Here is a 125,974-nt window from a genome sequence, read left to right as displayed (position 1 = left end):
TTAGTGAAAAATTGTGTCTTTTCGGCGAACTGAGTGTATGGATCTGTGTACTGGAAGTGCATGGACCACTTTTGTATGCAATGGATTCTATGCTCTCCTTCCTAAGGGAAAAGAACTAAGGGCAGATGCACATGACAGTGATAATCCAATGCACTAAATGCAATACAGGCGGTCCCCTACTTAAGAACACTCGACTTGCATACGACCCCTAGTTACAAACCTCTGGATATTGGTAATTTATTGTACTTTAGCCTTAGGCCCCTTCTCCACTGGCGTTTTTCACGCGCGAGTTCTGCGCGTGCATTTGACGCTCAGAACTCGCATTGCACTCTGTCCAATTGTATTCAATGGGTCTTTCTCCATTTGCGTGGTTTTCAACGCGCGTGCTTGCGTTCGTTTGCACGCGCGTCAAAATCGCAGCATGCTCTATTTTTGCGATTCACGCGCATTTTTCACGCACCATTCAAGTCTATGGGGACGTATCAAAAACGCATTGCACTCGCAAACATTGCAAGTGCAATGCGAGTGCAATGCGTTTTAAACGTAAGGGTTGCTAGGTGACCAGTATAACAGTATTTCCCCTGCTCGCGAACGATCATTTAATTAAAAAAACACAATGAAGAACAGTGAAGAATAGAATAAAAACAGTGAACACAGTGAACACAGTGACCACAGGATCATTTAAGATAAAAACACAGTGCAGAACACAGTGCAGAATAGATTACAGATGTTCGGCACATCTGCTTACTTGTCGGGAGATACGCGCGGAGCGGTGCGAACAAAATAGCATGTGAAGAACAATATATATGTGTGAAGAAGACATTGCAGATGTATGGAAACATCTGCAATGTGTTCTTTACACACATATATATTGTTCTTCACATGCTATTTTGTTCCTGCACAGTGTAACAGCCTGTGAATTTGCACCATGGAGGGGCTTTGGTAACACCTCTAGAAGACCTTCAGGTTCATTACCATATTTTCAAAAGTTGATATAAGAAGGAAGCCATGGATAACAAATATAAGGAGATTATCACAGTCATAGTGCCTGGATCTATGAGTAAGTGTCCCTGGTTTATCCATGCTTGATGGTAGATTTCTTAGGCCACGTACACACTGCATTTTTGTTATAGGTATACGCATGGGGTTGACTACAGAAGCTACTATAGTTTTTACACTTTTTAAAGAATTTTTTTGTGCTACCATCTATCATGATTGTCATATATATTTCCCATGATCCTTACAAATGGGGGCATTGTGCATTGTTAATACATTGAACAACAGCTATGTACTGCACTAGGAAACTCATACTTTACGACTTGCAAGCCTCTTATGTTAGCTCAATGAACTCATTCACTAACACACCTGTCCGCAGAGCTCCACAAAAGATGAAGCTCACTCTTCTGAGGAACAATACACATTAAGTAATAGGGGTCAACGGCATGAAAGAGTGTCTAAGGTGGCATTTAGTTAGATCATTGTAGCTCACTTCATAGAGGAGTGTTTACTGGCAAGGTTATGTCTGTCTAGTAACAGACTGAACACTAATCTATGCTTTGATGCCATTTTATCGATTTCATTATCGATTTATTAAGTCTTTCCTGCAATGTAATAAAACAGCTGCTTTGTCCTTTGTTTTTTAAAGAAAACTTTTACGCAGTTCACCGTACTGTATAATAAATATGTACAGGTTTTCTTATGTTTTACTACTTTAGCAAATATAAACTCTTTTATGAGGAAACCACATTTGCCTATGTACCACCATATTCTGAGAGCTACGACGTTTTTATTTCTCAATCAAATGAGGATTATTAAGGCTTGTTTATTGCGGGATTGGTACTATTATAAGGTACATCTGAACTTTTGATCACTTTCTATTTAATCTTTTGGGAGGTAGAAGGCACTAAATTGCAATTTAGATTTTTTTAAAAAAATCCTTCTCAATATGGGTATAATAAGTTTATATCTGCATGGCCAAGATCCCTACTGATGCAACAGTACCATGTTTGGGGGGAGGTATTTTTTTAAGCGCAAAATAGAATTATATATAGGGAATTGGCACTTTTCGTGTTGTTTTTTTTATTTTTATTTATATGTTTATATTTTAAAAACTGTCATTTAACTTTTTTTTACTGTTCCACTAGCGCACTTAGGCTGGTTCCACATGCACTTTGCATTTGAAAATGCAGACAAAGCCGCACCCACCGGGGCAGGCCGCCGCCCGATCGCATCGGTGTTTCTATGGAAACGCCTGCGATCGGGGAAGAGCCTCCGATGTTTTGCATTAAATTAACGCAAAAGCGATGGGTGCGGCTTTGTCTGCATTTGTTTTTTCAAATGCAGACAAAGGGGTGCGTGTGGCACCAGCCTCAAGCTGGGGATACCTTGATCCCCTTATACAAAACATTGCAGTACTTCTGTACTGCAAGGTTCACAGAACGAGGCAGTTCACAGAACTAGGGCCCCTCCAGAGTCCAATCCAACGTGTGCCTGGACGTTAGCACTTAAAGGGGTTACCCGGCTGTTAAAAATTACTGAGGGCCGGGCTGGGGGCAGGCTAGTTAAACATAATACACAGGGAGCTTCCGATCCGGGATGTGGCCGGCTCCTCCCATCGGTCCCTATCTCTCAGCTAGGTAAGTACATGTTTATTATGTTTAACTAGCCCTCCCCAGCCCGGCCCTCAGTATTTTTTAACACCAGATAACCCCTTTAAGTACTACTCTATATTCTCTATCTTTTACTTTTCATAAAATTAATTTAATGATGAACTTCAATCGTGCTCTTATAACCCATCTATTTAGGAAAGCCGATCACATTCCCTAACTGCATGAAACCATCCCCCGACTACTGTCCAGACCAGCTCTACCAGACAGTGTAGGAGATCTGGACTGCTACACCTGGCTGCCCCAGCCTCTGTGCGCTCTGCATCTGAATCCCCCCGCCCCTCCACCCCTAGAATCGGGCCCTGAGGCACCACCACAGCCCATACTGATATGTTTTTGCAGCCCCTCCTGATAGGGCTGCTTTTTCTTTTGTCTCTCTATATAAGAAGGGGGCTACGGAAAAGGGGACACTATAATACCCATTTTTCTATAGCCCCCACACCTATAATAACGTTATTGACTGTAGTATAAGCTCTAGGGCTTAAATGTAATGTAAGCCCCCTTTAATGTAATGTCCACAGCAGAGCCCCCCCTTTAATGTAATGTCCACAGCAGAGCCCTCCTCGCATGAACTGTCCACCGCAGAGCCCCCCCTCGCATGAAATGTCCACAGCAAAACCCCCTTTAATGAAATGTCCACAGCGGAGCCACCTTATAATGCAATGTCCACAGAAGAGCCCCATTTAATGAAATGTCCACAGCAGGGCCCCCCTTGCAGGAAATGTCCACAGCAGAGACCCCCTTTAATCAAATGTCTACAGACGAGCCCCCCTTTAATTAAATGTCCACAGCAGAGCCCCCGTCTCATGAAATGTCCACAGCAGAGCCCCTCCTTTAAAGAAATGTCCACAACAGAGTCCCCTTTAATGAAATGTCCACAGCAGGTTCCCCCCGTTAATGAAATGTCCACAGCAGGGCCCCCTTTAATGAAATGTCCACAGCAGGGCTCCCCTCCTTACAGAAATTTCCACACAGTCAAGTTTCAATATTTGCAGATGATACTAAGCTCTGTAAAGTAATAAATACAGAGGCTGATAGCATTAGGGATTTGTGTAAGCTAGTGTAAGCTTAAGCTTGGCTGTTGATGTTTAATGTAGATAAATGTAAAGTTATGCACTTGGGCCATGGAAACAAAAAGTACAATTATGTTCTAAACAGTCAATTACTTGGTAAACTGCAGCTGATACAGACTTAGGGGTATTGGTGGGTGGTAAAATTAAGTTTAGTGACCAAAGCTAAGCAGCTGCTGATAAATTAAATAAAATTATGGGATGTATCAAGAGAGGAATAGACTCTCATGATAAGGACATAGTTTAATCCTTATACAAATCACTGGTTAGACTACACATGGAATATTGTGTACAATTGGGCACCAGTGGACGATGTAATGGGGTGCAGCATTACATGGATGTAATGTGGGGGTACAAAGTGACATGGATTTAATGTGGGGGTACAAAGTGACATGGATGTAATGTGGGGCTGCAGGGTGACATGGATGTAATGTGGAGTGCAGGGTGACATGGATGTAATGTGGGGTGCAGCATTACATGGATGTAATGTGGGGGTACAAAGTGACATGGATTTAATGTGGGGGTACAAAGTGACATGGATGTAATGTGGGGCTGCAGGGTGACATGGATGTAATGTGGAGTGCAGGGTGACATGGATGTAATGTGGGGTGCAGTGTGACATGGATGTAATGTGGGGGTATAAAGTGACATGGATGTAATGTGGGGCTGCAGGGTGACATGGATGTAATGTGGGGGTGCAGGGTGACATGGATGTAATGTGGGTGTGCAGCGTGACATCGCTGTAATGTGGATTGCAATGTGACATGGATGTAATGTGGGGGTACATGGTAGAGAATGTGGAGGGCAGCGGTACATGAATTATATGTGGGGGTGCAGCGTGATATGGATGTAATGTGGGGTGTAGTGTGACATGGATGTAATTGTAGTGGGCAAAGTTACATGGCTGTAATGTGGGGGTGCAGTGTGACATGGATGTAATGTGGTGGTGCATTTGAAGTGGCTGTAATGCGGGGGTGCAGTGACATGGATGTAATGCAGGGTTTCAGTGTGACATGATGTAATGCGGGGTCACAGGATGACATGGATGTAATGTGGTGGTGCAGTGTGACATGGATGTAATGTGGGGTGCAGGGTGACATGATGTAATGTGGGGTGCAGGGTGACATGGATGTAATGTGGGGGTGCAGGGTGGCATGGATGTAATGTGGGGGTGCAGGGTGACATGGATGTAATGTGGGGTGCAGGGTGACATGGATGTAATGTGGGGGTGCAGCGTGACATGGATGTAATGTGGGGGTGCAGCGTGACATGGATGTAATGTGGGGGTGCAGTGTGACGTGGATGTAATGTGGGGGTGCAGCGTGACATGGCTGTAATGTGGATTGCAATGTGACATGGATGTAATGTGGGGGTGCATGGTAGAGAATGTGGAGGGCAGCGGTACATGAATTATATGTAGGGCTGCAGCGTGATATGGATGTAATGTGGGGTTCAGTGTTACATGGCTGTCATGTGGGGTGCAGGTCATGTGTGATATGGAGGGAACATGTTGTGCAAGCTACGTGTGATGACATATCCGTATGCGCCAGGTCTAAGCCCTATGGCCGGAACTGATCTATTACAGGCTGATATCATTATACATCAGCTGTGCTGCCAGCTGAACTTAGCAAGTTATGTATGCTTTCTTTCTATTGACTACTGGGGCAGCATGTTGTCTACTTGGGGGCAAGCACTGTGGTTACTCGGGGGCAAGCACTGTGGCTACGAGGAGGCATGCCTGTGATTACTGGCTACTGGAGCATCCCCTTGACTTCCCATCCCCCCGGTGATGTACAACCACAACCACACAGATGTCACTGTTGTACCTCTATACATGTAGGCCGTGGGTGATGGGAGGCACAGCGCTGGACCAGAGTGCCAGAGGGGGTAAGTACAAGTGCTTTCTTGTTCTTGCATCCCCAAACCCCTTTAATTATGAAGGCCATTGTAAATGTTAGTGGGTCAGTAGCTTATGGTGAGGCTGGTGGTACACGTGGCGTTTTGAACATGTCTTTGGATGTTTTTAAGCAGTCCATTAAAAAACGCATGCGTTAAAAAAATCAGTTTTTTAAAAACGCATACATTTTTGACAGGTTTTCCGAATTTGCGCAATAAAAAACGAACAAAAACGGATTCGTTTTCAAAAATGCATGCATTTTTTAAAAACTGATCCGTTGTTTAACGGACTACTTAAAAACGTACCAAAAACGGTTTCAAAACGCCATGTGTGGCATCACCCCAAGGGTGATGTCGGACGTGCCCGGTTGGTGCGGCTTTGTCTGTGTTTGCAAACGCAGACAAAGCAGCACGTGTGTCATCAGCCTTAGGGTGATGCCACACATGGCGTTTTTGGTCTGTTTTTAAACATCCGTTTTCAGTCCGTTTTTGGCTGTTTACCATGCATTTGGCGGTTTACAACCTGTTTATCTATTAAGATAACTGGGAAAAACGGACCAAAAACGCCATGTGTGGCATCACCCTAAGGGTTAGTGGGGCTAAGTTTAGTTGACTTAGGGTTATTGGGGCTAGGTGTAGTTGGCTTTGGGTTAGTGGCCACATTTAGGTTCCTGATGGTGGTGTTCACACACCTTTGATTTACACTTAGGAACACAATTTGGGAAAGAGCATCTCCCGATCACATGGTAGAAAGCACATTCCTGATTGCAATCGTTTCACCGTAAATGCAGGTGCGATTGGGAGAAAATCCTTTAGCACTGTGCTGGATTTACGTTCCTAAATGAACACATGACTCATGGCAACCAATCAGAGCTCCAGTTTTGTTTCACAAGCAACTGAGCTCTGATTGGTTGCCATGAACAACTAAAACACATGCTTTTTACGATTCTTCTGGTAAATCTGCCCTAATGGGGGACATTTACATAAAGTGTCGGTGTCTGCATTGGCTTTGTTACCGACCTGCTCTCGGATAGAAGATACACATTTAATATTGTGGAGCTGTGCAGATACATTTCTGGCGCCGAGATCATTTTCTGTCCCTGGGACCAAAATCTGTCCCGAGCACCAGAAATGTGTCCAACAGTCGGAGAACAGGCAACAGTGCAAAAGCACTGTTTTGTGTCCCTGCTAGACCAAATTTCTTCAGGTCTACTTTCCGCCAGTTTACAGCGCCCAAAAATGGCTGCGACACATATTAATTGTGTCTGAGTTTCCACTCTGCCAAAGCCACGCCCCTTTTCGGAGAAGAGTCGGAGCAGGCGCCGCCAGCTAATAAATAGGTCGTAGAGCAGAACATGCGGTGAGAGTGCCTCAAAACTGGCGGAAACGCCATAGTAAATGTCCCCCAATGTGTTTAATACAGTTCAGAGTTATTTGTGTGTTTTAAGGCCCCTTCCACACTTGCGTTGAAGATCACGTCAGAGTCTGATCAGGGTGCGATCAGGGTTTGGTCAGTGAAAAACTGACATTTTGCATTAGAGTTCAATCAGTTTTCAGTCAGAGTTTGTTAAGTGTCTCTGTTAAGTGTTTCTTTTCTATGGCAATTGATGCGTGAAAAATGCATTTCACATGCAATGTGTTTTTGATGCATCTACATAGACTTGTATGCAAGTGTAAAAGTACACTTCTATTAGAAGTCTGGTATTCTTTCTAGTAAAAAGTTAGGTGTGGGCCCCAAAAATTATTATCCCTGGTGGGCCCAAGATACTCCAGTCCGACCCTGCCCGAGGCTGGCATAGCAACAGATCGCGGCTGCCGGATGGTGTCACATGGAGCAACGATCTAAGCCAACATGATGGTGCCCACCCGCCACCATCTTTTTAATGCTATCGGCGAGTGAAGGTTAAACACCAGTGATGGGTGCTAGCACAGATCGCGGGCCTTACCTGTGGGTCTTTGATGTAATATGCAAACACCCACCAGCTATGGAGAGGGCTCAGCCTGTGAGTCTAAAGGAAGAACTGTTCTAGTTGTTTATAAAATTAAAGCTGAGCTCTGATTGGTTTCCATGGACAACTAGAACAGTTTTACCTCATTTACTTTTGATAAATCTCCCCAATTCTTAAAAATACTCAAAATAACAAAATAACACATTCTCTAATTCAATGTTATTAACAAAAATACAGCATTTCACAATAATAATTTTAACCTATCACTATAAGTCCTGCTGTATACAATTCCGGTTGCCCCTGGATCTTCTAAGTATGGTCGTGCACGGAAGATTTTTTTTATGAATAGCTTCTCTGTCTGGTTCTCATCTCTGCCTGCAGCCCCTCCCCCTCCGTTACAAGACAAGCTCACACACACACACTTCCTGCCGGCAGGCAGCTTCGTGCAGAGACTTACTCTACAAGCTACAGGTAAGATAAGGTCTTTATCCAGGGGAGGGAGAAAATCTGTCAGCTCGGCTACATCTGAGCTGTAACTTACACAGTGTTTGTTATTGCTCAAATGTAGCAAATTTTTTGTCCGATAAACATAGTATTTGTATTGTGCACCCCTTTTGTTTTTTACATAAAGTTCCCCCAACTAATGTTACAATATATAATTTCTCCCTCTGTGATTTTTTAAATATATTTTGTCCTATATTAATAGTTCAATACATAAGGTGCCTCCTAATTAAGTATTTTATATATTAAATAACCCCTTTAATCCCTGCATGACTGCCTGTCACGGGTGCTCTCTGTGGCGGCGCTGCCCCGGTCCCCGGGCCGCTCTTACCTCTCCGCGATCCTGCTCTTCTCCCGGCTAGACCACACGCGCATCTATGCTCTTCTACCTTCTACCTTGGCTGCCACCGCGGCCGTACCCAGTCGTACCTTCTACGTAGTCGTACCTGTGGGACGCAGCAAGACCATCCTGCTCTGCGGTGGGTTCTGCTGAAGACCAGTACCATCTCCCGTGGTGGTCCAGAGGGTCCACTGATCCTGAACCCTGGCACTGCCATACGTCTATGTATGTCATAATTGCATACACCCTGTTCAGATAGAACGTGTATAGATGTAATGACAGTGGCACACTTAAGCTGCTATATCTTCTGAACCATGACACCTAGAAACACAGTTCTGGTGTCATATTAAAGATGATAATCTCTAATTGTGTTTCCAGTTGCCACAGAATCAAAGATATGCACTGTTACAGTTATAGTAAAAATGCAATGTCATCCATCATCATTTAAATTTTACAACCACTTTAAATGTCAAATTAAAAACAAATAGCTATAAAGGATATTTATTACAGTTATAAACTTTCTCCCACCTTCAATCTGTAGATTTAGATCCTAATTAACTGTGACCCATACTGCATAGGAATTAGAACTTGAGAAAAAATAAAAACCTATAAAATAAAAATAAACTGGCATGTTTTGATACCAAATTAAAGCTTCCAATTAGATGAAAGGTAAGTTGAAAAAGGTAAAAAAAATATAAATATATGTATATATATATATATATATATATATATATATATATATATATATACAATGCTTAAAACATGTAATAGAAAAAGGTGAAATGTAGTGTTCATTTAGGCAGCAGAAGACTTTTGGTTCTAAAAGGGTTAAAAACACAATGGGGCAGATTTACTTACCCGGTCCTGTCGCGATCCAGCGGCGCGTTCTCTGTGGAGGATCGTGAACTCTGTGTCGGAGTTCACTATCCATTGTTGGGTGCAGGTAAGCGCGTGTCAAGCGACAAATTTTTTAAAAAAAATATGGCGTTTTTTCCGAATCCGTCGGATTTTCTGACGGCCATGCCCCCCATTTCCGTCGCGTTCACGCCGGTGCGCCACAATCCGAACGCGTGCGCCAAAAACCCGGCGGCAATTCAGGGAAAATCTGCACGAAACGGTAATGTTCGGGTAACCCAATGGAAAAACCTGATTCTGCCCCTTACTAAATGACCCCCAATCTATCTTATATTAAAGGAGTTTTCCTGTGTGAATGGAGCAGTAGTATGCATTCATGACCACTTCTATTGGACTGGTGGAATGCTGTACTTAGCTATCTCTGTTAGACTCAAAAAAATGAATTCGGCAGAGGTCATGTATGCACAAATATTCAGACACTAAAATCCTGAAGGGACTTAGGACTTTAGAGAACATTCTTTACAGAGTTATATTCTAACCATAAACAGGGACTATTAGACCTGAAGATGTGAAGCAGGAAATACCAGTAAAAGCAGTTTCCCTACTTCAGTTGTGTTTAATATTATTTACTTAAAGAAGAAAGAGCAAGTATGACTTTACAGTAGAGCATGAGTAATACCATAAATTGTCACGCCTACTTTCATTCCTTCAAATTGTTCTTGCTTAACAATTATTTCCCTTACCCCTTATAGATGTCACCAGCGGGTGTTCACATGGAATTTTTTTACCGTTTCCCTGTAGGCTGCATTGATTATAAAATACTGTCACTATGAATTACAATTTGCTCCGCAGAAAACAAGCACTCACACAGCTCTTTACATGGAAAAATTAAAAAGTTATAGATTTTTGAAGGTGGGGAGTGAAAAATGAAAACTCAAAAGCGAAAAAGGACCTGGTCGTTAAGGGGTTAAAGGGAATGTCTTATGACAGCATCTTAATTGACCATTAAAGTGTAATCTAAAGGAGTCTGACCAAAAATTGCATCAACCAACTATAAATATACATATAAAGGCCTTATTTCTATGATGTTCTCATTCTCATTTGTAACATTTGCTATCTTTTCCCCGTGTGTGGTGCACGGTATCGCCGCTGGGAGTCTAAAGGGCGTGGCCTCATGACAAAAAGGTACATGCACCAGAAAAACTTCTTACCCAACAAAATTTTGGCCTAATTTTCTGGCGTAAAGTAAGAAAAATAATAGGAGGAGCATAAAGACTTAGCTTACAGTTTGCAGCATTTTAGAAGTACATGCATGTGTAGTTGAAAGTTACCCAAGTTTACCCTCCGAGAAAGGGTGATGGATTGATTTATAACATATTTTTGTAAAAGTTTATTTAGTTTTACTACTTATTAAAAAGCTTGAATTGGAAACATTTTTTTCACATTTTTAGTCACTTATTGGCTAATTTTATAAAGAAAAAATACGTAACAACACAGCGCCAGCAGGTACCCGGACCCAGCAACCTTCCAGCATCCAATGTCTGGGCCCTAGGTCCCCATCTGAAACCGTACCACACAGCTAGCCACTAAAGTATAATCACAAAGAATGGACATATGATTTAGATCAGTGTTCCCCAACCACCGGTCCATTGCCCAAGACCGGGCCATGGAACACCTGGTTCCAGGCCGCGCTGGACCTCTGTAAAAACAAACAAAAGAAAATTACTTAATTTCCATGTAAATGCACAGTTCTATTGATGGTGAGCGAAGAGAAGACTGCTGCAGGGGAACAGGGAAGGTGAGTATTTTTTTTGTTTTTAGTTCAGCTGGGATAGTAGAAGGTGGGGGGGCTTCTTCAGAAAATTGGACAATATAAGCTAGGCACACAGGGAGTTATGTGGGGCATGCAAACTTACATTTTTGGCTATGAAACAGAAACCAGACTGTATCCCCCCCACCTACTGGTCCCTGGAGAAAATATATGTTTACAGCCGGTCCCTGGGCAAAAAAAGGTTGGGGACCACTGATTTAGATTATCAAATATTATACTGAGAATGTGGTAAATTTATTCCTTTATTACTTTTATCATTGTGCAGGTAATCTGAGGTCTTAAGGTCATAGGTCAATTAGGTAATTCAGAGCAAGTTTGCTCTGAATAGCCTACCTTGCAAAAGTATTCAATGTTTTTCCAGTTTTTTTGCATTTTAAGCTGGGGGCAAAATAAAAGCCTTTCTTAACCAATTCAAGATTGGGTCATTTCAGATTGGCCGGCGTCATGACTAGACAAAGGTAGTATTATAGCTTTAGGCGTATTCCTATTTATTTTATAAGATTTTTAAGATTTGCTCAGTTACTCAAATAGTTTTTTTTTCTGCCTTTGGTAATACATATGGCTTTTTCTCATTTTTACAGTTAATTTTTTATCTAGAAAAATATATTTTTTAAAGAGCCCTTTTCCCAGTTTCTCAACTGTTTAATGACTTTGTGACAAAAGGATAGGGGATAACAAACTGATCAATGAGGATCTGACTATTGGGACCCCCATTGCTCAATAGCCTTTTGTAGAGAAAATAGATAAAGCCTTTTGGGTCCCCAGTGGCCACCAGGTCACTAAGAATCAGCTGAGAGTGAATAGTTTGATCTGTTTCCCTACTCTGCACTTCTAAGGCATGCTGGAGCTGTGAATACTGATAGAAAAGGCTGTGTGGGAGATCAACTTGTTCTAAAGATTTAAGCATATTTTTGTGATAGAGCTGTGCTACAGTGTACATACCATTGGTCTCCAACCTACCAAAGTCTGCCAGTTTTTGCACTTCTGCTAGATTGGGATTATGCAATAAAGGGGTTAACCTATTACAACCCTCTACTCCGAGCATTTGCCCCTGACCTTTAACAGAGAGGACATTTTAGGTTTCCGATTTGGGAGTCTACTTTTGGCCCCAATTTCCATTAAATACAATGGAGACCTGCCCCATTGGACAAAAGTTTTTCAGATAAGTACGGGCTATGACTCCAGCTCTTCAGATGCTGTAATTGGGCAGTGAGGAAATACAACCACAGGTTTGGGACCACTGAACCTCTTTGATCTTTGTAGCATTTCCAGCCATTTCCAGGTCCTGTCTATTAATGGAAGCAGGTTGAGAGCAAGTTTTCTAAAGTGAAAGTTCACTATAATTTACTTAAGTCCCTTAATTAAGTCAACTGTAGTCAGGATATGTGCCTAATTTATGACCAGGTCTGTGCATTGTTATATAATAGGCTGACACTGCATGTGGCAAACACCAGTCTTGACACATGCCCCCATATGAACACTATACAAACAACATTCAAGCATAGGCTGGCACAATACAATACAATGGCTACCACATGGCACCATGGTAGCCATGGTAACCATGACAGCAGTGCAAACAATGCCATATAACTACAGTATCATACACGCATATCTAATATCCACATAACCTAACTATATATACTTCCACTTAAAAATTTTTACAATTTTGTGTTTTCTGTGAAAACTCATACTTTGCTTTTTCAAATGAGTTGCAAAATGAATGGAAAGTATAGTCTGTGCTTTCATCATAGAATACTCCCTTTGCTGCAATTCCAGCATTGCAGACCTTTGGCATTATAGCTATTAATTTGTTGAGGTAATCTGGAGACATTTCCCCCCATCCTTCCAGCCGCAGTACACAGCCATACATGGAGCTACAGCCGCAGTACACAGCCATACATGGAGCTACAGCCGCAGTACACAGCCACACATGGAGCTACAGCCGCAGTACACAGCCACACATGGAGCTACAGCCGCAGTACACAGCCACACATGGAGCTACAGCCGCAGTACACAGCCACACATGGAGCTACAGCCGCAGTACACAGCCACACATGGAGCTACAGCCGCAGTACACAGCCATACATGGAGCTACAGCCGCAGTACACAGCCACACATGGAGCTACAGCCGCAGTACACAGCCACACATGGAGCTACAGCCGCAGTACACAGCCATACATGGAGCTACAGCAGCAGTACACAGCCATACATGGAGCTACAGCCGCAGTACACAGCCATACATGGAGCTACAGCCGCAGTACACAGCCATACATGGAGCTACAGCCGCAGTACACAGCCATACATGGAGCTACAGCCGCAGTACACAGCCACACATGGAGCTACAGCCGCAGTACACAGCCTCCCATAGGGTTACAGCCCATACAGTATCCCACACAGCCTTCCATAGGGTTGCAGCCCCATACATTATCCCACACAGCCGCCCATAGGGTTGCAGCCAAATACAGTATCCCACACAGTCTCCCATAGGGTTACAGCCCAATACAGTATCCCACAGCAATCGCAGCAAATCTCGATGCAATTTACCGAATGTGGACTTGCCGGGATTGCGCCGGAAGTGTACCGCAAGTTAAGGAAACTTTACATGGTGCATTTTGTGAATTGCTTACTTCGTACCGTAATGGCGATCGGATCAATTCCTCTGTGGTGCTGGGTAGAGGTGTGGCTTCTTCTTCCTCATGCAGGAACCACTGGGCCAATCAGAGGGGCCACCAGCGGCTGCACATGAGGACACTTAGGCTGCATGTTTAAGTATGTTGTCCATGGTCCTGATGAACCACGGACAACATTACTGCTGCACCTGCTGCCTCCCGCTGCCGTCCACATCCCGCTCTAATTGGCCGAATCCCACTCTAACCGTCCGCTTCCCGCTCTAACCGTCCGCACTCCATTCTAACTGTCCGCATCCCGCAGTTAATGCAGCAAAAGGTACCTGTACTATGGCTTATATTTTTCCAATGTACAGTTTCTGTCTTACTTTTGGGGTACATCTTACATTAGCCGACCCCCCTAAAACCCCCACTACGTCTTACTATCGGGTGTCTTACTATCGGGGAAACACGGTAACAGAGTCGGGAACGTAGAGGTAGGTCAGGACACACAGCACAGGATCAGAGTCCATAACGAAATAAGGGGGTCACAACAGGAATTTGGAAAACAAGCAAAGGGCATCAGACAAGCTTTCTCTAAGGCTCTGAGGCACAAAGATCCAGCAGGGGACACAGGAAGGGGCTGGCTATTTAACAGAATTGGCAGCCAGCCAGCGGCAATTAGTGGTGCACTGGCACTTTAAATTTTACAGGGCTGGCGTGTGCGCCCTAGGAGGCAGGGACACACACGCCAAGCCGGAGGAGATGCCGCTGGAACCCAGAGAGGTGAGTGATGCAGAGGGGCACCCGTGACAGTACCGCCCCCCCCCCCCCAGGGCCTCCCCCTCGTTTTGGCCTCAAAGAACCTCTGAAGAACATCACGATCCAGAATGTTGTCTTCTGGCTCCAAGACCTCTCCTCTGGCCCTAACCCCTTCCGGTCCACAAGAAAGAACTGCTTCTTACCCAGGACCGACTTCATACTCAGGATCTCTTTTACCTCATAGACATCGGTGAATCTGCCTCAGGAGCTGGAGGTGGTACTTGCCGGGAGAAGTGGTTCAGGATGACAGACTTCAGAAGGGAGACATGGAAGGAGTTTAGGATGCCCATGGTAGGACGAATGCACAGCTTATAGGCCACAGGGTTGATGCGTTTCAGCACCTCAAATGGACCCAGATAGCGGGGACCAAGCTTGTAGCTGGGAAACTTCAGCATGGATGTATCTAGAAGACAGCCACACCTTATCACTAGGAGAGAAGACTGGAGGAGACCTGTGTCACTTGTTGGCCTGGGTTTTGGTAGGGGTGGACCCCCGAATTAGAGACTGCCGGGTTTGCTCCCAGAAGGACTTGAGGTCTTGAACCAAGTCACAAGGCAGGAACATCAGAAGGCACTGACAGAGGAAGAGGAGGGTGTGGATGTCTGCCGGCACCGGCAGATACAGAGTCTAGAGAATTATATGAGAATTCTTCCCAAGGTAAGAGAGTAGACCAATCATCCTGACAAGCAGAGACATAGTGCTGTAGATGGCAGCCCAGAGTCTGGTTGGCCCTCTCCACTTGCCAGTTAGTCTGTGGATGATAGGCAGAAAAGAAGTCCAACTTATCTTGCAGTTGGCTGCACGAGGAACTCCAGAACCTGAAGACAAACTGGACCCTTCGGTCTGAGACAACGTGTTGAGGAAGCCCATTAAGCCGAAAGATGTGTTCGAAGGACAAGCTGGCAAGGCATTGAGCTGACGGCAGACCTGGCAGAGGCACAAAGTGGGACATCTTGGATGAACAGATCCATTACCACCCAGATGACTGTATTATCGGAAGAAGATGGGAGATCTGTAACAAAGTCCATGACTATGTGAGTCCACGGGCAACTGGGTATCCGCAATGGCAGGAGCAGATATGCTGGCTTGAGGCGTGACAACTGGTAAAGGGTACAGGAAGTACAGGAACTCGCAAACATCCTTGACCAGATCTGGCCCAACAAGATCTTCCCCAACAAGATCCAAGGCCCGAGAGAGAGCATCAGCCAGTTTAATGGCCAGAAGCCCCCAATAACCAATAGAGTAGTTCCTCTTTGAGGCTGAAAAGGTATTGGAGAGGTGAGTGTTTGGCCTTTGGGACCCTTCTGAGTGAGAACGGCTCTAGCATCAATGGATGAGGCATCAACCTCTAGCATCCAAAAAGAGAGAGATGGGGATTTTCACTTGGTAGGCTATTTCTAAATTTTACAAGAGGGGGCTAACTAGCCCTAAGGCACCATAACCAAGGAATAAAACTTGACCTTTATTCATATTGGTTTAAATATACAATGAACGTGAATTTATGACTAAAAACACAGGGTTGCATCAATGCCGAGTGTCTAAGCGTCCCAGTACTGGTTTCCGGATTTGCCAGCTTAGGTATTAAATGTATCACAAATGCATAAGTGGGGCAGACTTCAGTAGTGGGTGTGAATTTTTTTGGTGTGGTATATGTATTTAGTCTAAGTGAGTCCAGGAGAGTTCAGTTCGCACTCCCTGGTCAGATCAATTGGGTTTATCCACCATATAGTCCAAGTGGATTGTTAGATAGATATTCCTTTTATTACACTGTATCCCTACGTGGGATTCAAGTGAAGTGGACCAGTGTTATGCCACTGTATGGATTGTAAGAGTGGTGGAGACTGATATCCCAATAACCCTGTCTAAGTCATTCCACCCAAATGTCTCATACACCTGATGAATAGCATTCACACCACACACTACTGCTCCAATTCTATGCTGCCTCCTATATTATTTAGTGATTCAATTCTACAATGGCATAGTGTACCCTGCTATTAAAACTTGCTACTCAAGCCCCCCAACATGTTTCGCCAAATACACGGCTTCATCAGGGGTAACGGGCTTAGCTTGTGAGCGGCGTGCAGAGTGTGTATTTAAACACTTACCCAGAATGCCATAGGTGGTGGGTGTGCCCAATCAGCGTGTCCGCCCCGCCGTTGTTGAGACTGTAGTAATTGGCGAAGCCCAGGAATCTCTGAATAGCACAAAGTCCCACTGGACACAGCCACTGAAGTACTGTAGACAAATTTGCAGGATCCATCTGTAGTCCCTTGTCAGAGATAATATATTCTACATATGGGAGACTCTTCTGATGAAATTGGCACTTCTTGAGCTTGGGATATAGGCGTTTGGCCCTTAGGCGCCTGAGAACTTGTTGTACATGAGCCTGATGGGACTGAATGTCCGCGAAGAACACCAGGATAACACCTAGATAGACCATGACCCAGATATAAAGTCACTGAATATGTTGTTGACAAACTCCTGGAACACCCCCGATTCATTACAGAGTCCAAAGGGCATAACAAGGAATTTGAAGTGCCCATCTTGAGTATTGAAGGTGGTCTTCCATTCATCACCTTCACGGATGCAAATGAGGTTATATGCCCCCCGATGCCCTCCAACTTGGTGAAAACCTTGAGTCACGGGTGTTCCCACAACCCATATTTAATTTAATAATATTATTTAATTTATTTAATATGAGCCTACAATGTGGAATAGTGCCGACTCTATGGAAAACGTCTGTTATAGTTCCCGTAAAGAAAGTTCCCCGACCGAAATCGTTAAACGACTATAGACCAATAGCGTTGACCTCAGTGGTTATGAAAATTTTAGAAAGACTAGTTATGCGGCACTTATCTAGTGTAGTGAAGGATTGTGTAGACCCATTGCAATTTGCATATCGCCGTGGGTTAGGAGTAGATGATGCATTAATTAATCTTTTACACAGAGTATGTGCTCACCTTGAATCCCCCAAAACAGAGGTACGCTTGACTTTTTTTGATTTCAGTAGCGCATTTAACACGATCATTCCAGCATTGCTGGAGTCTAAACATAAGGCCATGCAGATAGAACCGACCATGATTAAATGGCTGATGACTTATTTGCGCTCAAGACCACAGAGGGTCAAGTTGGGTGATACATGGTCTGACGAGGTGGTGTGCAGTACGGGGGCCCCTCAGGGTACTGTTTTAGCTCCCTTTTTGTTTATTCTGTACACCTCTGATTTTAGTAAAAATGATCCCGCCTGTTTTCTTCAGAAGTACTCGGACGATTCGGTAATGGTGGGCTGTATTACAGAGGGGGATGATGGTGAATATCGAGAGTCAGTGAATATATTTACTGAGTGGTGCAGCTCAAATGGTCTTGTACTAAATGTAAATAAGACGAAAGAATTGGTTATAGATTTTTCGAGGAAAAGGGGCGTTACGCCTAAACCGCTCACAATAGCAGGGACAGAAGTGGAGCAGGTTGGTAGCTATAAATATCTGGGCGTGATCATAGACAATAAATTAAGCTGGCATGAGCATATAGAAAAGGTATCCAGACGTGCTAATAGTAATCTATTTTTTTTACGTAGACTAAGAGCATTTGACGTCCCAAGGACTATGATGGTTGGTTTCTATAATACGGTTATGGTGAGCGCATTTGCATTTGCCCTAGTGGCTTGGGGCAACTGTATCTCTAGTAGGGATTGTCAGAGGATGGATAAGATAATTAAGAAAGCCTCCTCGATAGTGGGTCTGCAATTTGTTAGATGGGAAAAACTTGTACAGTTTGGGATAATAAGGAAATTGGATAAAATCAGAAATAACAGCGACCACCCAATGTATGGCGTGCTGCAGGCACAGGTCAGTGGTTTTAGCTCTCGTTTTATTCTCTTGCGATGCAGGTCTGAGAGATTTAAGAAGACGTTTATACCGGCCGCTCTTGAGCTGTCAAATACAGCGAATAGGGGTAAAATAGGAAACTTTTAAAATGTACGACTATTGGAAACAGGGTTACTATTTTAATTACTTTTATAATTCATTTAATTAATTATTTATTGGAAACCAAATGAAATGTATATTTATGTGTACCAGTGTTTCCTTTGTCCTATGGTATATGTGTTTTTTGTGTGAGTTTTTTTCTATATATGTGTTGTCTTGTCAAATTGATGTATTGCGGATGTGACACTTTAAGTTCCCGTCTGGGATAAATAAAGTATTATTATTATTGCAGGTTGCGGGCTCAACCGTGCCCCTCGATGCCCGCAGGCACAGCACCAGCACCACTCACGTGTCCCCGCTCCTGAATCTCGTCCTCACTCCGTGCGCACGTCCCCGTGTCCTAAGCTCCTCAGCGATATTCCTGCGTTCCTGTGTCTCTAGCGTTCCTGTGTGTTCCCCTTGTATCCTGCGTTCCTGCCCCAGTGTGTCTGTGTTCTGCCTCCGGATTGCACTTTGACGTTGCACTTCTGCCGCCTGCTCTGACCCTGTGCCTGGACCTGACCTCGAGTCTGTCTTCCACTAAGACCTCGACCTCGGCTGCCACCACGGGCTAGTCGCACCTATGGAACGTCCTGGTGGTACCCTGCAAGTCCATCAGGCTTTGCGGCGGGCTCTGGTGAAGACCAGGTGCCACTTAGACTCCGGTACCATGTATCGGTTAGTACCACCTCCCGCGGTGGTCCAGTGGATCCACGCATCCCGGATCCTGACAGTAACATCCAGCCATGGATCCCGCCGAGGTTCCGCTTCTCGGTCGGCCTGATCTTGCCACTATCGCGGTCCAGCAGACGACCCGGTCACGGCTGCTCTCACCACATTTCTGGTGGAGTTCCGGTCCGTGTTTGAAGAACCTGCACTGGCCTCCTCGGCTGAGACTGCATTGTTGAACCTGCGCCAAAGGAACTCGTCTGTGCAGTTCAGTTCCACACTCTGGCCTCTGAACTTTCCTGGAACAATGCAGCCCTTATAGCCACCTTTAAAAAAGGACTCTCTGCTCAGGTCAAAGAAGCTCTGGCGGCTCGTGACCTGCCGTCAACTCTGAGTGGTCTTATCACACTGGCCACTCGGATTCACATACAATTTAAGGAGCGCACTGAGGAACTACGCTCCGAGCACTCTCAAACCTGTGTTCAACGTTTTCCTTGCCTGGCACCTGCCTTCCAAAAGCTTATGCCTGACGTCTGCTGAGGAACCTATGCAGATGGACAGACAGCATTGGCACCGACACCCAGATCCAGGTCTCTGCTTTCTTGGACTCTGGTTCCGCACATCACATCCCTGTGGTTCGCCTCGGGAAGCCTTTGGTCATCTCCTCTGTCCCGGTCCAGTACTGCACCAAGCAGGTCTGTGTTCTGCACAAGGAGAGACTTTTTATGTCCTACCACAGTCCACGTCCTCCATCCTGTTGGGCTTTCCGTGGCTGCAGCTCCATGCACCAGTATTCAACTGGATGACGGGGGAAATTCTTTGTTAGGGTCCATAGTGCCAGTCCCGCTGTATGGTGGTGCCTCTACCAGTCTTGGTCTCCTCCATGTCTCCCAAGCCCTTGAAGGGCCTACCAACGTGTTTTCCTGGGACTTCTCTGACGTATTCTCCAAGAAGCAGACAGAGACTTTGCCCCCTCACCTTCCCTATGACTGCCCTATTGATTTGTTGCCAGGTACCTCACCTCCCCGACGTTGGGTGTACCTGTTCTCCGTTCCCGAGACCACAGCCATGTCGGAATATATCAAGGAAAACCTGCAAAGAAGTTGTAGGTCCTCTTCTCCTGCGGGTGCAGGATTCTTCTTTGTTACCAAGAAGGACAGCTCCTTGTGCCCTTGCATTGACTATTGCGGAATTAACAGGATCACGTTTAAGAACCGCTATCCTCTGCCGTTGATCATTGAGCTCTTCGACCGTCTGCTCGGTTCCAGGACTTTCTCCAAGCTGGACCTGTTTGGGGCCTACAATCTCATTTGGATTCACGAGGGTGACGAATGGAAGACAGCATTTAACACCCGAGATGGACTTCTCTCTACACTAAGCTCGAAAAGTGTCTTTTTCACCAACGGAGCCTACCTTTCCTCAGTTACATAATCTCGGCCCAAGGTCACCAGATGGATCCAGCCAAGCTGTTGGCAGAGAACTTTTGGCCATAAAACTTGCTGTGGAAGAATATCTTTTGGAGGGAGCTCGCCATCCAGTCTGCGTTTACACAGATCATAAGAACCTCTCGTACCTTCAGACAGTTCAGCGTCCTTATCCCAGGCAAGCCCGTTGGTCACTCTTCTCCCTCTTTAACCTGATGATCTACTTCCGATCTGTGGAGAACAATTGCCCTTTCCCAAGCCTCAGATGTTGTTGGAGAAGAGCCGGTTCCTCAGCATATTATCTCTCTGGAACAGTTGGTTGCTGCCGCTCTGGTGAACCTTCGGCAGCTTCTCGCTGGCAAGAGGTATGTCCGACCTGCTCTACAGAAGATGATTTTTTTTGGGGGACATTCTTTGAACCTGGCTGGGCACCCGGAGGTGCAACGTTCCGTGGCCCTCATCTCCCACTATTATTGGTGGCCTAACTTGGTCAAGGATGTTCGGGATTTTGTCTGAAACCAGCTGGTCTCTTGCCGATACCCAGACTCCTGTGGTCACACGTGGCTATGGACTTCCATCTTCCTTGGGCAATATCGTCATCTGGGTGGTGACAGACCAGTTTTTGAAAATGTTTCATTTTGTCCCTCTTCCAGGTCTGCCGTCTGCTCCATGTCTTACCAGCCTCTTCTTTCAACATATCTTCCGGCTACATGGTCTTCCTCAACACATCGTCTCTGATCAGTTTGTTTTCCGTTTCTGGCGTTCTCTCTGCAGCCAACTGCAGGTAAAGTTGTCCATTGGACTGAGGGTGGTAAGCTGAGGAGAAGTCCAAGTGGAAAGTTACCTCCGTCATTTTGTTTCTGCCTGTCAAGACGACTGGTCTGCCCAGTTGCCATGGGCAAAGTTCTTATATAATTACCAGGATTCTGAATATTCTGGCTACGCTCCCTTCTTCATTGTCTATGGACAGCATCTACGTTCTCCTCTTCCTCTGCCTGTGTCCTCGGATGTCCCTGCTGTTGAGGAGTTGGTACGAGATCTGAAGTCCATCTGGGAGCAGACTTGCCTTTGGTTGTTACAGGCTTATGCCCGTACCAAGCTCCAGGCTGAAAGGAGACGCAAGCCTCCTCCTGTTTTCTCTCCTGGTGACAAGGTATGGTTACCCTCTAGGTACATCTGGCTGAAGATTCCTGGGTACAAGCTTGGTCCTTTTGAGGTCCTGACTCGTATCAATCCTACAAACTGTGTCTTCCCCTCATCATGCACATCCCGAACTCCTTCAATGTCTCCCTACTCAAGCCTGTCATCCTGAACAGCTTCTCCCGGCAAGTATCTCCTCCTGCACCTGTGGTTTACTCATCTGTCATCTATGAAGTAAAGGAGATCCTCGATATGAAATCGGTGAAGGGTAAGTGGTTCTTCTTGGTTGACTGGAAGGGGCTCGGGCCAGAGGAGACATCTTGGGCACCCAAGAACAACATCCTGGACCATGATCTCCTGCAGAGATTTCTTCAGCCCAAGAAGAGGGGGAGGCAGGAGGGGAATTGGGGAGGGGGTACTGTCACGGGTGTTCCCGTCACCCATATCGTGGGTTGTGGGTTAATCCGTGCCCCTCCCTGCCTGCTCCTGAATATCATCCTCGCTCCGTGCGCGCGCATCCCCGTGTCCTAGGGTGCACAAGTGCCGGCTTCAGGAAATTTAAAGGACCAGCGCACCATTAATTGGTGCCGGCCATTTTCCCAGAAGGCTATTTAAACCTGCCTCTCCCGTCACAACCTTCCGGATCTTTGTGCCTCACTGCCTTAGAAAAAGCTCCCCAGTGATATTCCTGCTTTCCTGTGTCTCCTGCGTTCTTGTGTCTTATCCATTCCTGTGTCTCCTGCTATCCTGTGTCTCCAGTGTTCCTGTGTTCCCATGTATCCTGCGTTTCTGCTCCCGTGTGTTCCTGCTCCTGAGTTCCCTTGTCTTGCGTGCCTGTGTTCCCATTCCCATCTGACTGGACCTCCCGTTGCTGACCCCGGATTGGACTTTGACGTTGCATCTCTGCCGCCTCCCCTAAACCTGTGTCTGGACCTGACCACGAGTCTGTCTTCTGCTAAGGTACCTCGACCTCGGCTGCCACCGCGGGCTAGTCGCAGCCTGTGGAACGACCTGGTGGTACCCTGCCGCTGCAAGTCCATCCCGCTTTGCGGCGGGCTCCGGTGAAGACCAGGTGCCACTTAGACACTGGTTCCAGGTGTCGGCTAGTTCCACCTCCCGCGGTGGTCCAGTAGATCCACACATCCCAAATCCTGACACCTTGGCACCACGTAGACAATCAAAAATTTCCATGATCAGGGGTAGTGGGTAGCCCTTTTTTACCGTGACTTTATTGAGACCGCAGTGATCGATGCACCAACGGAGAGAACCATCCTTCCTGGCCACGAAGAACAATCCCGCATCAGCAGGAGAAGAAGACTTGCATATAAAGCCCTTCTGCAGGTTCTCCTTCACATAGGCCGACATGGCCGCGGTTTCAGGAACAGATTCAGATACACTCGACCCGGTGTAGGAGATGTGCCCAGCATCAAGTCTATTGGACAGTCATAGGGTGGGTGTGACGGCAGAGTCTGCTTGCTTTTCTGAAACGACATCAGCAGAGTCTTTGTTGGAAACTGGGAGACCCACAAGTGGCTTGGTGGACACTGAAGAGACCGTGATGGACACAGATTGAGAAACCACCATACAATGAGACTGCCACTCTGGTCTCCAATGAAGAATCTCTCCAGTTAAGGACGCAGGTTCAGCAGTGGACTGATGACGTACCCGGTACGGGTATTAAACGCGTCTCCTAAACAACAATAGAATTTTACTGTGATTTTATTAATAGTTTATTGTTACTTGTTTTTTAATCATAAACAATTAAAAAGTAGAAAATCCAGAAATGGGGGCCAAACAGAATTTTTTCCAAACATGAGCTATATGCTCACAAACTTCTATCAGCAGTGCAGTCTCAGCAGAAGACGCCCATGCAGGTTCCTGACCCTGGTAGGATCAGCCAGTTCAGGAAGCAGAACCTTGGGGGGATCCATGGCCGATCTTACTGTCAGGCAACAGGGACAGTGGACCCATTGGACCACCCCAGACAATGACGTAAGCCAACACCTGGGACTGCAATCTAAGTGGTAGCCGGTTTTCACCAGCGTCCACCGCAAAGCAGGTTGGACTTGTTGCGGCGTGGTACCACCAGGTTGTTCCACAGGCGTGACTTTGCCCGCAGTGGCGGTCAAAGCGAAGTACAGAATTGTAAGGCAAACAACTGGTTGGGGGCAGACAGGAGGTCGAGACAGGCAGCACAGGATCAGAGTTGGGGACTTATCGGTAGGGCAGGACAGGCAGCACGGGATCAGAGTCAATAACGGAACTGGGGTCACAACGGGAATTCGTAATACGGCAGCTGGCCAGTGGCAATTAGCGGCGCACTGGCCCTTTAAATCTTACAGAGCCGGCATGCATGCCCTAGGAGGCAGGGACACATGCACCAAGCCACAGGAGATGCCGCTGGAAGCCGGAGAGATGAGTGGGACATGGGTCCCGGAGAGGTGAGTGGGACATGGGTCGCAGGGGCACCCGTGACACTACTGCTGGAGTAAAGCATCACCTGTAAATTACTAATCCTGTAGTCACTGGCTGGCCCTGTGTGTCAGTTACATGGTGCCAGGGACCCAGGTGCATTTCTGAAGTGTTCCAGCAACACGCTTTTTCTCAACACAATTTAGGAGTAAATTAAGTGAACCAAATATAGCGGGGGATAAGAGGTAGGCCGTGTATCGGTATATGTAAAACACAACACTTTATACAGCCCAGGGCCACATGGTTGCTTTAATCCGCCACTGGGGATGTATAATTTGGCCCAATATGTAAAAAGGAGTAAAAGGAGTAAAAACAGAGCCAGGACAAGAGAGACGAGAAATATATATATATATATATATTAGTCCTTCAGATTGTAGTTTGAAGCCCTTAATAGGGCCTTATAGGCATCTGATTGGTGAAAGGTTGCCATGCGTTGTGGAATTTGCCATAGGGTCCAGACAGAGATGAGGTGAGGGCCTCCATGAGCATGATGTCATTATCTCTAGAAATCCAGGAGGAGATACTACTAGCAGCAGGGTGTTTCCACCTACCAGGTAGGAGGTGCGGAAAATACTGTAGTTAGAAAGGGCACAGACAGGATTGTCTAAACCCGTAATGAGACTCAGCCCTTTTATGTTATTGCATTTTTGTTTCTCCCTAGACAGGAACCACTTGTAATATTTCTTAAAGGAGATTTCACGTATCACTGGTTTTCCCATCTTAATATAGATACTATGATACCAGCTTGGAAACTTTGTAAATGGCAATCCAAGTTGGATCTAACCCTGTGTTTCAGGCTTTGGTAAATGCTTGGTCTCAGCTGGGGTTTCTACTCCTAACAGAAGGCAACTGCTTCAGGAGAGGGGCAATAAGGATCACACTTAAGGTCAGTGTTATGAGGCAGCTGCTCATGTGATTCAATGCTGCTCTGGACATAACTGACCTCCTCCGAGAGTATTACCAGCTCAACAAGGCACGATCCACCATTTGTGAAAAACCGTGTCTTCCTTTATTTTCAGACATGCACATCCAGAAAAAAACATCCAAAAGACCAAAAACATAAAATAAAGGAAGAGTTTTTCACAAATGCTGGATAGTGACTTGTTTGTTTTTCTGATGCATCAGGTAGGCTCCCTGTTACCTGACACCAGTGAAGGGAAAATATCAGGCATGTTATTGACCTCGTTGCTTTTATCAACATCTATTTTTGACTCCCATGTTGCTTTTGAGCTTGGATACTGAACTTTTATGCTTCAGACTGATATAGACTGTGCATCAAACAGATATGAGAAATCTTTAGAGCACAGCTCCCCTTGTACTTCCCCAACTCCTCGAAAGTGTGTTCAATTTGTACAACACTTGCATGGCTTGCATTTCATGGTAGTTGGCAAGTAGTCCACAAGATTGTTCTTGTGTATCTGTAATCCTGCCAAAACTATGATAGCTACATTTTGGAAATAGGTGAATCTAGCTACCTTATTTGACATTGTTTTTTGGCTAAAGGAGCATTTGGGACCCATGTTATTAGGAAGGGATGCTTACTTCCTCTCCCCTGATATCATGGTTGTGTGCAATCTCTTCTGCGTTCTCCCCTACTCCCTCCCACTTTATTTCTATCTGTCTGTATTTGCATAAATCTCTAGAAACTGAATTAACATGTCTCTGGAAGCAAGAACTATATGTTCAGGAAGCTTAAAAGAGCCATTTTACATATCTTATTGATTTAATTAGAAAATCTATTCAATAACATGAGATGTTGGTGGATCAAAGAAGATGTTGGTGTCATTGGACATTCATGTAGGACATTCATTAAAGCTTAACGGTTACTTAGAGAATTTATCTTTAACAGAACAACTTATCACTACATCCTATCAAACTGGCATGTGTGATATCTGCAGTTGAGTCATGTGCAGTAACTAGATAAACACAAATGCACAGATACATACTGTATAATTATTTTAGCATTACTTTCAGAATTTTTTTAAACTGCAAGCACTGTACTTTTCCCATTTTTTTTTACATTTAGTTCAGATTTATAAGACATATTTTATTATGAGAACATCTAACTATAGGGTGTACCCAGTTAAGAATGCGGACGGGTTAATGTTATTAGCTTTGCCACTCTAGAATTCCAGAGGAAGAGGTTTAATATTCTATTTTTATGCCCAGACTATTTAGGTTTGATGTGGTAATTTTGGAATATACACATGTATTTCCATTTTACAATGTTCATCTTTCAGTAACATGATATACTTACTTTCTAGGCTGATATGATTGCAGCTAAAGGTGGCCTTTAAGTGGCCCTGTAAAAAACTCTAGTGGCCAAATGTTGAAGGTAGGCTTAGCACAAGTAGGCACGAGTGGCTGTCCACTATGTAAAGAATATAACTAGTGTATTTTTGAGCAATGTTGCTACACTGTTGCTATATCTTGTGGAAAATGTGATTTTTTTCATTTTTTTTGTTTTGATTTTTTGATAGTTGTTGATTTATATCAGAATATAGAAAAGATGCTTGTGTTACACCACCTAACCTCTTTTTAGCTTTCTCAATACACCACTTTTGACAAACCTTTACAAACCTGACAAACTGTTGTTCAGATAAAACTGTTGGAGACATAGCTAATAACATTCTTAACATCATTATTAGAAATATCAATGTCTATTTTGTTTGACATGTATTTTTCTTGTTGAATTTTTTTGACCGCCTCCATCAATGGCCTCCCATTTTCTGTTTTTATGACAACAGTTTTGTCCACATATGTCCATATCTTTCCACAGATCTGGAATTTTACAATGTTTAAAAATGAATTTGGGATGTCTCTCCTTTTCCATTCATACACTGTATTGGTTGCATCCAGGGGCGGACTGGGAAATGAAAATGGCCCTGGAAAAAGTTTTAAAAGTGGCCCCATGTTGTGGGTTGGTCCAAATTCTCAGAAGGCGGAGTTAACAAAAAGGGGCGGGTTCAGAATACGAACCACAGCCATGTTTGTAGAAGGTTTGCTTATGCAAAAATGCAATTATGACATTCCTTTGATATAAATAATATATTCTGCAGCATCTGAGGTGATTATTATGATGTTCTGCATAAGCTGAGGGGTGTGTTATGATGCTTTCCAGCAACTGAGGTGTGTATAATTAGGAGTGTGTTTATGAGGTTATGTTGAAACTGGTGTGTATTAGGATGTTCTACAGCAGCTGAGGTGTGTATGTTGAGGTTCTGCAGCAGCTGAGGTGTGTATTATGAGGTTCTGTAGCAGCTGATGTGTGTTAAATTGTTTTCAGTGACATAACTGATAGTTGTAAGTGTAACCAGCACCCGGTGTCTTGTATTGTCTAAATGCAAAACAACAGGTGCAGGTTACCGATCACATGCGATCGGCCATGGCGGCCCCAGTGCGCTTTGATTCGGTTTCTAAACTGAATCAAAACGCTAACGTGTGACCGCACCCAAAGGGTGATGACACACATGGTGTTTTGAACCCATGTTTGGTCTGTTTTTAAGCAGTCTGTTAAAAAACACATGTGTTTTTGACAGATTTTATCAATTATCTTAATTAAAACTGGTCAAAGACTGATGCGTTTTTGGATGGACTGATTTAAAAACGGACCAAAAACAGGTTCAAAACGCCATGTGTGGCATCACCCTAAGGGTGATGGCACACAATGAGTTTTTGGACCGTTTTAACTCATGCGTTTTTGTATGTTTTCAATGCGTTTGGCTGCTTTGAACCTGTTTTATCTTCATTTCGTGTTAAAACGGCCCAAAAGCGCAACGTGTGGCATCACCCTAAGAGCCAAAACTTCTTTTTTTGGGAAATACTTTAAAAACTTTTACAGCATTTTTTTCATGACAAATAAGGATAGTTAAAAAAGAAAACATCTTAAAACATCCCCAGTTACAGAGGAAAATTACGCCATGTGGGGGTAAATGTCTTAGGGTGAAGACACACATGGAGTTTTTATGCCGTTTTTGGGCCGTTTTTAGTTAGTGCGTTTTAAGATCGTTAAAAACGCATGCGTTAAAAAAACGCATGCGTTTTTTGAAAACGCATGTGTTTTTGACAGGTTTGAGCAATTATCTTAATTCAAACTGGTCAAAAACGCATGCGTTTTCAAAAAACGCATGCGGTTTTTTAACGCATGCGTTTTTAACGATCTGAAAACGCACTAACTAAAAACGGCCCAAAAACGGCCTAAAAACGCCATGTGTGTCTTCACCCTTAGGCAGAGCTGTACTGGACCTGATTAGATCCAGCAACTCTACTTTACCCTTGCAGACCTGGCAATCATGCAGCCACCCGGCCTACAGAGCCAAAAGCAGCACTGTCTCTGGTATTCACTGCATAGCGCTACTTTACCGCTATGCATTGAAGAAAGGAGAAGACAGAAGCCGTAATAAACCGCTTTTACCTTCTCCCGAGCCAGACAGCCGGAGAAGCTGCTGCAATGTGGAAAGATTATGGGGCTTATTTAATAAGGGTCGTGTTGCTCACTTTCGTAAGACTGTTCCCTGTGTTTGTGATTTGCGCAGCTTTGACAGGTATTTAACGGGGATTTGCACTGGGATTGTGTCGCACGCAAACGGATTGTGGCGCAGCTGCGGTGACTTCAATGAGACAGAAATTGGGGGAGGGGGGGGGGGGCGTTGTGCCGTCAGACGATCCGAATGATTTGGACTGAGCATGGGATTTAAGATTCAAATTGTGTCGCAACCAATGCACCGGAAAGAAGAAGGTGTAGAATATCGGACGCACGATCTTAGTGAATCGCGGCAGATGTGCATTATACACGGACAATGCACTTTCTGTGAACTCCCAGGCACGGGTCAGTAAATGTGCCCCAATATTTTTACAGTCTATCTCTAGAGTGCTGCAAGCTTTATGGTTAAGATTGAAAGATAGAGAGAGAGATATATAGATAGATAGAGAGATAGAGAGATAGATTATAGATAGATAGAAAGCTAGGAAGAAAGAAAGAAGATAGAAGTTATACAAGTAGACAGAGTTACAATAGCTAGATATGCATGTACCTCTAATACGCAGCAGCCCAGACTTTCTCAGCTTTATTATGGCACTCACAGTCAGGAACCATTTAGCAGCTGCACACTGTGCTCGGATCTTCTGTTCCTGCTGCCTTTGTGTTCCCCTCCCCTCAGCCAAATCCCGACTGGCCACGACTAAGGTATTTGTGCTTTGCTCTCACTGCAGTATTTGTTTGGTCTATGGTGGAGAGCAGCAGCAAGAACACAGACCCCTGCTGCTGCTCTACCACCAATGAGCGAGGGCTCTGCACAGGGGGCGGGGCTCTTCTCCCCCTTCCATGCTACCGGCCGGATGTGGGTGATTTGGCCGCAGAGGGGACCGGCCCACCGGGAACTTTCCCGGCAGATAATATGGCCAGTCCGCCCCTAGTTGCATCGTCTTTAACATCTCTCTTGTCTTTTTACGACTTTTTGTGCTATACTGCTGGGTGAATAAGGGAGGGGGAGTGAGGACTCCTCATCCTTCCACTCTTCATTGAAAGACAAGTGGCCAGCTAGGTCACGGTACGGTGAGACACTGGCTTTGCACTGCACTTTTGTCAGACCGTGCACGTTCTTCATGGCTAAAGAGAACCTGTCATCAGATTATGACCCCCCTGACTAACAATGTCTGCTAATAAAGGGTTATAAGTCCTCCCTGTATCATCTAAAATTAGCTGCCAGTCGGGCACTGTACCTTAATTACAGCCTGAGAGAGGAGAAGAGTCAGAGATACCAGTAAACCACGTCCCATTATTCTGACTGACAGATTTGTGTCTCTTCAAATCCCTGCTCTGTTTCCTTGTACTTAGGGACCCTCTGCTTATATTCAACTACATAAATATAAAACTCTATTGTGTCAATTTTTTTTCACGGTGCCTTGTGTTACATTCATGTCATGCGACCAGAGGGACATCATCGCAGGTCTCTCAGCTATTCTAAGAATAGCAAACTGTACCACATGTATGTGATTACATAAAATCACAGCAGCCTCCATGGAGGATGAGGAAGAGTAGAATTCCATGGAGGCTGCTGTGACTTCATGTGGTCAGATATATGCATGAGGTACAGTTTGCCATTATTAAGAGGCTAAAGTACCTGAGATGATGTCACTTTGGTCACATGACATGAACTGTGACCAGTAAGGAGGCATACTGTGTCGTTTCCATGCGACACAAATTATGGAGCGTGCCAGCGGTCGGTCTGACTGATTCGGACCTAGTGCGGTATTTAACTTTCAAATTGTGTCGTACGCCCTATGTGGTGAACTTTTTTGGGCCAGTGCGGGGAACCGATTCATGATTTCTGGTGCACGATCAGTACGCACCAAGCATAATACACAGACAATGCACTTTTAGTGAACTGTCCGACTTTGTAAGTAAATGTGTCCCACTGTGTGCTCACCGCCCTGTGACCAGGTGTCATTGATCTCTGTGATCTGCATAGATGAGACAGCCTAGGGTATTATAAAGACCCAAGGCTGTCAAAGCAACGGATCACCATGACGAAGGGGAGCAGCAAGCAAAACCAATATGGTGGCGCCAATGATTCGGACTGCCAGCAGCATTTTTGCCGGTGCAATCAAAGGGTTACCACCCGCAATCAGTGCTTGCAGCGATCAGGGTTCTCCATACTCCAGTAACAGACGTGTGAAGTAATAGTACGTCTCATGTCGTTAAGGGGTTTACTTGCTTATTTTGGTATATTTAATATATTGACCTGTGTGTATATATATATATATATATATATATATATATATATATATATATATATATATATTAAAATATACTGTTTCTTATTCCGATTGTACTTGAAAGGCTGCTAATCCCGAAATGCATATAACTAGTTTGGATAATAAAGCACCCTACTTTTACCAACGGAGTGATAATAAGCGGTGTTGTGCCAGCTATTTTCTATGGCTTTTGATTGCACCTTCCACTAGGAATTGTAGTGGTAGTGGTGTACACGGTAGAATTTATATACTGTTCTAGATTCTAGGGCACTATTTAAGGTAAATGCATTTTTCTGCTGCTGTATTTATAGTACATGCATTGTTCTAGTACTGTATTTAAGGTACAGGCATTGTTCTGGTGCTGTATTTATGTGTAGGGATGTTGTATATAGAAAGTTGCAGCTTTCATGGGAGGGGACATCTTCAAGCAGTGAGGATTGATTCACCCCTGGTTATAGCTTCCTTTGACTCAACACTATAGGATTGTATGTTGGACTCAATGGGCTTTTTTTTAAAAAACATCATCTACTATAATACGATGACAATAAAATAAAGCTATTATCTGTTATGTCCACATCACTACCCCCCTTTTGTCCAGAGTTGGGAACACTAATTAGATTTTCCAAGGCCTTTAAATCTCAATTTAAGGCCCATAGAGTCACAAGTAGGCTTCACTCCCTGTTTCCCTTGGTCCTGGATCAATGCTGGCGTCTGATGGGATTGTCGACCTGTTCGGGTGTTCTGGAAAAGTTTTTGACATTATCAAGCACTTGGGAGTCCATCTTGAGAATTTGCCAGCCTTAGTTTTACTATCTCTGTTTTTAATCCCAATTAGGCGCCCCTCACACTCATTGATCAGCCTCCTTCTCGTGGTAGCTAGAATGGCCATCCTGAGACTGTGGAAATCTACCATTCTACAGTCTGTTTCTGATCGGTTCATGAAAATAGAACATATTAGGAGAATGGAGGAACTAACTGCTGAACTCCACTCCACTAGTGATTTTTACTTTAAATACTGAGCCCCTTGGCTGGACTACCTAGCGCTCTCCTGAATACAGAATGGTCTCCTGAACACATGCCCTCATACTGTGTGTGTTTGTTTTTTTTACACTTTATCGAATATTTCTCATGATGTGTCTTCTCATCTTCCTGTACTACGACAAACACATTGGTCCACAGGGTTGGACTGTTCTCCCATTACAATATGTATTGGCATTTTATGTCGCAACTGCAATTTTCCCTATACACTGCTCTTTTTCTCCACCCCTCCCTGTATGTTCTTACTATGTACTTCATGCTTGTTGCTCAAATGCTGTTGTTTGAAAAATGACACTTTAAGAAACAATATTAAAAATAAAAAATAAAGCTATTATTTAATTATAATAATCATTAGTGTTCTGCTAAAACAATACTGTAGAGAGGAATTTTGCATGATAATAATTCAGTACCATACTATAGGACAAAACAGGCAAAGAAAGACAACTACGGTAAGCTATGGTTTGAAAAGGCACACTGCCTCCTACTGATCATTTTTGATTTTTTTTTTTTTTTTAAATTGTTGTGTTATTTTTTGTTACATTATAGTACAGGCGGTCCCCTACTTAAGAACACCCGACTTACAGTCAATCCCTAGTTACAAACGGACCTCTGGATACTGGTAATTTACTGTACTTTAGTCCTAGGCTACAATAAACACCTATAACAGTTATCAGAGGTGTCTGCAATTAAGCTTTATTGTTAATCCTGGTTCTTATGACAATCCAATATTTTTAAAATTCATTTGTCACAGAGGCCAAAAAAATTTTGTCTGGAGTTACAATTATAAAATATACAGTTCCGACTTACATACAAATTCAACTTAAGAAAAGACCTCCAGAACCTATCTTGTACGTAACCTGATGCCTGTAGTTTTAAATGGAAAAAGGAACAACTTTAGGGTCATCTATTTTATTTAATGCCTTGTTTTTAAACATTAAAAAATGTGGAAGTTTTTTTTTCTCAGGAGAGGACTAAAAGTTGTAACTGTCTGGTTGATTTTATAATACACTTCAATACTAATGTATTACATCATATTATAGATGCTATCATAATACTAAACAAGTTGTAATTATTTCTTGCTATAGAGGTAAATGTAGCAGTCCCAAGGGCCTTCATTAGGGCCGTACTGGCATTTGTGTGGGAGAGGCCTGGTTACAGACACAGGTACATTTGATGATAATAGCAGTGTGGATAGCAGTTAAGAAAAGAGAATGACACAGGAGTTAAGGTACGTAATTACATATCTTTACTTTATCTTTAGCCTCAATTTATTATGGGGTGGCCAATGTTGGAGTAATTTCCACTTCATCACGAAGGGTCTATTATGGGAGCAATATAAGTTAGGCATTATGAAGGGGTCTCTATTATGGTGGCAATAGAATTTACTATTTATTATAGGAGGTATATAACATAAATTACTATTCATTATGGGGGGGGGGGGGGGCAATGGTGGTCTCCATAATGATATATAAGTTATATTGCCCCCATAAGAAATCAAGGCCCCCAAAATTAATAATATATATTACCATATAGAAAATTGAGACCCACCATACGGGCAAATTGTGCAATATATGTTTTTATTCAAACGGCCTTGTAAACCCAGGGGCAGTATAAGCCCAAGGGTTTCAACACTAGAGTACATAGAGGAAACCAAATCCATCCAGGACAAACTCTTTGGCATCCTAAACACAAAAGAGAGCAATCAATGACCCACTTAAAGAGTTGATACTTGAAGAATGGAGAGAACCAGAAAATAGAATTTCCATATCTAAAGTATTCAAGAATCGCCTTCTGGTGTACTAGTGATACTGAGCTTATATACTGATATACTGGCTCTCGATTCCGATGCTGTATTGATTAAATGAGCTGGATTCTTGTTCTGAATTTTAGCTTGGTCCTGATGCTTTGTTTACTTACTGAGCTATCATAATAATTAATGGGTGCACTATATTATAATATGGGGATACCAGTACATATTTAAAGAGTAACTGTAAAGGTTTTTTTGTTTTCCAGAATCAATAGCTCTTGGAATGTAAACAACTTTGCCTATTATCTTTATTACCTATATGCAGTAGCTTCCTTGCTATGCCCTCAGATGTGGATTGCGCAGTATTCACTGGATTTACTTGTGGGAAACTAAATGAATTTAATGCTAAATTAATATGAGAGAGAACACAAGGCATCATGAGATCTGTGGGCAAGCTAACTGACCTCAGATTGAAGGCATAGACTGACAGATATTGGTGAGAAAGATTTTTGTCCAACACTTTCAGAACAGAAAATGCCATAGCTTTGGAAAGAAAAGGAAGAGCATCACAAAGTAGGCATTGTTCTATTTCATTTCAAAGGGGGAATCACATCTAATAATTTGGTAAAATCACTATAGCTTCACAGTTACCATTTAAATTAAAAGGTGGGGATTACTGTATATGCTAAATAAAATTAAGGTCTAATGGACTGAGATGAGTATTAAAAAAGCATGCTTACTTATGCTAATCGCATGGTGAAGTTTTTTATGGAAGTGTTGCACAAATAAAAGTTTTTACTGCTGAAAGCATTGATAGCTTGTAGCCCAGCGTCAGTGGTACTAATTGATTGCACGGACTGTGGTTTTGACACCATGCCATAGATGGAATGCCCGCTGTTAGTTGCTCAAGGATTTTCATTGCATTTCAGATCGAAAAACGTCTCCTGAAGGACTGGATCTGTGAGACATCTGTGAGACATAGAGCATTTCTCCTGCAGAAAGAAGCAGAACATCCAAAAACTTCCTTTGAGAACATGGAGTCAAGTCTGATTTTTTATGTTGATAATCCAACCTATGTTTTACATGAAAGGTAGTGTCTTGAGACGTTACAAGACTGTGACTGTCTTTGGCAATTATTAGGAGGTGGTCTAAGTATGGAACTATACGGACGCCTTCTCAGGAAAGCTACAGCTACTGCCATTATTTTGGTAGCTCTCCAGATTTATGATCAGCTGATTTGCTTAATTGGTATCCTTCACTAGCAATAAAGGACTGTAGAAATCTGACTCTCTTTGATCCAGGGGAACAGAGGTGACTACACTCATTTGCAGTAAAGACTGGACAATGAACTCAGACTTCCTACCCATGGGGTCACAGAGTTCTGCCACATCTTTGAAAGACAGATCTATTTTTTAAATGACCTTGGTAGCCTGGACTTCAATCTTAGGACAGGAATCCCAAATCCTGGATTCATAGCCATTAAACAGCCACCACTTCCTGAAATTTTTCTATCAGGATCACACTACTCATCAGAAATAATCTTTTACTTTTAAGACCACCAAATAATTTGTCTGGGGTGGATTGGGTAGGGAATTGATCTTCAATATTTAGAGTCTCTCTGACTGTGTTTAAAAGATTCTCTATTTCATCTGTAGGAAATAAGTATCTAGTTTTAGTCTTGATAAACCTCCTGAACATATTTTTAGTCACCAGTGTCTTTATAAAAGCATGACGCCGATTTGTCTATAAGAGCATTTGTCCATTACATCCCCCCCCCCATTTTCAATGTATTACTGTTGTGTTTGTCTACTTTGTCTACAAAGTGCTCCATATGGATTGCATACTTATAGGTGCCACAGTGTACATACATTGTGATATCTACTTTCTTCACTTTCCCTTTTACTATGTTCCCCTATCTATTTACCATGGTTATCTAGCTATCTGTCTGTCTGATTCAGTGGTACCAAGCATGGAATCCAGTGTTGGCCCCGTCTTTCATGGAACTGTAATGATCTCATTCATTGTGACCTCATAATTTTATACATCTATCTGTTAGTCTTTTCATCCACAGCCGTCCAATGCTATATACCAACCACCTCTCCACGATGTACCCTCCAGTTATACATCATCAAGATCGATGTAGCCATGTCATCAATAGGTGCCACAAGAAGTAGCTGTGGCTATGACATGCATGGTGTCTTGACACACGCAATGGTAGGTCAGGAACTAGGGGGTGTGGTGTCCATTATCTATTTCTCCCAGGCACGTGCACGGTAATTTTAATTGCAGACTGCAGCACTGATTTCGGATCTCCTGTTAGGGCTCTGCAGGGATGAACTTTCACTAAAGTTCACCTCGTTTACACCCCTGGACTAGTCATCACTGTGAAAGCCCTTCCTTTTCTTCACTGATGCATCTGCCTTGAGTCCCTCTAAGAAACCAAGTTTTTGAAAGAAACACATCAGGGCAGGGGGATGCGGGGTATTTTTGATTAGGGTTCACTCTGAGGCTTCAGTCATTTCCCGGTGCATTAGGGAAAGTTGTCCTCTATGGCTATATGAATATACCTTTTCACCTCAACGTCACTGCCCTAGTTTGCACATGGTTTCGTTGTTGCATATTCAGGCACCCTTGGTAAGGCATAAAATTTCCTTATTATTTTCCAAGGTGGCTGTCATAGTATGTATGACATAATTCTCTACAATATATAGCTGGTTTGCACGTTTGTTGGTGTTATCTTCTTATATTGTGTACAAGAAAACTCAGGTACACTACTGAGAAAAGGACAAGAGGTATATGCCCTGTTCTGCCCGGTTGGATCATGGGTTAATTTGGGTTCAGAATCCGATTACAAACCGAAATAGACACCACTTTTTAATAAATTATATTGAGATAATTTTGTTGGAATATGTGTAAGTTTTCATCAGTATAATTTTGAAGCTCATAAGACTGCTTGCAACCTGGGTTTTATGTGCTAGTTGTTTCAGTCTTATTGTTCACTCAAGTTTATTCAACATATAAGCAAACAAAAATTAACAAAAACAATACAGCCAAAATCAACCATAACACAGAAGTCTGACAGATTCATAAATGTTCAGTCGCATCGCTGTTCACATTTAGCGAATCCATCACATGTCCATAGCGTGGAACAATGCAGATGTCATGGTTTGTGAGAAGCGAACCATCTGAGAGTCTCTTTGGGAAGAGTTTGTGGACCCTCTGGGCCACCACAAGGGTTGGTATGAGACCCGCGGTGGCAGCCAAGGCAACAAAATGAAGGAAACAGTCACAACCTGAGATGACAGCAGGAGCGCAGAGGAGCACTGGTAACGTTGGGCTGGAACCCAGGAAGGCACAGCAGAAGCATAGGAAGGCAGGAGGTCACCACTGGGCTGGAACCCTGGACGGCACAGCAGGAGCACAGTCGTACGGGAACGGAGCACAGGATACGAACCACAGGATACAGACCACCGGACACGGACCACAGGATACGGACCACCGGACACGGACCACCTGACACGGACCACAGGATGTGAACCACAGGATACAGACCAGAGGACACGGACCACAGGATATAGACCACAGAACATGGACCACAGGATACGGACCACCAGACACGAACCACAGGCTACGGACCACCGGAAATGGACCACAGGACACGGACCACAGGATACGGACCACAGGACAAGGACCACCGGACACGGACCACAGGATACATACCACAGGAGGCGTCTGGAAACGCTCATGAAACGGGACCTCGGGAAACACACAGGAGGCTTTCACTTCAGTTGGGAAGACTTGAAGATCCGGCGGGGAGTGAAGGGAGCCGCCAGGTTATGTAGGAAACCCGGAAGTGACCAACGCCAGTGGGAAGGACGCTGGCCCTTGAAGTTCAGAGAAGAGAGCGCGCTCGCCCTAGCAGTGGGAGCGCGTGGCCTGGAGGCAGAAAGCATGAGGCCTGCACGCCAGGACCCGGAGCAAAGCCAGGAGAGATAAGTGCGGGCTGGGGGACAGGCAGCCAGCAAAGCACGACAGTACCCCCCCTTAGGGACCCTCTTCTCTTCTTCCTCAGCCTCTTCTTGCCTCTCCTGAAATTCATCTTGGTGACGGGGCACCTGTGGAGGAAAGCAGAAACAGGACAAACCTCGATGAGGTGCTTGGACCTAACAGGGAACAAGCTGAGGATACCCTGGAGCATCTGGAGTGTCTTTTGGCCAACAGATGGATAACTTGCAATGATTCCTCAAGAGGCAGTATGGCCGGAGGCTGAAATAGCTCTTGGAAGGCCAGGACAGCACTGGGAAACTGTGGAGGCAGGGGCAGTTCTTGGAAAGCTGAGACAGCTTTGGGAAGCTGCAGAGGCAGGAGCGGCTCCTGGCACATTGGAGAGTGGAGCGGCACTTGGCACACCAGAGAGAGGAGTGGCTCTTGGCACCTCGGAGAATGGAGCGGCTCTTGGCACACTGGAGACTGGAGCAGCTCTTGCACACTGGAGACTGGAGTGGCTCTTGGCTTATCGGAGACTGGAGCAACTCTTGGCATACCGGAGATTGGAATGGCTCGTGGCACATTGAAGACTGGAGTGGCTCTCGGCACATCGAAGAGGCCTCTGGGAAGGCCGGAAACTCTGGTGTGGCTGGGGGGCAATCATCCATCCAAGGGTGGCAGCGAGTTTGTCCAGAAGTTCTTGTTAGGCAGCTATCTCTTGAGACTGCTGTGCGATAATGTTTGGAAGGTCAGCCAGCAGGCAAAGGGGATCTGTTGCACAGTCCATGGCTTTAACAGAATTCACAACCTTGGCGTAGTCCATGGCCGGATCTTACTGTCTTACTCTTTGGAAAGAGTCTGTGGACCCTCTGGGCCACCAGGGGGTTATGTATGAGACCTGCGGTGGCAGCCAAGGCAACAAAATGAAGGAAACAGTCACAACCTGTGATAACAGCAGGAACGCAGAGGAGCACTGGTGAAGACACCGCTGGGCTGGAACCCTGGAAGGCATGGCAGAAGCACTGGAAGGCAGGAGCCAGGAGAGGTAAGTGCGGGCCGGGGGATGGGGACAGGCAGCCAGTGGAGCACGGGTGTACCCGCAATCCGTGACATGGATCGCGGGAGCACCCGTGACAGCACATAGAATGTGGGTGTTAACAATATGCAATTCCAAAAAATAGCGATCAGAAAAGGCAACCTTTGGTTGAAGTGGTGTCATTTGTGGTGTTTGCTGATAGTACAGTAGCCATAAAGAAAGATTATTGCCTCACAGGAGGTAGGATATAACATCTGGTGGTGAAACACTCAATAAATCGAAGTGACCCCAAACGATAACGTGATCCCAAAAGATAAATCTAAGCGTGAGACCCTAATTATGCCTACAACACACAACACATGTTAGGGCTAAGAGATAAAAACGGGCAGGAATAAGAATCTATATGGAAACAAGAAGGAAAATGAAGGAAATAAAGAAGGTTTATCAGAGAGACAAAGGGGAGGAGAGGGAATAAAGAATCTCGAAAGCAGGTAAATCAATACGGAATAAGATAGGTTTGGGTAGGCTCTGCCACCTCGGTCCCAGCTCAAGCAGGTCTCTTAATGTCTGTGAGCCTTTGAACAGAATCCAGGGCTGGCAAGATTTTAGGTATTTGCCAACTCAGCCAACAACTCTTCTAACCGTGCAATTGTTAACATCTCCTGAATCTATTCAATGATAGTAGGGGATGTGGTGGTGGATCTCCAGTGCTGTGGAATCATGGATCTAGTCGCCATGAGGAGTTCGCTAAGTCATGATTCTGAGCTCTGATCAAGCCAGAAAGAATTGAAAGCAGTGCCACTTAAGAAGTGTTGTTGACAGAAATTCCAGAGATAGTACAGTATTCTGAGAATACCCTTTTTCAAAAGGGTTTCATCCTAATGCAACTCCACCAAATGAGCAAAATACCCACCTCTGTCATCCCACATCGCCAGCAATTGTTGAGACGGAAGGATAGATAGAGTGTAGAAGAGTAGGAACCCAGTACCACCTTGAGAGGATTTTGTAGTTCCTTTCTTGCGCCTTCAAAGGTCGTGAGGGAGTATTCAAACCCACCATCAGATCCTGTGGTTCTGAGAAAAGTATTCCAGCCACGACAGGATGGAACTCAAATCCCTAAAAGATGGTAAAGGTGCACCTCCTAAGATGTTGCACAGTATAGGATCGTCACCTATTTTGAATCCCAGAAAGATGTCTCTGGTCAGAGCAGGTGGAAACACAGGGTTATGGAATAATGAGTGAAGTGGCCAAACAGTCGTGAGAGTATTCGGCGTTGTAGTAGACCCTGCAATACTATTAATGCTGTGTGGATGAAAACGGGATGCAAGAAAACCTGTTTGGTATCTGCTTTAGATCCGCAACGTATACTGAGTTTTTAAAGAGGTTGTTATTTAACCTCCAAGACCAAGGTCTTATAGACATATGAGGGAGAGTCAATGTCAAGTATACCGGGGCATGGTCAGAATGTATTACATTCCCTATGGTGGCTGAAGGGTCCCAGTAAAGGGCTCCATGGCTAGTGAGAAAGTAATCAATACGACTGTGTTAATTATGGGATGGGGCATAGGATGCATAACCTGCCATATCAACTGGAGAGTATGGAGTATGAAGGAGGTGTCTAACAATTGATCTTGATTGAAGTTAAAGTCTCCTCCCCGCCCCCACTACCAGAGTTTCTTCCATGAAATCTGACAGCTCAACCAATATCCGCTTATCGGCAGGAATCAGGCAATGGTTAGCTAGCTACCACTTTGGAGGAGGAAAGACTTGAACATAAATCTTAAGTTTAATAAAGATAAAGAGGGAGATTTATCATTAGTCCTATGTAGCTTCTTGGCGTATAGTTGTTTTTGCGGGGTTTTTTAACAAGAAAAAAACACAACTGTAAGTCACGCAATAACTGAAAAAATACACCACAGAGTGTGCAACACCATATTATTCAACTGAGAATTTTCAAAAAAAAGCAAATTTAATCACAAAATTACACCACATAGGAGGCGGTGTATGTGGCTGCATTCATACTACAGGGGGGAGATTTATCTCAAACTTGCTCAATTTTGAAGTTTCTGCTCAATTTTAAGTTTGAGGTATGAGAATTTCCTGTGCAAAAACATTGCAAAAAGGCAGAAATTGAGCAGATGTCAAACATACGAGCGACTGGTGCAGTCTATTCCCATACAGCACACACAGCTGATGGTCACATAGGAAGACATTTAACACTGCACATACACCCGGCTATAAATCAGACTGTTGGAAACCTGGCAGTCTAACACATAGACAACTGCTCAATGATAATTCTCACCCATAGAGCCATAGTGGGTCTATCCTTTCATCAAGTACAAAATGTAGAAGGCACTCGTGCAAAGTTATGGAAACCCCCTTTAGCGTGTGATTTGGGGTTGGAACTACGAAACAATTTGATTATGGATCCTGAGACATGATCTTTTTTTGAAGTGGGTCTCTTGTATAAACAACACATCTACTTTCTGCTTGTACATGCCATATAATACTTGCGAGCGCTTCTGAGGAACACTCATTTCCCTAACGTCTAGGGATACCAGCTTTAACTAAGCCATAGGGGGCAGAACCACAATTCCCTAGGTGGGGAAGAGATGGGGGAACAACAGTTAAGAGGATCAGCAGATAAGAAGGTAAAGTAGGTAGTAAGAGAAAGGTGGTATTGAAATCAAGAAAGTCTAGCCTAAGCATAAGAGAATCTACTGAGTATTATAATACGTGCACCCAGATCAGGGTGGACGTCCCCAAGGGGTCAGAGGTTCAGTAGGGGAGAGGAAAGAGACACGGAAAAAAGGAAGCAAAGAAGCTAGAAAGATAAAGGTAGAACAGAAGCCTAAGCTTAAAGGGGTATTCCTGGAATATGAACGTCTACAAAAACTCATAATGCTATAAATAAATGAATGTAACAAAACTTAATGTCATTAGTAACAAAATGGAGCTTAAATAGTTTGATTTTATGATTCACCAAATTTTATGGCCTCTCTAAAGTTATCACCAAGATGGCTGCCAAGTCCCAAGATCCTTTAGTTCTCAGTAACTCCCCCTCCCTCTTATGTTCTGCTCCCAGTGATGATCTAAACACTGCAACCAACCGACTACAGCCAAACATAGTGGTGATCACATGACCTCCCCAAGCAGGTACAGGACATATGATGTGAACATGTGACCAGCGGCCATCTTCACTCCTGTGTCTGCTCCGCAACGGACTGCACGGAGGAAATTAACGGACTGATTAAAGGGCAAGTAGCATTTTAATTCTTCATTACAGTCTATATCATCAGCATTTTTCTGCTAAGGGGAGCAAAATCTTAAATAACAACTAATTACATAAAAGATTACTACATTACAACAAAGGTTCCAGGTGACTTTTTCCACTTTAGTATTTTCATCACATGGATGCCTAAAGGATGCATAGTGTTGCTGGGACTTGAGGGGGATAATCTCTTAATCTTTTATAAGATTACTTCACTTTCAGTTACTTCATATAGGGCTCTAGGTGGGGATAGCGCAAAACAAGACAGGAAATAGTGAAGTCCTATACACCAGCACTCTGCGACGTGCTAGTCATGTTTGTGTATCACCAGGGGCGCGGTGCATATTGGGGTTCAGAGGGTTTTTTGTTATATGTTGGCTAATGGTTGTTTATTTTTTCTTCTGTTGGGAGTTAGGTTTTGATCCATTGCATTGGATAGAACTCAAGAGACAAATGCTACCTTCTGGGAGTATTTTAGCGCCATTTATTCAGATGCTGGGTGTGAAGTAGAAAAGGGTAAGGAATTTTTAAAGAAAGTAAAACCCTCCATAATGTCGGATGATCACAAAGTATGCCTTAGTGCTCCCATCTCAGACACAGAAGTCAGAGGGGCAATAAAGGAATTAGCGGAGGGAAAATCGCCTGGACCAGGTGGTTACCTCAGGAAGTTGTGTGACCACATTGCTCCGGTTTTAACTCTGTACTTCAATTCGGTGCTTGAGACAGGAGCAATAAGGTCTGAATCCAAAAATGCATATATTAATTTGTTACCGAAGCCGGGTAAAGATGCATTAGAACCAGGGTCATACAGACCTATATCTTTAATAGATGTGGACATGAAACTCCTTTTCAAGATCTTGGGCTCCCGTTTGGCTCTTGCCCAGTGGGGTTTGTGAAGGGTAGAGCGGCTGTTTCTAACATACAAAAGGTGTTAGTGGTATTGGATAGAGTACTGCACCATCCCCAGCAGGGAGAGAAGCCAACACTAATAGCCTTGGATGCAGAGGCGACATTTGATAATGTCAGATGGGAATTGTTGGGTGTGGAGCTGGATCAGATGGGTATTACTGGGAAATCCCAGACTTATTTAAAGGGACTTTATGATAACCCAACTGTTTAGATAAGTACACCGGGTTTCCTATCAACACCCTTCCCTCTTCTAATGGACATGGTGGGGAGGGTTGGCATACTGAAAAGATGGAAATACTGAAAGATGGGAATGGGGACCAAAAAACTCCCTATGAGGGTGCAGTCACACGTTGCAGTTAAAACTGCATCGCAATCAGTTTTGAGGTGGTTTTAGGTGCAGTTTTGTCAATTTCACAGTTGAAAGACATGAACTGAACGAGTGAATTTGATTTTGAAGGAGAAAAAGCTGTCCAACAAATGTCATTCACCTGTTGATTTGATGTCTTTTACCACCTAAAGCCACCCCAAAACTAATTGCGACGCAGTTTTAACTGCAACGTGTGACCGCACCCTCAGGGATGGGTAATAAGGTCCAACTTGAGAAACACCTGATGGTTCTGTAGATCTCCAATTCTGGAACAGGATGCAGGGATTTAATAAAATAAATCTTTGAGCATGGTGTTGAGGGATGGTGGCAGGGAAGACCCACAGGCTACTTAAGAGTAAAATGTATGTTATGTAATGCACTCTTGAAGTACTAACATCAGTACCAATGTAATATTCTCTTGACCTATTCGATATGTGCGTGTTCTCAGGTTTCATGTTGTAAAAACCAAATAAAAAAATCTTTTGGCGAAAAAAATTAAAATTTCAAGATTTTAAGTGAACCTGCTAAGCCACCACACAGAAGCAAGTTTACGTACCTGCATCCAACCCTGTGCTGAACCCGGAGCATTGGTAGATAGTGTAGACCGTCGGTGTGTCTCCACTACTATCTGCGCATGTCTGCAATCTGATGCGGACAGCGTAATCGCTCGGCCTGCAAGAGTATGCAGGGAGGTGGAGACATGAAGCAGTGTAGCGGAGGGAGGTGGGAGGAGTTTTTTAAAATTCTAAATCAAGGAGGACGAGCAGCTTGTGGAGGGGGCACTTACTTTAAGAAACAATGACCACACCCAGGGGGCGACTCGGCAGGGAGCCAGGTAAAGTTCTATTAAAGTTATTACTTAAAGAAATAAGCCAGGAATCTACTAAAAACTGGTTTCAGATATGCTTGGGATTGACTATGGGCATGTGGGAGAACTTAAAGTGTAACAGTCATTTCAAAAAACTTTTGATATGTTGTAGGGCAGGTAATTTTAAGCCCTTTTGCAATTGGATTAGTTACCCGAATCTTGCTCCTTCCTCTTGTATTCTGCAGACTTCCCCTAGATGGCAGTGACTGCTCAAATAGCTGTTACTATGGGCATTCCGTCTTCATAAAGAAACCAGACTACAAAACAGGAGACACGCCCCCTCCCCCTGCACGCAGCTGATTACATCATGTGTCAATGCCCCAGCACTCAGTCATGTGCAGGGAGAAGCCCTGACTAGTGTAGTGACCAAGCACCTTCATCTTCTCTCTCCTCAGCTTTCCCTACACTTGCTCCCCATCACCTCACACAAGGAAATGGAAGGAGACTCTCTCCAAGTCTACAAGCTGTGCCCTCATGTGCTGTGCTGGAGTATTACTTAGGATATACATAGATAGATAGCTCTGGTGTCATTGGTCAGCAGCAGGCGCTTGTGATGAGGTGACAGGGGGCAGGCTCCGCCCCTCCATATTGCGCATTGTAGTTTTTTTGAGAGCTGGAAACCCTGGTTGCTATAGGCCAAAAGAGGTACTAAATGAGACCCAAGAGGCAAAATACTTTGAGGAATGATTCCCAGGGACACCTGGAGCAGAATTATGTATTTAGTTTTCTTTTGCTTAGAATGACGGTTACACTTTAAAGAGAACCCGTCAGGCAAAATAACCCCCTAAACTAAATATATTTTCACAAACTGCCATTAGAGAGCATTGCCTCTATCCCTTCATTGTCCCTCTACATGCCTGTAAACCTAAGCAATGAGGTCCTAAAGCTGTATGCAAATGACCTGTGAAATGTCCAATGAAGCATTAGCATATTCAAGCTGTCCATCTTATTCATGAGTGGGAGGCACAGCCACACCCCCAGTGCATGACTGACAGCCTGTATAATGGTGTGAGGCTGTATAATGATGTGCTTCCTGGTGCTGGTGGCCACGCCCCCTGCAGCCTGTGTGTATAGGAGAGATACAGCAGCTCCAGGCAGCCATGTTACAGCAGAACATGTCAGGTACTTGTGTATCTGATGTCTGTGTCTCTCACCTGTATATTAGGAGGATGCAGCATGTCAGCAGATGCAGCACACACACTAGCCATGCTTTACTATACATTACACACAGACATGAGCAGGGGGAGGGGTAACAGGAGTGACATCACTGCCTCTGACCATGTGACCAGCCTCATTTACATGATAAAAAATAGATGATTTTACAATGAATAATGTATGAAATAACTAGATAAAGGCTGGGATGGGATTCTTGTGAGCTGCTCCAACAGGTAGAGGTGACAGGACAAGTGACACAGACCTGATGACAGGTGTCCTTTAAGTGTTTTGGTGACAGGTTCCGTTTAACCCCTTAAGGACGCAGGGTTTTTCGGCTGATTTCTCGCTCTCCAACTTCAAAAATCCATAACTTTTTCATTTTTACGTGTACAGACCTGTGTGAGGGCTTATTTTGTGCGTAACAAATTTTACTTTCCCGTGATGTTATTTATTTTAACATGTGTACTGCGAAGCTGAAAAAAAATTCCAAATGTGGAAAAATTGAAAAAAACCCCGCGTCACGTTCTTGTGGGCTCAGTTTTTACGACTTTCACTCTTCGCTCCAAATAAAATGCCTACTTTATTCTTTGGTTCGCTGCGATCGCGGTGATACCAAATTTATATAGGTTTTATTGTGTTTTAATACATTTTCAAAAATTAAACGAATGTGTACAAAAAAGAAAAAAAATATTTTGCCATCTGACGCTAATAACTTTTTCATACTTTGGCACACGGAGATGTGTAATTTTTTTCGAAATGAGGCGACATTTTCATAGCTACCATTTTGAGGTCTGTGCGACATTTTGATCATTTTTTATGTTATGTAAAAAGGTGTAAAAGTCGCATTTCGGACATTTGGGCGCCATTTCCCGCCGCGGAGGTCACCGCCGGCCGTAACCGTTTTTATATTTTGATAGATCGGGCATTTTGGGACGCGGCGATACCTAATATGTCTGTGATTTTTACTGTTTGTTGTGTTTTATATCCGTTCTAGGGAAAGGGGGGTGATTTGAATTTTTAATATTTTATTTTTTTTATTTTTTAAACTTTTTTTTTCCACTATTTTTTAGACCATCTAGGGTACATTAACCCTAGATGGTCAGATCGCTCCTACCATATACTGCAATACTACAGTATTGCAATATATGGCATTTTTGCAGGTCATACATTACAATGAGCCACTGGCTCATTGTAACGAACCTGCATAAGCCACGTAGCCTCTTGTCAAAAGAAGCCCCGAGGCTACCATGGTAACCAATCGCCGCCCCCCGATGACATTGGGGGGGCATGGCGATCGGAAAAAAGATGGCGGCGCCCGCACGCCGCCGGCGGCGTTTAGAGGGTTAATAGCCGCGATCGGTGCAAAATCCCCACCTCTGTATGAAGAGGACTCAGCCCGTGAGCCCTCTCCATACATCCCTTATACCTCTGCGCCATAGAGCTACGGCGCAGAGCGTTAAGGGGTTAAGTTGAATTTGTATGGAAGTTGAAACTGTATATTTTATAAGTGTAGTTTGACACATTTTTCTTTTTTGCCTCAGTAACAATTGTAGTTTCAACATTTTTTGTTGCAATGGGACAAAGGATTATCAATAAGGCTTCATTACAGACACTTTACAGCTGATCATTGCAGTCTAGGGCTCTCGAAACATCCAGAGACCTTCACGAGAGGTCACAGGGGTCCGTCTGTAACTAGGGGTTGTCTACAAGTCGGGTGTCCTTATGTAGGGGACTGCCTGTACTGACCAAATACATCAATTACACACATTGATTGCTGTGGAACTTTCAGCATGCACACACATAAAACAATGAAGGAGCAGGTCCTCAATATTTCCCAAGAAATGTTTACATTAACTATATGATCATTTAACAGAATTACTATTTAAGGAGCTAGTAGTGCATGCGGTCAAGCTCATACTAGCATTCAGTCTCTGAACCAAAGTCATGCATTGGCCCAATTCCCCCAAAACAACTGACCCGATTCCAGTCTTGCTACAAGACTAATGTCCTGTAACAAAATGATTGAGTACATAGACAAATCTGCAGAGGCCGGAGCCCACAATATAAAAGTCTGGATTTGGCTCAAAACGGATTCTTTGCTTCTATGATGCCTTGATACATCGCATGCATTTTAAAGTATCATTGCAAGTTTATAACAATATGCAATGCTTTATATATGGTCTATAATTTAACATCCTTTGTAGCTACCCAGATTCTATACTAAAGCAACTCCTCTCTCACCCCCCCTTCCCCAAAATACCAAAAAGAACACACCAGTTTTGGCAGCTTCCAATAATAAGCAAAGTCAGTTGTGATGTGATACCAACTGCATGTTCATGATTTATTTTCATATGATAGCCAGTTTTACAATAAAGGAGAAAATTGAAATGGATAGCAGATCATTTTCAACTTTTATAAGATGGCTTCCAACAATTAAAATTACACATTGCTTATATTATGTATTCTGACAAAATTTAAAACACATCTTTTGCCAGTAGCTTCACAATTGTCAATCCAATTAAATCATGAATTTAAGATACCTGCGCGGACAGGAGGGTCACACTGAAAACCTCAGCAGTACTTATGGGCAACAAAGCACCACACAGCATTGTCTGTTGGAGGTATAACACTTACTGGGGTTCAGTTCCTCATGAAAGTTTGAACTGTCAAAAAGGGAATCCCCATACCATTATGTATAATACAGATAAGTTGGGGGAATATATCAAACATTAGTGTCAATGTTTAAAAAAAAAATTATAAAATGGCAAGTTGGGAAGCTTCCCATTAGTTACTGTGAGGAAAATGACCACATCAATCTACTGAACCGCAGAGAACATTCCAATTTCCAGATTACCATTCAGATCACTAAAATTCTAATGAATAATGTAAAAAAACAAATGACAGACAAAAAGGGAAAATATATATCAGCTATGCAAACTTATTAAAAATGTGCATGGCTTTATTCAAACAGGTGATGGGAACAACCAACCATTAACCCCAAAAATGGCAAAAAGTATCACCTTTTGCTGGATAAAATAGAAAAGCGCGTATGTAACTCTTAAAACAGAAATTAAAGACAGAGTTGGAGGTGAAAAAGTCAAGCAATAGCCTAAATCATGTTCTAAACCAAGTCTGTCTGTTTTTTTTTTTTTTTTTTTTATAACTTTTGTTTTTTTTAATAAAATCTCCCCAAACAATCACCCTCACACCCTGACCCCAAAACCCAACAATTTAGTCTTCTGTACTCTGCGCTTCTTCATCAGATGCCTCTTCCCCAGACTTCTCTTGCTGAGGACTGGCAGGTTTCTTCTCTGGGGGTGGTGTCTCGGGCTCATCATCTTCCTCTTCCTCCTCCGCTTTAGGGGATGGAGATTTTTCCTTTGATGCCTTTGCTGCTGCAGGGCGACTCTTTCCTTTGGCCTTCGCTGGACTGGGTGTTACTAAAACGTACAGATAAAAGGTCATTCTATTGAGCGAAACAAGCTTTAAGAGTTTCTTTTTGAAATGGACCTTAAACTTAGAAATTTGAATTATTGACATTGTCTGCATTTTCAAGGTCGACATTTTTCTTCTTCATTCTTAAAGGGGTTGTATGGCCACGGACATTGCTAGCCACAAGGTGCAATAAAGATTTGGCAATCACCAATTTACAGTTATTACGAATAATTCATTATTTGTAAGATAATGTAATTGTTAGTTTGCCAAACCAAAGCTGTTTACACTTACTGATCTCTAAGGTAACGACCAGCGTCTTCCGCCGCGCATGCGTAGAAGGCTCTCTGCAGTGCATGCTGCTCGCACTCACCAGCGTGTGTGCGTGCACGCTGTCCCTGCCTGCTACACAGCCAATTGAAGAAGAGCGTGTGATGTGGGCGTGCACAAAAGTGCTCCTTGGGAGTGTGGTATCCTGGGAACTAATATTATCATGCGGAGCGCGGTGGCCATCTTTAGACATTTCATGCCACCAGCCATAAAAGGTAAAATATGTATTAAAAATTCATTCTAATAACCGGGAAATTGAAAAACGTGGGTGTATTAAATAAGGGAACATAAAAAGGGATGCAATGCTTTTTGATTTTTGGATAGAACGGCTGTATAACCCCTTTAAATCTATTGCAGACAAGTTTGAACCATTACTACCTCAAATACAAAACAAGCTACAAATGGATGTTTCAGCCAAACTAAATGAGGCACTGCTGTTCCATCATTATAAATGGCCATAATTTATAAGAGTGGCAGCGTTCTCACACATCACTGCTGACCTGCAGTTTGAAGGGGTTCCATGAGGTTGGGTGCATTGGTTTATCAAGCAGCAACCTTGTCACTTCATGTTGCAGGGATTGCAGTTTTGGCCCATTCAAGAGATTGTAAAGAAGCTCTACACAATCCATTTGAAAACCAAAAGTAATGCAGAAGGACAAGCTAAGCATTAACCAGTTTACAACATCCTGAGGTGTTGTGGGTCTAATGTTTCCACAGGCCTGGTGATAAAAGATTTGTTACCTGTAGCTTTTAGCCTAGGCTTCGGTACTTTCCTCTCTCTCTTTTCAGGCTTGGATTTTTTCACAATTTTCTTCTTCTTCTTTGATCGACCATAATCACTGTCGTCATCATCTTCAACCATGAAGTCTTCATCACTCCCAGAATCTTCTGAAAATGCAAATAAGCAATTACAAAAAGGAAGACTATAGTCACAAAATACTTACTTTGACATTTATATATCTTTACTCAAAGAAAAAGGGTTGAAACTTCCAAACTGATAGAAACAGCTTGCTCCTTTATTGATCCATTTGTAAATAACATTGAACAATGTTCAATACAAACAGCGGATCTTCATATAGGCGGGGCCTTCAGCTTCCTGGTGGACCATGCCAGGCCTTATATGAAGATCGCAGGAAGGTCTTCTCCCCGGCCCTGTCTATACACTGATGTACAGTGGTGTGAAGTGCCCAGAGGTCAGTTAAATGCAGCACTGTTCAATACATCTACAAATAGATTAATAAAGGACCAAGCTGTTTATGGAGCTGAATGTTTCAACCCTTTTTCTCTGATTTCAATATTGGGTTCTGCTGCAGGACTTTACATCCACAATGAGGACAAAAACAACAAATGGCCAATTGGGCTGGAAAGAATTTTTATAGTGACTGAACATATTAACGTGCCTGAAGATGATATACACATATGCAGGTGGAGAAGTCTGTTAAGATGCAATCTGTCTTCTGCAACTCAAATTTGGATGCCATTACCTTGAACCTCTGGCATCACCTGCCCTGATGCTGCTTTGGTCAATACCTCTAGCTGTTCATACCAAAGTACATTAAGAATTTTAACCTAGTTTTACTTATTTAACAAATCTGCAAACCGCAATGTGATGCATTACCTGCTTGAATGACTATGCAAGCAACTATATGCAACCCTGTTTGTGAAACATCCTCTTCTAGTTAATTGTAATTTGTTTACTTTTTAACTATTAATACTCATAACAGCGAAGATCAGCAGACATGAATGTTAAACCAATGGTAATTAAAACTTACTTTCCAAAAACTGGGCTTCCTCTTCATCCTCCTGCTCCTCCTCTTCACTTCCAGCATCTCCCATTAACATCTCCCTTTGCTTGGAGACAGCCTTGGATGCAGCTTGTCTTTGTTGACGAACATTTTTACGTTGTTCCTTTTCATCATCACTGTCATCTAAAAATAAAGAGTTATGGAAACAATGAAACGGGAACCTGTCAGTTTAAGGCTCTATGTTGTATACATTTTAATTGCAAGCAAGTCTTTTATCTTCAATTTCATCTGAGGTGCAAAAGAGGTACAACATATTTTGAAGCAGTAACTTCTCAAGTATAAAGATCCCTTCTCCATAATGATATCCAGTGATATCCAATGATATCCATAGTGATATCCAGTGAACTGAACCTGGTGTGTTCTATTAGATCTAACACTAGGGTTTAAGTGTTATTTTGTTTTAAATGTGCCCACGACAGTTTTTAAATTGATATTTAGGACACCCAACCACTGGTTTATATATGGGAAGTGTTCTAGGATTTCACAACCTCAATTGTTTTAGAGTCAATGCAGTAAAGGAGGAATTGAGCACCTCCAAGTGCAGTGTGCAGGAAATTTCATTGAAGAACTAGTTCATCCTACAAAAGAAAAGTTTAACACAAAAACTTTTTGCTACCTTGGGCTGATCGCTTCCTTCCTTTGGAAGCACGTCTCTTTTCAGGTGTTGCTTTTTTGCCTTTTTTACTCTTTTTGGGACTCTCATAGTCACTATCTGCTTTTCCATCTCCAGCTGCCAAATCTTCATCACTGCCAAAGTCTTCCTCTGAAACAAAAATAAAGTTATAATATATGGTATTAAATATGGCGATTACTCGCAATCTGTGCCCAGTGTGTAACTGCATCAAATACCATGCATTTTAAAGATCTTATTCTCTGAAAATCTCCTGTATAATCCACTAGTATTTTACATTATGTGCAGGTGTTAGAACAAAAGACTGTGGGTAATATCCTTCAGGCAAGTATGTGGGAGTGAAGCTTCTTGCCCCTTCCACAATCTCAAAAAGGTGCTCACATGATAACCCAGTTTATCGACTGACAACTACCGCACAGAGGATTCTGCTGAGTCAAAATCCCCTAAATTTCAATGCCATCATATGTAATACAAATAAAGAAATTGTCCTTCAAAAGGTGCTGAAACCAGATTAATCCCATCACAACTGCCATACGGCTATATACATCCTATATGTACATGCCTCGTGCAGAAAGGACAATTATAGAGGTCATGACAGTGGCCGACTTCAAATGGCTATATCTCCTGAACTCTGGTACCTTAAAACACAATCTAGGTGTTGTATTAAAAAAAGAAAACCTCACTATATATTTCATATCCTATAATATTTTATATATCACAATTGTGTATGGATGCTTCAGAGAAATGGAGAATATACAAAGTTTTCCAGGATTGGAAAACCACACTTCAATTAGCTACCTTGTAAGGCAGTTCCCTTGACAAGCATGACCTTCAGGAAGTCTTTGACATGAAGCGGGTTTAAAACCAAACCAGTATATCTATTCCAGAAGGAACAGACTCCCAACTGTTTCAACCTGGTTGGGTCTTTTCACTACAGCGTAGGTAACTGGTTTGGCCCAGTGAGGCTTGCGACTTTCGTCGGGAAGTAAGTTCTCCACGGATGCTCCACTTTGCAAACTCTCCCAGAATCCCCAAGTGGAGGGTCCATGGATATAAGAGTTGACACACCTACCTGGCGGCCTTAATTGGCAGTCTCAGTAAGGAGAACTCTTAGTTCGCAACCTCAGAACCACAGAAATCCACGCTTTAAGTTACAGTCAGGATCCCAGAAATGGAAAGCTGTATATAAAATTTTTTTTTTTACTGCAACTTAAATAGTGAAACATCCAAACATTTGAAACATTGGAAAGCTTGGAAAAAAAAAATAATAATTCAAAGTGCAGTGAAATTGAACTGGGAAAAAAAAACCCCAGACATTTATGGCGTTTTGTGTAGGCAGTTTTTTACGCATTTCATTTTACGCTTCAAATGACACTTTTCTTTGGGTCGCTACGATCACAGGGATACCAAATTTATATAGGTTTTAATAGATTTTAAAAAAATCTTTTGTACATTGCGCACAATTTGCGGTATGTGCTGGCGTATTGTGAACAACCGTGGCACTTAACAGGATAACTGCCGCGATCGGTGCCAGCACCAACTGCAGCAGTGACAGGCAGGTGTCAGCTGTATTATACGGATGTAGCTCTCTCCATACCCCATGCAGCACCAGGATTTTATAGTACATCCTGGTGTGCGTAGGGGTTATGAGATGCAAAAACCCTTATGTTTTTAGTGGCATGATATTTAATGAAACAGACATGAAGGGAATTGCGTTATTTGACCTTTATTTTGTCAGGCTTGTGTATCTTTAGGTCTTAGAACTGAATAATTTTCTACACTATTCATTACCTTATTCAGGATTTGGAAATTGAGTCAGCACCCTTGAGCGGCCATTGATTCTGTCCCTCTATTTGAAAATGCACTTTCAGATTTTGGTCACTAATAAGTCTTAATCAGTTTTAATGTTATGCCAAACAAACCTAATGGACGAGCATTTTAGTGTTAAGAAAATGTAATCTTGCAAGTTTACCTGCAGAGTCTCCCTCTTCTTTTTTAGTTTTCTTCACCTCTTTTTCATCAGAATCCTCACTGTTTGAGAGAAAAGCAGTTGAAAAAAAAATGCAAAGTTAAAAGAGCATTTGTACATTCATATTTTAAGATTTCAACCATCATGGCCTGAAGTATGAACAATGCTTGGGCACATTGCCTTTTATCCCCCTAAATTTCTTTTAGACAGAATGGAAGATACCCCGCCCCCCACCTCCGCCCCAAGCAAGTTATAGGTGCACAGGGCAATATGGTATACTGTTCTGTATACGTGGAAAATATAGGACATGTCCAATCTCTCCAGCAGGCCGGACATGTACCCCACGCCCCCTCTAAGGTCTGGTGGGGACACGTTCATTTATCACACGCTAGTGCATGGTAACCCAGTAAAGTATGTGACATTGGCCCCACTGAGATAATGTAAAGTGCAATAATGGCATTTACACACATCATTATGTTAACAGAGGAAGAGTGTTTACTGAGAGCAGGCAACAAGAGGATGATGGGGTTGCTGAGAACTAAGGGCTCATGGGAGTTGTAGTATACTGTGGTGGGCACCTTAGAGATAACTCCACCTACTTTAAAAAGCCGATTACATTTTGTGAATCAAAAGCAAACTGCTCCAATTTGTGATTGACATTAAGTTTTGTTGTATTTTATTAACATTATGGTTTTTTTTTTAATCGGATGTTTTTATATTCCAGAAATGCCCTTTAAAGTCTCTTAAGTCTTTAAAAGCTTGGATAATGAAGGCTAATCGGATTCGCAGAACTTACCTGTCCTCCTGTGAGTTTTTGCCAGATCTTTTCTCCTTTACCTCCCGAGAAGAGGTCCGAGATTTCTTAGAAGGAGGAGCAGATTCTCTTCCATACTCCTCATCTATTAAAAAAAATATAATATATATATTATACATTCCCATCATTTTCAACAGACATAAGCACAGAATTACTGTATATATAAAAGGCAGATTGCGTAGGTTCATACCGACTTTAAAGGTATCAATAGCCTCTGTTCAAATTGCCAGAAAATATATTGATTCTATGAAATTCAATGTGTTCAGAGCTTCCCCCCCCCCTTCCCACCCGTATAAATCTGCGTACAATAATATGCTTTTCTTTTTATACTTGTGCCTATGGAGATAGAAATATCACCCATTCCATTAATGTGAAAACTGCATGGACTGTACCACATAGCCAGCATTACCATATCAAATAGTTAATATAAAAAGTTATATAGATAGGTATAAAAGATTAAATGTTTGGGTGGTCAAATCTATTTCAATTTTAGAAATTATGATTATGTATATAAAAAAAATGTACATTGTAGTTATGTTGGATCCATAAAATGCCTACATCCTTTCCTATGAATATGACAGTCAGAGACCCTGCTAGAATGTAAGGGCTACAAACTAAATGCAACAATGTCAAAAGATGTTGATGTAGATTTAGAAGACATTTATAGATTCAGAACAGACTACAATCGTCCAAAAAGTTAATGAAAATGCAATGTGAAGTATACATTATGACTAATAATGATTGTAGTACAATGGTTAAAGCCCGGGCTAGGGAGTGCGAGCATTCTGGTGGAGCCAGAATCAAGTTCACCGTTGAATATTTTTCATCAGAATATGGAAAATTATGGAATTTGTTATACACATCTGTACTATTCCAGATTTAATGTTGTACATTTTAATGTATGTTGTACATTTGAATGTGGATGCACTTTTTTTCCTCATGCTCAGCAGTGAAGCTCCTCCCATACAGATCAGAGGGGAAGGAATGTCTGCACTTATCTCAGAACTGCTAGAGTGATGAGGAAAACTGGATGAAGGCAGAATTGTCCAGTGCATGTTCTCTGTATACTACTCTATGCTTTAGTTTGTTTGTAGAGGCGAGTTTCTCTGATGGATTCAAAAAAGTGCTATAGGTACAGAATAAAAGCACTAGCACTGCTATACTGTGCAGCATTATGATGTGAAACACTTTTTGAAAACATTTCCCACAGAGTTTTGCATAATTACAATGAAAGTATTTTTTCTTTTTATTTCCTACATAAATAACTTGGTTATAGTATAGTGAAAAAAAAAAAGGCTGATGACTTAAAGGAAATCTACTATTTGATTTAATGCAACATATATTGGGAATGCTATATCTACACTAATGCAGAAGCATATCTTGTTTAATCCCCGAGCTGGTTTTGCTGAAAAAAAAATTATAAAATACAGGGTAATGAGACGCTCCTGCTCTACTTCAGAGACCGATTTAAATCGCTGTTGTGCCCGACAGGCAGAAGTAATCAACGGCAGCACCATTCCAGCTGCTGTCATTCAGCTCAGGTTGATTAGTCCTGTCTGGACAGTTCAGGAAGATGCGTGTAATGTGTTTATGAACGGCAAGCAGCATGCAACCCAGCTTTCCCAAGGTCCTGAATTTTACAATTGTTTTTTCAACGAAACCACTGAGCTCAGGGATTAAACAAGATATTTTTCTGCATCAGTGTAGCTACAGCATTCTCAAGGTATGTTTGGATGATAATGCATGAAATCAAATGAAAGATGTACTTTAGATGAAATCTACCATCAAAATCCATCATGATAAACCAGGGGTTACTTACTCAGATCCAGGCACACAATCTTTGTTATCCATGGCCACCTTCTAAAAGAAGTTTTAATAATTATGCTAATGAGCCTGAAGTGCTCTTGTGGCTGTTTCAATGAGCACATCAGGTCTCTCCTCCTGCTAGATTACACAGGCAGAAGAGAAAGCGCAGTGTTTTTTGGCGAGACATGTTCTGCTCTTTGTAACAGCTTGTAAATCTACAGCACTTAGAGCTCTGCAGGCTCATTGGCATAATTGTAGGTTTTTTTATAGAAGGAAGGAGGCCATGAATAACAAACATAAGATTACCACGATCATGGTGCCTGGATCTACAAGTATGTGCCCCTGGGTTATTCATGCTTTATTGTGATGATAGCTTTTCTGTAAACATGCCCCATATATGTGGGAGTCGGAGGTATGCGTATACCGGAGGTATACCATCAAAGCCAAGCGTGATACATCAGGGGCACTTATAGATCCAGGCACCATGGCAGTGGTGATACATCTGAAAGTCTAAATTAAACTTAAAATTATGCGAATGAGCCAGAAGGTTTTTGAAGGCGTTGCCGTAGCCCCTTTATTCTGAACCTTCAAAAGGCTGTTAGAATAAGGAGCACTGCCCTCCATGTGTGCGGAAAATCCTCTGCTGTCCTGAGATTACAGGATGCAGGGGATAGAGGTACTAAAGGGATAGGGTGAGAGAGCATAATGTTAAATGCTGATTTTAGAAGGAAGATATCACATAAGATTACCCTAGATAACACATATGATTACTACAGTCACAGTGCCTGGAACTATAAGTGCCCCTTCTCACACCTCCTTAATTCCCGCTTTCCTCTAAGCTACAGGAAACAGAAGTCTATGTGCAGTTTTAAGTGTAATAGTACCTTTGAGGCCACTTTTTATTTTGGTAATGAATAGTGCAAATGATACTGGTTAGCTTTGCAATATACTTTATCAGGGAAAACCACTTCTCTGATGCCCTTTTCTCTACTGCTAGCATGAGCAGCGTTTCTTAAAGTAATTTCATTTATTAGCTTCCTGTACTCATATCTTACATAGAGACTATATCATCAACAATTAAGTTCTGCAAGGACATAGGACAATTAAATAGGTGCTCTATTGTACGGTTCTTTAATCAGAATTTTAAAGAATGTAAACCAAGACATACATCAGCTTCAAATGTAGTTCTACTTAAAGAGGACCTTTTACTACCTCACACATGTGAAGATTAATATACACCCCTGTAGGGCCCGTTAAATAGATCCATGGGCACCATGATTTTCTTTCTAGCCCCCACGGTTGCCAAGATATCAGTCCAAATATCTGACTGTAATCCTCTCTACTGTCAGAGTGGGTGCTGGGAGGGGGGACTGTGTTATGCCAATCTTCTCTGACAAGTAGAACAGTGATTTTCAACTAGTGTGCCGCGACACATGGTCGGGTGTGCCGCGGGGGAAAGTTCCCCAGACTATGGTGCCCCCTGTGTTTTGTTTCCCAGAGAAATGTAAAATGAGAAATACTATAGTCATGAGGCTGGAGTACTACAAGTACCAGCACATATGCTGAGTATATGAGCTGGCACTTGTACTCTGGCCTCATGGCCATAGTACTTCTCATTGTACCCCTTTATTTTGCAGTATATGAGCCACATAATATTCAGCACCATATACTAAAACCAGGGAGAAACTGAGAACTGTTGGGGAAGAGCTTTGTGTGTGTCTTTCCACCATTCCTGCCAGGATATCCCTGTTGTGTTTATCCAAACAGGTCCAGGTTTCACACTGAGTGAGTAAAATAAATTTAGAATCTATATTATTATCTATATGTATAATATGACTGTTTTAGTGTCATTTTGTGCTATTTTGGTTGGTGGTGTGCCCCAGGATTTTCTAAGTATAAAAAGTGTGCCGCGGTTCAAAAAAGGTCGAAAATCACTGAAGTAGAAGATCATAATACACCATAACTGCTCCAGCTCCGCCTATCTGACAAAGGAGAGGATAATGGTCAGATATCTTTACCGATATCTCAACTGTGAGAGCTGGAAAGAAAATTCTAAGTGCCCCTGAATCCTGTACAGTGCTGATGTACATCTCCACATGTATGAGGTGGTGAAAGGTCCTCTAAGTCACAGCAGTACAAATAATAGATAATTTAATAATTCGCATTTACCATATATTTTCAGTATATAAGATAACAGTTTACCATATGCACTACTCCATTTATGCAATATGGTTAAGGAACATCTACCACCTGGATCAAGAATCCAGTAACCACACTGACATACTGGTGTATGCCCCTATGTCAGTATCTGCGCTTCTGTTAGCTTCTCATAACACCTTTCTATGTAAAAAAGGGGGCAAGTATGCAAATGAGTCTGATGGGCTCAGGTTTCCATAGGTGTTAATGGAGCCTGGAGACCCTCAGACATTTGCATAATTTTTGAAGCCAAGGAATAGAAAGCTTGAATAGCAGGTCATGTCATAGGAAGCACATGCATGTATGTCAGTGTGCTTGGCTTACAATCCTTGATCCTGGCGGCAGAAGTCCTTTAAAGCATAACTAAACTTTTAAAGCTCATCATACTGCTATAGGGAGGAGAGGGAGACGGGACAGCAATAATTACTTAAAAGTGCAGGTGAACTTTTACCCAGCACTGCCCTCCAGGCCTCCCTTAACCTCTCTTTAGACTCAAAAAAATGATTTGCCTCTCCAGACCTCTAAACATAATCATGAAAAATTAAGAGGAAATAAACAGGATCTTTAGTTTAATAAAGGATATCAAAAATACAAGAGTTTTTTTTTTTTTTTTTAAAGTACACATTAAAAATAATTACTAGGTCAACATACATACCATCAGAATCCTGGAACTGTGAATAATCAACCACTTTTCTGTTCCTGTAATACATTAAGAGAATTTACCTTCATATCAAGGGGAGTGGCAATCGTTTTATTCCAAAATGTGTTTACAGAAAAAATGGTTCTGTGTGGGTGGAGATTTCACTAGTTTTCGATTAGTCTGACAGCTAGTGGATGCTTCTACACACTATCCAGTCTGGGGGGGCAGGCCTTTCTTAGAAAAGGACTTTCTGGATAAAAAGACATAGCTTTAATGAGAAAGAAGATGAAATGAGACAACCCATTTAATACACATTAAAGTGGTTTTTTTTGGTGCCTAATGACCTATTACACAAACCCTCAAAGCATATCTAATAATTAAACATACTAGAGAAATAAGCAGCGTATTGTGTACATGAGTAACATCACTGTTTTAGTCAAAATGTGACTTGTAATCTTCATTTCAGCAGTTGTCTATGGAGGGTCTCCTGTCTGGAGTTGATGTCTTAAAGCTGCTGGGTGGAGTCACTTGCCCCCCCCCCCCATGATTACATAGTCTCCATGTAATCCAAGACCTCAGTGAACTTCAGCAAGATGGCTACCATATCAAATACAGTTGAAATTTTGAGGGTGTACATTTAAACTAAAATACAGGCTGATTTTAATTAAATCCACTAGAATATATTCTCAAAGATTTTGCTAACATAGACTGGTAAAAAAAAGTGTTAGATCTAATAAGGTATTGTTTATATCTTTCTAACTGAATGTCCCTCGGGCCAATGAGTACAATGATGCCTTATCCACAAGACTGACCTACAACATGAATGGTTTAAGTGCAACATGTGAACATTAGTGGTGGTATTCAGCCTGTGCTTTGGTCACATCTATAGGACTCCCTGGACTAGTGAACCCCCTTTCACATGGGAACTGGTCAGATAAGAGTGATATAGCAAAAAGACCAGGACAGCAAACAAGTACCCCAAAAGAGCAAGGTTTTCATTCAAGAGTATATTCACATATGAAGTTTTATTTTTTAAATTAAAGCTATAATTATAAACGTCACACAAGTCATTACTATGCTCAGTACAAAATCATTCTGTATAAAACGTCTGCACAAAAGGATGCAAGTAGTTACTCAGCCATTAACTACTGACACGTGTGAATATAGCCTGTATGTCCAATCCAAAAAAAAAAAAAAAATCAGCAATAACGCAAGAAGAAAAAAAAAATGAGATTTTTTTTTATACTTTAGAAGTGCATCAGACCCACGGGGAAAGTGCCATTTGGTGGCTACAGGCTTCGATCCCATCCAGCCTTTGTTCAGAAAGAGCAATGTGTAGCAGCCAGTATGTACACACTTTTTGCCCTTCCCCCAGAAACAGCTGCTTGCCCAGCCCTCTGCAACCTAGTCCCCACAAGCCTCAATGTACATGGCCCCCATAGAGCGATCATACGATGTACAGTACATGGCGATCGTACACGTGATTGCTCCGCACACATGCCGGCCCGTACATTACATGAGCGCAGCCATCACAGAGTAGGGAAAACTCAATGAAACCTCGACTCGCGGCAGAGCAAGGCGGCCTTCCCCGCAGAAAGCCGCAGAGGCTGCACACCTGTACAAGTACAAAGCGGTGGCATGGTGTAGCGCTGAGCGCTATGGCTGCCTCCAGCATCGCATCTCCGGCACGCTCACACACACACCACACAATGAGCTCCACAGCCATTGCGCACACACGTGTAACTGGGACAAGCCTCGCAGGCCTCGTACTCACCTGACCGGCCTGGACATGGTTCCTGCGGATACTAAACAGCGACAACAGCCGAGAGAGGTGGGAGATAAGGGGGGCGAGCGGCTTCCTTTGTATGAGACCCCCGGGAGGCCGCTTTATGGAGGGTGGGGGTTGCTAAAGGAGGGGGGTTGGGAGATAAGAGGCCCAGGCGTATGTGTTCTCTTACTACAGATGGGGGGGAGTAAAATCCCAGCTATCCCTTCTTCCCCGGGAAAACCTCACATTAATGGCCGTCTAAGCCAGGAGTGAAAAGAGGCGGGAAAACCGGGGGAGGCGGGGCAGACAGCCTACACTACCAGCAAGCAACGTAATGTACAAACGCTACAACTGCGAGTAACGCTGGCTGGTCACCCCCACCCCCAGGAGATACAAGTACACAGTCCTTAAGGAGAATTAAAATGCAATTTATCGCCGCCTCAGTCCGCGAATCCCCCCCTCCCCAACCGCCGCCTCCAGCCCTTGAGCCAAGGGAACAGCCTAACTCGCTTGGTGCACGCCTCGCAATGCTATTGGGGCGTTCACGACACACATCGCGCTGATTGGATTATTCAAAACATCACTCTTAGAGATAATTTGCTGCGAGGAGGTCTGTGGAGGTGGTGCGGCGGCCCAGGCATGAGTGGGTGTGGTTGAGAGGTCATTTCTCGCACAAAAATGGAAGATGGGTGCTACCTCAGACTGTGAGGGCGGCAGATTCGCCACAATGTCGTGTCCTCTTTCTTTTACGTTCATACCCCTCGCATGGTTGCGGACATACTATAGATCCATTAGGCCCAAGAATACAGAGTCTGTGCGCGGCCGCTTTCTCTACATAGAGAGAATTCATTTCTGCAGATTCGTCATTTAAAAAAAACGAATTAGCAGAAATTAAAAGTAGGGATCGAGAGGGTAAACATTTCTATGAACGTGCTGTTCTAGGAAGACTTGATCCTATAGGAGTAGAATGGAGTCTATTGCTCTGTGAATGGAGATGAGATGGTTTGAAATGGTTGCTGTGATACGTAAGACAATGTATCGCCCGCCACACTCCATAAATCATAAGCATATGAGAAGCCACCAATGAGTAGCCTGGGCACATAAAACTAAGGTCGCAGGGTTTGGACGTGAGACCCAATATTCAGTCATGATTATAATAGACGATATATTCCTCATAACTATACTCTACCACTGTGATATGGTAATTGTAAGAAATCTCAATTTAACAACATCATATTCATATATATGTAAAAGCTAAATATTTACTGGGTAATAATAGCAGGATAGTACAACAAATCATATCCACATGCTGCAATTAAAAATTGTGGTAATTTGCCACGAAAAGGGTAAAAGGAAACTAGCAGAACTTACTATAAGGCTAACACATGTGTTGAAAATTGTACACATTTGTTCAGTCATAGGGGCACATTTACTAAGGACCTTGGCCATTTTTCTATCTGACTTTGCACCTTCTTTCATGTGCAAACATATTGCACATATACAGGCGGTCCCCGGGTTACATACAAGATAGGTTCCTTGGGTTTCCACTTAAGTTGAATCTGTATGTAAGTCGGAACTGTATAATTGTTTTGTCCCAGTTACAATTGGATTTTCAAAATATTTTGTTGTAATGGGACCAAAGATTATCATTAAAACTTCATTACAGACACCTTACAGCTGATCATTGCAGTCTTGGACCAAAGTAAAGCATCCAGAGAGCTTCACCAGAGGTCACAGTGGGCAGAGGGGTCCGTTTGTAACTAGGGGTGATCTGTAAGTCGGGTGCCCTTAATTAGGGGACCACCTGTATTTATATGTGTTGGTGCCACATATGTGGTGCAAGTGACCCATTTGTGTCTCGGGTGCATAATTTTTCACGTGTCACAGATTTCGTCATTGAAATGGGTGCTCCGATGCACAGTCGGACCGTGATAACCCTAATGGTGAACACCCCATGCCCTATATTAAAGGTGCACTCTGTCAAGGCAGTGTAGGTACAACATTCATGCAAAACGGGCGCCTGAATCTGGCACCCTCTACACACTACATAGTGCAGTTTAAAAGTTTTTTAAGATTCCACATATTTTGCTAGAATATTATGATACATATCACCAAAACCCGTATTTAGATGGACCTGCTCAACTTCTAATTGACACTGAGAGGCCTAAATAATAGCAAGGCTCGTAAATGACCCTATTATGGAAACTACACCCCTCATGAAAAACCACTTTTAAGAAGTTTGTTAACCCTTTAGGTGTTTTATAGGGGTTAAAACAAAACGGAGGTGCAGTCTACAAATTGTAATATTTTTTCACAATACACCCATTTTGGGTGGAAAATTAAACATTTTCAATGGATTAAATGAAAAAAGGCTCCACAAAGTTTGATACCCAATTTCTCCCGAGTACACGGATACCCCATATGTGCTGGTAACCTGCTGTGTGGGCGCACGGCCGGGCATAGAAGGGAAGGAGGCGCCATCCAGATCAGATTTGCTATGTCACATTGTACAGGCTATAATTTTTTTTCTTTTTTTAATGTGGACCTATAGAGGCTTATTTCTTTTGCCACATGAGATGCACTTTTCTGGTACTTAATTTTGGGGCATCTATAGGTAATTGGTGAGATTTTATTAACTCTTTGTTGGTGGAGGAAATGTTTTTTTTTTTTGGGCTGTTAACCATACCATAAAAATAGTATATTATTTTTATACTATGGGTTGCCACGATTACCTCAGTTATATATATTTTTATTTTTTTTCCCCAATTTTACTGAATAAAAAGTAATTTGACAAAAATGTAAATTTTAGTATCACCATCTTTCATATGCATAACTTTTTTATTTTTCCCCTCACAAATCTGTTTAAGGGCTTATTTTTTGCCAGAAGGATTGTTCTTTTTAGTGGTCTTATTTTAGAGTGCATAACATTTTTTAAATCACTTTTTTAGAGCATTTCTTATAGGGTAAAAATTATCTTTTTTGGAGCATTTTTTGTTTTTTTTTAATGGGGGTTAACTTTGCGGATCTACTAATGATTCTGTTTTATTATGCAGATTGATACGAACGCATCGATACCAAATATGTGGGGGTTTTGTGTATTTTATTCAATTGTACTGAATAAAAAATATTTGGAGAAAATCTTGTTCATTTTAGCATCACCATCTTTTCATATGCATACAGTTAGGGCCAGAAATATTTGGACAGTGACACAATTTTCACGAGTTGGGCTCTGCATGCCACCACACTGGATTTGAAATGAAACCTCTACAACAGAATTCAAATGCAGATTGTAACGTTTAATTTGAAGGGTTGAACAAAAATATCTTATAGAAAATGTAGGAATTGTACACATTTCTTTACAAACACTCCACATTTTAGGAGCTCAAAAGTAATTGGACAAATAAACATAACCCAAACAAAATATTTTTATTTTCAATATTTTGTTGCAAATCCTTTGGAGGCAATCGCTGCCTTAAGTCTGGAACCCATGGACATCACCAAACGCTGGGTTTCCTCCTTCTTAATGCTTTGCCAGGCCTTTACAGCCGCATTAAAAAATAGTAAAAAACACACAGTCTGCTCACCAGATCTTGCATGTAGAGATGTCCTCCGTGCTGTAGATCCACTCCTGGATTGGAGATTGTTATATCACACTTCGTTGGTTTAGGATCCAGCTACAGGAATTAGGCATCAATCTTTAAAGTTAAAAAACTCCATGACTTTATTGGCGGACCTTGGTCACAAATACAAAAAACTTTTTCTGGCGTAACAGTTTAAAAATACTTCAGCAACGCGTTTCAAACGCACTATGCGTCCTTCCTCATGGCTGTATAGTATACAAAAGACAACTCACGGACTAAATACGATAGGAGGAAGTGGATTACGGTTGGATTATTTCCACCTGTTCATTATTACACCCTTTCCTCCCCGTGTGTTGTCACATGCTTAGAATTAAAATACAAACACATATACACTTTTAAATAAAAAAAAGAAAAAACAAACACAGAAACAAACCGTGTTCCCTACTCGGTTGTATCGCTGGAGATTCTAGTGTTTGAGCACAAATATATTTGTATCAATTTGTCTGTGGACTATATATACATACGGCATCATAAATAAACAAAGAATGGCAATAATACTGTCTTCATATGTGTATCAGAAATAATATAACCCCAATATATTTCGGGATACGATTCCTTAACATACCGTTGATGTCGCGGCCATGATGTTATCTGTATGTGTGCACACGTCTCTAATGAATCTTATATGTCCGTATATCAATCATAAACACACTGCAATCCCAATGGTCGACGAGGCACAACTATGTGACATACCATTAACACCGCAACCACGGCATCGATCCCAAGTGCAAACGTGTCTCCGGTGGGAACCATGCGCCCATCCCGTATATCGCAGATGCCGCAGCCATGGCCTGGCTCACAAGTGTGCACGCGCTCCTAATAGGCATGATATGTCCATCCCGTGCACCATGGACACCCGTCAGCTCTCACGCGCTGCCAGCTGAAGGCAAGACCACATTGCGTGCATGGTAAAAATCTTGTGTCAAATTGCCGATGTATATGAAAAAATAAATGGATTTAACTAAAAGTCCACAGATTGGACGTCTGAAAAAACAGTTGGAAGACAGAAAGTCCACTAACACAAGCAATATATGAGGCCAAAAAAGTGGCATAATAAACTGTTTTGAGTAAGTGTAATCCACTGCAGAATGCAATAAATATAGAGACATAGAAAAAAGTGCACCATAACTGATATCTTATGGGTCCCGTCAATGGCAAACTAAATGACGGACACAGTAAATATCCAACTCCTGTATTAAATATATCCGATAGACCACTATATCATAATTGATAACCGGTGAGTTTTACGGTCAGGGTCCCAACCAGTAAGCCACAATAATAGATTAACATGATCAATAATGAAACATCATTTCATTTTTAAAATTAAGTCCTGCGGGAAATCTGGTGTTGAGATGGAATATCCAAAAGAATTCTCGGTCTCGCAATAATCTTTCTCTGTCCCCACCTCTAGTATTCGTGTACACCTGTTCAATAGCATATACCTCTAAACTATTGGTGTTGCCGTCATGTTTATCGAAGGCATGTCTTGCTACATTGGAGACAACTTTAGTAGATTGACTTGGGTTTGATTCCATACATCTCATTCTTAAATATTTGATATCATTCAAATGTTCTAAGAATCTCTTTTTCAGCTGTCTGATGGTGCTACCGACATACATTAAATTGCACATAGTACATCTGATCACATACACTATAAACGTACTGTTACAGTTAATATATTTCTTTATGTCAAATGTGCGTGTGTTTTCAGTGTTTTCGAACGTCCGGGTAACCCTTGCATACCTGCAGGTTTTGCAAGGGTGACCTCCACATTTAAAGAAACCATTATGGTGCAGCCAAGATCCCGAGTTGTTAGAGGACTTAAAATAGCTAGGTGAAATCCTATTTCCGATTGTGGTGGAACGCCTGGATACTATCTTGCACCCCTCACTCAATATATCACGTAGTTTTTCATCTTCCCATAGTACAGGTATACATTTTTGTATGAGTGATCTTATCTCTGTAAACTGGTCACTGTAATCTAGTACTAAATACGGTGCATTGTTGTTCTTGTTCTTATTTTTGGGGGATTTTCTAGTAAACATCTCATCTCTATTTTTGTGCCCCACAATTGCTTCTGCTCTATCGAGTAACCCCTTAGAATAACCCCTTTTCCTAAGCCTTTGCTTGATTTCGGAGGCTTCTTTTCTGAAGTCCTCCGGGTGGGTACAATTTCTTTTAGAACGCATCAATTCCCCTACAGGGATAGCCCTGATAGTATGTTTGGGATGGGAACTGTTGGCATGTAATATAGTATTACCCGCTGTGCTCTTCCTATGGGTACTGGTCCTAACTTTTTCACCCTCCCGAGCCTGTAGTAACAAATCCAAAAAAACAACTTTGTCCTGACATAAAGAATAAGTGAATTTTAAGTTGATCGAATTGTTGTTGATGTAGGAGACAAATTCTGGTACGGCAGGCACACCCCCCGACCACACAATCAATATGTCGTCGATGTACCTGCCGTACCAGAAGATGTCCCCCGCAAATGGATTGTTCACTGTGTAAATGGTATTCTCCTCCCACCAAGCCATGACCAAATTGGCCAGGGATGGTGAGAACTAGGCCCCCATTGATACTCCAGATATCTGCAAATAATATTTATTATCAAATAAAAAATAATTGTGATTCAGAAGATACCACAATACCTCTTTAATGAATGCCTGTCTGTCCCTATCGTACCCACTGTATTTATTCAAATGGTGCGAAATAGCTTCCATTGCCACGAATTGTGGAATGGAAGTATATAAAGAAGTGACATCACATGTCAACCAAGCATAACTCGATATCCACGTGATGCCACTCATATTTCTCAACACATCTCCCGTGTCCTGCAGGTATCCCGGTATTCTACGTACCAAAGGCTGTAATTGGGTGTCTAGCCATTCGCTCAGGGCCTCATTCACAGAACCTATTCCCGAGACTATCGGACGCATGGGAGGGGGGATTATGCCTTTATGTACCTTAGGAAGTGCATGTAAAATAGGCGTCACTGGATTGGTTTTAATGAGATAGTCAGCCTGCTTCTCTGAGAAAATGCCTATACTTCTAAAAACTCCAAGAGCCAAAACACAAACGGACCCGGCGGGGAAAGAGAAAGAAGAGGGGAGGAAGCTCCGAACAGGAACCTCAGTTAAAACCAATCCAGTGATGCCTATTTTACATGCACTTCCTAAGGTACATAAAGGCATAATCCCCCCTCCCATGCGTCCGATAGTCTCGGGAATAGGTTCTGTGAATGAGGCCCTGAGCGAATGGCTAGACTCCCAATTACAGCCTTTGGTACGTAGAATACCGGGATACCTGCAGGACACGGGAGATGTGTTGAGAAATATGAGTGGCATCACGTGGATATCGAGTTATGCTTGGTTGACATGTGATGTCACTTCTTTATATACTTCCATTCCGCAATTCATGGCAATGGAAGCTATTTCGCACCATTTGAATAAATACAGTGGGTACGATAGGGACAGACAGGCATTCATTAAAGAGGTATTGTGGTATCTTCTGAATCACAATTATTTTTTATTTGATAATAAATATTATTTGCAGATATCTGGAGTATCAATGGGGGCCAAGTTCTCACCATCCCTGGCCAATTTGGTCATGGCTTGGTGGGAGGAGAATACCATTTACACAGTGAACAATCCATTTGCGGGGGACATCTTCTGGTACGGCAGGTACATCGACGACATATTGATTGTGTGGTCGGGGGGTGTGCCTGCCGTACCAGAATTTGTCTCCTACATCAACAACAATTCGATCAACTTAAAATTCACTTATTCTTTATGTCAGGACAAAGTTGTTTTTTTGGATTTGTTACTACAGGCTCGGGAGGGTGAAAAAGTTAGGACCAGTACCCATAGGAAGAGCACAGCGGGTAATACTATATTACATGCCAACAGTTCCCATCCCAAACATACTATCAGGGCTATCCCTGTAGGGGAATTGATGCGTTCTAAAAGAAATTGTACCCACCCGGAGGACTTCAGAAAAGAAGCCTCCGAAATCAAGCAAAGGCTTAGGAAAAGGGGTTATTCTAAGGGGTTACTCGATAGAGCAGAAGCAATTGTGGGGCACAAAAATAGAGATGAGATGTTTACTAGAAAATCCCCCAAAAATAAGAACAAGAACAACAATGCACCGTATTTAGTACTAGATTACAGTGACCAGTTTACAGAGATAAGATCACTCATACAAAAATGTATACCTGTACTATGGGAAGATGAAAAACTACGTGATATATTGAGTGAGGGGTGCAAGATAGTATCCAGGCGTTCCACCACAATCGGAAATAGGATTTCACCTAGCTATTTTAAGTCCTCTAACAACTCGGGATCTTGGCTGCACCATAATGGTTTCTTTAAATGTGGAGGTCACCCTTGCAAAACCTGCAGGTATGCAAGGGTTACCCGGACGTTCGAAAACACTGAAAACACACGCACATTTGACATAAAGAAATATATTAACTGTAACAGTACGTTTATAGTGTATGTGATCAGATGTACTATGTGCAATTTAATGTATGTCGGTAGCACCATCAGACAGCTGAAAAAGAGATTCTTAGAACATTTGAATGATATCAAATATTTAAGAATGAGATGTATGGAATCAAACCCAAGTCAATCTACTAAAGTTGTCTCCAATGTAGCAAGACATGCCTTCGATAAACATGACGGCAACACCAATAGTTTAGAGGTATATGCTATTGAACAGGTGTACACGAATACTAGAGGTGGGGACAGAGAAAGATTATTGCGAGACCGAGAATTCTTTTGGATATTCCATCTCAACACCAGATTTCCCGCAGGACTTAATTTTAAAAATGAAATGATGTTTCATTATTGATCATGTTAATCTATTATTGTGGCTTACTGGTTGGGACCCTGACTGTAAAACTCACCGGTTATCAATTATGATATAGTGGTCTATCGGATATATTTAATACGGGAGTTGGATATTTACTGTGTCCGTCATTTAGTTTGCCATTGACGGGACCCATAAGATATCAGTTATGGTGCACTTTTTTCTATGTCTCTATATTTATTGCATTCTGCAGTGGATTACACTTACTCAAAACAGTTTATTATGCCACTTTTTTGGCCTCATATATTGCTTGTGTTAGTGGACTTTCTGTCTTCCAACTGTTTTTTCAGACGTCCAATCTGTGGACTTTTAGTTAAATCCATTTATTTTTTCATATACATCGGCAATTTGACACAAGATTTTTACCATGCACGCAATGTGGTCTTGCCTTCAGCTGGCAGCGCGTGAGAGCTGACGGGTGTCCATGGTGCACGGGATGGACATATCATGCCTATTAGGAGCGCGTGCACACTTGTGAGCCAGGCCATGGCTGCGGCATCTGCGATATACGGGATGGGCGCATGGTTCCCACCGGAGACACGTGTGCACTTGGGATCGATGCCGTGGTTGCGGTGTTAATGGTATGTCACATAGTTGTGCCTCGTCGACCATTGGGATTGCAGTGTGTTTATGCTTGATATATGGACATATAAGATTCATTAGAGACGTGTGCACACATACAGATAACATCATGGCCGCGACATCAACGGTATGTTAAGGAATCGTATCCCGAAATATATTGGGGTTATATTATATCTGATACAAATATGAAGACAGTATTATTGCCATTCTTTGTTTATTTATGATGCCGTATGTATATATAGTCCACAGACAAATTGATACAAATATATTTGTGCTCAAACACTAGAATCTCCAGCGATACAACCGAGTAGGGAACACGGTTTGTTTCTGTGTTTGTTTTTTCTTTTTTTATTTAAAAGTGTATATGTGTTTGTATTTTAATTCTAAGCATGTGACAACACACGGGGAGGAAAGGGTGTAATAATGAACAGGTGGAAATAATCCAACCGTAATCCACTTCCTCCTATCGTATTTAGTCCGTGAGTTGTCTTTTGTATACTATACAGCCATGAGGAAGGACGCATAGTGCGTTTGAAACGCGTTGCTGAAGTATTTTTAAACTGTTACGCCAGAAAAAGTTTTTTGTATTTGTGACCAAGGTCCGCCAATAAAGTCATGGAGTTTTTTAACTTTAAAGATTGATGCCTAATTCCTGTAGCTGGATCCTTTACAGCCGCAGCCTTCAGGTCTTGCTTGTTTGTGGGTCTTTCCATCTTAAGTCTGGATTTGAGCAAGTGAAATGCATGCTCAATTGGGTTAAGATCTGGTGATTGACTTGGCCATTGCAGAATGTTCCACTTTTTTGTACTCATGAACTCCTGGGTAGCTTTGGCTGTATGCTTGGGGTCATTGTCCATCTGTACTATGAAGCACCGTCCGATCAACTTTGCAGCATTTGGCTGAATCTGGGCTGAAAGTATATCCCGGTACACTTCAGAATTCATCCGGCTCCTCTTGTCTGCTGTTATGTCATCAATAAACACAAGTGACCCAGTGCCATTGAAAGCCATGCATGCCCATGCCATCACGTTGCCTCCACCATGTTTTACAGAGGATGTGGTGTGCCTTGGATCATGTGCCGTTCCCTTTCTTCTCCACACTTTTTTCTTCCCATCATTCTGGTACAGGTTGATCTTTGTCTCATCTGTCCATAGAATACTTTCCCAGAACTGAGCTGGCTTCTTGTGGTGTTTTTCGGCAAATTTAACTCTGGCCTGTCTATTTTTGGAATTGATGAATGGTTTGCATCTAGATGTGAATGAACCCTTTGTATTTACTTTCATGGAGTCTTCTCTTTACTGTTGACTTAGAGACAGATACACCTACTTCACTGAGAGTGTTCTGGACTTCAGTTGATGTTGTGAACGGGTTCTTCTTCACCAAAGAAAGTATGCAGCGATCATCCACCACTGTTGTCATCCGTGGACTCCCAGGCCTTTTTACCAGTCAATTCCTTTTTTCTCAGAATGTACCCGACTGTTGATTTTGCTACTCCAAGCATGTCTGCTATCTCTCTGATGGATTTTTTGCTTTTTTTTCAGCCTCAGGATGTTCTGCTTCACCTCAATTGAGAGTTCCTTTGACCGCATGTTGTCTGGTCACATGTTTCCCAAGGGTGGGGGGGGACTGCTCCTTTGCAGCCCCTCCAATTAGGCAACTGCCTAGTCACACAACAGATGCTAATGAAAGGTACAATATAACATATCTTTTTTTCTGTAAAACCTATTTTTTATACAAAAACACTTTGGCAGTGTATGTACTATGCTCTGTGGGGACTGGGGGAGTGCTAAAAATTGGTCTTCTGGTGACAGGTTCCCTTTAATTTTCCCACACCTGTTTATAAAATGAAAGCTGAGCTCTGATTGGTTTCCATGGGCAACTGGAACAATTTTACCTCAGACACTTCTGATAAATCTACCCTATTGTTTTTATTGTGTGGCAAACGGACCAAAAAAAGATGCTAAAAATCTGAAACCAGAATTGATTATTTTCCTTTCCTCCGCACATTAAACAGTTAATAAAATATCATCAATAAGCTAAAGACCCCTTGAAATGTAAAGTACATCTCATCTTGCAAAAAACAAGCCCTCATATGTCAAAATTGCCCCCCCCCCCAAAAAAAAAGAATTTGTATAACCTATAAAAAGTGCAGGTCCAACTCCAGCACCAGAAAACATTCCCCAAACCATGACCACTTCCTGCACCACATTTCATTGACTTCACACTCTGGGTTCAGTCTTTCCCAGTTTGTCGACAGACTTAATGTTTCCCATCGGGTCAAAATAAATGAAACTTGCTTTCATCACTACAGTGAACTGTAGTGGACCACTTTTCCTTATTCCACACAACATGCTCATCAGCAAAGTTGAGTCTAGCCTTTTGATTCTTTCTGCTAGTGAGAGGTTTGGTCACAGAGTGGGCTTTAACTTCAAATGCTCTTAAACTTTGTGACGTATGACAAATTACCATGTTCAGTGCTGGACTGGTGAGAAATTCCAGGTGCAGTGTTGAAACAATTCCCATGGAGATTCTCCGCATTATCCTGTCCTCTCTTGACTTTGTCTATCTGTGGCATTTAGTCTTCTTGGGGGATGTGATAATATTACTATTCTACAGTTTGTTTGTTTTTTATTTTTTCTTTCTTTTGTGTTGTTTTATTCTGTCCTGTTAGGAGTCATTAGGCTTCATTTGGCCAGAGAAAATGGCTGAAAGGAACATTTCTTTACAACCGGCCAGGAAGAGGCGCTGGGCAGTGTGTCTCCGAACTCCAGGGAGTACTCTGGGAGAAGTGGGAGAATTTACACTTAGGCCAGAGTGTGGTCTAGGAAGGTGGATGAAAGAGACAGCAGACTATGTGGTTTTTCTCTCCAAAACTCAGACAATGGGAAATATCATAGCTGTCCATAAGTGGGGCATAATTCATAATTAAAAAAAAGAATCCCCTATTTATTCATTAAAAAAAGAAAAGAATTATAGTCTGTACAATTTGACAATGCAAATCTGCTCTGAATGGCGCTTCCTTCCCTTCTATGCCCGGCCTTGTGCCCATACAGGATTTTAACAACACATTTTGGGTATCAGTGTACTCAGGAGAAATTGGGTATCAAACTTTGTGGAGCCTTTTGTCATTTAATCTATTGTGAATGTTTAATTTTCCGCTCAAATGAGTGTATTGTCCAAAAATATTACAATTTGTAGACCGAACCTCCATTTTGTTTTAACCCCTATAAAACACCTAAAGGGTTAACAAACTACATAAAAGTACTTTTTTTTATACGCTGAAGGGTGTAGTTTCAATAATTAATGAGTCTTGCTATTATTTAGGCCTCAAAATAGGCTGAGCAGGTCCCTATAAATACAGGTTTTGGCAATTTTGCGAAAAATGGCACCCAAATTCTGAGCCTCATAACATTCTAGTAAAATAAGTGGAGTCTTAAAAAACCATGCCAACATTAAGCAGACATTTGGTAAATGTAACTTATGAATTAATTTGGGTGCTATGACTATCTGCTTCAAAAGTAGAGAATTTAGAACTTTTGCCAAATATTCATTTATTTCAGAACGAAAAGATTTCATCCAAATTTTAAAACTAATTTGAAGTACAATATACCAGAAGAAAAACAAACAAATCTCAAAATCCCCTGGATAAGTTAAAGCGTTTCAATGCTATATCCACTTATAGTGACACAGGGCAGATTTGAAAAATGGGGCTGTGTCTTTAAAGCCCTCAACCCCTTCAGGATTCAGCCTATTTTAGCTTCAAAGATTTGACCAAGCCATTTCACAACATAAAAGGGGACAATATATTACTGTCCCTATGACACTTTTGATAAATCTTCCCCGCTGTGTACTGATTTTATACCCCTAACAACCCAGGGCAAGTTAACCTATATGCCCTAGAGTGCAGGTGATAGTAGTTAAAGGGAACCTGTCATCAGCAATTGGCCTAATAAATCACTACCAGTATATTGTCATGCAGTTTAACACCTAGTCTTTGTTTTTTTGTTTGGTCCAGTATGATGGTATCATCTAGAAAAATTTTGAAGTGACATGTAAATTGGTTGTAGAAAGTCATGGAGGTGGGGAATATAACACTGAAGTCAAGGTGGGAAGCTCTGAACGCCTCCTCCTCTGTGATTGACATCATGCATGGGACTTCAGGAGATCAGGTTTCTGATGAAAAAAGAGCATTATTTCTGTGTTAAAATCTTTATTCAACCAATTTACATCTCACTTCATAGTTGATTTCCTGGATGAGACCACCACACTAGGTCATAAGAGAAACATTATCTGGTCAATTTCTGCTGACAGGTTCCCTTTAAATATAATATTTTTTATTAAAGGGATTGTATCAACTGATGAAGTTATCTAATATCCACAGGATAGGTTATAACAATCTGATCAGTGGGACTCTGACTGCAATGACCCCCACGTCTGTTTTTAACAATGGCTGGAGCTTTCTTACAAACGGTCCCTTTCTTATCCCCATTCACACAACTGTGACACCGCAATAGACGTCCCCCATAGATGGCTATGGCACCTGGGCTTGGTATGGTGACCACGGTAAGAAAGGCTGTGTAGCTCTATTTTCTATGGCGAGAGGAGGGGTGAGCATCCCACCTCCCTTATGCCCGACGGGCGTACATTCATGTGAAGGTGGCATTAGGCTGGTTTGGTCCGTGATCATTGACGAAAGATGTGCTGTGCCACAGACTGATCACTGTGCGGGGGACTGAACTCTGTGCATCATCTTGAGTTTTTGATTCCCCAATAAGTAGCAGCCTGTGCTGCAACTTCACAGGCTGTTAGACTGTCTCATTCTGCCCCTCAGCTCACTCACTTTTAGGGTATTCAATCATTTGTACACCTTTTGTACGGCAGAAAATGTTTGGCATTGTTCGCTGGCATAAACCTTAAGGGGGTTTGCCCATGAAAGAAAATGATCAAATTTCTGTCCCCTGGGGATTGCGTCACACGCATTTGGATTTTGGCGCATTTGCGCCGGCTTTCATGTGAGAGAAATCGGGGGACGGGCTGTCGGACGATTCGGACAAACTGCGGGATTTGACATTAAAATTGTGTCGCAAGCCAAGCACTTACATGCACTGGAAAGAAGAAGGTGAATTTGGCGGACCTGATCGGGGAAGCAACAGATACAGGATATGGGGCGCATGCTAGTGGTGAATCGCGACAGCTGTGCATTCTCGTCAGGGAACGCACCTCGGGGATCCCACAGGGACGGTTAAGTAAATGCCCCTGAATGTGTCTGCCGACCCTAAAGTCAGAAGTTCAAGGGTCCGGTCCAGGGAAACCAAAATTGTATACACCAGGACTGATAGAGACAGGTTGGAATTATATCTGTGAAATGCTGCATTTTTGTTAATAACATTGAACTAGAGAATGTGTTATTTTGTTATACTGAGTACATTTAAGAATCCTGTCTTCGTGGGAATACCCCTTTAAAAGAATTTTCCTGATTTAAAGGAAACCTACCACCACAAATCTACCTATAAAGGTAGATCGGGTGGTAGGTGAATCAATGGGACGTGAGGATAGCCCTTTTAAGGGCTAATCCTCACGTCCCCGCACTTTTTTGTAAACTTTTATTACCCTAATATGTTAATTTTGTTATGCGGCTACTTGGGCGTGGAGTAGCCGCATCTGAGGTTACACGAGGCGGCTCGTAGCTGCGCGCCCTCGTCCGCCGATCCTGCCGTCTGCGCATGCGCAGAACAGCAGGCCCGCGCCTGCGCGGTCACTGCTCCGAAGCCGGTGCTGCACAGGCGCGGGCCTGCTGTTCTGCGCATGCGCAGACGGCAGGATCGGCGGACGAGGGCGCGCAGCTACGCGCAGCTGCGCGCCGAACATGGTGAGTAGGAGGAGAAAAGTGGCTACCGGGGCGTGGAGTAGCCGCCTCGTGTAACCTCAGATGCAGCTACTCCACACCCAAGTAGCCGCATAACAAAATTAACATATTAGGGTAATAAAAGTTTACAAAAAAGTGCGGGGACGTGAGGATTAGCCCTTAAAGGGGCTATCCTCACGTCCCATTGATTCACCTACCACCCGATCTACCTTTATAGGTAGATTTGTGGTGGTAGGTGCCCTTTAATGGTTAGTCCCTATCTTCAGGCACAGAGCTGGGCAAACTCTTGCACTCCCATAGACAATGAATGGAGGTGCAAGATGCATGCTTTACCTGCCCCACCATCATTTAGTGAGAACATTCTCATCTCCTGGTTGTTAAAGTCTTTGTTGGATTAAGGTTCCAATTTATTTTGTGAGCATTACAAAAGATGTCAATACCAAATTGTTATCCCACAGAACTACACTCACCGGCCACTTTATTAGGTACACCTGTCCAACTGCTCGTTAACACTTAATTTCTAATCAGCCAATCACATGGCGGCCAATCACATGGCGACATCACATGCATTTAGGCATGTAGACATGGTCAAGACAATCTCCTGCAGTTCAAACCGAGCATCAGTATGGGGAAGAAAGGTGATTTGAGTGCCTTTGAACGTGGCATGGTTGTTGGTGCCAGAAGGGCTGGTCTGAGTATTTCAGAAACTGATCTACTGGGATTTTCATGCACAACCATCTCTAGGGTTTACAGAGAATGGTCTTAAAAAGAAAAAACATCCAGTGAGCGGCAGTTCTGTGGGCGGAAATGCCTTGTGGATGCCAGAGGAGAATGGGCAGACTGGTTCGAGCTGATAGAAAGGCAACAGTGACTCACATCGCCACCCGTTACAAGCAAGCTAGGCAGAAGAGCATCTCTGAACGCACAGTACGTCGAACTTTGAGGCAGATGGGCTACAGCAGCAGAAGACCACACCAGGTGCCACTCCTTTCAGCTAAGAACAGGAAACTGGGGCTACAATTTGCACAAGCTCATCGAAATTGGACAGTAGAAGATTGGAAAAACGTTGCCTAGTCTGATGAGTCTCGATTTCTGCTGCGACATTCAGATGGTAGGGACAGAATTTGGCGTCAACAACATGAAAGCATGGATCCATCCTGCCTTGTATCAAAGGTTCAGTCTGCTGGTGGTGGTGTCATGGTGTGGGGAATATTTTCTTGGCATTCTTTGGGCCCCTTGGTACCAATTGAGCATCGTTGCAATGCCACAGCCTACCTGAGTATTGTTGCTGACCATGTCCATCCCTTTATGACCACAATGTACCCAACATCTGATGGCTACTTTCAGCAGGATAATGCGCCATGTCATAAAGCTGGAATCATCTCAGACTGGTTTCTTGAACATGACAATGAGTTCACTGTACTCAAATGGCCTCCACAGTCACCAGATCTCAATCCAATAGAGCATCTTTGGGATGTGGTGGAGCGGGAGATTCGCATCATGGATGTGCAGCCGAAAAATCTGCGGCAACTGTGTGATGCCATCATGTCAATATGGACCAAACTCTCTGAGGAATGCTTCCAGCACCTTGTTGAATCTATGCCATGAAGAATTGAGGCAGTTCTGAAGGCAAAAGGGGGTTCAACCCGTTACTAGCATGGTGTACCTAATAAAGTGGCCGGTGAGTGTAGATGGATTATAATGTGTCTGCTTAGAGAGTCCCTGCCCACAGCCTGGAATTTTGCACCTAGCAGCCTAGGGAGAGATAGGAGCTAAAACAGCAATAACACTGAGTACAATTGTAAAGTAAGGGGTCAAAATGATCTTTATAATGTTTACATCACCAGGGGATTGAGATGTGAGAATTTTCTTTGTTGGAAAACCCCTTTAAGCATCATTTTAGATGGCCATCCTAATTCCTCCCCTTCCCCACAGTAAACTACCATCCAACAGCTGCTGGATGCTAAAGTAAGGTGCACGATCACTTTACTTCAATGGGACTGACCTATAAAACAGGCCACATGTCCAATGTCTGGTGCTATACATTGTACTGCAATGAGCTTTGTATGGAGTGTAGATGTCTTCTTTGGGAATGATATTTAGAACCAGGATCAGATTGTGAATGCCCAAACCCAGTACACCCAGCACATATTAATTGATACTAAAGGTAAATCAACAAATATTTGATCTAAAAAAAAAACAAAAACAAACCTCAAGTCAATAATAAATGTAGTCCCTATTAGTACATAATACATTATATAGGGTGGCACGGTGGCTGAGTGAGTAGCACTTCTGCCTTACAGCACTGGGGTCCTGGGTTTGATTCCCACCCAGGTCAACATCTGCAAAGAGTTTGTATGTTCTCTCCGTTTTTTCGTGGGTTTCCTCTGGGTACTCGGTTTCCACCCACACTCCAAAACATACTGTTAGGTTTTTTAGATTGTGAGCCCCATGGGGACAGGGACCAATTTGACATGCTTTGTGCAGCGTTGCATAATGTGTGTGCGCGCTATATAAAGAATTATTATATATATATATAAGTGGTGACAAAACTATAGCACGGGCATCTGATGTGGCTCTCAGAGTCAACTCTGTGGGGAAAAGGACTGTCGCTTCCACACAGATTGTCAGAAGGAATAAAATAAAACTTTATTTATTTATCCTAATGGGAAATTATTTGGACCTCGTGGATCCCAGAAAATTATTACACAGAAAATGAAAGGGGTTTTCCCATCTGGGCATTCACATTTAATTTAATTCATTTGCCACATATAAACATTTCTTCAATTGATTATTATTAAAAAAAAATGTTCCTGTGTGAAGATAATTTCTCATAAATGTAGCCATATTGTCCCTTAGAAACCAGATAGCTTCCTCGGATACGACCACCCCACACTCTTGCAGAGGTGGCCACACATGTGCTATGTAGTCCTGCCTGACCACCAGGATTCAGCAATCATTACCACAGGACAGCCGTGGGACATGTAGTAACTTCCCAGACATTTCATATACCACAACCTTTTGTTTCTTTGGGCAATCACTCCAGCAGAGGTGGCCGTATCCAAGGACACAGTCTTGTTTCTAAGGGACCATATAAATTATCTTCAACGAGGTAAATTTTTTGTAATAACATCCTAAGGAAGAAATGTATATGTATGGAAATTAATCAAACTGAATGTTAATGCCCAGACGAGAATACGTTGTTTCTTTCACCCCAGTCCACAAGCTACCAAATTATTTCCTTATATTATTTGCTGCTGCTGTAGTCAACAATTTCTGAATTATCTGAAATTTTTTTAAGGTGGCAGGAGCTTGAGCTGTGTCCAAAATCTGTATAAAAGTGTAAAAAGAAATGGGCACAGTACCGAGCCTTATGGTCCCCCCCCCCCCCCCATTGCTTACAACTGTATTGCACCATTCCCATTTGTGAAAACTGATCTGTTTTTTTTAAGTTTTCAAAGGGGTATTTCTATTTGAGAAAATTAATGTTATTGTTCATATGAGGAAGAGTTATGCAATTTTCCAATATCCTTTCTGTATCAATTCTTCACAGTTTTCTAGATCTCTGCTGGCTGTCATTCTATTATAAGTTTCCATGTTTATTTCCAGTGGACAGAAATCTGTCCCTAGTCACACAGGTACCCTGCTCGTTACATCACACAGCTCTGATTACTCTCTGTGATACTAACAAGCCGTGCACCTGTGTGACCATGGTCAGGTTTCCCTGGAAGTAAACATAAAAGCTTTCTATGAAATAAAAGCAAGCAGAAATTTGAAAAACTGTGAGGAATTGATACAGAAAGTATATTGGAAAGTTATAACTTTTCATCTTACAAACAATGCTATTAAACTGCTAAAATGGGAATACTCCTTTAGCCCCTTAACCCCGAAGCCACTTTTCACCTTCCTGACACGGCCCATTTTTTTTCAAATCTGCCCTGTACCACTATAAATGGTTATAACTTCGGAATGCTTTAACATATCCAAGTGATTTGGAATAGTTTTCTCGTGACACTTTATACTTAATGTTAGTTAAAATATTTCGGTGGTATGTGTTGCGTCTATTTATGAAAAAAAACAGATATTTGGTGAAAATTTGGAAAAAGTCTTGATTTTTGAAATTGAAAATTTCCATATGTAGTCATAACAGCACAAAAAAAAAACCTTGAAAACTAACATTAACTGCATGTCTGCTTTTTGTCTCCATGTTTTTTTATGTATTCTCTCATTTTTGGAAGAGGTTATGGGGCTTTGAATTTTGAAGAACAAATTTCTCAAATTTTCATAAAAAACACAAAATCAGGCTTTTGCAGGACCTGCTTAGATTTCAAGTCACTTTAAGAGGCCTACATAAAAGTAAAACCCCATGAAATTACCCCAATATAAAAAAACTACACCGCTCAATGTATGTAAAACAACTTTCATGAAGTTTGTTAACCCTTTGATTATTTTACAGGGGATAAAACAAAATCGGATGCAATTTTAAAATTAAAATTTTTTTGTCTAAATGAATGTGTTTTTCAAAAAATGTACAAATTCTCAGTGGATAAAATACCAAAACGCTCCACAAAGTTTGTTACCCAATTTCTCCTCCGTGTAACAATACACTGGTAAACTGTTGTATGGGCACACGTCAGGACATTGAAGGGAAGCTGCGCCATTCAGAGCAGATTATGCATTGTCCCTTTTTATTGGCTGTACAATCTTTATTTTTTTTGGAAATTTGGACAAATAAGGGCTTATTTTTTGCGACATCAGATGCACTTTACAAATACTTCATTTAAGTGGGTTATAAGTTCATTGGTGAGATTTTATTAACTCTTAAAGGGAACCTGTCACCAGGAGACCCATTTTTAGCACTCCCCACAGAGCATAGTACATACACTGCCAAAGTGTTTTTGTATAAAAAATTGGTTTTACAGAAAAAATAAGTTACATTGTACCTTTCATTAGCATCTGCTGTGTGACTAGGCAGTTGCCAAATGGGAGGGGCTGGAAAGGAGCAGTCCCCCCCCCCCTTTGGGAAACATGTGACCTTTTCAAATATATGAATAACTCCCATCACTCGGGATTGGCTGTAGAGGAGCAGGGGGCGTCGCTAAGCCAAGTGATGGGTGTTCATATATTTGAAAAGGTCACATGGCGTAACTGTTCCCCATGGGTGGGGGGGGGGGGGACTGCTCCTTTCCAGCCCCTCCCATTTGGCAACTGCCTAGTCACACAGCACATGCTAATTAAAGGTACAATATAACATATCTTTTTTCCGTAAAACCAATTTTAATACAAAAACACTTTGGCATTGTATGTACTACGCTCTGTGGGGACTGGAGGAGTGCTAAAAATGGATCTCCTGGTGACAGGTTCCCTTGAAATGTATGTAGGAAAAAATATCGTAAATTTTGGTTTCTTTTCTTCTTGTAGCTTTTTGGCGCCGTTCACCATACCATAAAAATAATATTAAATCTTTATTCTATGGATCACTACAGAAAGTACTCAAGTCATCCTCCTACAGTACCAAGGAACGCAGAACGTGCTAGTTCCTATTTTAAATCAACACATCCTAGGCTGCTGGAAGGTTTGTGGTTCCTCGAGAGAAGCTATGATCAATATGAATTTTCCCTCCTTTCTACAATATTGGTTTTCTCAGATGCCAATATTGTTGAAAATTGTCACTGGCAATTCACAATAAACAAATGGGTTTTAGATTGCAGTATGGGTACTCTGGCTCTCAAAGGTTTTCCATCACTGCTCTATGTGCATCTATCTTAGTACATCATAACGATATTAAAAACTAGCAAATATTAAAAAGTTTATTGACCACATTTATGAAATGTAAAAAAACACATTTTATAAAACAAAGGATAAACACAAAGAAAAATACATACTAAGACATGCCTTTATGTCAGGCACATAATGATTCAGACATACATTTGTATTATGCACAGTATTATTAAAGGATTCAAAGCAAATAACAATAACAGATGATTGGATTGACTAAGACTACTGCTGAACTAGCAATGCATACACACAAACATACATATATATACACTATGTAACATTGTAGATGGCCATTATTAGCTGGTGACAGGTTCCAATAGCCTATGCCTTGCTGATATTAAAAATTTGTTTGTCAGCATTTTTAATCATTTCAGTAATAGTTTAATTTACATCACGTGGCTTCCTGACAAGAGCATGTGGCGAGTCCCCAGGGAGAAGCAGCTGCAGCCGGTATGCGCCTGTGTAAGTCTTCTACTTCACACTCATCCACCTCCCTCACCCCTCTCCACGTTCCATAATAGAGGAAGATTGCATGAGGAGACACAGGCACACACTCAACCCCACCAGGTAATGTAAAATAAGTGCTATCACCAGCTAAAAATGACATTCCATGTGACAGGTTTGCTTTAAGGCAGGAAGAATAGAAAAAGGAGAAACCTGCAAGTTTATAACTGAATTATGAGGTTATTCACCAATTTTCCTGTAGTTGAGATATTACCCTGTACATTTGAATAATAATGTCAGCAGCAGCCTGATCCAGACACAGAAATGTCATTTATGTTGATGTATTCCCCCTGTGGTGGGAAAGAGGAACGTCTGGATTCTCTTGTCTCCATCATTCTTTCAATAAGGACTCTGCAACATATATTAGATTATAAGAAACAAAATGGGGTAGATTTATCACAAGAAATATACATATCTTACATGTATAGTCAGGATATTTTTATATTCCATCTTTTAATTCTATTAAAGTACTGTCTTACATATTTTACACTGTCGCTTTGGCACTCAAACGTGATTCACTTGCACTATTTTGTGCGTTTCTTTTTACATCTATTTCCCTTTTTAATTAAATGTACTCATCTACTGTATTCTTGAATTTTCGTTGCCAGATTTTGATTTAAGACGTTGTTGATCCTTATATGTATATACGCTATGTGTGCCTACTATTGGCGATGCTGCCCGACACGCACAGTTAGCCTCTACTATCTGTAACGCTCGAGTCCAACGTGCTTATTAGAGGTATATTACTATTATTGCCCCCGGAGAGGGGCAGAACTATTAGTGTCTGTGTGCTTACTGGGATATACCCCAAAGCCTAAAATGGGAATCGTGTTGGGGAGCATCTCTTGGCCTATTTACTTCATTTGTACGTCTGTCTGCAACTGCATCTTATTTGTGGCTATGTGTATGTCAAGCCCATCAATTAAAAAAAATAAATAAAGATGCATCTATTTCTGCTGTGATTGTGCATTATATAAGCCAATGGCAGCCATGAGCTAGTTGTCATTTTTGTTGCTAGATCACATGCCACATGCTATTTATGGCATGTTTAAAGTAGTCTTCTGCATTCACCAGATGTCTTGCTGTACTTCTCCATACATGCGTACCTGCAACCTGAACACGCAAAGAAATGCTCCATAATATTCCATACTAGTGAGCAGAGCATACTGGCTATATAGTACTTATACATCCAACATAGACTAGCATCAGAAGGGAGAGAATAAAAACATTTATACAGCCACACCATAGTGATGGATTAAATTTCCTTATTCCACATTGCTTGCTCCTGCCAGCTGCGTCAATGTGGGATATTTATCATTGGATTTCCAAGACTTTTTTTGGTATGAAAGGGCCTCATTGATTAAAAGTTTATAATTTTTAGTAAAGAAAATGCTCTGGTCTGGACATTTCATGGAATCATGAAAGAACCCGCACTATCCTACTTGCCCCAGAAATTGCCTGGGTTCCCAAGTTTATTACTTTTTGTTTTTAAATGAACTCTACCATGAAAAATCAAGCATGATAAACCTGGGACACTTACTAATAGATCCAGACACACTGACTATGGTACTTTTAAAAACCAAAGTTTATTTATTTTTTTTACACAATACCAAGTCAGGTCGGGGGGCCGTGGCCGCCATCATACACCGTCACACAAGCGTATCTATGAGCAAGGGACCCTGGCTTTATCATGCTTGATTTTGATTGTAGATTTCCTTTAAAGGTGGATTCACATGTGGCATTAACATTTGCGTTTTCAAACGCAACACAACAGCTGAGACACCGCGTGTACAAAACAAATGTGTCACATGTTGGTAACAGGTTAAACGCTATTCAAAAGTCTTACAATGATGAAGGGCTTCATACACTGGGACAATATACTTATACTCTCCCCTTCCGCCATCGCTTTATGTTACAATAGGGAACATACTCACTTCATTGATTCATTAATGTTTTTATTATCCTTGACCGATGTCTCTGTCCATCCAATAAAGTTATTTTCCTTACTGAATTTATCAATTTGCTCTTTGGTCAATGCCCATGGTGAAAGATCGCACTGAAAAAGACAGAAAAGAACAAATCTTATAGGTTCAGTTTTCTAACTAACACAAGAGAAAAGAAAGTAAGAAAACTTTTTGTAATTGAGGACGCTTCCAAATTAGTGCATTTCTGAATTTTGTGACTAGCATTAGACTAATCCATTGTAGGCCTTTCAGTGTGAAACTTTTCGCATGCTCCAATTTTGCACGGCCAGCGTGTAACAAACGCCCTAAACATATCTGCTCCTTTTTTAGCTTCTCATTCCCTGGTTTTTACAAAAAAAGGATTTAAAAAAAAATTGTAAATTAGCCTGAGGGTCTCCTGGTTTCATAGGTTTTAATGGAGCTTGGAGCCCCTCCGACTCATTTGCATAATTTTTGAAGTCGTTAATTATTACAAGAACATAAGAAGAGCAGATCCTGGGAGAGGGAGCACACACCAGTATGTCAGTGCTTGGTTTACAATCCTTCATCCTGGTGGTAGATTTACTTTAAAGAAAATCTACCATCGGGAATCTCATTTCTGAAGCAGTTCCCATGGAAGGCCCCACCTCCCTACACCATCCATGGCCATAAAACACATGTGTTAAGAAACACGTGTTAACATTGCATTAACATGTTAGCATGTGTTAACACTGTTAGCAATGCGTCACCACATACAATTTGTAAACATCTATGTAGTCAGGCAAATCTCCTCTTCAAAGCTATTTGGAAATGCATGTGTTACTGCCACGTATGAATGCACCCTATGAATGCAGAGGGTGCATGAACTTCTGTAAGCCAAGTCCTTCCTGCAGCTTCTTCTATATTCCGCCTTCAGCTGACAGGCTGGAGGGGGCACACTTCAAACGCCTATATCTCCCTAAGCACGGTACATAGAAACACATCCTTTTTATGCACTGGGCATGTGCAACAAGGACTTACATAGCCGTATGGCAATCGTGAAGTGGTTAAAAACAAACAGACGCTATGGTCACATTTACCCAGGGCATCTGAGTTTAACCCCTTAGCGCTCTGCGCAGTAGCTGTACTGCACCGAGTCCTGCGAATAGCGCTCAGGACAGTACAGCTACTGCGCAGAGACTATCGGGGATCGTGGGATGTCAGCGGTAATCTACCGCTGACATCCCCGGCTAACACCCGCGGTCGGAGTGGGCTCCGATTGCGGGTGTTTAACATGCCTTCCGGGGGACTTTCCCCCACGATTGGTGCCCCCGGGGGCGCTGATCGTTGCTTTGCCATCTGTGGGGTCCGATCGGGACCCCAGAGATGCCTGAAGGCAGTGCCTTTGAACGCCTTCAGTGCCTTTGAAGGCGTTTGTGACGTCATCTTAAAAGGCACAGTGCCAGCCTGCTTGTTCATGTCTCATGGTGCAACAAGAATAAAAAAAATTAAAAAAAAAAGTTTTTCAATAAAAAATAAGTTTACAAATCACTAAAAATGCCCATAAGCCCTAAAACATCTAAAGAGACCTATAACGCTCAAAAGTCTAAATCATAACACAAACCCCACATATATAGTATCACCGCGTCCGTAACAATCCGTAGAATAAAATTAAATTACTATTGAACCCATAAGATGAACGCCGTAAAAAAAACTAAAAAAAAAAAAACTTAAAAACCTGCCAAAAATTATGATTTTTCCTATTGAATCCCACTAAAAACGCAATAAAAAGTGATCAACAAAACATATGTACTCCAGAATGATACCGTTTTAAAGGAAACCTACCACTTGAAGTGGCAGGTTTCCGATGGCAATACAGAGCACCAGCTCAGGGTGAGCTGGTGCCGGAGCTTATTTTAGTTAGTGTTTTAAACCGCTCGGCGCTTACCGTGCACGCGGCTCTCATTCACTTCCTATGTAGCCGCGTGCACGGTAAGCGCCGAGCGCGTACCTGCCTGCGCCGGCTATAAAGTTTAAAAAGTGTTTTAAACCGCGATACCGCGGTTTAAAACACTAACTAAAATAAGCTCCGGCACCAGCTCACCCTGAGCTGGTGCCCGGTATTGCCATCGGAAACCTGCCACTACAAGTGGTAGGTTTCCTTTAAAGAACAACATGTCCCGCAAAAAAACAAGCCATCAACCAGCTCTGTAGCCACAAAAGTAAAAATGTTATGCCACTTGGAAGACGGAGATGCAAAAATGACACATTAGGGTTTTATTTGGCAATTTTAGTAAAACATAAGAAAAAATATTCATGTGTGGTATCCCCTTAATCCTATCGATCCATAGAATAAAGATAACATGATTATTAGTCTATACGGTGAACACGAAAAAAAAAAAAAAAATGAAAAAATCCAGTACAGAATTGATGCTTTTCTACTCGTGACCTCAAAAAAAGTTCCTAAATTTTCAACAATAGGGGATAACAACCCCAAAATGGTAAAACTGGAAAAAGCATCTCATCCCGCAAAAAAAATGCCGTCACATGGCCCCAATAACGAAAAAGCTAAAATTTTATAGCCTACAAAACGGGCCAATGAGGAAACTAAAATCCTGGCAGCTGCAGGGTGCTCCTTCCCTTCTGCGCCTCGCTGTGCGCCCATAAAACAAGTAACGTCCACATGTGGGGGGTCTTTGCACTCAGGAGAAATTTCATAACAAATTGTATGGTGGGTTTTCTCTTTTTATCTTTTTGGAAATGTGTAAATTTTAAGGCTAAATGAACGTATAACCGACAAATTTCACCTCTATTTTGATTCAATTAATATGAAGATCTCAAGGGGTTAACGATCTTCCTAAAAGCTGTTTCTGTAGGCTTGAAGGGTGCAGATTTGAAAATGGGTTGATTATATAGGGGGGTTTTAATGCCAAATATGTAAAATTTCATTTAAAACTGTATTTATCCCCAAAATAGTCAATTCTGAAAATACAGAAAATCGATAAATGAATTTGTAAGCTGCGTGACGTCAAAATAAATTATCCAGACATTTCAAAAATGATGGAAATGTAAAGTAGACATATGGGAAATGTTATTGAGCAATTTATTTAAGTGGCAAATCTATCTGCCTGAAAACGCAATGATTTCGAATTTCACATTTTTCAAAAAAAATCTTTTTTTTTTTTTAAAACACAAAACTTATCATCCAACATTTACCACTAAAATGAAGTACAACATGTGAGGAAAAAAAACTATCTCAGCATTGTTTTGATAAGTAACAGTGTTCATAAATTAATAAATTACAACCATATAAAGCAACTGAGCTTTAAGCTACAAAATGGCTGCGTCCTTAAGGGGTTAAAGGAAATCTACCGTTGGGAAACTACTTATTTAAAGAGTTCCCAATGCATATTGCCTAATGCTGCAGCAACTGCACCCAGTTTTTGGCTCAAAGCTTAACTGTGAAGTTATAATGATTTTACCAAATTATTTTATGTGACTCCCTTTGGAAAGAAAATGAAGAGCAGCACAGAGTAGGCATCGTTCTGTTTTTAAAGTTATGGTATTTTATGTTCTGAAAGTGTTTGACAAAAATCTTTCTCCCCAGAGGTGAAGTGGGCGTAGACTAATGTCTGTCAGTCTATGCCTTCAAGCTGAGGCTAGTTAGCTTGCCCACAGATCCCATGATGCCTTGTGTTCTCTCTCAAAGTAAATTTATCTTCAAATTCATTTAGTTTCCCACAAGTAAATCCACTGAATACTGTATAGTGCACATACAGGATGTTATGGTGACCAGCCTGGCAGCTCTCATCACATGGAGGAGCAGGGAACATGTAACAAGTGGTAGAGATCATATGTAAACCAGTTACATGAAGTCTATAGCCAATGCTGTGTGAGCACCAAGAGTTAAAGGGGTTGTCCAAGTTCTGAAAAAAAAAAACTAAAGGTGGCCGGGAGAGGGCTGCTTAAAAAAAAATAAAAGTCCTACTTACCTTCCGGTGCCCTCCGGTATCCCTCCGGACTCTGCTTCCGGCCGGACCCGACAACCTTCCGGCCCCCATTTACAATGCTGTGAATAGGGACGGATAGGCGTGCCCGGCCACGGCCGGCAACTGAGTCCTGCGCTGCTCCGGCTGCCATGTTTGTTTACATGGCGCCCGGACCGGAGTGACAGCAGTGCTGGATACCGGAGGGCACCGGAAGGTAAGTAGGACTTTATTTTTTTTAAATAGCCCTCTCCCGGCCATCTTTAGTTTTTTAATGGCTTATCTGCACAGAGCTTGTACTGCTGATGATAAGGTGGGGGAGGGGCTGCAGCATGAGACAGAGAAAGTTCTGTAGAATCACAGACTGGGATGGAGAAACTGATAGGACACAGGGGAGATCTTGTACCTTACTATAGCAGCTATTGCAGCACTAAGAATCTGAGGGCTATAGCAAGTAAACGGCTGTATATAGTTAAAGGGGTATTCTGGGAATATGAACGTCTGATACAAAAACCCATGATGATATAAATAAATGAATGTCATTAGTCACAAAATGGAGCTCAATTGGTTTTATTTTACGATTCAGAAAATTTTATGGCCTCTCTAAAGTATGAGTTATCACCAAGATGTATGCCACCGGGGAATCCGATCCCTCCTGCCGCTGCCCGGGGTCCCGACGAGTGACCCGAGGCTGTTGGCTCCTCTTCTCGCCGGGTCCTGCCTTCCTGGCAGGACCCGGCTGTAAGTAACTGAGCATGCGCGGCAAGCTCAGTTACTTACACTTGTATTGCAGTGTATAGTGTATAGCAGTGTAGAGGCTTGAATAAGCGATCGGATGATCGCTTGTTCAAGCCAAAAGGTGGAAAATATGTGAAAGTAAAAAAAAAAAAAAAAAAAAAAAAAAAGATTATTTTATTTAATTATTATAAAATGATTTAAAGTCCCATAATCTCCCCAGTTACACATATAATGCAAATACAGTATATAAAACACAAAAACATGAAAAATGTACATATTTGGTATCACCGTGTCCGTATTAATCTGTACAATAAATCTAAATCAATATTGAACCCGCTCGGTGAACGATGAAAAAAAAAAAAAACTACGAAAAACTTCCCGTAATATACAATTTTCCATCAAACACCATCACAAAAAATGTTCTAAAAAGTGATCAAAAAAAGCTACATTCCCTAATATGATACGACTGAAAAGAACAACTCTTTTCGCAAAAAATAAGCCCTCAACCAGGTCTGACAACATAAAAATACAGAAGTTATGGCCCTAAAAAGTTGTCAATAGTAAAAACAATGCGATATTCTCCAATATTGGTTTTGCTCAGGAAAATTGAGCAAAGATAAGAAAAACTATAAATGAGGTAACACCGCAATCGTAGTGAACCAGAGAATAAAGAGAAAATATTATTTTTACATGAGCAGGGGGAAAAAAATGCTAAAAATCCAAAATAAAAATTGATGATTTTATTTGTGCCCCCCTTGAAATAGTTAATAAAATCTCATGAATAAGCTATGGACCCCCTAAATGAATTATATATACATTGTATCTCATTCCGTAAAAAATAAGCCCTCATATGTTTGCATTACCAAAAAAAATAAAAATGTATAGGTAGTACAATGTGACAATACAAATCTGCAGTGAATGGCGCCTCCATTCATTCTATACTTGGCCGTGCGCCTGTACAGAAGTTTACCACCACATATGGGGTATCAGAGGAATTGGGCATCAAGCGTTGCAGTGCGTTTCATCATTTAATTTATTCGGAAACTGTCAGTTTGGCCTAAATGAATGTATTTTCCCAAAAAATTCCATAGTTTCTAAATCGCAGGTCCATATGGTTTTAACCCATGTGAAACACTTAAAGGGTTAATGGACTTAATAGAAGTTGTTTTACATACGTTGAGGGGTGAAGTTTCTATAGTGGGGTAATTTATGGGGTTTTACTATTATTTAGGCCTTACAAAGTCACTTGGAAGCTGAGTTTTCCCTCAAAATGTGAGTTTTGGCAATTTTCATGAAAATAAGAAAAATCGCACCTAAAGTTCTGCGCCTCATAACATACTAGAAAAATGACCGGAAGCATAAAATATCATCCCAACATAAAGCAGACATTCCGTAAATGTAATTTATCAAGCTTTTTGGTAGTTTTACTTCCTGTCTGGAAAGCAGAACATTTCAAACTTGGAAAATGAAGAATTTTTACAAACTTTTGCCAAATTTTCACTTTTTTTCAGAACGAATCGCAAAACGTATCACTTACATTTTATAACTAACATGAAGTACAATGTATCACGAGAAAACATTCTCAAAATCACCGGGATATGTTAAAGCGTTCCGAAGTTATAACCAATTATCGTGAGGCATGTCAGATTTGAAAAATCGAGTCTGGTCATTGAGCTGAAAACTAGTGTCGGTGATAAGGGGTTAAAGAAAATCTACCTTTGGGAAACCACTTATTTAAATGGGTATTCCCATGAAGACAAGTTTCTAAAATATACTCTGGATAACAAAATAACACATTCTCCAATTCACTGTTATTACAAGATAAGGTCCATAGGTTTGTTCTTAAGTTGAATTTGTATGCAAGTCAAAACTGTTTTATAATTGTAGATTGAGTCAAAAAATTTTTTTGCTGTAATTGGACCAAGGATGATCAATAAAGCTTCATTACAGTCAGTTTACAGTTGATTACTGCAGTCTGGGAATATATTAAAGTATTAAGAGAGCTTAACAAGAGGTTACAATGGGCAGAGGGGTGCCTCTTTAACTAGGGGTTATTTGTAAGTCGGGTGTCCTTAAGTAGGGGACCGCCTGTATAACCAACTAGTCTCTATCAGGCCTGGTGTACACAATTTCAGGTCCCCCTAGACACCACCCTGTAACTTCTGACATGTGGTTGGGGAACCCATCTTGAATTTCTGTGTTATGGCTGAGGAGCTAAGTTTCTCTCTCTGCTCCCTGCACTCTAGCCCCACCCCCTGCAGTCCAGGATGGAGCTCACTCTCTGACACAGACAAGGAGTTCCTGCCGGCAGCAGCATAAGAACTACAAGCTACAGACAGATAAGTTCTTTAATCGGGGGAGGAAGGCACAGCAGATTTAGTGTGTTGTGGAATAGCAGAGATGTAGGAGAGCGGACTGTGTTATTGTGTGCAATAGGCATCCCATGGATCTCATCTCTGTCTGTCTCACCTCTCTTTCTATGTGTCAGATACTAGTAAATGTTCAGAAGCTAAATTAAAGTGTGTATAAACCTGTACACTGATAATCTAACCACATTGTCAGCTCACAGAACTAGATGGATCATAATGTGTCCGCTGAGTGATAGGCGCAGTCTAAAAAAAAAAAAAAAAAAAAATGCAAAATTGTGATGTAAAGGGTTAAAAATTATCTATTGTATAGTAAAACCCCTTTAAGTAGTTAAGGCAACGGATACACTATTAGTCGTTTTCCCCCCACCCCCTCAAATGCAAGTTCAAACTTGTTGCGCGTCTTCGGCATTAACAAAGCTCTGTGCAACCGATGTTGGAAATGTGCCTCTGTATGCTGAGCTCTGCGCTTGTGCAGTAGTTCGTAGACTTCGACAGCTATGCGCATAAGCTCCTCTTGACCCGTCGGCAATGCGCAGAACTCTGTTACTGTTATGCAATTTCTCCAGAGTACAGAGACACCCCATATGTTGACGGTACTTGTTGTAGCAACACACAGCAAGGCGCAGAAGGGAAGGACGGCCATGCATTAGCCATAGAAATTAGTGGTTTTTAGTCGGTTAGTGGCGCTCTTTTTTGAGCTATAAAATATTTATTTTCTGTTAATGTTTCCATGCAAGGCCTTATTTGTAGGATGAGATGCATTTTCCACTAGTACTATTTTGGGGTGGCTTTGCCCTATTGCTCAAAATTTATTAAATTTTTTTGTGGTGAGGGATGGTTGTAGAAAAACCGTCAATGTCAATACTGTAATTGATATTTTTATTTTTTTTTGCTGTTCACCATATACCCCAATGTTAAATTTATTAAACGGGTCAATATACCAAATTTCTATATTTTTGCTTACATTTTACTAATTTTGTACAATAAAACCTTGTGAAAGAAAAATTTATGATTTTCTATTTCCGCTATTACCATGTATTCAGTAATTTGCTGCTCAACAACTGATATTTGGACATACACACTATTGCATTATTAGCTTACCTTGTTTGCCAGTAGCATACATGGTATACAATCACCATTTGGTAGTGTCACTTTGGTGTCCAGGTCATTTTTCCACATTTGACAATTTCTGAATGAATCGGCATTGGTTAGGTCAAACATGATTATACAAGCAGAAGCCTGTTTATAGTAGAGTCTGGTCATAGATGTAAAGCGCTCTTGACCTGTTGATAAGAAAAAGTTATTTACCATATATGCTACATACCAAAAGAAGAAAACACTGTGGGGCAGATTTATCAAGCTGTTTGAAAGTCAGAATATTTCTAGTTGCCCATGGCAACCAATCACAGCTGAGCTTTCATTTTACCAGTGCTCATGAATATTTTAAAGGGGAGCTGTGATTGGTTGCCATGGGCAACTAGAAATATTCTGACTTTCAAACAGCTTGATAAATCTGCCCCTGTATGCCATATTCACTGGATTAAATTGTATATGAAATAAGTATTTTATTTTCATTGAAGTCCCTAGCAGGCAGAAGCAGGAAACTGCTTCCCTTTAAACACACAAAAGCAACGGGTTGTACATTATCTTGCAGTGTCAGCATCTATTTAAATCGTTTATACAGCTTTTAGACTTAAATTGATCAATAAATTTGGGGTGTTTATAGCTAAGACATAGGGCATACTGTATGAGAGATAGGAGTCACAGTTTCTAAGTTATAAGATTATAGCTATCCTATAATTGACAACATACTGTTAGCAGTTTTGTAAATAACTCAATTTTCTTTCATTCATATGCTGCTCACTTTGCAGGTATGGATATCACTTTGAGCAGGTTACAATCTCTAGCCATCACACCACTATGGCATTCCCTAGTAGAGAAAACCAAAGAATACACCGGAGGGGAAAAAACAAAATTGTCCATTCCTCAAAAACATAGAGCACAATGGCTATGATATATATTCAGATTTTCATTTAGAATTATTGGAGATGATTAGGATGTCCCAGTACTGTAAGTCTTAAGAGACCAAGGAAGTCACAATCTCAGTATTTGTTCTCCTTTGCGTTAAATGAAGATTTGAGGAAGCAAACCATGTGTTTATACAGTGCAAAAGGGGAATTGGTTTCCTCCATTAATAAGCCATAAATGAAATCTACCATCAAAATGGAGCATGATAAACCAGGGGTACTTACTCATAGATCCAAGCATCATGACTATGGTAATCTTATTACATTTGTTATTTATGGCCTCCTTCCTTCTAAAATCAACTTTTACAATTATGCCAATGAGACTGACAAGCTACTGGGGTGGTTCCCAGAGCCCCTCCTTGCTGCAGATGGAACTTTCTGTGCTGCAGTGAGATTACATCACACAGTGGTCGTGGTGGTGGGGGGGATGTTCCATGCACACTAACAGCATGAAAGGGCTCTGGGAGCGTCCCAGAAGCCTTTTGGGCTCATTAGCGGAATATTTACAAGCCAGGCAGATTTGTAAAATAATTACAGGAATGTTCCAGTTAGACACAGACATAGAAAGACTTTCATAGGCTACTCGTGAGACTGTAAATTCCCTCTAGGACCATCTTGCTCACATAGCACTTAACCCCTTTATGACCAGGTCATTGTTTTTTGCTCCCCACTGTCAAAAATTCTAAACTGTAGTATTTTTCAATTTACAGAGAGGTATGAAGGCTTGTTTTCAGTGCAACAAATTGTACTAGTGTCAGTATTAAATATTGCACTGTGAAGAGAGAAAGAATTTAAATTCACTGAAAAAAAACCTCACTCCATTTTCTTGTGGGTTTTGTTTTTACGGCTTTTACTGTGCGCTTTCACTGTGACACCTTCCCTTGAATATTTGGGTCGGTACGATCATGTGGATACCAAATTTATATAGACTATTGTTTTTAAATAGATTTTAAAAAAACAAACCTTGTGTACAAAAAAAAAAAAAATCTTAATTTAGTACAATAACTTTTTCATAGTTCAGTGCAGAGACCGCACTACCATTTTTTCAGAAGGGTAAAAACACTCCACTCACCGTCTTTGAGAAGTACTCCTCAACTCCCAGTCTTATACAGTGTAAATACACTCACCGGCCACTTTATTAGGTACACCATACTAGTAACGTGTTGGACCCCCTTTTGTCTTCAGAACTGCCTCAATTCTTCGTGGCATAGATTCAACAAGGTGCTGGAAGCATTCCTCAGAGATTCTGGTCCATATTGACATGATGGCATCACACAGTTGCCGCAGATTTGTTGGCTGCACATCCATGATGCGAATCTTCTGTTCCACCACATCCCAAAGATGCTCTATTGGATTGAGATCTGGTGACTGTGGAGGCCATTTGAGTACAGTGACCTCATTGTCATGTTCAAGAAACCAGTCTGAGATGATTCCAGCTTTATGACATGGCGCATTATCCTGCTGAAAGTAGCCATCAGATGTTGGGTACATTGTGGTCATAAAGGGATGGACATGGTCACCAACAATACTCAGGTAGGCTGTGGCGTTGCAACGATGCTCAATTTGTACTAAGGGGCCCAAAGAGTGCCAAGAAAATATTCCCCACACCATGACACCACCACCACCAGCCTGAACCGTTGATACAAGGCAGGATGGATCCATGCTTTCATGTTGTTGACGCCAAATTCTGACCGTACCATCCGAATGTCGCAGCAGGGGGGGGGGGCATAATGCTTTATTTTTTACTTTTAATTTAAAAAAAAACAACTTTTTTTTTAAATTACAACTTTTAAGGAACAACTTGTGCTGATCAGCAAACACAAAACTACATGATACATACCTGCAATATCCCATAGCTGTAGCCGAACCATTTCAGTATCCGACCAATTTATGACCTTAAGCGCAAAATCAACTAGAAAGCAAAGATATAAAGATTAAAAAAAATGTTTAATAATTCTTGATGTGCTGAATTTTTCCTTTTCAGATCCCCTTTCCAGAAACCAGACCGCTTTAAACATACTAGTCTCAAAAGTGGCTAAAAATGTTTAAAAGCTTTAATAGATGTGGTTCAAAGCTCCCCCAATATGGTTAGTTCAGGAGATGAATAGGATACAGTACTGACAAGTAGAAAACAGAAAAACTGTGGAAAACACACTTTTTATTTTCAAACCCAGGAACATTTTGATATGCTGGTAATACTAAGGTCTTGCTATTTTTTTGTGCAAATTGCACCAAGAATGACATGGAACATTTTTACCACAACTTGTCTCTCAAAACAGTAATAAGCCCTAAGAACTCACGAAGACAGTGATGACGTACCCTTACAAACACATCGCTAGTGTACAGGGCGGGCCTCGGCCTGATCGCATATACGTTTCCATAGACCCGAAAGATCGGTAACCAGAGCATTTTTTTTAGTGCAAGACACTGGGTTCTGGTTACTAATCGCATGGGTTTCCATAGAAACGCATATGCGATCAGACAGAGACCCGCCCTATACGCAAGTGTTTGTAAAAACAGCCATAGCGATATGTGTGACCTCACCCTTATGGGTTTGTATTAGAAATAATCAAAGAGAGGATACCTCAGTAAGCCTGGATGCACAAGACCATGTAATTTTCTTTACAAAATAAAAGATTCTCTTAGGAGAAGTTGGCTCTTGTATGACTATACTCTAAGGCCACCCAGAATTATATTGCTTCTGTATTAACTTGATCTTGACTGCCCACTCTCTCTTGATGAAGGTGGCACGCAAAAAAAAAAAAAGTTATACACCTTAAACCAATATGAACAAAAATTTGCTTAAAATACCTGGGTCAGTAAAGCCTTTTTAGGCCTAGTGACTAAGGGGTTAAAGATCTGAAACCAGGCCCTGTGCATGGAGCCCCACCAGTCCGAAACACTAGCACTGTGCTAGCATTGAGCATTATTTCTAACTGACTGGGTCTAAGGCTACATACACACGATGTATGCCCGCCGTACCGCATAAAGGTACGCTGCGGAGAGGAGCAGGGAATGAGCGCTGTTCACCCCCGCCCCTCTCCATAGGAATACACGGCGCCGCATTACGTAGAAAGATAGGACATGTCCTATCTTTCTACAGGCTACGGTACGGTGTCGCATGAGTGCTGCCCCGTACAGGGCCGTGAGCCCAAAGAAGTGTATGGGGGATGTATAAACGCTGGCCATATATATATGTCCCCCATACGTTTGTGTGAATGCAGCCTAAAGAGTGAGCTTATGATAATTGAATAACCCTTTAAAATAGAAATCTGCCAATAATCTGCAAACTAGTAGGATAGGGGGCAGCTGCACATGACAAATCTGCAGGGTGTGTGCTGAGAACACGGAGGTCAGAGATTTGCCCCACAATTAGCAGCTGCACTACTTTGTTACACCTCCGGTAGTCTCCCGGGCACAGCAATGCCACTCACCTCCCATGGTCATTTTGTAATCCTTGCCAAACACGTCATGGACGTACCTATTTAATAGGGAGGTTTTCCCAACAGAAGAATCCCCCACCACAAGAACCTTAAACAGATAGTCAAAGCTCGCCATAGCGCCGGCACCTGAGCCAGTGCATAGCACTACGTACGCATGGCAGCACACAGCTGGCACCTACTAAACACACAGCTGACTGCCTGCCCCGCCGCACACTCGCTCAGTCATGTGAGCCTCTCTACGTCCTCCTCAACAACTTGGGAGACAGTCTGAAAACTACAAATCCCAGAGATCACAGCGGCGGAAGTGCGTCACTGAGGCGGCAGCCACGTGATAGGCTATTAGTTTGCGTCTGGAATGGAGTTGCTCTTGGCATGCCGTCCATCCAGCAACTCCATTCAGGTGAATGGAGTTGCTGGTGATAGGATCTGCTGAGAGAAACTCCATTCTGTACAGTACAGAACAGAGGAGGCTTACACCAAGTACAAATAGAAATTCTATGAGCCTCATACATAATACAGTGGTGTGTAGGTGGGGAAGATCCTGCAGCTGCTGCAGAACATTTCAAAAAATAATTTAAGTTTGTGTACTGTTATTTTTTTCATTGCTGTTTATTTTTAATCTTTACAGCTTAATTGTAAAACACCGTATCACAGATCCCAAGCTTTCAAAAAATATTGTTTTTTCACTGGTCTTTTTGTGTCATAGTAACACGCGATGACGGAAATGCACCAGAGAGCAAGAAAATAAAAGTTCTTATATTTATTGCACAATTCAGGTGGATTTTTTACTCCCCTTTTAGTCTGTTTATGTGTCAGGCTTCTGGGGTACTGGACCACTGCGGACAATGACGTACACCAACACCTGGGAGTGGAGTCTAAGTGGTACCTGGTTTTCACCAGAGCCCGCCACAAAGCGTGTTGGTCTTGCAGCGGCGTGGTACCACCAGGTCTTTCCCCAAAGTCGTCAAGCAAAATAGTAGTCGTGGACAGGCAGGAGGTCAGAACGTGCAGCACAGGATCAGAGTCAGGAACATAGTAATAGGTCGAGGCAGCGGAGGAGAGTAGTCAGGAATGGAACCAGGGTCACAACGGGAAATCACAATAACAGCAAAGGGCATGTAACACAGCTTTCTCTATGGCACAAGTCAGGCAGAGTCGGCAGGAAGGGGCTGGAATTTAAGTAGAAAGGGCGGCCAGCCAGCACTAATTATTGGCGCGCTGGCCCTTCAAATCTTGGGAAGCTGGTGCATGCGCGCCCTAGGATGCGGGAACGTGCACACCATACCGCCGAGGACAGCGCTGGATCAAGGCGAGGTGAGTGATCTGACGGGGGTGCGGAGCAGCAGAGAGGAGCATGGGTGCGCCTGTGACCCGGGATGTTGATAGAAGGGGCACCTGTGACATAATGCGACACTTAAAAGAGACAAAATTATTTTAGCTGCTTCTCAGAATGGCGCAGCAAAAAATTAACCCCCTAATGAGTAGACCCTTTTTCGTTTTTGCGGTTTCATTTTTCACTCCCCACCATAAAAAATCTATAACTTTTTTTTATTTTTCCATGTAAAGAACTGTGTGAGGGCTTGTTTTCTGCAGAACAAATTGCACTTCATATTCACAGTATTTAAAGGAAACTTTCCACTTGATCCTGGCCGAAATGACCTCCTCACACCACCCTTTCAGCTCCTTACCACTGACCCCAGGAGGAGGTCTTTTTGGCCTGGATCAAGTGGTAGGTTTCCTTTAATATTCCATGCGGTGTACTTGGTAGCAGGAAAATAAAATTTAATCCAGTGAAATTGGTGACAAAACTCATTTGCACCGTTTTATTGTGGGCTTGGATTTTACAGCTTTCACTGTGCACCCCAAATGACATGTCTACTTTATTCTTTGGGTCGGTACAGGGATACCAAATTTGTATAGGTTTTCTGTTCAATGAACTTTATTGAAATTTGTCAAAGACATAGTTGTGAGAAATTAAACAATGGTATTGCCTGATTTCTTCACTCTTCTGCCATGAGTCCATGGCTCACACGGTACAAATCTACACTACTAGAAAATAAACAATCCTCAGTTATAAAAATAAATTCCAGTTACACAAGTATCACCTGTAATAGTAAACTCAGAGATAACAGAAGCATTTGTTATGTAAACCATAAGTGGGGTGCCTCAGCAGTGTAAGAGCCATAGATTTATGTAGATACATGAGGCTATCTCCCACTATGTACATTTGTATAGGTTTTCAATAGAAACAACAAGAAGGACAGGCACTACCAATATGAAACACTAATGAACATGTCCACACATCCCAAACAATTCATATACTAAACACCAGAGAAGATGGATGCGTATGCTGGACTGGAATAACAATACAAATTTTATTTCAAAACAATCATTATACAGCGACAAAGACAAGACACATATAAAGTTAAAAACCCTAGCTCAATCAAATGAAGCACCGACAAAGCACTTCACCAGATCTCTCAGATAGCAGAGTGGTCCATGATACGACTCACATGGGATGGGATGCCCCATCAAATACTAACACCTAGAAAACAGTATGCAGCTATTCACAACAAAGTACAAATGAATAACATAACAATAAATACACAGAGCATCTGCATATCCTCTCTGTATTTATTGTGGTGTTATTAATTTATACTTTGTTGTGAATTGCTGCATACTGTTTTCTAGATGTTAGGCTATGTTTATACTGATGTGTGCTTTCCCAACAGTAGCTTGTGTGTGTACATGGCAGTATGCTGGAGAGAAGGAGTGATGAGTGCTGCTCAACCCTCCCCTTCTCCATAGCGATGCAAGGCGCCCAGCCATAAGCACAGGGAAAGATAGAGCATGTTCTCTCTTTTTCCCATGCAGGGTACTGTACTGTCTCTGGCAGTCCTGGTGTTTACATTTTGGTTGTCCCTTGATACAACCATAAACTCCTGATTATACTTCAGTAGATTCCTGTCACACAAAAAGCTTCCTTTTACTGCAGGGGGTGGGGCAGGAGCACAGAGCACTACAGACAGAGGTACTTCCTGTCCAGCAGCAGCATACAAATAATTATTCTACAAACTACAAACAAAATAAGGTCCTGATCCAAGGGGAGGGAGAGACATAGCAGACCTGACTGTATACTAGGTGAGGTAGCAGTGCTAAGTGTGTTATTGTGTCTTATATCCATCTCTCTTTTACTATGTATAGGATGTTCAGAAGTGAAATTAGAGTGTAGCTAAACCCTGTACCCTGACAATCTAACCACTTTGTCAGCACACAGCATCTTATAGCACAGGGGAATCATGAAGTGTCTGCTCAGCTAGTGCCCACACATAGTTTTATTGCTGTTTTTGGTCTTGACTAAAAACTAAGGGCTTAAAAAGAGCCTGCTATGACAGCCATGAATCTTTCTGTGAGTGTCCTGGCTTTCATAGCGACCAGCCAAAGCCCACTGATGACCTCAGTTAAGGCACTGGTCAGATTTAAGATGGCATACCACCTTTCATGGAGACATTTTAATAGGTTGTCAGGCATTGGCGTTAGATGAATAATGCTGCTAACACACACTCAGCCTATGAGTCTGCTCCATACATCCTTAACAGACATTTATTTTGTACAGATACATCACATGTCATTAAGGTGTTAAAAACCCCCGATTCCAGACAACCCTTCTAAATAGAACCCTTCACCAGCTTTTAAACCAAATCAACAGCCCTTATAGTTACGAACAACAAAGCCTGCAAGAAATTTTCTTTCCCTGCGTAGCAACTGCTCTAGTAGAGTGTGCCCCTAAGGCCCCTTTCACACTTGCGTTTTCCACGCGCTCTTTTGACGCATTGCATTGCACTCTGACCCATTGTAATCAATGGGTCTTTTCAGACTTGTATTTTTTTTTGTCAAAAACGCACCATACAAGTCAACTGCATCAATTGCCATAGAAAAGATAGAGCTCAGTCCTCAGTCCTTTTCACGCGTGAAAAACTGAGACACTGAACAAACTCTGACTGAAAACTGATTGAACTCTGATGCAAAATGTCAGTTTTTCACTGACCAAACCCTGATCGCACCCTGAGCAAACTCTGACGTGATCTGCAACGCAAGTGTGGAAGGGGCCTAACTCTCCAGGACTGGGCATTTCTGTAGCAGAATAGGCTGAGGAAATTGCTGGATTGATCCACCTGGGTATCGTGTTAGGGGATACCTTTCTCCCTTTATTTTTACCCCCATACAGGACCCACACCCAACGTGTGACATACTATTACGTCACATGTCGGGAAGGGGTTAATGGTTTTAAATTGATTATTGTCAAGAAAGACCCATCCGGTTTCTTGACATGGAAAAATGTGGAGTAGAACCCTGTAGAAGCTTTTAGAACTAAATGTTTTACTTCTGATTCTAGCACTATTTGTGCATTGTAATTTGTCATTGAATTGTTTTGAATCCTTGGGGGGGGGGGGGGATAGAAAAGGTAGTTTTAGGCGGATGATACTTAGTACCCAATTATTGTTGGAAATCTTTTCCCATTCAAATATAAAAAAGTGCAAGAGCCTCCCCCCCCCCCCCCCCCCCAGGCCTTCTGGCATCATTATTGACCAGTTTTCTTAGAGGGATCTGGATGATGGTTGAACATGAATCCTCTAGGCTTTTTTGAGGATTTCCAGCCCCCTTCCTTCTTTTCACTGGGTTTTTGAATAGTAGAAAACCTTCTTTTGGAACGAAAGGATCTATTTCTATTTCCTGACCAGTTGAAAACCTATTTTCTTATCAGAAGCTTTATCCAGGATCTAATCTAACATACTTGCAAACAAATATTCACCTTCACAGTGGATAGTACACAGGCGACTTTTGGAAGCCATATCCCTTTTCCAGATTTTCTGCCATATACTGTAGCTCTTCTAGCTAAGGTGGATAAAGTATCTTGCGGAAAGTCTTAAAGGGAACCTACCACCACAAATCTACCTATAAATCTAATCCTCACGTCCCCGCACTTTTTTGGTAACTTTTATTAGACTTGTATGCAAATTTTCCTATGCAGCTACTGGGGCGTGGAGTAGCCGCATCTGAGGTTACATGGCGCGGCTGCTCCACGGCCCGGTAGCCTCTTTTCCCCTCCTACTCACCATCTTCACCATCCGCAGAACAGCAGGCCCGCACCAGTGCAGCCCCGGCTTCGGAGCAGTGACCGCACAGGCCTGCTGTTCTGCGCATGTGCAGACGGCAGGATCGTCGGACGAAGATGGTGAGTAGGAGGGGAAAAGAGGCTACTGGGGCGTGGAGTAGCCGCGCCATGTAACCTCAGATGCGGCTACTCCACGCCCCAGTAGCCGCATAAGAAAATTTGCATACAAGTCTAATAAAAGTTACCAAAAAAGTGCGGGGACATGAGGATTAGCCCTTAAAAGGGCTATCCTCACGTCCCATTGATCCAACTACCACCCGATCTACCTTTATAGGTAGATTTGTGGTGGTAGGTTCCCTTTAAGACTTTCCGCAAGATTCTCAGCTTTATCCACCTTAGCTAGAAGAGCTACAGTTTATGGCTGAAAATCTGGAAAGGGGATATGGCTTCGTGGTAGGTACCCTTTAAGGTGACCACAGATGCATCCGCTAGGAAGGCCAAAGCCTTCTGGGCTGCTGTGACATCTGACAGTAGGGTACCTTCTTTCAACTTGTCTTCCATCTGGGTTAGCTACATAAGGAGCGACCTAGCCATGCAAGTAGATGCAATATTAGGTTTGAAAGCTGTAGATGAAGCCTCCCAGGATCTTTTTTAAAGCCCATCAGCTTTCTTGTCCATAGGATTCTTCAAAATTCCAGCATTGTCAATTTGCAAATTTCATCTGCGCGGTCCGTTGCATACACAGAACAGAAGATGGCCGCTGATTACATGTCCACATCACATGTCCTGCTCCTGCCTGGGCAGGTCATGTGATCACCACTACCTTTGGCTTGCAGTGCATCCAGTATGGCCAGTGTTATGGTGATGGCAGTTACACATCATTACTATGGTAACAGAGCAAGAAAACCTGTTAGATCATTAGAGCATAAGAGGGAGGAGGAGTTACTGAGAACTAAAGGATTTTGGGACTCTTTGTTTCCAGTGGCAGCCATCTTGGTGATAACTTCAGAGAGGCCATAACATTTTGTGAATCATAAAATCTAAAACTACTTAAGCTCCATTTTGTTACTAATGACATTAAGTTTTGTTACATTCATTTAGTTATAGCATTATGGGTTTTTGTATCAGACGTTCATATTCCCGGAATATCCCTTTAAGGGTGAGATGTTTTTATGCAAGGGAAATACACGTTTTTGTTTCTCACCCAGACCCTGAAACATCACGTCCTGGACTAAACGATGTTCTTTTTGTTCTTCAATTTCCATTATGGATCTCACTTGCTTTACTAGATGGTCCGCATCCTCCACTGTGAACAAGGGTCTTCCTGTATCCTCATGTTCTAAATCAGATACGGAACTGCCACTAGAGAAATTAAATTGATCTTCTGAATCCTATACATAAACTTTAGAAGTTCCAGGAGAACAACTAGATAATTTCCTGGATGCCTTTTTCATAGAATTATGGACCTCTTCCCATATGAAGGGATTCCAACATGACTGATGACTCCTGTGCAACTACATTCCTAATGCATGCCTCACAGGTAGATTTCTCAGACGATGATGGCAGACGAACCCCACAAATTCTACAGGCCTTGTTTTTAGACTTTCTAATGGGTTTTCTACTAGTAGCTTTTTCTCTCTGAAAATACAAAGAAGAACAAGAGAAGCCTAATTAAAAAAAAATAAAAAGTTGTAAAGGCTTGGAAAGCCCACACTCATCGCCACCATGAATCAACCTGTATCTCATACCATACTGTTCATCGCCAGATTCTATTGGATTTCTGTTATCCACCTCTTCTCATTATGCAGAAGTATGAAATAAATCAGCGAAATGGTAACGCCAACCACACCAGACATATCAGCACACTAACATATATGTGCATATAATCATACACAGGGTGATAATCAGCACAAGTACAGTCATGGCCAAAACTTTTGAAAATGATACAAATGTTAATTTTTACAAAGTTTACTTCATCAGGTTTTATAATGGCAATTTGCATATACTCCAGAATGTTATAAAGAGTGGTCAGCTTAACAGCAATTAATTTATATTTGCCTAGAAAATGAACTTTTTCTCCAAAAACACATTTCAACTTCATTGCAGGCCTGCCTTTAAAAAGGAGCAGCTAACATCGTTTCAGCGATTGCTCCATTAACACAGGTGTGGGTGTTGATGAGGGCAGGACTGGAGATCAATCTGTCATGATTAAGTAAGTATCACACCACTGGACACTTTAAAAGGATGCTGGTGCTTCTCTTCTGTTAACCATGGTTATCTCTAAAGAAACATGTGCAGTCATCATTGCACTGCACAAAACTGGCCTAACAGGGAAGAGTATCGCAGCTAGAAAGATTGTACCTCAGTCAACAATCGCATCATCAAGGAATTCAAGGAGAGAGGTTCCATTGTTGCCAAAAAGGCTCCAGGGCGCCCAAGAAGGACCAGCAAGCACCAGGACCGTCTCTTAAAAGTGTTTCAGCTTCAGGATCGGGCTACCAGCAGTGCAGAGCTTGCTCAGATATGGCAGCAGGCAGGTGTGAGTGCATCTGCATGCACTGTGAGGCGGAGACTCTTGGAGCAAGGCCTGGTGTCAAGGAGGGCAGCCAAAAAGCCACTTCTCTCCAGAAAAAACATCAGGGACTGATATTCTGCAAAAGGTACAGGGAGTGGACTGCTGAGGACTGGGGTAAAGTCATTTTCTCTGATGAATCCCCTTTCCGATTGTTTGGAACATCTGGAAAACAACTTGTTCGGAGAAGACAAGGTGAGCGATGCCACCAGTCTTGTCTCATGCCAACTGTAAAGCATCCTCCAACCATTCATGTGTGGGGTTGCTTCTCAGCCAAGGGAATCGGCTCTCTCACAGTCTTGCCTAAAAACACATCCATTAATAAAGAATGGTACCAGAATGTCCTCCAAGAGCAACTTCTCCCAACCGTCCAAGAGCAGTTTGGTGATCAACAATGCCTTTTCCAGCATGATGAAGCACTTTGCCATAAAGTAAAGATGATAACTAAATGGTTCAGGGAACAAAACATAGAGATTTTGGGTCAATGGCCTGGGAACTCCCCAGATCTTAATCCCATTGAGAATGATCATCATCAAGAGATGGATGGACAAACAAAAACCTACATATTGTGACAAATGCAAGCATTGATTGTGCAAGAATGGACTGCTATCAGTCAGGATTTGGTCCAGAAGTTGATTGAGAGCTGCCAGGGAGAATTGCAGAGGTCCTGAAGAAGAAGGGTCAACACTGCAAATATTGACTTGCTGCATTAACTCATTCTAACTGTCAATAAAAGCTTTTGTTACTCATAATATGATTGCACTTGTATTTCTGTATGTGATAAAAACATCTGACAAGCACACATAAAAACCAGAGAGCAACAGATCATGTGAAAATATAATATTTGTGTCATTCTCAAAACTTATGGCCAGGACTGTAAACAACATGCTGAGTGGTACAGATGATATAAGGTTTCTCCCGTAGTTGTGGACAAAAAAAGGAATAATTTCTATTGGTATTATTACATGCAATGCACCTTGTATGACCACATTTGAATGAACCATTTGTTTGCACCCCATAGAAATTGGTCTGATTATTAATCGTACAATCTAAGAATAAACTCGGAGATAATACTGAACCAATTGTGGGTGCTTTTCTTGCAGAGAATCTGACACCGTCTCTTAGAACATCAAACATACTTGGATCCTGTTGAAGAATAGATAAGAATTTTGTGACTATTTGTGTAACATTAGAGTTGGAAAAAATTATACTTTTACATAAAGTGAGACAAATAAAACGTGATGCTTTATTAAAAGATCGAAGTGAAGCCTTATTAAAATACAGTGACGGGTATTCTCGTTCTTGAAACCTTTGTTTAAGATGTGTAGCCTCTTGTTCGAAAGCACTATCTATTGTAGATTTTTGGGTTTAAACAAATTAATTCTCCATAAGGGAGATTTGCAACAATGTGCTTTGGATGACAGGTGATATGTATATCTAGGGAAAAAAAATGTTTCGACCACCACAGCAATATGTGAAATGTAAATTCCCCTCGGTCGAATTACAGTATGACAACGTTAATAAAATCAGACTCCGTGTGAAGTGTGATTGTTGGGTCCAAAAAATGGATCTGATGGTCATGAATTTCGTGAGTGAACTTCATGCCTATGGTGTTGTTGTTGTTAACGACAGTTATGAAGTTATGGTCCATCTCACCAGAAGAAAGAAATACATTTTTGGAACTTATTTTCAAGAGATCATAATAATCCAATTTCCGGTGCTCTGGAATACTCGGTTCCAGTGATATCAATATCTCTGTACCATAGCAAATGGGTCAATGGGTTTGGTATCAATGAGAACAAGGGATTCACTCGAGCATATATTAAAGGAGAACTGGTGGCAGCTTCATCAGGGGTGATAATATTCTGTCTCACAGAGGCTGGTGAGAGGGATCTTATAGCCATTCAAGGTTGTGATTTATTGTTGTGCCTTATCTGGAAGTTATGTGGACAACTTTAAATCACTTCCTGCTTCTCTCGTTCTGGGAGTGTCTATAAAAGGATAACAAAGTGACCTTACAAATAAAGGCAAATGACCACTATGAATGATTTCCTTTAAAAATATCTTTGCTTTATATAGTTCTTTTGAAAATATCAGTTACAAAAATACATCAAGTAGAAAAAGTATTATTCTCATAAACAACTTCTGAGGATATACCTCCAGATGCAGTCCTTTGTTTTTTTTTTAAACGAGTTGCGTAAATGCAATTTCCACATTGAGTTTCACTGTACCGTGGCTTGTAGAGACACCTCACAGGTAGTATTTCAGCAGAAAGTCAGGTCATATCTTCAGTCACTTCTTTAGCAGAGATGGCGCTCGCGTGATTTCTGTGACGTTTCAGAGGTCACGCCTCCTTCCTCAGACATACGCATCTCTGTCTCTCCTTCTCATTTATACATAAATCGCCGGAAGCATAACTGCATATAGGTATGTATACGTTTTTTGTTAACACAAGATCACAATTAAACATAGTTCTTGACATACATATTAAAGCATTAGTACATGCAAGAAGAACTTCTTTTCTTTGCACGGAGAGAGGTTCAGTGGACGAATCCTCTGCGTGCAGACAAGGAAGGCTGACAGCAATCAGATACATTTATACTATTTCAAAGAAAAACATTAAAATTACAGTCTTAATTTATTCCATTAAGACTTAATGTTTCAAATGTATAGATCCAATGGACTTCCCGTTGGAGTAGGCGTCTTTTCATACTTTCTTTATCATTGGCTTCTACTTCCTCTAACACAGTCCATTTTAATTCATACATTATATCTATGCTCAAAAAAATGTTTAGCTAGTGAGGTTTCATGATGTTTCTTTCCTTTCTTTTCTATTGTATTCGGAATAAGATTTTTTCCATAGTTTTTAATAGCTGACCTATGTTCATTAATACGAATTTTAATTTGTCTGGACGTTTGTCCTATATATGCTTTACCACATGGACATTTAATCATATAGATCATGTTTTTACTATCACATATGAATCTACTTTTAATATTAATTGCAGTCCATTGACTTGTATGTGAAATCTTATTTCCTTTTATTATTGAGCTGCAGTTCTGACATGCGAGACAAGGAAAAGTTCCAGTTTGTCTCGGATGCAGAAATTCTTTTTTAGAAAGTTTTTTCTTTTTCATATCTGCTCTTACAATATGGTTTGCTATAAATTTACCTTTTTTATACACAAAGCGTGGGAGAACCACAAATAGCTTATTATATTTTTGATCACATTTCAATAAGTTCCAATGTTTTTCTAATCAACTTAGCATGGTTATCATATGTGGAAATAAACATGTGATGTTTCTTTTCTTTATATTTGGGTTTCACAATACGTAATTCTTTATTATCAAGTTTACCAACTTCATTTGCTGTTCTAACTAGATCTGCTCGATTATGTTAAGGAGGTCACACTTGTTTCGGACGCCATCTTGACTACTGTCCGCCATCTTAGATACAGCGGCCATGTTCCCTGACCATTGCCAAGTTAATGTCATGATTCAAACTTCATTTTATGTAACATGTTTGCTCGCCTGTCAGCTAATACCCTTTGACATTTAATTAGAAGCCAGTCTGTCCTCGATTATATTCAAAATATTTTTATTAGATTTTTTATTTTTTTTTCCGATTATAACAACATAGGAAACATATACAATTATACAAAGGAAAGTATTCAGCATGTAATAAGGAAGAGACAAAACCCTGAGTCCGGGGTCGCGCAGGACCACACAGTATATAGACATTGGAGACATATCCTATTTCGGACTCGCAGGTCCGTTCTGAGATATTTGTGGATAGTATATTTGTGAATATGAGGTCAAGCTTGACTCCCGACCTAAAGATTAACAAGAGTTATTGAGGCATTGAAACATGCGGAATATGAAACATTTTTCATTACTAAAGCCATAACGGGGAAATAACATTGTTGTCTAAGTTGTGGGTAGCAGCGGAGGAAGCCATATGTAAAATTGTCATATGGCCCTAGTCATTATGCTGCTTTCTAATGATATTAACCCCCATGGCCTTGATACGCCAACAAATATGTAAGAACTATAAACACACAGTAAAACAACTTTTGGAAAAAGAAAAAGAAAAAAGAAGAGGGAAGAGGAAAGGAAAAAAGAAAGGATAAAGGAGAGGTTTGGGAGAAGGAGAAAAAGAGTGGAGAGAAGGAGGGGGGCAGGGACACACATCCAGGGCTGGGGGTTGACTCAGACAAATACCTAGGCGACATGGATTACGGAATGGCCCAGTCATTAGATGAATAAATTATTATACTCCGGGGTATCTTTGAAAAGGAACCACGGCTGCCATAGTTCCACAAACTTCCCTGTTGTCTGGTTAACTTCTGCGGTGAGTTCCTCCATACGGCATATGTGACTCATCTCCCGCACCCAATCAACAAATGGTGGGGTAAGGGGAGAACTCCAATAGCGTGGAATAACCGAACGGGCCGCAGTCAGAAAAAAGCGCAGAAGCCCCTTTTTTTGGGACCGGAAAGTTCCCGGAAGAATGGACAACAGACCTATCTTAGGAGTTAAAGTGACCGTGCGTTTAGTGATCGCAGTGTAGGTGCTAGATACTCTCTCCCAAAAAGGCTTAATTTTATCACACTCCCACCACACGTGAAGCATGGATCCACCATCATTCCCGCAGCGCCAGCAGACATCTGGAACACTAGGATAGTACCTATGCAGCATCTCAGGTACACGATACCATCGGGTGAGTATTTTGTAGTTTTTTTCTTGTGCAGCACAAGCAACAGAGAGTTTATGTGTGAAGGTGTACATCTTTTCCGTATCTTGGGGAGTAAGCTCTGTATCCAGCTCACGTTCCCACCTGCCGACATACCCCGGGTCGCCTGTGAATCTCTCCGACTGTAATAGGGAATAAATTTGTGAGATAGCGTGGGGCTGGGGAGACTGTGAGCTGAGGAAATCCTCAAAAGGCGTCTTGCTCGAGTCGAATGCACCCCGTTCGCTGTCGACAAACGATCGCAGTTGAGTGTACTCGAACCAGGACAACTGAACACCCGGACATTTGAGCTGCAATGCCTCGAACGTCGGAAGGGAGACGTTCTCAACTATGCTACCCATACGGGGATCATCTGCATAGCGCCAAAGTAAGAAGGAGTCCCTATCCTTTCCCGGGGCGAAAGCGGGGTTGTGCAGAAGTGGTGTGAGGGGACCACGATTACGAGACAAAAGGCCCTTGCGTATAATTTTGTGCCAGGCTTCAATTGCTACACGGGAAAACCTTGCATGTTTTGCTAGGGATTGAAGTGCATGTTTACCTATCCAGGGAAGGTATCCCAGGGGAACTGAAGAGAATTTCTGTTCTAAAGCGACCCACTGCTTTGTCTTGGAATGAAATTGCCAATCCACTAGGCGTTGGAGAGTAACAGCCCAATGGTATATCTGTAGATCCGGGAGGCCTGCCCCCCCAGCCGATTTAGGCCTAGTAAGTACCCGCCACCCTATCCTTGGTCTGCTGGTTCCCCATACAAACCGAGTCATAGCTGATCTCAACTTCTTAAAAAAGGAAGAAGGGGGTGCTATTGGGGTGCCCTGGAAGAGATACAAAAACCTAGGAAGAATATCCATTTTGAGTGCATTTATCCTTCCAAACCAGGATAGCCTCTTTTTATCATAACTATTAAGATCTCGCAGGGTGCGCTCCAATAGGGGGGCGTAGTTAAGATTATATATCTCATCATAGGAAGGGGAGATCTGTATTCCCAAATATGTAATATGGTCGGTACGCCATCAGAATGGGAAGCTATCAGCCACATGTTCATCTGGCGGCAGAGAAATATTTAATGCTTCTGATTTAGTGTAGTTTATCTTGAAGCTACTCAAGTGACCGTACCTTTGAAACTCATGGAGAAGAGCCGGGAGAGTGATTCGTGGCTGTGAGACGTATAATAATAGATCATCGGCGTATAGGGCCGCCTTGTACTGCGCGTCCCCTATGCATGCGCCATGGATGTTCGGGTTCTTCCTTATTGCTACCGCCAGATGTTCCATCACGATGGCGTATAACAAGGGGGATAATGGGCATCCCTGTCTAGTGCCATTGTTAATCAACAAAGGATCCGAAAGAGATCCATTAACCCGAACTCTGGCTGATGGACTAGTATAAAGAGCGGCTACCTTGCCCACAAATCCCGGTCCTAGGCCCATTTGCTTTAGTGCCTCGTTCATGAACCTCCAGTGGACCCTATCAAATGCCTTCTCAGCATCGATAGACAAGAGGCATAATGGGGTTTTAGATGTTTTGGCCCAAGAGATCAGCAAGGCTGTTTTATTGAGATTATCCCGTGCTTCACGCCCAGGCACAAAGCCGACTTGGTCGTTATGTATTACTGATGGCAGAAGTGGGCCTAGTCTGTTGGCCAGGATCTTGGAGTATAATTTGATGTCCACATTTATCAAAGAGATGGGCCTGTAGCTACTAGGGGCCGTAGGGTCTTTGCCCGGCTTTGGTAATACACTTATATGAGCCTCCAATGACTGAGGGGCAAAGGGGGTGCCAGTAGATATAGAGTTAAACACCCTGGTGAGAAAGGGGGTGAGGGATTCTCTCATGAGTTTGTAAAAGGCAGGCGTGAACCCATCTGGCCCAGGACTCTTGCCTGAAGGGGTTTCCCTGATAGCATGATGCACCTCCCCCTCCTCTATAGGTTGCTCCAATGATTCAGTAGACTCACTAGTGATCACCGGTAGCGCGGTATCTGAAATATAATCCTGCATGCGGTCTAGAAGGGCCCCCTCTCCCATATCTGCAAACTGTGGCCGGATGTTGTATAACTCATCATAATAGCTACGAAAGGACTCTACAATCTCCCTTGGGTTATATGTGAGCCCCCCATTAGAGGTCTTTATTTTAGGCATAAATGTTGCTGCGCTGCGCGGATGCAGGAGCCTCGCCAGTGGCCGCCCACATTTGTCGGCATATTCATACAAATAGCGGGAAAATTGAGTCCTATGATGAAGGTGGGCCTGGTCAAGGAGGCCCCTCAATGTCTCCCTCTTCCCTGTAAGTTGCGCCAGGAGGTCATGAGCCAGGGAGGATTTATGGCGGGATTCCAACTCACTGATCTCCTGTGCTAGGGATGTAATTTTTGCAGCCTTTTCCCTCTTCAAACGGGTGCCATGCCTAATGAATACACTGCGAAATTCCCCTTTAAGGGTTTCCCACACCAAGGGAAGAGGTATTGAGTCATCCGAATGTGTTGCTAGAAAATTATCCATAGAGGACTTAAGTTCGGCAACACATAGAGGATCCTTTAGCAAATTATCATTAAGTCGCCAGTTCCAAGAACGGCGCATTGAATTAGGCAGTGACACCGTGAAGAAGATGGGAGCGTGGTCGGAGAAAACTATGTTGCCTATTGTCGCAGTGGGCTGCCATTCCAGCGCTCTGTGGCTAACTAGAAATGCATCAATTCTACTATATGAACCATGAGCAGAGGAGTAAAAAGAGTAGTTTCTGTCTACAGGGTGTAGGATACGCCACACATCTATGAGACGTAGAGCGTGAAGGTCACGTTTCAAGAAGTGCATATGCCTAGCAGAGACATTACTACGCCCCGACGAAGTATCTAAGATGGGATCCATTGGGAAATTAAAGTCTCCCCCTGTAATGAGTGTGCCCTCAGCGAATTCTGACAGACAACGCAGGATAGATCGACAGGCAGGTATGGCCTGGGCGTTTGGCAGATACCAGTTGGCCACTGTGAAAGTCGTATTTTGAATGCCCAATTTAATAAAGACGTACCTCCCGTTGGGGTCTATTCTAGTGTCCACGACTGTGTGCTGAAGAGACCTATGAAGGCCAATTGATACGCCTTTAGAGCGAGCGTCTGGATTGGCACTGTGATACCATCTCGTGAAATACCGGTCGCGCATGGTGGGAATGTGCCCCACTTTAAAGTGGGTCTCCTGAAGGAAGAGCATCTGCACCCGTTGCTTATGCATCCCGTATAAGATTTGCGATCTTTTCTGCGGGACATTGAACCCCCTAACATTGAGGGACCCCACCTTTAATGTAGCCATGCAGTGTTTTTCTACTACCAAGGTATTGGGTCACAAAGGATCACTTGCTACAGAGACAGGAGGATAGAAGGGAGGGAAAGAAAAAAAAAAAGGGGGGGGGGTAAAGTTTGCAAGAAGAGGGAGGGAAAGGGATGAAATAAAGGAGAAAGAGACACAGAGATAAACAGAAGGTAGGGGGAGGGGAAAAGTATAAATCTGCACCTAAGTACAGAGAAATCGGGGTAGCAGTAATTTACGTCACGATCAGACCAGCTGCTCGTAACACCCCTAAGGGACGGTGAGTTTCCACGGAAGGTGCTCCCGGGGCCCAGAAGCCACCAGCCCGTATATCTTGGAAGAACACAGGAAGGAGATAAGTGAGGAAGAAATAATCGTCCCCCCCTCTCCCCCCTTCTTAGTTAGTCATCACCCAAAAATAACCAGGTATCTATACCCAACATCAGTTATTATATATGCAAATCATAAAGACATTTAAAGAGAATAAACACCATCAAATACAAAGGCAGAAATAGAACCTCTCGAGAAGGTATCATCAAAGACAGTCCAATACCCGAAACCCGCCATGGAAGTAAGGAACAGTAGATAAATCAGCCATTAACAACACTGTGAAACAACTTACAACGTCCATAGCTGAAGCAGGATGGGTCATCTGGATGTAGGGGCCAAGAGGCCAGAAGAAAGTAACTCCAACTCTCACCAGAAGAAGCCTCATTTTGGAGGTTGCGGGTCTGGGCCCGCTTGCCGATTATCCCGGTGGTCCATGGATCTCCTACGTTGTCTTCGCCGTGGGTTCCTCTGGGGTCTCGGGGGTGGTGCCCCCAAGGTTTCAACCGGCCAATCTGAAATGTTGACGGGAGGGAGACCCAAGGCCTCAGTAAAAGCCGGCATATCGCTAGGATGGCGAAGAACATGCAGCTGGCCATTATGACGGACTTGTAGGCGAAAGGGGAATCCCCAAGAATATTGAAGTGCTTTCTGTCGGAGAGAGTCCAACACAGGACGCAATGCTTTGCGCTTCATCAAGGTTAGCCTGGATAGATCAGGGAGAAACTGCACCACCGAACCTTTAAAGCGTATTTCCCCTTGTTCCCTGGCACAGTTCATAATGGACTCCTTGAGTTGGTATCGATGGACCCTGCAGATTATGTCCCGTGGTCTATTCGGGTCAGGGGATTTAGGGCCAAGGGACCTGTGTGCACGATCAAGCTCTAATGGTGTATCTGTCGGAACGCCCAGGACCACATTAAAGAGCTCTTGCAAGCTTGAATGTATAGCAGAGGGTTCAATGGATTCGGGTAGACCCCTGATCCTAATATTATTCCTCCGGCCACGATTTTCCAGGTCATCAAGATGGTCAGATAACGCCTGAAGCTGGGATGATTGAGAAGCCAGCTGTGCCGAGTGAGCAGCCAGCCTTTCTTCAACATTACGTTGGGAAGTCTCTGCTGTGGACACTCTTTCTTCAATATGATGTACTTCGTCTCTGAGGGTAGATATTTCAGATCTGTAGGATTGTTCAAGCCTGGAGACATAGGACTCCATGTCCTCTCTAGTAGGTATGGTGCGGATGTGTGCTCGCAGGGCTCTAATGTCAGCCAACACTTCCATATCCAATGAGATTCTCTGAGGATACATATGATGTTGGGACGCTTGATCAATTACAGGAATGCCACACTGTACTGGGGTAGTTGAAATGGAGCCTGCAGCATGCGTTGAGGAAGGGCACGAAGCTGGAGAGGGCAAGGACACCTCATAGTTGGCTTGTTGTCCTGACCACGCAGGAGCCAGCGGGTTCAGTCCCTGAGGTGACATGGGCCACATAGTCGGGGGCACCCCATCCACAGGGGGAGAGAGCGAATCCTGTGAGGATCCCCAGTGGGGTGATAAAGCCAGTGATTGGCATGGTGAGGGTAGCTGCCCAACTGCCCATGGGGAGCACAGTGCTGCGGATGATGTGGCTATCTGCACTGTGTCCCTGGGAGACCTGTCAGAGGTTGCAGCCTCTGTAATAGCCAGGGCTGAGTCTCTTACCCGGCTGCTTGTTGGAGTCTCTCCAGCTCCTCGTGGTGCAGGGGATCGTGCGCCAGCACTCCCGGTCCCATCTTGAGGCGCGCGACTGTCACGCTCTTCTGCGCCTGGTTTAGCGGGCGTTAGCGGCCGTGATCCCCGACCCGGGTTAGGTGAGTCCAGGATGGAGCGTTCCGATTGCGGGGCCTCTGGAGCTCCTGGCCGCACAGTGGTCCCTGTCTCCGATGTGGCCAGATCAATTAGGTCCGCCGCCATAGCCGGGGCGCCGGCAGCAGCTGCAGTGGAGGAGCGGCCCGTCATGTAGGTCGCGATGTGACGAGTCGCTGGCCGGGATAGCGGGATAGAAGCAGCCCTGGCACCTCTCCTCTTAGCACCCATGCAGGAGGTAAGATTTGGGGTGATGTGGGTGGTTTTATGCCGGTTTCTCTGGGCCTAGCGCGGGAGCTCTCAGGAGACACAGCCTCACGCTTCCATGGCCAAACCACGACCCCGTCTGTCCTCGATTATATTGTGATTCTGGAGCCCACTTATCATCTCCTTCTCAGCATTAGTATAAACAATATCTGTGTACAAGGTCTCTGAGAACTGAGCACAATTAATTGTTTTTCCCAGAATGTGCTGATGACCAATAGGTTTGGAGTATACTATTCACGCCCCTTTGATGACTCTGTCTGTTATATATTATGCATTTTCATTATTAAAGAGGAGAAGATCTTGACTAAGAGATTGACGTGTGTGGCTTAGTCTTTATGTTCAATCATGAAAGGGTTAATTAGGACTCACCTTACAAAAGTCAAGAGGGCTGTTGGGGCCCTGCATAAAAATCCCTAACAATATTTGGCGTCCTTTCCTGGGTGGGCTTAGAAGTAAACAACAACAACACCGAGACAGCCTCCGTGAAGAGTCCCCGCCGGCTTGGTGAACAGAACTGACCAGAGAGCTCTCAGGGTAAGAGATTAATTTTTGTTGTCTACCTTGATATGTCACTTCTGGTTCACTGGTTGGACGGACCGGGTAAGACTGTCTCTGTGTTATGTATTTGCCACTGTTGTTCACTGTAACCTAAGCTCATAGTTTTTGGCAAAGAACCACTTTGTAAGGTGATGGACTGACTGGACAGAGACTGGACAGTGACGGATGGTCAGACAGTCTGTGGTGTTATCTGGTTGGAGCTGTGGGACAGGGAAGAGTAACCCTTAGGGGTCCGTAGTGCTAAAGTAGGAGAAATTCTGTTGTGATTGTCATAGTGTCAATGATACAGTTTTGTCATTAAGGGTTGCCCACAGACTTTCTTTGGGAGTCTGAGCGGTCTCGTATGACTAAGAACTAGTCGAGTCTGAAGGAGAGCGACTTGGAGAGTCAGTCTGAGGGCAGTGACTTAGTTTGGCGTCATTCCAGTCAGGCAGTGACTTAGTCTAGGGTCCTTTGTGGAAGACTCAGGTGTCTTGTTTCTTTGGGGTCAGTAAATCGAGGTGTCGACATCCGTTGTGAGACCCTCTTGAGTCTGTGGGGACAGGTTCCTTTGACAGTATTGTGGTTATGGACGCTTATGATGAGTAGTGAATTGGAATAGAGCCAAGTGCATTGCAGGCAAGAAGAAAGATTGTGTCCCACATGAAGGGGAAAGATGCACAGAGACAGAAGGTTGTTGAGTTCAGTAGGACTGATGGAAAAGTGCAAGTTGACATGATCGGACATAAGGGCTGGTAGTTTTGTGTTTGAAGTGAGAAGTAGTATTGAAGGATTTGGGATGTGTCAGATGATCTGATGATTGTACAAGTGAGAAAACTTGATCAGATTTGGAAACAGACACTTATAGCCTCTGACTTTGACGGACGGACCAGGACAGAGTGACAGGAATCCTTCAGAGTGCCCAATGAAGAAAGAGACAGGCTATAAGGGACATTTCAAAGTTTTTGATGTGGAAAGAATTTGAGAAAAAGAGATTTTATTATATTTTCCTTGGAGTGAAAAATGGCCCCTGTAATCCAGCCTCCACCCCTGTATCTGGTGGTTAGAGAAGATGACACGCCCTACCATTCTTCAGTGGCGGCCATCTTAAAACAGTTTATTTCTCAGTGGCGGCCATTTTAAGTTATATTCCCTTCAAGTCCCTGAAAGTTGATTGCTGTTGGCAACCATAAAAGCTGTTGTGGGGCTTTGTAGGAGAACACCTGACCATGTTTCGGGCGTCTGCTAGGGGTCTTGGAGTGAGGGATGTTGTTTGTTTGAGTATTATTAAAATTTATTGATCCCGACAATTAGAGAAAAATTACTATAAAAAGTGTTACAATGTCTCCGGTACCTGCTTTCTGGCATTTAAGGGGTTAACAAAAGGGTGGGGGCTGTTGGAGCTGCGTTTTGTTTTGTGAAGAACTGACATGTGCTGTGTCTGTCTTATCTACGAGAGAGACGATAGTGACCTTGATGTTCACGGAAAACTGAATTTCTCCATATTGAGTTGCTTGGAATCTGTGTTCTGTTATCTCGTGGTTTACAGGCTAGTGAGAACATTTACATTTGGGAGGGGCAGATCGCTGCATTTAGACTTCTCCCTGACAATCTAAAAAAGACTTGAAGGAATTTATTTGATTGTGGAACAAGAATACAGTATGATGTGATGTCCTCCTGTGTACCCCATGAACAGACTAAGCAAGAATGAGCCCCCCAACTGTATTACAGAGCCTATGACTGACTTTTGTTCCTTTTTGATTAAAAACCATCTTAAGTGTACCTGGATTTTATTGAGACGTTGGAGTCTGGCCAGAACTTTATAGGTAGCACAGAACACTGAGCTGGAGATGTGGTGGAGGGACTCTGACACATTGACGTACACAGGGAATAGAGGATGTTTCACAGACCACGCCGAAGTGAGATTGACAACATCTACAGAAGTCTCAACCGACCAACCCAAGTGGGCGTTGCGGGGAGGAGACATTACTGTAGTGAGTGGCGGAGACGGCCCCCACAGGGCAAGACAAGGGGGTGGTTATGGACAAGGATGTCAGCGAGAACAGCCCCCCAAACAGAGTTATCGCCTTGCATTGTAGAACTCTCCTCTGCTAGTCCGATGATGATTTTAGCCCATTTCCGGTCAAGAAAAGACTCAGAAAGAACAGCCGGATACATGTAGGATGGTCCAAGACCTCTAAGCTGCCAATGAGTGTACTGAAGCCCAGTGGTCCCTAGCCCAAACTGGCAGCAGTCCCTGAGAGTGACCTTTTATTCACTGTTATTGATTTGGCAAATGTTTTACTCTCTGTGCCCCTACATGAGGATTGCCAGTACCTATTTGCCTTTACCAGTTCAGTATTCCAGTATACCTGGTGCAGATTCCCACAAGGGGGGTAAAACTCACCCGGCCAATACCCCACGGCCCTACAGGGAGTAGACTGGCAGACTAGCCCCTTAATGGATGTTCTCCTTTTCAGTATGCGAAGGACCTACTTTTTTGTTTGCCAGGATGCATTTATTGACCTTATATGTTTTCTGTTCCAGAAGGGTTGCAAAGTTTCCAAAGACAAACTCCAGTACTGCCAGGAGAAGGTGGTCTTCCTAGGCCACTGCTTCTCAGCCACAGGCAGATACCTGACAGAGGGAAGAAAGCTGGCAGTCCAGAATGTGCCCCTGCCCTGAGGCCCTAAGCCTCTTCACATGATTCTAGGACTGGCCAGCTCCTGCAGGCCTGGGATAAGGTCTGCTGCCTCCAGCCCAATGCTGCCCCTTTCTGACTGAATGGGGAATTGCCTCTTCCCCATTTGCCCTTAGTCAGGAGGCAATTGATGCATTCCATAGCCCTAAGCTGGCAAATCCTGTCTGCCCCGGCCCTAGGCACATGCCACTGAACCAGACCTTTTATTTTATTTTACACTGAGCATCTAGGCCACAGGTGTCTTAGCCCAGGAACGTGGTGGCCTCCCCAGTGGCCCACTATTAGGCCCGGTTAGACTCAGTCTTGAGGGGAGCCCCTCATGTGTCAGTAGCTGCAGCCAGCAGCTGATCCTAGAGCTGATCCTAGACCCTAGATCACTCAGTTACTGTGCAAACCCCACATACCTTGCACAGTGTCCTCACCCAAGTACAGCCCAAGCATGTGAGCCAAGGCCAGACAGCTCAGACTCCAGTGTGCACTCCTGATGCCCCAGGACACACTGATAAGGTGCACAGCCCTGAATCCTGCCGTTCTGTCACCAGTCTTCCAGGATTCAGAGAGGGGGGAGCGAAGGGTGATTAACCCAGATGTTGAGTTTTTTTTTCTCATAGATGGCTCCAGGTCTGCAGGAGAAGACAGACTGTTCTACACTGGATATACAGTGGTCAGTGGCGCACATGAGGTAGTACAAGCAGAACCACTCTCTCCACACAGGTCAGCGCAGGAGGTGAAGTTATGGCACTCAGGGAAGCGCTACAGCTGGTGAAAGGTAAAAGGGCAATCATCAATACTCAAGGTATAGTTCTGGGGTCTAAACACGACTATGAACCCTTATGGAAGGCTAGAGATTTCCTCACCTCTGCAGGGACCCCCTTTAAGCATGGCAAGCTGGTTATAGAGCTCATGGATGCTCTCTTACTTCCACAAGAGGTGGGGATAATAAAAGTTAAACCACACACAATTTGGTAACTCCACAAGCCAAGGGCAAGTATGTGGCTGACGGGATGGCGAAGGCAGCTGAACAGATGGAGCCCGGAGACTGTCCTGAAGTCTCAGCGGTGAGTTCTGAGCTAAAAGTTTGATCCACAAGTGTTCCAGTCCCTGGTGGCCCGAGGGTCATCAGAAGTGAAGGAAGTGTGGAGGAAAGCTGGAGCCCAGATGCTGATGGGACCTGGATGCTGGGAGATAGGGTGTGCCTGCCCTGCACCCGACAGTAAGTCAAGTATCCCACGGACACACACACATATCCAAAATGGCCATGCTAGTGCTCATAAACCGCAAGTGGTTTGCCCGGGCATTACTACCCCTGTCACTAGACTAGTGAAAGCCTTTATAGTCTGTGGCCGCCACAACCCGGGTAAGGTGGAAAAGACCCCACAGAAGGTGACACCCAAGCTGCTGTATCCCTTCCAGAGACTGCAGATGGATTTTATCCAGCTACCAAAAAATGGTACGTAGGAATACGTGCCTGTGTGCATTGATCTCTTTCCAGGGTGGCCAGCCTTCTCCCATGACCAAGGCTACTGCCAGAGCTGAGGCAAAGAAGTTGGTGAGTGAGATTTTTCTGCAGGTTTGGACTTCCAGAGACCATAGAGTCCGGTCGCAGAACCCACTTCACTGGACAGGTAAAGACCTGAAGCCTTGTCCCTCCTGGGTGTAGAACAGGCCCTGCACACCCCATACCCTTCCCAAGTTGGTGGTGCGTTTGAGATACTTTAAACTGCACTGTTAAGTTAGAGATCCAGGAGGCCATGGAAGAAACAGGGAAACCATGGCACGAGTGCTTTCCTGCTGCCCACCATTCAGTTAGGACCACACCCAACAGAAAGATGGGATTGTCCCCCTTTGAAGTACTTTTTGGCTGTGCACCCAGACTAGGCCCCTACTTCCCACAGACCCTAGAGATGATGGCAGGAAATCAGGTGGAACATGCCACACAGTTGAGCCAGGCCTTGAAAAAGGTCGGCAAAAGTGTTTCTGATTCCTTTTTCAGACGCAGACAGAGACCTCAGGATGCATAACCTGAAGCCTGGAGACTACGGGTGGTGAAGAGACACCAAAGAGAGAGTCTGGAGCCTCGCTACGATGGTCCTTTCCAAGTCCTGCTGACCAGTGCCACGTCTGTGAAGCTAGAGGGAAGTCTGCACGCTTCCACGCTTTCTATTCCATGCTTACTTATTCTTCTTGCTAACTGGTCCCTTCTGACTGACTGTATGTTCAGGGACACCCCAACCATGACTATCACTGTATCTATAGGGGTGACCAAGATGCCCCCAGGGTAGGAGACTTTACCTACGGTTGGTGCAACACGACAATGACCTTCTTTAACATTGACAGCACAGGTATTAGCAGTGTCTGATGTGTACAGGATTTGTGGGGATAGGAGAGTCAGGTCAGGCCTAGAGGCTGGGAAGGTGAGTGTATGGTGATAACACTTGTGTATTCCTTCCTCGTGATTCCCAGGGATAAGTTTGATCAGACACATAAGAAAAGGTAGAGAATCCCAAAGGATTCTGAAGGTCTGAGAGAGAAACACCTAGATGACAACGTTTATATGGATACAATGGGAGCACCAAGGGGGGTCCCAGATGAGTACAAGGCCCACAATCAGATATGGGCAGGTCTAGAGTCCATTATTCCCCAGATAGATATGAGCAAAGATGTTGGTTGGGTATCTGTTTTTTTATTGTTATCAACAGAGATTTGTGAATTATATCGGAGATGCTTCCCAGAACCGCATGGCTTTGGAACATGACCCTTGCTGAGAAGGGAGGAGTCTGTAAGATGGTGGGAGTGGCTTGTCGCATATACATCCCAGATGACATCGCCCCCTATGGATCCATTACCCATGCTCGTGAAAAGATTCAAGGACTGTCCAGGGAACTCAAGAGAAACTCTGGGGTGGACACTTTGTCCTTCATTTTGTGGTTGGGGGATTGGAAGGGTTTCCTTTAAGTGGGGGTAATATTGGGGATTGTGATTTTGCTCTTGTCACTTATAGTGTGCTGTGTGGTCCCCCTCATCGAGTCCACCATGTCCCAGATGTCCATCCAGGCGGTAAGAACCAGGACAGGAGAAGTGCCCGGAGCGGAGGATGATGCTGCCTGTTTACAAACCTATGGACTATGGGGACTCAGTGATGTGATTTGAGTGTGCGGGCCTGTAACCCCTGAGTGACCAGCCTCCAGGGGATCTGGTGAAGAGGTAACAAGTCCAGCAGGTAAGGGCTTAGCCTACCTGTGGGTACCTGGAGCTTGAGGAGGTCGCTCAGGATGGAGTTACAGGCCAGCAAAGCTCAAAAGGGGGGAATTGTTAAGGAGGTCACACTTGTTTCGGACGCCATCTTGACTACTGTCCGCCATCTTAGATACAGCGGCCATGTTCCCTGACCATTGTCAAGTTAATGTCATGATTCAAACTTCATTTTATGTAACATGTTTGCTCGCCTGTCAGCTAATACCCTTTGACATTTAATTAGAAGCCAGTCTGTCCTCGATTATATTGTGATTCTGGAGCCCACTTATCATCTCCTTCTCAACATTAGTATAAACAATATCTGTGTACAAGGTCTCTGAGAACTGAGCACAATTAATTAATTGTTTTTCCCAGAATGTGCTGATGACCAATAGGTTTGGAGTATACTATTCACGCCCCTTTGATGACTCTGTCTGTTATATATTATGCATTTTCATTATTAAAGAGGAGAAGATCTTGACTAAGAGATTGACGTGTGTGGCTTAGTCTTTATGTTCAATCATGAAAGGGTTAATTAGGACTCACCTTACAAAAGTCAAGAGGGCTGTTGGGGCCCTGCATAAAAATCCCTAACAATTATATCCCTTTGCTTCAAATGTATCTATTAATCCCTCTTCATGTTTCTCGTATTCACTATCTTTATCGCAAATGCGCCTCACTCGTGTGAATAGTCCTCTAGGGATACAATTGAAAACTTTGGGATTGTGAAAACTTTTTCGGTCGAGCAAATTATTCTTATCTGTCTTTTTTGTAAATAACGTTGTTGTGATATTATTTGTGTCTGTTCTTTGTACTAACACGTCTAAAAAACTTATTTCGTTCTGATTAACTTCACATGTGAATTCGATCAATCTATGTTGGTTATTGAGGAAAGAAATCCATTCTTTCAACTCACATTCTGTGCCTCCCCATGCAACAAACACGTCATCCACGTATCTGAGCCATAGTTTAACGTGGCGACTGTGCTGGTGAACAGGGAGGTACAGATCTTCAAAGACAGACATAAAAATATTAGCCAGACTTGGTGCAACAGGAGACCCCATTGAGGTCCCCTGTAGTTGTAAAAAGATATCTGAATCAAATCTAAAGTAATTCTTTTTCAAGACCATTTCTAATAATCCTATCAAAAATTTGATTTTCATATTTGAAAGTTTTGCTTCTTCACAAAGTTTTTCACAAATTATTTCAATACACTCTACTGTAGGAATATTCGTATACAGACTTTTAATATCCATTGTACACAATAGAGTAACTTCATCTAATTCAAGAGACTGAATACTTCTTAAGAAATCGCTAGTATCTGTCAGACAACGCGGTAGTTTTTTAACCATAGGTTGGAGGAAGCTATCAATATATGTAGCAAGGGGACTAAATAAAGAATTTACCCCAGAGACAATAGGATGCCCAGGGGAAGTTTTAGCATTTCTATGTATCTTGGGAAGTAGATACAGTAAGGGAGTTCTAGGGGAATCATTAATTAGACACTTTGCAATGGTTTTATCAATAATGTTTAATGTCAATGCTTCCTCTATTAGTTCATCTATCGCTCGTTTAAATATATCAGTGGAATCTCCTTGTAATTTCCTATAAACCTGTGTGTCAGACAATTGTGATAGCGCCTCCTTAATGTAAATGTAATAAAAGCTATTATCTAGAATCACCGTTGCACCGCCTTCATCGGCTTTTTTAATTATAATACTATCATCAGCTGACAGATTCTGCAATGCCTTGTATTCGTCTCTAGTCAGATTAGATATTTTCTTAATACTCTGCGTTTGATTCCACTTCTCTGTAACCTCTTTAATAACAATTTGTTGGAAACTTTCCAACATAACAGATGATATAGTGGGATCAAACGAACTACGATTACAAGATTTAAGTGCAGTAGTATGCATCTGACTAGGTCTACTGTTATCTCCATCAAAAAAAACCAATTCTTAGTCTTATACTACCACAAAACCTATAAAAATCCAAAACAAAATCAAAAGTATAATTTTCATGAGTCGGGACAAAATTAAGTCCTTTGTTTAATACTTGGCATTCAATTTCTGTAAGTTCCCGTGAAGATAAATTCACTACTAGGTTTTGTTTTTGGACTTGTTGCGTTTTATTTTTAAGTTGGTTTCTTTGTCTGTATCCGTTTGTGAGTCAGTTGTATCTGCAGTGTTGTTCTTTTTCCTTTCTAAAAAATCTTTACTATTTGTGTTTTTTTTGTGAGGATCGCAAAGTCATGCATTCTTTATTTTTAGGATCAGTAACATTTTCAGTAGACGTAGAATCAGATGTAGAAATGTCTCTTTTTTTTGTAGTTTTTTTTGTATGTTTCTTCTTTACTCTGCCCAAGTGTATACATTATTATGTTGATAGTATCTGTAAAACGTATACATACCTATATGCAGTTATGCTTCTGGCGATTTAGGTATAAATGAGAAGGAGAGACAGAGATGCGCACGTCTGAGGAAGGAGGCGTGACCTCAGAAACGTCACAGAAGTCATGCGAGCGCCATCTCTGCTAAAGAAGTGACTGACGATATGACCTGACTTTCTGCTGAAATACTACCTGTGAGGTGTAGAAAAGTTGAAAGAGTCCAGCTCACCTCACGCCAAACAGGAGAATCCAATGAAGCACGGACTGCCCCACTGCAAGGGCTGCAACAGGTGACTATAATGCTTTACTGTACGATCGCGAAGCCTATTGGATATTCACGTTGGACTCTCGCCATCCACTAGGTCTCAATATGAAAAATGATCTCCTCTATCACTATACAGCTTAAGTGTGTGTAAAACATATACTCTCTTACCAAATTCGCTAGCATCTTCCTCTCCTCCCCATGCCCCTTTTGTCCTTCTGACAGTCCATGAAGCATTTATTTTAAAATAACGACTGATTGTTCTTATGCATTTCTTTCCCTTTTTTTTTCCAGACTTCCCCCCCTCTTTCTTCTCTTCTTTCAAGGTGTTAGGGCCAACTTGATTGCTTCTGTCGCTGCATTTATCAGCAAACTATAAACTCATTGGTTTTCATGCCTTTATATAAAATTTTTTTTTTTTTTTGCCCTGCGATGTATCCCTAACTCTTGAAACTAACAATATTGACATGTGTCTTCTTTAAAATGTATTTCATGTATTGTTAACTTATTGTTAACTTATTGTTAACTTATCTCTAGCATGTTGTGATGTACTTCTAATTTTTGAAACTAACAATTCTGACATGTGTCTCTCTTAAAATGTATATCATCTATTGTCAACTTACTTCCAGCATGTCTTTTTGAATTTGCATGTTATCCCACATTGTTGTCTGTTCATATTCACTTTTCTCTTTTTAATGTTAACATGCATTTGTTTACGAACTTGACACTCTGGTCTGTTTCTTCCTCCAATGACGATGTTCGAGGATTCCAGGAAGTGACACATACGGCATCATCAGTTTGGGGGTGTGTCTGTCTAAGCATATGCTTTTTAGTTTGTTTGTATCATTCAGTTTGTTTAAGCCATGATTAAGAGCGGTCTGCCCGCTTGAAACATGTTGGCCATGTAACACTCTGGAATTTTAACAATTATGCCCTAATAAAAGTGTGGATTATCTTGGATGAAGCTGGACACGGAATCCTTTTTTCCTACGTCTGTTTACCTGTGAGGTGTCTCTACAAGCCACGGTACAGTGAAACTCAATGTGGGAATTGCATTTACGCAACCCGTTTTAAAAAAAAAACAAAGGACTGCATCTGGAGGTATATCCTCAGAAGAAGTTTATGAGAATAGAAAAAGTATTATTTGATGTATTTTTGTAACTGATATTTTGATAAGAACTATATAAAGCAAAGATATTTTTAAAGGAAATCATTCATAGTGGTCATTTTGCCTTTATTTGTATCGATATTCCTGGACAATTCAGGGAGTCCAGTGTGTTCCACTATTTTTCAAATAGTTTCCACTTAATATTTATATAAATAACCAAGTGACCTTGCCTACCCTTCAGGGGTCTGAAACATTGCGGTTTCCTTCACATCTGTCTTTAAGGGGTTAAAAGGAAATCTACCATTTGGTTCACAATACATAAAAACAAACATATTACCTCTATTCGGACCATCCGCTGACTTTTGACTTCAGCAGACACAGGTCCCAAGTCTGCAGCGTCGTCTCTAGGCGTCGCTGCAGTTTTCTGCTGCTCCCACGCTTGCCGCTGGAGCAGGACCCGGTGTCATAGACAACTGGAGATACTAGGGAGAAGGGAGATGCGGTTTGTTATCGCTTCTCCCTTCCTCACAGCATTGTGCTGAATGAGCGCAATGCATAGAGGAGCAGAGCCGGCAGCCGACGTGACTGCTGGGTTTTTAAAGAGGTTAACCAGAGTTGCCAAGTCTAATTAGAGCCAGTCCAGCTGTGATCAGAATCCCCACTCACAGCTGGTCATTTCCCCTGTAACCGAGGTTCTTATAGATGCCTCAGTTACAGGGGAAAACTTGTAAAAGGAAAAAAGGTTTATAAAAATAAAAAAAAAAATAAAAAAAAATAAAAAGGAATATGTCCCACAGAGGTCTTTTATGACCTCATAGGGGACATAAAGTAAAAAAAAAAACAAAAAAATATTAATAAATATTCATAAGAAAATCCCCCACTACACTACAAAAAAAGCATTGCCATAGTTACCCCGTTTGCCCGAGACTATATACATCACAATTACTGAAACAAAATTGGGAATTAATTATGTACATTGAAAATGAAAAAAAAAATACTATTAAAATTACAAAAAAAAAGCACCTTTTTTCCCCATTTTTAACCCGAAAAAAAAAAAAAGTTAAAATTTTTATTACCTTTTAAACTAGCTCTACGTGTCCCGAAA

The 125,974-nt window shown here is 42.5% G+C and overlaps 1 protein-coding gene and 1 long non-coding RNA gene across 5 annotated transcripts; both read right to left on the bottom strand.

The window, feature by feature from the left end:
* Nucleotides 1-33,490: 33,490 nt before the first annotated feature.
* On the bottom strand, nucleotides 33,491-35,746 carry LOC140116668 (uncharacterized). The gene is made up of 3 exons (XR_011852894.1): nucleotides 35,672-35,746; nucleotides 34,488-34,739; nucleotides 33,491-33,682 (listed from the first exon to the last, which is right to left on the bottom strand). It is a non-coding gene; the product is annotated as an uncharacterized lncRNA (long non-coding RNA).
* Nucleotides 35,747-47,649: 11,903 nt separating this feature from the next.
* Nucleotides 47,650-96,738, bottom strand: RAB29 (RAB29, member RAS oncogene family). 4 transcript variants are annotated; one of them, XM_072137489.1, is made up of 11 exons: nucleotides 96,445-96,697; nucleotides 94,851-94,922; nucleotides 92,085-92,266; nucleotides 83,903-84,024; nucleotides 58,979-59,022; nucleotides 54,304-54,406; nucleotides 53,511-53,569; nucleotides 51,524-51,670; nucleotides 50,875-51,030; nucleotides 49,844-49,990; nucleotides 47,650-48,780 (listed from the first exon to the last, which is right to left on the bottom strand). In XM_072137489.1, exons 1-11 carry the CDS (start codon nucleotides 96,566-96,568, stop codon nucleotides 48,572-48,574), a joined length of 1,365 nt encoding a protein of 454 aa, XP_071993590.1. In that variant the 5' UTR covers nucleotides 96,569-96,697; the 3' UTR covers nucleotides 47,650-48,571. The 4 variants fall into 4 exon arrangements, with proteins under 4 accessions (XP_071993590.1, XP_071993591.1, XP_071993592.1 ...); XM_072137490.1 differs by having other exon boundaries at nucleotides 96,492-96,683; XM_072137491.1 differs by lacking the exons at nucleotides 83,903-84,024; nucleotides 92,085-92,266; nucleotides 94,851-94,922; nucleotides 96,445-96,697 and adding an exon at nucleotides 60,738-61,208.
* Between the last annotated feature and the right edge of the window lie 29,236 nt (nucleotides 96,739-125,974).

The sequence above is a fragment of the Engystomops pustulosus genome, chromosome 2 (assembly GCF_040894005.1).
Source record: "Engystomops pustulosus chromosome 2, aEngPut4.maternal, whole genome shotgun sequence".
NCBI classification, from domain to species: Eukaryota; Metazoa; Chordata; class Amphibia; order Anura; family Leptodactylidae; genus Engystomops; species Engystomops pustulosus.
Note: the sequence above shows the minus strand (reverse complement) of the source record. Positions and strands in the feature narration are given on the sequence as shown.

What these genes read in the sequence shown, in the direction of transcription:
- RAB29 (XM_072137489.1), bottom strand. Translation starts at nt 96,568, where the DNA reads ATGGCGAGCTTTGACTATCTGTTTAAGGTTCTTGTGGTGGGGGATTCT. An exon ending in ACAGCTATGGGATATTGCAG is followed by an intron (nt 92,267 to 94,850) that starts GTATGTATCATG and finishes TCTTATCAACAG; the next exon opens with GTCAAGAGCGCTTTACATCT. An exon ending in GGAAGCCCAGTTTTTGGAAA is followed by an intron (nt 49,991 to 50,874) that starts GTAAGTTTTAAT and finishes TTGCATTTTCAG; the next exon opens with AAGATTCTGGGAGTGATGAA.